The following is a 126,453-nucleotide window of genomic DNA, read 5'->3' on the forward strand; positions in this document are numbered from 1 at the left end:
CGAACTGGTGAGGAAGATGCGGCTCCGCCAGGGCGCCCCGGGGCGGCACCTGCAGCGAGTGCTTCCGGATTAAGGCCCAGACCGCAGCCTCTTCCGGGCGCCGCGGGGCCCCCTGGGTAAGGAGCAGCCCCCCCGCCCGCGCCGGGTTCCGGCGTCGGGCGCGACGCTGACGGGCAGGTCTCCCAGCCAGTAGTGGCAAAGGGCCGCCGGGCCGCCCGAAGGCCCAACCAATGACACGCGGCAGGGCTGGGCGGTCGCGGACGTAAACGTCGCGAGGAGCCGCCCTGCCGGGCAGAAGCCCGAAGAGGAGTCGGCGGCACAAAATGGCGGCGGCGGCAGCGGCTGCGACGGCCGTGGCCGGGGCTCAGGGTCCAGCGGCCCCTGCAGCAGCAGCGGCCGGGACCCCGGGCCCGGGGGGCACAGTCCCCGGGTCGCAGGGCGTGCTGATTGGGGACCGGCTGTACTCCGGGGTGCTCATAACCTTGGAGAATTGTCTCCTGCCCGACGACAAGCTCCGCTTCACGCCATCCATGTCGAGTGGGCTCGACACCGGCACGGAGACCGACCTCCGCGTAGTGGGCTGTGAGCTCATCCAGGCGGCCGGCATCCTGCTCCGCCTGCCGCAGGTGAGCGCAGCCGCGAGCCTGGCCCGAGGTAACCGCCGCGCCGGCGCGGGGAGGCGGCCAGGCCCTTTGTTGGCGGTGGGGCCGGGCCCGTGCTGACCCCCGACCCTGGTCCTGTCCCCGCCCTGGGCCGGCCCAGCGCTCACCGCCGCCGGTTCGCCGCAGGCGGTGAGGGAGGCGAGGCAGCCGACGCGCAGACTCTGTGGACGTGTTAAACGTGTGTTTTTTTACTGGGCCAGCGGCCCTGCGGATCTTCGATTGTGCGCATTTAAAACGATGGCAACCTTTGTCTCTTCTAGGTGGCTATGGCGACGGGGCAGGTGTTGTTCCAGCGGTTCTTCTACACCAAGTCCTTTGTGAAGCATTCCATGGAGGTAAGGGGTTCCGCCCGTCTCCCACTGGAATGTGTGGGGGGGAAACCAGGCTTGGTTCTGCCGGGCTGCTTCTAGGAACGAGTCAGCGCTGGCCTGGGGGGGTGGGAAGCCCCTAGTCCCCACCCAGGGGGCCTCTTCCTCCGGGCGCCCCCGCTCTTTGCTCTCCATCGCCCTTAAGCTGTTGGAGGCCTGGCACTGGGGCAAACATCTGCGTGTTGCAATGCTTACATTGCAGCATGTGTCCATGGCCTGTGTGCACCTGGCCTCCAAAATAGAGGAGGCGCCCAGACGGATACGGGATGTCATGAACGTCTTCCACCGCCTGCGACAGCTGAGGGAGAAAAAGTGAGTCCAGCACCTTCCCGAATGCCTCCTCCTTCTTACCGTCATTAAGTGACACTGTTTCTGAAGCAAAAGCCAGGGTGTGAGGTTTTTGTTATTGATCCTCACCCGAGGATATTTCCCATTGATTTTAAGAGAGTGGGAGAGAAGGAAAGACAGAGAAATAGCCATGTGAGAGAAACACATTGATTGGTTGCCTCCTGCATGCGCCCTGGGCCAGGGATGCAACTGAGAGGTTCGTGCCCTTGATGGGTATCGAACCTGGGACCCTTCTGTCTGCAGGCCTATGCTCTATCCACTGAGCCATGCTGGCTGGGGCCAGGGTGTGAGGTTTTTAGCCCAGAAGAGGGCCTGTGCCCCAGGGTCCCCAACGTGCTGCTGAATGTGTTCAGGCACAATGGTGAGGAGGACAGGGCACTGCGCCTCCAGGCTGCTGGGTGGGTTTCCGGGTTTCCTAAAGCTGATGGAAATCCTTAGGGAAACAGCCTTGGCTGTTAAAGGTTGTGCTTAAGCCTGTGGCTCAGTGGTTGAGCCTGGACCTGTGAATCAGGAGGCCACGGTTCGATCCCCATCTGGGCACTTGCCTGGGTTGTGGGCTCCATCCCCAGTAGGGAGCATGCTGGAGGCAGCCAATTCTCATCATTGATGTTTCTATCTAGCTGTGTCTCTTCCCTTCCTCTCTCTGAAATTGATAAAATGTATTTAAAAAGTGAAAGTAATAAAGGTTGTGCTTCCTTTGGTTCATTCATTCTCAACACAGGCCCCCTGTACCTGTAGCCAGAGAGCATCAGTCCCCGTGCGGTGAGGTCTGAGCCCCTGGCCGCGCTGGGCCGTGTCTGTAGAGCAGTTTCTCTGGGGACAGACAGGGGAGGCTGCTGAGGAGGTTAGGGCTGGAGTTGTAGGGAGACTTTGTGGTGGAATGGCATGAACTTGCCATATCTGTTTTGTGGTGTTTATTATAATAGACTAGAGGCCCGGTGCACAAATTTGGGCGAGGGCGGTCCCCCTCAGCCCAGCCTGCACCCTCTCAATTACGGGACCTCTCCGGGGATGATCAGCAGTCGCACATCCGGACATCCCTTTCACAATCCTGTACCGCTGGCTCCTAATCGCTCACCTGCCTGCCTACCTGGTCGCCCCTAACTGCCTCTGTGTGCCAGCCTGATTGCCCCTAACTCCCCCCCCCCCCCACCCCCCCGCCCCCGCCAGCCTGGTCGCCCCCAACTGCCTCCCCTGTGGGCCTGGTTGCCCCATGCAGCCTGCTGTTCAGTTGTTTGGTTGTCCCTCACTAACCCCCCTGCCGGCCTGGTCCTAGGCAGCCATCTTGTGATGGTCAATTTGCATATTATCTCTTTTTTATATAGGATTCTCACTGTGTGGGGGTAGCCAAAGGATTTGAAAGAGTTTGTTTTATTTGACCTGCTGTACTGTGTCTTTGTAGGAAACCTGCGCCTCTACTGCTGGATCAAGAGTACGTGAACTTAAAGAACCAGATTATAAAGGCCGAGAGACGAGTTCTCAAAGAGCTGGGCTTCTGCGTCCACGTGAAGCACCCTCACAAGGTGGGTCTGAGGCCCCGCTGCCCCAGGGCCACCGGAGTCACTGCTCCATTTCTCCCCGAGATTGAAAACTCTGAGGACGATTAAATGTGTCCCTGCCTTGGTTTTCCATTTTCTCTCCATAATCTGAAAATACTCTTTACCGTTAGCCTTCTTGTGTTACCTGTTAATTTTAGTAGTATGTTTTTAAGAGTTTTGGAAGTAGCATTTTATGTTTGATTTTTCAGAAGTAGTGATGAAGTTGTAAATATAGCATCTGTCCGTTTACATTTTTCTTTTCCAAATTTTTTTTTTAACCCTCACTTGAGGATACGATTTTGCTTAAAAACAAAATTATTTTGGCGAGAGAGAGAGATTGATTGCTTGCCTCCCGTAGGTGCCCCAACTGGGGATCGGGAACCTGCAACCTTTTGGTACACAGGACAACACTCCCCCCAACTGAGCCACCTGGCTACGTCTCAACAGCTAATTTTCTAAAGTTGCTTTAGTAATGGCTTCATCTCCTATAACTAAGCCGTTTTGCGGGGAGTGTTAGTTGAGGAGCGTGGCTACTGTAGGATATTCTGGGTTCGTTCCGCTCAAACACAAAGCTGTTGTGTTTATTTTGACATTGATTTTAGAGGGGGAGAGAAGGGATGTGTTGCTCTACTTATTTACGCATCCATTGGTTGCTGCTCCTGCCTTTGGGTATTGGGACAATGTTCTAACCAACTGAGCCTCCTGGCCAGGGCCCAAAGCTTGTTTTATTTTATTATCTTTTTAAAGTTAACCTTTTTAAAGAATACATTTTTATTGTTTTCAGAGATTAAGGGAGAGGGGGAGAGAGATGGAAACATCAATGATGAGAGAATCATTGATGGGCTGCCTCCTGCACACCCCCTACTGGGGATGGAGCCTGCAACCCTGGCATGTGCCCTTGACCTGAATTGAACCCGGGACCTTCAGTCCACAGGCCGACGCTCTATCCACTGAGCCAAACCTGCTAGGGCCCAAAGCTTGTTTTAAAAAATATTGCTATTTGCATCTTTGCTTTCATTCCTTTTTTATTGGTGGGCTTCCTCATACTCTCTTTTTTATTTGACTTTCTGGCATTAATTCAAAATCTCAGTCAATTACTATAGATTTAAGAGATTTTCTTCTTCATTTGCTGGAAGTATTTTCACACCGTGTTGTGTGTAAGTTGATGATGGGGTACAGAGCTGTTGAGGGCAGGCTGATATCACTGGTGAAAACGTGTGGAAAACAAGGTCTTCCCTGTGGGTGCAGGTTGGGCCTTGTGCTGCCTGGCTGCAAAGGCAGGGAGCAGATGTCAGCAAAAGCCCTCCCGCTGAGCTGTGCACTGGGCGTGTGACCAGGAGCCACCCTGGGATCTAGCATGAGACTTACTTGCTGCATGGGCGCCCTCAAGATCTGAGATCTGGATTCCCAAGGTTCTTGGTAATAACTGCCTGACCCATATCTTCCAGATAATCGTTATGTACCTTCAGGTGTTAGAGTGTGAGCGTAACCAACACCTGGTCCAGACCTCATGGTGAGTTGATTTTCCTTGTTTTATGAGACCAGCCGGGGCAGGCAGGAATATGTGGATTTTAGGCACTTGGGCAGTGGGTAGTCGGTCCCATGACTTGGTTGTGGGCTGGAGTTGTCTGAGTGCCCAGTGTTCCTGCCATGTAATTCCAACCAGCCTCCCAAATATCAGGCACTGGTGTAACGGTAAGGTGGCCCACACCTTTCCCTCACCCCCGAGAGCAGTCGGTAGGCTTCCTGTGGGGGCTGTGGACTGGGCACCCCGGGATCTTCCCCACGGGTACGGGCATAGTCTTAGTCCTGTATCTCCTGTGAATTTGCTCCCAGCTGTCTCAACGAAAGAATCCTATGGGAGGGGGGTGTAAAGTTTGTGTACAGTTCTGGGGACTGGTTTTAATGCATATGTTAGAAATGAAGCCTGAAGTCACAGGGTAGTGCTGGGTGTTTTGTGAATTTTTCCCTCAGAGTTAAGTCTATAAGGGTCATATTTTGCTGCCTGAATTGTCTGGTGCTGTGCTATGTCCAAGAGAACCTGTTTTGACTTTTCTTTTCTGTACTCTTTCAATCAAAGGGGAGCCTCTGAGGGTAAGTGACTAAGACTTCTCCTCTGCTGTCCAAGCGCTTCGGTGCAGGGACAGCGGCCGTCCTCAGCCACTCCCGGGCAGGCTCCACCGAAGGCTGGCCTAGATGGTGGTATGCTCACGATAGTCTAGTGCTGGCCGACGCTGCTGTGGTTCTGATGGTTGCGCTTCTTGTTAACCCTCTGTCGTGCTTTGGTAATTGTATTGATTAGACTTGATAACTGTTTTGACTTGAATTTTGTTCCTTTTAAACTGCTGTACCTACCTGTGCACTAAAGATGCAATACCTGTCTTTGAGAAAAAATCTATGGAAAGCTGTAAGAATTGGCTGATGGGAACTGGGACTTCAGTATGGGATTATGGCATTATTTCTGGAGGTTCTAGGGCTGCCCTTTTCAGCAGCTGAGTAAAGGTAATGCATCTTTAGATGACCCCATGAATACTTTTTATATTGTAACATTTCAAATATAGCAATTAGCTTAAGTATATCTTTTGAGCAATTTGTCTTGTTTTTAGGACTTAAAAGTTAATAGATTAATATTATCACTATTTGAGTATTGAAAATGTTTTATTAAGACCAAAAACCTTCTCGATGGTTATGTGCATAAAATGTTTATAAACTGTTCACTTGCGATGCTCTGGGTCCCGAGCCTTGGTGCCCTCACTGGTTCTCGGTCACCTCCTGGTGCCTGGAGCACGAGCTTCCCAGCAGGTGCCGCCAGCCGGCATGTGCAGAACTTGAGGAACCTTGGAGTGCATTTGTCTGTCACCTTCTCCAGGGCTTGGGAGCAGCGATACCAGGGTGGGGGTGGGGGGTATCAGTCAAATCACAGCATGATTTGGCTCACCTGTGGGTGCAGCTTGACTCAGGCTTGTCACATTGGGGTTTGTGGGGAGCAGTGACTGTATGACCTGTTCACCTGTTTTCTCATGGAATTAATCCTTGTGTGTGCAAGATTGATAGTTTCATGTTAAATCTTAGAGAAATACATATGAAAGAAAATGTTAAATGTCGCCAATTTTAAAATGTTACCTTTTAAAAATGCAAATTATTTTTGTATTTCTAAAGTATGATAAAGTTTTTAAATGTACTGATTATGGTGAAAATTATGGTATTTTGATGCTTTTGTCTGATTTTATGAATATTCATTTTAAGACTCCTTGTTGAATGGGACAATTTGGAAATGGTTCTTTGATAAGCCTGCGAAGAGGACTGCCCTCTGGGCACTGAGCCCTCCTCGGCATGCTGTTCCCATGCTCCCAGGGCGATGCTCCCTTTCCGAGCGGACTCCCGCGTGGAAGAAGGAGGGCCAGGCTGTGGATCCCTCTTGAAGGAAGAGGAACGAACGCAAGAGGACGGCTTGTCTCAGAAAAGCCTTGTGGCTCGTGCTCGGCAGTCCATTGAGTTTGCATGTTTCTCTGCACTACGGATTCTGAGCGCTTAGATTTCTTTAATCAAGTACTTTCTCACCCCTGTTTTCTTTCTGAGGCATTGTGCTTTGCATGAGAGCAGGCCAAAGTGAGAGGGAAAAGTAAAGTTAAAGTTGGTTCTCTTTCATAGCAACACCGATTGACATTCAGCCAGCTTAAAAAATTTTTTGCCAACTATCTCCCCCATCTAACTGTCCTGTGTTCAGAAAAATCAGTTAGAACGTTTTCCCTGAACTCAAGAGTCCCAGGACTGTGTATCTCCGGTCCTCGCAGTAGGCTCCTTAGAGGAGCATGACCTCCCTAGATAAGGCCGATGGGTGTGCTGGGTTGCCGGGGTGTTGCAATTCTTCCTACATTTGGTTTCAGGAATTACATGAATGACAGCCTTCGCACAGACGTGTTTGTGAGGTTCCAGCCTGAGAGCATCGCCTGTGCCTGCATTTATCTTGCAGCCCGGACGCTGGAGGTCAGTGCTGCGCCCCAGGGATTCTGGTCGGGCCCTTTCTCCAGCCCCCAGAACACTGTGAGGTCGGGTTCAGAGTGTGCTCATTGGTGCGATGAGAAGCCTCCTCTTGGTGACCAGCAGGGTGGCTTTTACTGCACTGAGCACCTTGTTGGCCGTGAGGACAAGCATAACCAGTAGCATTTGTTTTCAGATTCCTCTGCCCAATCGTCCCCATTGGTTTCTTTTGTTTGGAGCAACTGAAGAAGAAATTCAAGAAATCTGCTTAAAAATCCTGCAGCTTTATACACGGAAAAAGGTGGTTCTGTGTTTTTTTCATGTAACATACATGTTTGTGCCTAGAAGTACCTATTTCTGAACAGTGGATCTTGGCTCTTCTAGGTTGACCTGACACAACTGGAAAGTGAGGTGGAAAAGAGGAAGCACGCCATGGACGAGGCAAAGGCGCAAGCCAGGGGCCTGCTGCCAGGCAGCACCCCTGCCCTGGACAGCACCTCGGGGTTCTCCCCTGCCCTGAAGCCCGGTGAGTCTGCTTCCTACAGGGCGACCTCCTTCCTCTGGACGTGTCTGAGCACCGCAGGCACCCGGGTCTGCCACGAGCACTTGGTGATCTTGGAGATGGGACAGGACCCCTGAAGGGATTGGCTTTCCTCGGTTTTATTTCCATGAGCAAGCAGGGCTGTGGGCAGCTTTCCAAGGTGGTGGTTCACCAGCCGACCCCGTTGTAGAGCTCTGGAGCCGTACACCATGTCAGGCCCGAGAGCTGGCATGGCCCTTCCCCAGTCCCGGCGGGTGGCCCTTCTGCATTTCTCCGGTGCATGTTCAGGTCCTGAGTCCCAGGCTGGGAGCAGGAAGTTAGCATTAGCGTGTGTCCCCATGAGTTATTCCGTAGGGGTGGTGGTACATTGCTCTGCTAACCTGTTTTGTAACACCGTAGTTTTCTGAACGTCGGGTTTTAACTTCTTGTATTGGTTCTAGCGGAATCTCCCAAAGAAGGTAAAGGGAACAAGGCTTCCCCACTCTCTGTGAAGAACACCAAGAGGAAAACAGAGGGCGTGAAGAAAGCCAAGGCCGACAGCCCGGTGAACGGGTGAGTGCCTGACTGCCCCAGTGGCTGTGGGGGTTGGCGGAGCGCAGGTCTATAACTGCTGCTCCCTATTCTCAGGTTGCCGAAGGGGCGAGGCAGTCAGAGTCGGAGCGGGAGCCGTGAGCAGAGCTACTCGAGGTCCCCATCGCGATCCGCTTCTCCTAAGAGGAGGTGTGTGCCTGAGGGGCCTGCATCTGGCGGGTGGGCGTTGGTTTCCCAGGGTGCAGAGGTGAGGTGTTTGGGTGCTTGGTCATCGCCCGGTGCTGCTGTTCTTCACAGGAAAAGTGACAGCGGCTCGACCACTGGAGGGTCCAAGTCCCAAAGCCGCTCGCGGAGCCGGAGCGACTCGCCCCCGAGACAAGCGCACCGAGGCGCTTCCTACAAAGGCTCCAAGGTGAGGAGCTATCGCAAGTCCAAGGACTGCAAGTACCCCACCCAGAAGCCACACAAGTCTCGGAGCCGGAGCTCTTCCCGTTCGCGAAGCCACTCACGGGAGCGGGCAGATAATTCTGGAAAGTACAAGAAGAAAAGCCATTACTATAGAGATCAGCGACGGGAGCGTTCAAGGTCTTATGAGCGAACAGGCCACCGCTACGAGCGGGACCACCCCGGACACAGCAGGCACCGGAGGTGAGGCCTGGGTCCCAGAGGGCTGCCCTTCCACCCTCGGCACGGCTGACCTGTGGCTCCGCTCTTTGTAAACGGTTGTCGACTCTGGACCTTGTGATGCATTTGGAGATGGAATCGAGAGGATGGCACAGTGCCCTCAGGTTGGCCTGGGCGAGGCACACACCGGTCCTGGTGCAGGGCCTGTCTCGGCCGCAGCCCTGCGGCACAAGCTGCCGTCGATATGCACATGCCGGTGGTGTGGATCGGTGCTAAGGACAGGCTGTCTTCACTCCCATACGACAATTACGTTAAACCAACAAAATGACTTAGGACCTTTGCCTATATTAGGTTGTACTTATGTACATATTTTGCAGTATTTCACAATGAGAAAATGGCCTTAATAGCCCCTATTCTCTATCCACGTTGTAAATAAACATGTGTTTAATACAAGTTAGAGCTATATATGAGAACTGAGAACTTGAATTCTGTCAGCCTAAAACTTGTGTAGAGAATTCTGATTTTTAAAATGTGAAGGTGTTTAGATCTGTGTTGAAAGGCGTATATTTTTATCTGCGATGCTGAGTGCAGGCCACCAGCTCCTAAATAGAGGTTTCCTATCTATGCATTTCATGTGGTTGAATAAACAATTCTCTCTGCTCAGGATATTTGGACATTAAAGAATTTGTAGTTTGTCCTGCTTGTTACTGCGCACAGCCCGCAGCGCCCGTTCTCGTGGTGTCTGTGCTGCCGCCTCTGATCTCATTAAAGCTGTGTTTTGTATCAAGCTCCTGTGGCTGCTCTTCTGTCAGAGGCTGGGGGGCCTCAGCGATCTGCATGTTCTACAAAGGCTGCTTCCTGTGGGCAAGGGAAGGGAGAAGTACAGAAACCACCTGCACCCGAGCCACACGGGTCTGTGACCATGTGGAGCATCACCCCTGGCGGTGTCCCCCTCAGAGTGGGTGGCAGGCGAGTGGACAGGTAGTGGTCCAGGTGAGCAGGATGGACCTTGCGCTGTTTCCCAGTCCTGGGTGGGCAGAGGCTCGAGGGCTGTTGGGCCTGTCATGCCCGGTTTTGGCTCTCCCCAGACCAGCACCTCTACAGGTGGGAGGGCACTGCATGGCTCGTTGGGTGCCATGGGACCAAGGAGATGTGAAAGCGACAGGGTCAGCGCCTAGGTTCCAGGCGGTGCTCTTTATGACCAAATCATAAAAGCCCGGTTGCTGCGGCTGAGGTGGGCTGGCTATGTTCACAGACCTTCCTACTCGGGCAGCCCCTCAGGACCGGAGGGCACGGCGCTATCCTGTGGCCTTAGTGGAGAGCCGGGCCTGGAGCCTGTGGTTTCTGCCGTCCTCCCTTGGGTGGATGCAACGCTCATTGCTTAATTAGGTTGGGGCCTGAGATGACTGGACTCGCAGGTAGAGCCACCAACGGGCACTCCTGATGGCCCTTCCGACCCGGGCCAGAGCGAGAAGGGGTCGCGGGGCCCTGGAAGCCCCCACCCTGAGAAGCAACCGGCTCAGCCAAACCCAGTCCTCCCCGGAGGCTCTTTTGCGTTTTGGACAAAAACTGAAGTTTCTGATTTCTCTTTCCACAGGCACAGTTTGGGAGTTCGCTTTAAAAAAGGAAAGGAAATCCACCTCTGCAAGGCGCGGGCCACCGCACTGGCGGGGAGAGGAGGCCGCCATGCCAAAGGGCTAGGGCGGGGCTCCCCTGGTGCCCGAGCTGCGGGAGCTGCGGGATCCGTCGCCGGCGCCGCGGTCTGACCCCTTCACGCCCCGTCCGGGGGGAGGGGGAGGAGGGAGCTGGGCCTGCGGGGCCTGCGCCTCCAGCCCCAGCGGGTGCAGTACCCCAGTCGCTTTTGGTCGCCCCGCGCGCTCCACTTCCGTCGCCGGGATGACAGCTCCGTCGCAGTCCGAAACGTCCCTTCCGCCTGCCTCGGCGAATGGGCCCTGCTGGACGCCAGTTCGGCCGCGCAGGCGCAGAGGGCATCCTTGGGATTGTGGGAGATGTAGTTTTCTTGTCTCCCTAAGCATCCGCTGGGCTGGGGGCGTGGCGTGGCGGCTCCTCTGGCCGGAAACAGTGGCTTTCTGGGCCCGGTGGGGCCTGAGCCGACGCGGAGACGGGCTCTGTAAGACCGCCAGGGGGCGCTGGACGTAGGAACCGCCGGGCGGCGGCACCCGGGCTGAAGACCGGACCGGAAGTGCCTGCGCACCGCGGCGGAATGGTCTGTGTTGGTCCCCTGGGTCGGGCCGGGAAAGGGTGGGCGGGCGGCGGGGTGCTCCAGGGGCTGCCGAGAGAGCCGCCGGTGTGGGCCACCCTTCCGGGGCCAGGGCCCACCCGCGGCCGTGGTGCGCCGCTCCCCGCCTTCGGCTCCGCGCCTGGGGTGAAGCTGAGACCCAGGGAGGGTCGGTGACTGGCCCCGTGCCGCGTGGTGGGACGCGGGTCGCTTGGGAGAGGGAGCGAGGTCCTCCCGGGGGCTGAGGGCGAGGAGGTGGCGGGTGCCGGGGCGAGCAGGACCGCAGTCCCCAGTCCCGCCAGCCTCGGGCTGCGCGCGCCGCCAGCCGCCCCCTTGACCGCAGCGCGCACCTGTGTTCCAGCTCCGCTGAGCACCTGGGGCCGCCATCCGCAGACCATGTTCCTGGCGCGTCTGGCATCTCAGCTGCTCAGGGTCGCTCCCCGGGCAGGTAAGCGCTCCCGTGGGGCCAGGTGGGCAGGACACACGAGCGGGTTAGGGGTATGTGCCTCCCCATCCGGAGGCCAGGGCCTGGCCACGCCAACTGCCCTGCAAACATCCAAGCATCACAAAGGGGAAGTTTCCCTCCCCCCCGCCTCTCCCCCAGAACATCAGCAGGGGTTCAGACCAGGACCAAGGTCATCCCAGGCTGTGATGGCGGTTCTGCTCCGAAGTCCCGGCAGGTCCAGCCCGCTGAGCGCAGGCTAGTGCAGCCCGGTGGGTGTGACTGTCATCGTGTTTCCTGCAGGCCTCCGTGGGCCCGGGCCCGTCTCAGGAGTGCTGGGCAGCCATGTCTGCAGGCCCCGCTACAGCACGCAACCAGCAGGCCCGAGTAGGGTCGCCATCCTCCCAGGCAAGGGGGTCCAGCTGGAGCTGGAGGAGATGCTGGTCCCCAGGAAGATGTCCATCAGTCCCCTGGAGAGCTGGCTGACCGCCCACTACCTCCTGCCCAGACTGGATGCTGGGGTCCCAGGGACTGTGGCGCCTGCCCAGGCCTACGAGTGTCCGCCTAGCCAGGTGGGGGGAGGGGCTGAGCACGGGCGCGATGAGGTCCAGGATGCACCCCAGATTCAGTGCAAAAACGTGCTGAAGATCCGCCGGCGGAAGATGAACCGTCATAAATACCGCAAGCTCATCAAGAGGACCCGGTTCCTGCGGCGGAAGGTGCGGGAAGGACGCCTGAAACGGAAGCAGGTACTTGTGGGTCCCGGCGGAGTGGGGCAAGGTGGCGGCGAGTGCGTGGCCCACACACCGGTCGGCGTCCCTTCTGCCCTCACAGCTGAGGTTCGAGAGAGACCTGAAGCGCATCTGGGTGAAGGCGGGCCTGAAGGAAGCCCCTCCAGGCTGGCAGACCCCCAAGATCTACCTCAGGAGCAAGTGAGTGCCGAGCGCCTCGGCCCCGATGCTGCTGCTGTTCTCGCGTAATAAACGCTCGCGGAGCTCCGCGGCTCCTGCTGCCTGGACCCCCTTCTGCCTGGTGTGAGCTGCCTTGGGGTTGAGGCTGGTGCCAGCCTCGGAGGCACCAAGGCCCCAGGTGGCAGATTGGCGGGCCCTTCCCGGTGCCGGCCCCTGTCCTGGTGCCGGGCCCGTGGGAACGACAGCCGCACTGTTGAGGGACGAATGCCGTGGGGCTGGCTGTGACCGGAGGCCCAGCTCTGCCCGAAGGGCACTTTGTTCCCGGGGCAGGCAGCCTCTTACTGGTCACACGGGCGGCAGAAGTGCCCGGGCTGAGGTGTAAGGGGGGGGCTCAGGGAGGGCCTCCCTGGGGACACGGGGAGGGGCGTCAGGAAAGGCCCCGGGGCCCCCAGAGGTGACGGGCGATGCTCTGCAGGCTCCAAGGACCTGGGTCTGGAGTGGCCCTCTGAGCCACCCCGCCCAGCTGGGGTCGGGGCCTCTGGCCTCCAGTGGGCTCCGTGTCCCCTGCCACTTCCTGGGTCTGAGTGGGGTGCTGGAGGGGTGCTCCGGCAGGTTCGGGGTGCGGGTGGTGAGGAAGGTGTCGCTTGTGGGGCTGGAGAAGCCCTGGAGCCCTAGTGTGAGCCAGCGGCCCCGTGACTCAGGTTCCTTCTGGGTGGGGAGGGGGGTGCATTATCCCTAAAAGTGGGGGCCTGGGGGGCCCTGGGCTTCTGCATGGGCTTGGGTGCTGAGCAGATTTGGGGAGGCCGGTTCCCACCCTCAGACGCAGGACCAAGTCCAAGGAGAGGAGACCAGTGCCTTCCTGTGCTGCCCCACCCCCCGCCGGGCAGGCAGGCCGGGCCCCTCCCGCCGGGCTGGGGCTTCTTAACTGGCCCCTGAAATGGGAGGGGGGCCTGGGTTTGAGCTCCCCGGGAGGAGGCAGGTCTCGGGGAGGCTTGAGCGCGGGTTTCCCAGCAGCTTTCCTGGGTTGGACCAGACCACGCGTGCTGGTAACCCCGTTGCTTCAGGGAACCAGGCGGGCCCCGCCCCGTGTGTGCTAGGTGGGCACGCAGGCTGCTGAATGTGGGACCGTCAGGGGACGTGGGCCTGCAGGGCCTGTGCTCACCCATGTGCGGTGGCCATGACCTGGCGGGGACCTGGGGCCGCGGAGGGCACAGGCCTGCTTCTCCTGGTGGCCGCCAGGGGGCAGCAGTCAGCACCCTGCTGCGGGGCTCACGGACATCCTCTGGGTCTTGGCTTCCCCAGCAGTGGTGGCCTGAGGTCCCTGGGCCAGGGCCTGGGTGGGGAAGCTGCCCGGGGATGGAATGGACCCTGCCTTCCCGTGCCAAGTGTGGCCTCAGCCACGGCAGCTGCTCCCTGGCTCACCCCGCCTCCTGGGCTGGCAGGGGGAGGAACATGCTCAGTGGTCAGAGCATCGGAGACAAAGCCTCCCTCTGGAGCTGGGCCGTGTGGGGAGCTCTGGGGGTGCGGCTGGCCAGCTGTGCACCTGGAGGCTGGTGGGGCACCACAGGGCCCCCTGAGCCAGCCTCCTCCATCCTGGGCGGGGCCAGCAGAGGCACCTGGGCACATCCATCTGGGGACCCCTCGGTTGTGACAGTGGAGGGGCAGTGGGTGGAGGCCAGGATGTGCTGAATGCCCTACTGTGCACAGGGCAGCCCCCCGCCCCCCAATTGATTAGCCCCAAGCTTCAGCGGCAGCACAGTCCAGACCCTGGTCCAGTGTCACCAATCTGTCCAGGGCCTGCCCAGCCCCTCCCCCCTGCAGGCCCGGGCCCTGGCAGCCCCGCTTCCTGCCCCTTCTGGGTGGCGTGCGCTCGGCTCACGCTGCCTGTGGTTTGGATGCCTTTGGGCCCCAACCACAAACTCAGGAGGTAGAAACTGGGGTTTTATTTTTATCTCCACAGCCCTTCTCCGGCCCCAGGAGGCTGCCCTCCCTCTTCCCTGTGGAGCCTCCACCCTGCCCCCCAGCTGTGGGGAGTGCAGCCCCTTCTCCCTGTTGTCTCCCCGGTTCTGACCCAGGCACCCCCTGAGCGCGGGGGCGGGGGCAATGGGGCCTGCAGGCTGCCTGCCTGCTCCTGCCCGTGGCACACCCCTTGCTCAGTCTCCCCTGGCAGGTGCCTAGGGCTAAGGTTCCAGCCGGGGAGGTCCCCAAGGCACAGCTGATGGGGGTGGTGGGAGGCACTTCTGGGGACCCTGCCTCGGGTGGCTCCTCCATGCCCTGGCCTGGGCATTCCCACCCACATGGTGGGCCAAGGTAGGAGCCGGGCAGGCTCAGACCCTGTGGGAGGACACGGGCTGGTGAGGGCCAGGGAGCTCTTCCCAGCTCAGCCGCTCAGGGGCAGACACAGCAGCATCCCTGCGGGGCCCCACGCTGTGAGCTGTGAAGGAGGCTGGGAAAAGAAACCGCTCCCTGGCCAGCCGGCTCCACTCTGAGCTCCCCAGGGAAGGTCCCAGGGTGGGGAGGCGGGAGGGAGTGTCCTGCGGGGCTGAGCCGAAAGGTCCAGACCTGGGTGCGGGCCAGAGGGTGACCCCTGCCGCCTGCTGGGCACCCAGAGGCCAGCCCATGCTCCCTGAGAGTTGGACTCAATCCTCAGTTGTGTGGCTGGGAGCTTCTCCCTGTGTCCTGGAAACGACACCTGATGCGTGTGATTAGAAAGTCTGTCCATGGACGGAGCTGGTGTGGGTGTGAGCTGAGGACGTGAGAGTTCAGAGAGGAAAGGAAGCTGAACTCTTAAAAATATGTTTTTATTGATTTTAGAGAGAGAGAGAGAAACATCGATGAGCGAGAAATATCGATTGGCTGCCTCCTGCACGTCCCCTGCTGGGGCTCCAGCCTGCAACCAGTGACCTCTCCGTGCCTGGGACGCTCGGCCACTGAGCCACACCGTCCGGGCAGCATTGACCTAATGCCTGAGGAGTGTTCACCCTTTAAGAAGTTGTTTTCTTGCAGAATCGAGGGAGGGAGAGAGGTAGACCCCCTCACGCAGGGAGACCCCCTCACTCAGGGAGACCCCCTCATGCAGGGACACCCCCTCACAAGCGAGACTGAGGTGTTTAAGTTGGCCCGGGAAGGTGGATGTTCACATTTATATTAGAAAAAGCTCAGATGAGCCCTATCCGGTTTGGCTCAGTGGATAGAGCATCGGGCTGTGGACTGAAGGGTTCGATTCCAGTCGGGGGCACATGCCCGGGTTGTGTGCTAGATTCCCAGTGGGGTCGTGCAGGAGGCAGCCAATCAATGACTCATCATTGATATTTCTATCTCCTTTCCTCTCTGAAATCAATAAAAGTATATTTGAAAAAAAGAAAAAGCTCAGATGACTTCAGAGAGAGGGAGAGAGAGCTAGGATAATCAATGATGAGAATCATTGATCGGCTGCCTCCTGCACACCCTCTACTGGAGCTCAAACCCACAACCCGGGCCTGTGCCCTGACCGGGAATCAAACCCCGGACCCTTCAGTCCGCAGGCTGGGTTGCAGGCTTGATCCCCAGTAGGGGGCATGCAAGTTATTCTCCATCCCCCCCCCCAAAATATTTGAAGGTCTTAAAAGTAAACGTTAATATATATCTTTAACTATTTAGATTTAAATAAAAAATATAGCCCGGCCGGTGTGGCTCAGTAGTTGACCTATGAACCAGGAGGTCACGGTTCCTTTCCCGGTCAGAGCACATGCCTGGGTTGTGGGCTCGATCCCCAGTAGGGGTGCAGGAGGCAGCCGATCCATGATTCTCTCTCATCCTTGATGTTTCTGTCTCCCTCTTCCTTCCTCTCTGAAATCAATTAAATAAATTTAAATAAAATAACTAGTATATTTTATAAAGGACATAAACCTGAGACAGTGCTCCGAGCTGTTTGCATTTCACTATTCCTCTTCTCTCGCCCCCTGTGGTGTTACCTGTGAAGAGGGCCCAGCGCCCCTCGCTGTCCGTGAGCCCTGGGCCCCATGGTCTCGCTGCTCCTCCATCGGCTGGGGTCTGCCCCTCCTAGTGGGAGGCGGTGTGATGCTGCCCGGCTCAGGCCTTGGGGCTGGCGGCCTCCCCCGCTGGGAGGAGCCCAGTGAGGAGGTGGTGTGGGAGGGGAGGGCCACGTGGGCAGAGAGGACCCAGCTGGCAGGGCCAAGCTGCCTGGGTCCAGCAGCCCTCGCTGAGTCATCGCAGCCGTTCCCACGTGGAGTGGACAGCCGTGTGGTCAGCCCTGCAGGGATTCCTGACCTGCAGGGTCAAAGGTGGACGACCCTGTGCCCTGCTGTGCTGAGCAGCTGGGCGCTGACGCCCCCGCAGGCATTAGGAGCGTCCCTGCACAGAGCAAGGCCCTCTGTTCACGCCATCACCTCGCCGGCCTGGACGCCTGGTGGTGGCTGCTTCACTTGCTCCCGCCTCCGAGCTGTCCGGTGCCTCCTGTGCCCCTTTGACAGCTGTCACTCATTATGTCAGCACTTCCCTGTTGACTCAGCAGGTTCTGCAGGCCCCTCCCCCATGTCCTAAATAAGCCTTTTCCCTGGAACCAAGACCTGGGAGAGCTCCCACCTCTGCACCTCCTCAGGTGACAGCGAGGATTGCCTGGTGTGCGGACCCCCGTGAACACGTGTATAACCGCTTCTGCGAGGCGCTGAACGCGAGCTCACACTGAGGGCCGAGGCGGACCTGAGCCAGCTGTCCCTCTCCTGTCGGGGCCACACTCACACGAAGCAGACCCGTCACCGAGGCCACGCTGGCCGGCACAGTTAAAGGCAAACCTCCCAGGTCCGGCGTCGGGAGCCACGGCTTAGACACCAGGACAGCCGGGCAGGTGGCTCAGTCGGTTAGAGCGCCAAGGTGTCAGGTTCCATCCCTGGTGAGGGCACCTTCAAGCATCATCCAGCGATGCAGCTCTCAGTGGAACAAGGAATCGATGTTTCTCTCTCTCTCAAATCAATAAAAAAATTTTTTTTATAAAAAAAGAAACCAGGATGTATATCACGTGTGGGTGCAGGAAGTTGGTCTGGAGGCTGCTCTACTCCTGGGTCCCAGGCTCCCAGGAATGTGGGCGGCGGCATCCCCACAGTCAGAGGCGCAGCAGGTGAAATCTGATACAGCAGGTTTCCAAGCTGATAGGTCGGGAGGGACCACAAAGGACGATGTCTGGCCTGAGTGCAGACGCCAAGCCTGCGCCCAAGGCCCCGGCAGGCCTGCAGGCCTGACCATGAGCAGGCTCAGCTCTGCCCGCCAGCCTCCGCCGCCCCCACAGAACACGCCAAACCAGGCAGCCCTGGGCTCCTGGACGGTTCCCAGGAGGCGATGATGTCCGTGTGTGTCCAGGTCACAATGTGCATCGATGGTCCCCCAGCGGCTGGGACAGCCGGTCTGCCCGGAGCAGGTGAGACCCTGCCTCTGTGGGATGCATCAGGGCTCGGGCCTGGGGTCTGCAGAGCCCCTGCCTCTTGGCAAACCATCAGGACAAACCTGTACGAGTGACCGAGCGACCGCCGCCGGGAAGACCCGTCAGAGCCGGCAGGAAGGAGTGAGCGTGACGCCCACTGCCCTCCACCTCACCCTGGTGTGGACGGAACAACGCACTCCCAGGGAAACACCAGCCCTGCGTGGCTCCTCGGTCCGCCCCCAGCACCCCCCCCGCAGCCGTCCCCACCGGGCTCCCATCGCTTGTCCCTGCAGCCGGGGCGCTCGCCCTCCGGTCCCGCCCTGGCTTCGCTCGGAGGGAGTCGCGTGTGTCTTGTGGCTGCGTCCGGGGATCCCCACGAACTGAGCGGCTGAACGCGGCACCCTCGGCACCACACCGCTTCCCCGCCTGCCCGCTGGTCCTCGCAGGGTCACGGGGTCGCGGTGAGGTCGGCCTCGGCCTCTGCATCCTCCCTGCGCAGGCTGCTTCCCGCTGGTCCAGGTGGTGGTTCTGTGCAGTCGTCAGACTGAGGTCCAGGCTCTGGTTGGCCGGTGGCGGGGCTGCCTCGTGGTCCCCCCCTCCCCCCCAGAGAGAAGTCCTAGCACTTTGCTATGTGGGTGCAAAGCGCTATCCACCGTAATCACCACTCGGGCCCACGCTCACGGTGTGGACGCCCGTGGGGGGCAGGTGCCTGTGGGGGGGGGGCAGGCTCCGTGGGGGCGGGCGCCGTGGGGAGGGGCAGACGCGTGGGGGGGGGGGTGCCATGGGGGGAGCTGCCCGCCGCCTGGCCCATGGGCGGATGGCTCCCTTCTGCCCAGTGAGTCCCGAGTTCCTACAGAAGCTGCACCAACCGCCCCCGCATTTCCTGCATCACAGCCCACATCCCTGCGCTCAGTCCCGGGGCCGGCTCCCCTGATGGCCCTGAGGAAGCCAGACCGAGCACGGCTCCCTCTCCCTCACCTGGGAGAGGCTGCCCTGGGCCCCCACTGTGGGTGTCGCCCCCTCAGAGGCCACCCAGGCAGGGAGGTGGCCCTGCGGCACCCCACAGCCTCCTCTCTGTGTGCGGAACGATCCCATTGACCAGCGGGCAGGTCTGCCCTCACTAACGGCCCCGCGCTGCCTGCCCGCTGGCGCACAGTAGGTGCTCAGCACACGGCAGGCGTGACCACGTGGGAGCGGCACGCTGGCGCACAGTAGGTGCTCAGCACACGGCAGTGACCACGTGGGAGCGTGCTGGTGCCGCTCGGAGCGCCTGTGGTTTTCCTCCTGATGAGCCAGGCTGCCTGGAATGTCCCAGTCCCAGGAGCTGGAGCCAGAGCCTGGTTCTCACCCCGGCTGCCGCTGACACCCCTGCTCAGCCCCGCCCCCAGGGAAGGGAGGAGGCTGCAGGGCTCTGGTCGGGGGTGCGGGGGGTTGGTGGGGGGCTCGGCCTGAGCTCCAGGCGGGACCGTGGGGATGCTGCCAGCGTCCTCGTCCTGCTCTGCTCTCCCGTGGAGCTGTCCGCTGAGGCCTGGGCCAGCAGTCCCGGCGCGGGAGAAGGAGCCGGGCGGGCGGTGGGAGGGGCAGTGGCCTGGTCCCGCTGCGCTCTGCTCACATCTGTGCCATTTCCGACCAAGGACGGGGCGGGGGTGGGGGTGGGGTGGGGCGTGCAGCCCTCGGCCGCTCCTCTAGGCCCAGCTGGCCTCCACGGAGAGAACAGGATGGGGCAGGAGGAGGGGTTGCAGCCCTGGCTGCTTCTGTCCATCTTGCCCGCTGGGGCGAGGGGGTCAGGGTGCACTCGGGGGGCGCCCCCCGCAGACATCTTCCTGCATTGGGGTCTGCAGCAGGAGGACCCCAGGGAGCCTCAGTACAGAGGGCCCGGGGCCAGGGACCTGCTGGGAGGGGAGGCTCTGCAGTTTAGGGTGTAACCAACCGGGTCCCCTCAGACCGTGGCCGGCCCTGGCCATCCAGCTGCTTGGGCGTCTTCCCTCCACGCAGGAGAGAGGGCGGCCAAGAGGCGGGACGGAGGATGGAGAGGGAGAAACAGACACGGGGCGCAGGCGGGCGGGGGGGGGGGGGGGGCGCACCAGAGCTAATATAAACCAGTTAGAAAAACAAGGGAGGCCGGGCCTCCAGGCCCAGGGCGGAGGCCGGCTTGTTTTTCCAGAATGAAAGGCCCTGGAGGAGCTGAGGGTGAGGGGAGCCGGTTCTGATTCAAGTTTGGAAAATGGGCCCCGCCCCCCAGGGCCTGGATCCTGCTGAGGAGCCGCCCTTAAGTCTGTGGGTGTGGGTGTTGGGGGCTCCCTCCTGTCACCCCGTCGTCCCCTCTGCAGCGGCCGGAGCTGGGCTGGGCGCCTGGCTTGTCCGAGGACGTGGGGACCGGGGCAGGGTTCACGCGGAGACCCCAGCCCACCAGGGACGGGCGGGCGACCACATCCCGGCCGCACGGCCGCGGAAGAATGCACTGTGGGTCCGTGTGGCTCGGCTCGTTTTCTCTGAGGTTTGCTCAACTAGAAGGAGTGGGCTCGGTGCACAGCGCTGCTCTGTTATTTCCCATTTGTTTATGTGACTCGTAGGTTTTCCCCGAGTTTCAAATTAGTGCCTTCTGTGGTGGGGGCTCCCACACCCCTCCCTCCCCTCTCCTCGGGCTGGGGGTGCTCCTAGGAGCCGGGTAACCCAGGTTTGAGTTCAGGGACACCTGATTCTGCCCTGGATGGTGGGCAGATGTTGGGGGGGGGCCGGCCAGCGAGGTGGGCGTTCTTCCCCACTGGCCCCCTCCGTGCTCAGGGTCCCCCCACTTACCCCCTGGCTCCTGTGGAGGGTGAAGATGCCTGGGAACCATCAGGGCCTCATGCTGTGCCCAGGCCCCGCCCCAGGCTTCCCCCCAGGGCCGGGCTGTTCAGATCCCCCTTTCCTAGATGAAGAAATGTGGGGTCATCACAGGCTAACGGAAGAGCCGGAAGAGCCGGCGGTTTGGCAGCCTGGATCCCTGGGGGTCCCTGCCCGGATGCCTCCACCCTGGGCAGGGGCCAGGCTGCCCACGAGGGGGAATGCCCTGGGCAGTGTCCCCCGGCAGAGGTGGGGTGCGGGGGTGCTCACGGCGGAACTCCAGCCGCAGCAACCCCAGAAGGACCTCACCCTCAGCCCTCCCGTCCTCCAAGGGCTGGGCCGCTGCCCCTCCCCAGGACCCGGGCCAGAGAGGGCCCCTACCCGCCCGACTCCCTCAGCACAGTGGCCACAGGGCCCCCTCCCCACGGGCCGGCCAGGGTGGGGGAGGCCAGGGGGCTGGGCAGAGCGAGGGGGCGGTCTGCAGCCCGTGACCGGCCCAGAGCTCCGTGATGTCATGGCGGGTGCTGGAGGGGGAGGGGGCCGGGCTGTTTTTGTGGAGAGTTGGAGCTGGAGGGAGGGAGACAAAGCCAGGCCGGCGGCGGCACCATGGAGCTGCGGGCCCGCGTCGTGCTCTGGAAACTTCTGCTTCTGCAGAGTGAGTGCGGGGTGTGGGGCTCAGGAGGCGCCGGCCACCAGCGCGTCCCAGCGAGTTTGTGGTTTTAGGCAAAGCCGCCCGTCTGAGCTCGAGCCCAGCGAGGGGGCTGCCCGGTGGGAAGGGACAGTTAGGGGGACCTCAGAGGTGACGAGGCCCCGGACCCAGGAGGGTGTGAGCCTCCCAACGTCCTCCTCGCGCGGAACCTGGAGCCAGAGGCCAAGGAGGGCAAGGAGGGCGGGGGGGGGGGGGGCATGGAGGCAGCGGCCGGGGTCCCTCAGGCAGGGGGCCCAGGCCTGTGCTCCCTGTGGGCAGGAGGGGAGGCCGCTGGGGACTGTGGGGCTTGCAGGGTCTGTTCCTTGGCTTCCTGCACCCCCCCACCCCCCAGCCCGCCGAGCTGGCCTGCTGACCCGGCACATTCCTCCGTCCTGGCGCCCAGCCGCCGCTCTGGAGCAGGAGCTGGGCTGTGAGGCGGCAGATGTGGGGTCGCTCCTCACGTCCAGCGTTTTGGTGCTTCAGACCTGATCCTGCCCTTCAGGACCCGGGGGGGGGGGGGGAGGGGGGCTCCAGCCCTGAGCCCTGGGGGTGGGAGTGGCTCCCAGGTGAGGACCCTGAGAGCTCCTGGCGTGGCCCCGGCAGGTGCAATGCCTGCCTCCCCAGACACCAGCCTCCCTGGTGCCCAGGCTCCGGGGGCCTTGCTGGCAGCCTCCATCCCCCGTGGGGACGGCGGGGTGGGGGCGGGGGGGGAGGGCTTGCTGCCCAGCATGCATTCCAGAGCCAGCCAGTGGGATCTAACCCGAACCCACCACTCACCACGCACCCCCGAAGGGCAGGTGGGGTCCCTGCAGTGGCTGTGGGGATTAAGGGGGGCTGTGGGGATTAAGGGGGGCTGTGGGAGAGGTGCCTGCACCATGCGGGCTAGAGAGACCCCACCTGTGTCCTCCTGGCTTCTTCGGCTTTATCCCCACCCATAAACCGGGTGTTAGCACCCACCTCAGTGGGGACTACAGAAGGGGCAGGGGCCGGGCCTCGCTCAGTGGTTGAGCATCGACCTGTGAACCAGGAAGTCAGGGTTCGATTCCCCGACTGGTCACATGCCCCGGTTGTGGGCTCAGTTCCCAGTGTGGGGCAAGGAGGAGGCAGTTGATCAATGATTCTCATCATTCATGCTTCTCTCTCTCTCCCCTTCTCCCTTCCTCTCTGAAATCGATAAAAATATGTATTTAAAAAGAGGGGGGGACAAGGGCCAGTGCCCCTCCCGGGGCTGTGACGGGGGGCGGGGGGGTGGTAAAGGCCAAGGCCACCCCTCCCCCACGTGACTGGCTCTTCTTGTCCCTCCAGGCTCCGCTGTCCTGTGCTCAGGTGAGTGACCGCGCCCGCCCGACAGTCCCCTCCCGTCCTCCCGCCAGGACAGCCCCCCCTCCCCCCTGCCCCCCCCCGCCTCAGTGACCCCCCTTCTCCCAGGGCCGGCGGGGTCCGCAGCGGGCAGCTCGGTGGTGTCGGAGGCGGCGGTGAGCTGGGCGGCGGGCGCCCGGGCCGTGCTGCGCTGCCAGAGCCCGCGCATGGTTTGGACGCAGGACCGGCTGCACGACCGGCAGCGCGTGGTCCACTGGGACCTGAGCGGCCCGTTCGGCCCGGCGCGCCGCCTCGTGGACATGTACTCGGCGGGCGAGCAGCGTGTGTATGAGCCGCGCGACCGCGGCCGCCTCCTGCTGTCGCCTTCAGCCTTCCAGGACGGCAACTTCTCGCTGCTCATCCGGGGTACCGGCCTCCCCCCGGGGGGCAGTTCCTGGCGGGGGTCACGGCTGGGAGTTCCCGGCGGGGGGGCGGGCAGTTCCCGGCGGGGGTCACGGCGGGGGGCGCGGGCGGGAGCTCACGGCGGGTCTCCGCCCGGTGCACAGCGGTGGAGGAGACAGACGAGGGGCTGTACACCTGCAGCCTGCACCATCATTACTGCCACCTCTACGAGAACCTGGCCATCCGCCTCCAGGTCACCGACAACCGTGAGTGCGCTGGCCCCGCCCCACGCCCCCCTCCCCCGGCCGCTGCGGGCCCCGCCCCGCCCGCAGCACTAGCGCCTCCCCCCTCCCGTCTCTCCCCGCACCCCCAACTGAGCGACCTGCGCCCACAGCCCGGGCCGCCGGCGCGCACTGGGACGGCGAGAAGGAGGTGCTGGTGGTGGCGCGCGGCGCGCCCGCGCTCCTGACCTGCGTGAACCGCGCGCACGTGTGGACCGACCGGCACCTGGAGGAGGCGCAGCAGGTGGCGCACTGGGACCTGCAGCTGCCGGGGGTCCCGCACGACCGCGCCGACCGCCTGCTCGACCTCTACGCGTCCGGCGAGCGCCGCGCCTACGGGCCGGCGGTCTTGCGCGACCGCGTGTCGGTGGAGGCGGATGCCTTCGCGCGCGGGGACTTCTCCCTGCGCATCGACCCGCTGGAGCCGGCGGACGAGGGCACCTACTCCTGCCACCTGCACCACCACTACTGCGGCCTCCACGAGCGCCGCATCTTCCACCTGACGGTCACCGCGCCCGCCTCCCCGCCGCCCCGGCGTGGCTCACCGGGCAACGGCTCCAGCCACAGCAGCGCCCCAGCCCCAGGTGCCGAGGCCGCCCCGGGCTCCCGGGGAACGTCTAGGGGCTGGGAACGGCCCGGCCCGGCTGGTGGGAGCCCGCCCGGCCCCGCCCCATCCACGGAAGGGACCCGTGGGTCAGCGAGGGGAGGCCCCACGGGCTGCGGCCGCCTGTCCCTTCCCAGGGCCCCGGGGTGCAGCGCGGGCGGCTGGGGTCGGCGTGCACCGACTGTCAGCCCCGCCCCTGACCGCCGCCACGCGGCTCCCGCAGACCCCACGCTGGCGCGCGACCGCAGCGTCATCAACGTGATCGTGCCGGAGGGCCGCGCGCACTTCTTCCAGCAGCTGGGCTACGTGCTGGCCACGCTGCTGCTCTTCCTGCTGCTGCTCATCACCGCGGTGCTGGCCACGCGGCAGCGCCGTCTTGGGGGTGAGCGCGGGAGGGAGGCGGGACTGGGGGCCTCTGGGGCGGAGAGGGACCCGCGGGGCGCCCCGTGAGCCTGTGTACTGGGTGGGGGGTTCGGGGCTGGGGGAGCTGGGGAGCGGGCAGACTGTCCCCGACACGAGTCTCCCTCCCCAGGTTACCACTACTCGGACCATAGGTCGGGGAAGGCCAAGGGGTGAGTGTCCCCCCCCGCCCCCCGCTGTCCAGGTTGGCCGGGCCGGGCCCTCCCGCTGTCCTAACCTCCCCCCCCCCCCCCCCAGGAAGGACGTGAACTTGGCGGAGTTTCCTTTGGCCCCTGGGGACCAGGCTTTCTACAGGAGCCAGGACATCCAGCTGGGTGAGGCGCCCGCCACACGCAGACGCGAGCGCGCCCACACGCAAACGCACACACGCAGACGCCCGCGCACACACGCAAACGCACACGCGGGGAGTGCGGCGGTGGGGAGGCACCTCCAGGGGCTCACCCGCTCCCCCCCCCCCCCCCCCCCCCCAGATTACAAAAACAACATCCTGAAGGAGAGGGCCGCGCTGGCGCACTGCCCCCTGCCCGCCAAGCACATCGACTTGGACAAAGGTGCGTGGCCGGGAGGGAGGCCGCTGCCCCTCGGGGCCCCGGAACCCCGGGCCGTCCTGCGGGTGGAGGGCGGGGCAGCCGCCCACCCGGCCCCCTTGTCTTCCAGAGTTCCGGAAGGAGTACTGCAAGTGAGGCGGTGCGGCTCCTGCCCGCCGGAACCTCCGCCCACTCTCCTCCCGCTCCAGCGGCTGGTCCCGCTGCCCCGAACTTGGACTGGGCTGTCGCAGAGGCGCCCCCAGAGCCCTCCCCTGGAGCTGCCTCTCCCTCCCGAGCAGCCGTGGGAGCCTTGGTCCCTGCCGGCTCCGTGGCTGCGCCCCGCCCCCCAGCAGCCCCCTGCAGCGCTCACGCCCGGCCCTGCCCCCTCGGGCCAGCCGAGCTCACCGACGGTCACCCCCGGGCTCTCCAGGCCCCTGCCCTCTGGGGGAGCCCGGCCGCTGCAGGGGGCGCAGCGGGGAGCTGGGTCAGCCTGAGGCTGGCACTGCCCCTTCCTGGGAGGAGCTGCCCTCGGGCCGGACTGCACTGTGTTTTGTTAGCCAGGCTGCCCTGCGCTGGCACGGGGCGAATGCCCCTCTGCTGCCGCCAGCCCCTGGGGCTGCCCGGGCCCCGTCCGCTTCCCACCCCGCTCCAGCCTCCTTGGCAATAAGCTGCCCTGACGGCCCCTCCCTGGGCTCCAGGTGACTTTGGGCCGCTCCCTGGGCTGGAATCTGGGGCTGGGGCATCATTTGGCTTCTGTTTTGTCCGAGGACGGAGGAGGGTGAACATGGTGCTAGAGCGGCCCCTGCAGCCACTCCGGACGCACCGCATTGGCTCCTCCTGGGGGATGGCCACGTCACAATAAAGACCTTTCTGATTGGTAGACCCCTCTGCTGCCTCTCCTTCTCACAGGGGCAGGTTGGGCCTTGGAACCCCAAATCCCTTCCTTCATCCGAAACCTCCCCCCCGCCCCCCCCATCATCACCCATGAGTGGCAGGTCTGGGTGGGGTGTCCTGGGAAGAGCGAGTACGGGATTTTTCAGCACTTACACCTGCGTGGGACCAAGTGTGGGGCCGGCTCCTGAGGGTTTGTTTGTTTTGTGGGTGTGTGTTTTAAATATATTTCTTTATTGATGTCAGAGAGGGAGAGGGAGAGAGAGAAACATCAGTGATGAGAATCATGGATCCGATGCCTCCTGCACGCCCCACACTGGGGACCGAGCCCGCAACCCGGCATGTGCCCTGACGGGGAATTGAACCCTGACCTCCTGGTTCATGGGTTGATGCTCAATGACTGAGCCACGCTGGCCGGGCTCCTGAGGGTTTATTTGAAGGTGGGGGAGGGGAGCATGCTGGGGGACGTGAGGACGGAAGGGGTGGTGTTAGCTCCGTCCTCTGAGAAGCAGGTGGGGCTGGAGGTGTGAGGAGACAGGTGGAGGTAACAGGGCACCTGCAGAAGGTGCAGGTCCGACACCCCTGGGGGAGGGGCCGGGGTAGGAAGGAGCCCCTGTGTTTCCCCAACCCTGACCCCGTCCTCCGAAGCCCTGTCAGGACAGCAGGGAGTGGAAAGCCTGCTTGTCACCCTGTGTGGGAAGCCTCAGGCTGGGGTGTGAAGAACATGACCAGCTGCTGGACGAGGAGCCAAAAGCCACCCACACGGGTGGGCGTCCGAGCTCCCAGGCAGAGACCGGAAAGCTCTGGGCTGTTTTCATGAAGACGCTGTGTCAATAAACTCACACAAAGGAAATAAAGTCGGAAGATTTATTACTTTGCAGACCCCAGCATCGGGGCAGCGGGTCGGGGCGGCCCTCCGCCCCAGGTCACAGCCTGCAGGCAGAAGCACCTGTTACTTCCAAGGTGGGTGGCCTGGAGGTCACTGATTTCTCAGAGGCTTGGCTTCGAGGGGTTCTTTTATTTTTAAACACATTTTTATTGATTTCAGAGAGGAAGAGAAACATCAACGATGAGAGAGAATCATGGATCGGCTGCCTCCTGCACGCCCCACACTGGATATGGAGCCCGCAACCCAGACATGTGCCCTGACCAGGAATCGAACCCTGACCTCCTGGTTCTTAGGTGGATGCTCATCCGCCGAGCCACATTGGCCGGGCTGAGTGGTCATTTTAAAAGGTGCTCAGGGCCCTGACTGGTTTGGCTCAGTGGATAGAGCGTCGGCCTGCGGACTGAAAGGTTCCAGGTTCGATTCCGGTCAAGGGCACGTACTGTGGTTGTGGGCACATCCCCAGTAGGGAGTGTGCGGGAGGCAGGTGATCGATGTTTCTCTCTCATCGATGTTTCCAACTCTCTATCCCTCTCTCTTCCTCTCTGTAAGAAATCAATAAAATATATTTTAAAAAAAATAAAAGGTGCTCAGGAAAAGCAAGGGGGGAACTTGGGTGGGAATCCTAAGCTCTGGTTCTTACCTGAGTCCAGATTCTGGTGTGAGCAGGGTTGTCAGATGATAGAATGCCCCCCTCCCCCCCCCCCCCTTACGAGGACCCATAGTGGCCAGGCAGGGAGGGAGGCTGGCCAGGACCTGTGGTTTGATAATGTAACTCCCTCCCAGGCCCCACAGTGGCCACCACTTCCACTGAACAAGGCCCTGCCTGTCAGGGCTTAGGCCCTGGCCGCACACTCACCCCTGCAGGGCCTGAGCTTGACCACTGAGGCATTGGCTGGGCTTGGCTAAAGCGTCTCCTATGCCTTGGACAGATAACCTTGGGGGCTGGAGTGCAGCTGGGGGATCAGACCACCCCATTTGAGGGCCTGGTGTAGAGGGTGCTGGACCCCATGAGCTCTCAGGCCAGGCAGTCTCCCTCCTTCCCTGGAAACCAGCTGAGAGAGCTGTGATGGGCCCTCCAAGGCCATCCTGCCTGGCTCCTCAGGTCACCACCGAGGAAACCGAGACCCGAGGGGAGAAGGCCCCGGCTTTGCCAAGTGGGTACCCCCCTCATGGAGCCAAGGGGACTGGAGGTCAGGGCCAGCTGACCTGGGGTGGTCCCCAGCCCGGGCGCCTCTGGTCCCTAGTGGCCTGGTGGGGTCTCCCGCACTGGCCCACTGCCTGAGGGTCAGGACCAGGCAGATGGATGATTTCCAGACTCCAGCCAGCTTCGGGGGGGGGGGGGGGGCAGGGGCATCACCCCCCACCCCCAACCCCATCACTCCTTATTCTCGCCAGTGGGGCTCCCTCGAGTGAGTGCATCCTCCTGGGGGCAGCGCTGTTCAGGGTCTCCCTTGAGGGAGGGCCTCACGCTAGTTTGATTGACAGCGGCTGGGGGTGGGGGGAACCCTTCACCTGCTGCCTGGGCACCTCTGCACACGTGCGCGCCTAGAGCTGCGTGGTGACCCCTCCCCCCGCCCCCTGCTGTCACCTTGGCATCACATACGTGTGCTCACACCTGCACACCCGAGTCCTCCCCACACTCACTTGGACCGTGTTTCTCAGTCCCCGTGGGCACCGGCAACGGGGGAGCTACGTCGGAGCTGGGAGGGGGGCGGCAGGGGGCGCAAGGCTACCGGTGTCCTCCGCTCCCTCCCAGGGCGACTCAGTCCTCAGCCTCCTTAGAGCCCCGCAGCCTCGGGTCTCAGCCCCCACCGACCGGGGAGCTCTCCCGAGGGGCCGGAGGGCCGGAACCCCGTCCAGCGACGCTCCGGAGGGATCCCGGCGGGTCGGGGCGGGGGTCTCCCCTCCGACAGCTCGGGGCGCGACATGCGGGGCGTCCCGACCCACCTCCTGCCCCGGGCGCGCCCCGTCTGTCCACGCGCGACAGCTCGGGCCCAGAGCGTGTCGTGGGCGCCCCGTGCGCCCGGCTGGAGGCCGGGGACGGGCCGGGGAGAGCGCGGCGGAGGCCTCGCGGGCGCGCACACGCGGCCCCCCCGGCGCCGCGCGCCCCGCCTCCCGCGCGTGCGCAGCCCCGCCTCCCCCGCGCGCCCGTGACGTCAGCCCCGCCGCGCTCTCGGGCGCCCCCCGCGGGCCGCGCGCAGCCCCGCCGGGCGGTCCCTGGAACTGCGCGGCCCGAGGGGGCGGCGGGGCGCACGGACGCGGCCGGGCCTGGTGCGCTCCCAGCTGCGTCCCGGGCCGGGGCGGATGGGCGGCCGCCGGCCGCTGGGCAGCAGGCGAGGCGCGCGCGGAGCCGGGGTCGGCGGGGCGGGCGGGGCCGGGGCGGCCGGGGCGGCCGGGCCGGGAGCGGCGGGCGGGCGGGGCGCAGGCCGGCGGCGGGGAGGCGCCCGCGTCGGATCCCCGGGCCGGGCCTGACCGCCGAGCGGGCCCGCCGCCGCCGCGCCATGGCGGAGACCAAGATCATCTACCACATGGACGAGGAGGAGACGCCGTACCTGGTCAAGCTGCCCGTGGCGCCCGAGCGCGTCACGCTGGCCGACTTCAAGAACGTGCTCAGCAACCGGCCGGTGCACGCCTACAAATTCTTCTTCAAGTCCATGGACCAGGACTTCGGGTCAGTGGCGCGCGGGGCCAGTGCGGGCGGGTCGGCACCTGTCTGCGCGCGGGCAGGGCTGGGGGGTCCGGGGACCGTGACCCGGGCAGGGCGGGGGGGAGGTCCGGGGACCGTGACCCGGGCCGATCCTCCGCCCCATACGGTGTGTCCACCTGTCTGTGCCCTGCGCGGGGGCACGTGGGGCCCTGACTGCCAGCCCAGGAGCCGGAGAACTCGGGGCCGTGGGCAGGCGCGCGTCCTGGCTTCCCCACCCGCCCTGGGCCTGGTCCGTGCGCCTGAGTGTGTGACCTGCGGGTCCATGTCTGCGGCCCAGGGCGCCCCTGCAGCCCCCCCATGGTGGGACCTTTCAGACTCAGGGCCCCGCTGCGCCCTCTGTGGGGGGGCAGGTGCCTGGAGAGCTTATGGCTTGTGGAGCCTGGACTCCGAGGAACATTTACGGAGCGTCGTTGGGGAAGGGGAGGACGTGGGCGCAGAGTCCCCGCCACCCAGTGGGTTCCTGGTTAGCGTGCGGGGTAACGAGGTGACCTGGCACAGGGGCACGGATCTGTCTGGAGGCTCACGACAGCCTACCCCTGGCCCCCTCTTCCGGGATCCTGAGGTCAGCGCAGAGGTCAAGGGTCACTCCACCCACGCCCGCCCTGGGGTTGCTTGCCATTGGGCCTCTGTCCCCGCTGAGCACTCGGTGTCCTGGGAGCCGCCTCTGGTCAGCATCCAGTGCCCGGTCCCGATGGCCGTCTGTGGAGAGGAATTCCCACTGGCGTTGGCCGGGCCTCTGGGGCTGGGAGCAGGAGGCGGGCTGTGGGCTCCAGGCCTGACCTGGCTCCGCCACCAGTAACCCGAGTCCCCCCGCTTGGCAGGGCTGGGGAGGGGGGCCGAGCCGTGGGCTGAGCAGGTGTGCCCACGTCCTTGTGTGGGGCCGTGTCCGGGCACTTTGACATTGAGGCCACTTCCTGGATTCTGTGGTTTGCCTGGGCCCTGGGCAGCCCAGGCCGGGTCAGGCTGTCAGGCTGGGGCTACTCGGCAGCTCTTGGGGACCTGAGGGATGTTTGGGCAACCAGACTCTCTCCCCCCCCCCCGCCCCCCCGCCCCCAACCATGGGGAGGGGAGAGGGGTGGGTGTGTCCCTGGCAGCCTCGGAAGGCAGGACGCCCCGGGCCGAGTGGCTGGCCTCCCTGCTGGCTCAGCTCAGGAGCCACAAGGGGCCGGCCCTGCGGGTGGGGCATCCCGTGCCCCTCACCGCCCTCGCTGGGCCGTCTCTCCCAGCCGCTGCCCCTCGGGGTCTGGGCTGCTGTGGCTGTGACCGTCCGCCATGTGAGAGAGCACTTTCGTTTTTAACTTCGTCTATTACTACGTATTTATTTAAAAAAGTATTTTCATTGATTTCAGAGAGGAAGGGAGAGGCAGAGAGCGATAGAAACATTAATGGTGAGAGAGTCTGAGCCCACAACCCCGGCATGTGCCCTGACCCGGAATTGAACCTTGACTTCCTGGTTCATAGGTTGATGCTCAGCCGGCCAGGCGTAACTCAGTTTACTCCTTGAACAAAGATTGCCAAGGTCACACATGCTCTCTGTCACGGACCGAAGCCAGCACCGAGCCTGCGGCGTGGCAAGGCGTGTGCCCAGGTCCCAGTTTGCCGCGGGTGGGCCAGGCTCTGGACCATGTCCTGGGGGCCTGCTGCTGTGTCCCAGAGCCATGGGGGCCACCCACGAGCTGCAGACACCCCCCCACCCCACCTGCACGCCCCGCAGAGGCCGGCCCCCAGGACATGGTCCAGAGCCTGGTCCACCCGCGTGGACACGTGGGTCCTGGTTGGGGAGGAGGGTGGGCAGACTGTTGGAGCAGCCCTGGAGTTCTTCAGGCCTGGAAATGGCTGGGTGTGGGGGAGCGAGCAGGGCCCCTGGGAGGCAGGGGCAGCTCTGAGTTCGAGGGGGGTCAGCAGGGGAATGGATTTGGGTGGCGCTGGAAGGCACAGTGGGCAGACAGCACGGGCTCGCTTATTTCCTCCCCGGGTCGCTGGCTGGTGGCCAGGTCCCCGAAGACCCCCATCAGCTGCCTCCTTTCTCCCCCTGCCCCCGAGATCTGCCTGCAGAGCCCCAAGGTCTGCCTGTTCTAGAACCATTTATTCGCTGGGCTAAGCTCCCTTTGGGAGGGGTAATCTGTTACACTTTAGTGTGAATGAGACCTGGACGCCTAGCGGACGTAACTGGAGGTGTGGGGAGGGCGGGCAGGTCCATGACAGGGCGGCCTCACTTGGGGGGCTGTGAGGAGCACCCTGGTGAGCCTGGGCCTCCTGCTCCGCCCCCCACCCCACCCCCCACTGTGGGCTGGGCCTCAGTTCCCTGAGTCTCTGTCCTGGCCACGTAGTGAGGGAAGGGAGAGTCTGAGGGGGGCAGGACCATGTGCTCTGGGCTGGGCCCCACTTCCCATGGGTGTCCTTGGCCAAGTGGGTAGAGGGGTCCTGCACCCTGCCCCCCCACTTTCCCATGCATGTCACAGCTGCTCTGACCTAGCGAAACGGGGGTCTCTGGCCTGTGGTGGGTGTGGTGTAGGGAAGAGTCTGGCCCCAGCCCTCAGTTCCGTGACGTGGAGGGTCCTGGGCTCGCAGCCCCTCCAGGACCGCTGGGCGGATGCCCGGTCTGGCTGGACTTGGCATGTAGCTCGATGGCTGTGGCCCAGGCCCCTCTACCTCTGGTCTCTGGGCCACCTGTTTTCGGGCCCTGGGTGGGGCTGGGTGGGGCGGGCACTCAGCCTGGCCGAGTCCCACTCTACTCTCCGTAGCTGTGCCATTTGGGGTCAGTAGCCCAGGGGGTGTCCTGTGCCAGCTCTTTGCCAACTCCCTGCTCTGTGGCGGGAAGAGAGGATGGGGACCCTGTGCCCCTGTGGACGCCCCGAGAGCCGCCCACGGGGAGGGGCTGGCCCCTCGGGTCCTCCTGGGCCCTTGGCCACACTCGGCTCCCAGGGTGGGTCTGCAGGGGTGGCGGGTGGGGCCTGGGATCTCACCAGCAACGCTGAGGTCAAGGGCAGGGAGCCACCGGGGTGCCTGGGTGCCTCAGAGGAGATGCTGCGGAGTCGGCTCTCCGCCCGGCGAGGTCCGCTCTCCGCCCGGCGAGGCCGGCCCGGGGGCCTCAGGGTTGTCGGGAGGCGTTTTCCCAACCGCCACCCCTGGGCTCCCGCCAGCGCGGGGCTCCCCGAGGAGAGGAGCCTGTGCCCTTGGCCCTGGGGGCTCCGGCGTCTCCTCCTCCATCGATGTCCTCCCTCCCGGTCCTGGGCCTGTGGGGCCCCGTTGCCCCGCCCCCAGGTGGATGGCAGGATGCTCTGTCACGCGTGTACACGGAGGTGCAGGACGGGTCCTCAGGCTGGCGAGGGCCGGGGAGCAGGGCCTCTGGGAGCTGGGAGGGCCTCTGTGCTGAGGGGGGCCCTGAGGCCTCAGGCAGCCCTTGGTGGAGGGTCATGGAGAGGCCCTGGCCAGGCGGGCAGGAGGGGCTTGGGTGCTCCTGGGCCTCCGAGGGAGCCCGGGGTGCCTCCCTGTGGGTGAATCAGAAAGGGGCGGAGCTTGGTGTGGCAGGGAGGCCGCCCAAGGGCCCACCTGGCCGTGTGGGGACCGGCCCCTTCCCCCTTCCCCTCCCCCCCACCCTGGTCAGTCAGCTGCAGCAGGCGGGGTCCCCGTGTCCCCGGCCCACCCCAGGTCCTCCTGTGGTGCCAGCCTCGGGTCTGGGCTGGGTCCCGCCTCCCTGGCGCTCAGGCCTGCAGGGCTGTGGTGCCTGAGTGGGGGCAGCAGACGTGGGGCTGAGAAGGGACCTTTCTGCAGGTTGAGGTGCCCAGCGTATGGGTGCCTGTGGGGCTGGCCCTGGAAGACATCTGGGGGTGCCCCCTCCCCCCAGGTTGGCCCTGTCTCCTCTGTCTCCTCTGCCCCAGGGTCTAGGGCTCCCTCCCTGTGTGTGAAGCCTTGCTCCCTGGTCAGGACTGTGGGGTGCCAGCTCTGGGGGCTCCTGCCACCTGCTGCTGCCCAGGACCCGCCGAGTGAGGCTGCTTCCTGCCCGGTGCCCTGGCCCCCGTCTCTCCGCTGGGCATGGCCTTTGGCGTGGAAATCCTGCTGTGCTGGGGAGGGCTGGGCTCCAGGCGGGAGGGCGTCTAGGCCCCTCCTGCTGCAGGCCCCACCCTGCCTGGCCTGCTCCCCGGCCTCCAGGGGCCACAGTGTGGGGTGTGTCTGGGCCACAGCCCATGCCTGTCCTGCCCCAGGGCCCCCTGCCAGCTGTGCTGGCTGCTGTTCCCCTCACCTCTGGAACCTGAAACCTTGACCCCCACACACACCTGTTTCTGAACCCCGGGGTCATGGGCCTCCTTCCCAGTTAGCGTTGCCCTGGCCTCTCTATCCTGCCCTCCCCAACCCTCAAGCCACCTGACCAGGGGCCCCATTAAGAAATAGGCCTGGTGCCCGGCTGGCGTGCTCAGTGGTTGAGTGTCGACCTATGAACCAGGAGGTCATGGTTCAATTCCCAGTCAGGGCACGTGCCCAGGTTGCAGGCTGGATCCCTAGTGTGGGGCGTGCAGGAGGCAGCCGATCCATGATTCTCTCGCATCCTTGATGTTTCTGTCTCTCTCTCCCTCTCCCTTCCTCTCTGAGAGCAATAAAAATATTTAAAAATAATAAAGAAATAGGCCTGGCTGCTCTCTGTGCAGTGGGTGTGGCCACTGTGCAGAGGTCAGGCAGGGCTCGCTGACCTCTGAGGCTGACCTCTCGGTGGGCCCAGCTGGCCTCTCAGGTCCGGAGTTGAGCAGGTGCAGCAAGTGGGGTCTGCTTGTCTCCCTGGGTGGGCTGGTGGCCTGCCCTCGGAGAGTGCGTGCGTGTGCATGTGGGGGTGCATGTACTGTGCCATCTCGACCCGCCTGTGTCCATGGGGTCCTGTGCTGAGGCTGCCGTGACCCAGGCCCTGTGCTGGGCTGGGGGGGAGGGGTGCAGAGGAGAAACCAGACAGAGTCCCTCCCTCGCAGCTCTTCCCCTGGGGTGCACACAGAGCAAGGCGGGCTCGAGGTGTAGGGTGCTGCAGGTGGTGACCCCGGTGCTGAGGGCCGGAGCTCTGGCCCCTGGGCTGGGCCCTGGAAGGGGCGCTCAGGAGGATGACTGGAGCCCCAGGAAGAGAATGTGGTGGGCGGGACAGCCACACAGACTGACAGCTGGGCGTGTGCTGGGCGCCCTGGTCGGGCGGGGGCTTCTCTCCGGAGCACACGGGGAGAGCGGCCCTGTGCGGGGCTCACGGCGGTGTTTGCCCGCAGGGTGGTGAAGGAGGAGATCTCTGCGGACAATGCCAGGCTGCCCTGCTTCAATGGCCGCGTGGTCTCCTGGGTGAGTCTGGGGGGCGTTGGCAGCGGGCTTTGGCTGGGGTGGGGGTGGTCCCAGGATCGTAGGGGGCGGGGCTCAGGCTAGCTGAGTGTGCGAGGCTGGGCGCCTGTGCCCTGGGCACCCTGTGGGGGGCGGTGGCCAGAGGCACCTCTGAGCCTCACTGTCCTCCGCAGCTGGTCCTGGCGGAGGGCGCGCACTCAGACACGGGCTCTCAGGCCACCGACGGCCACACCGACCTGCCCCCACCACTTGAGCGGATGGGTGGCATCGGGGACTCCCGGCCCCCATCTTTCCAGTAAGAACTCGGGGGGACTGAGCCCGGTGGTCCTGCGGGCCCTGACTGTCTGGGGTGGGCAGCTGGGCAGGTGGGTGGAGTCAGGGTCTCGCCAGGCAGCGGGGAGGCAAGGGCCTGAAAGGGTCCCAGGCATTGGGGGCCCAGTTTGCACAACACTCTTGTCGGCACAGCCCGAATGTGGCCAGCAGCCGTGATGGGATGGACAACGAGACCGGCACTGAATCCATGGTCAGCCACCGGCGTGAGCGAGCCCGACGCCGGAACCGGGAAGAGGGTAACAGGCCACACCCTCCACCCCAGACCCCAGAGCACACCCCAGGTCCCTGCTGCCCACGCGTTCCTGCCCCGGCCAGTGGGGTCTCTGGGGAGGGGTCCCAGGCCCGACTTCTCGAGGATCTGACCCCTCGTCCAGCAGCCCCTTAGTCACGCTGCCCCGCTCTGAGGTCAACAGGGGCCACCGTGACCTCCAGGGATCCCCGTAGTTGGCTCACTTCCCTTCTGTCTCCACAGCCACCCGTGCCAACGGGCACCCAAGGGGGGACCGGCGGCGGGACCTGGGCTTGCCCCCCGACAGTGCCTCCACCCTGCTGAGCAGTGAACTCGAGTCCAGCAGCTTCATCGACTCTGATGAAGATGACAACACGAGCCGGTGCGCGGGCATGTGTGCGTGTGCAGGCGTGTGTGCACGTGTGTGTGTGCGCATGCAGATATGGGCATGTCTGAAGGTGTGTGCTATGTGTGTTGACATGTGTGTAGGTGTGTGTGCAGGTGCAGGTATGTGTGGGCATGTATGTGCTCATGGGTGTTGTGGCTGTGTGAGTGCACAGTGTGTGGTGGCTGTGTGTGCAAATGGGCATGTGTGTGCACATGTGTGTGTGGGGTGTACATCATGTGTGCACACAGGCATGGGAGTTTCACAGGTGTGTGCACATGTTGTGTACATGTGTGTATGCACATGGGTGTGTGTCGTGTATGTGTGTACATGAGTGCATGTGCATGTTGTATACGTGTTTGTGGATGTGCACAGGTGTGTCCATGTGCACTTGGTGCACGCACGAGTGTGTGCCATTGTGGAGGCCATGATGGCTTACCTGGTGTTTGTGTTGTGTCTCCATGTTCACCTGAAAGTAGTGACCCTGTGGGTGTGGGGTCTGCATGTTGCACACGTGTAGAGCGGGATGTGTGCAGCCAGGAGCTGAGATTCTGACAGACAGACACCACCTGCCTCACCTGCCACCTCCGTCCCCTCCCCTCAACGACGTGGAGGGGGCGGGATGCCTGTGTGTAGGCACCTTCTCCCTGCAGCCCCCCCTCCAGCCCCTGACCTCTGCACCTCTGACCTTCATGCCCCCTGACCCCCATGCCCCGCCATCTGCATCCCCAGGCTGAGCAGCTCCACTGAGCAGAGCACCTCCTCCCGGCTCATCCGGAAGCACAAGCGGCGGCGGCGGAAGCAGCGCCTGCGGCAGGCAGACCGCGTAGGTAGCAGGCGGGAGGGCGGGGCGGGGTCTGTGCTGCCACCATAGCCTCACCTGCGCCCGGCCCTCCCAGGCCTCGTCCTTCAGCAGCATCACCGACTCCACCATGTCCCTGAACATCATCACCGTCACACTCAACATGGGTGAGGCTCTGGCTCCCTGGGCAGGCGTGGGGCCCGGGGCGGGGAGCAGGGGTCCCGGGCGGGGGGCGGGGGGCGGGGCCTGCTGACTGCTCCCACCCCCAGAGAGGCACCACTTCCTGGGCATCAGCATCGTGGGGCAGAGCAACGACCGGGGCGACGGCGGCATCTACATCGGCTCCATCATGAAGGGCGGGGCCGTGGCCGCCGACGGCCGCATCGAGCCCGGGGACATGCTGCTGCAGGTGGGGCACCGGGACTGGCGGGGCGGGGGGCCGAGAGGGCCGCACCCCACCCACCGCACGGACCCCTGTTCCCCCAGGTGAACGACATCAACTTTGAGAACATGAGCAACGACGACGCCGTGCGCGTGCTGCGGGAGATTGTGTCCCAGACGGGGTGAGGCGGGGGACACGCGGGGGGGGGGGGGCACCCGGGGACACGGGGCCTGACGGTCATATGGGGCCTCGCCCACATGACCTGCCGTTCCTGCCCTGCAGGCCCATCAGCCTCACGGTGGCCAAGTGCTGGGACCCGACCCCCCGGAGCTACTTCACCGTCCCGAGGGGTGAGTGACCAAGGGGCTGGAGGGTGGGGGTGGGGGTGGGGGTGGGGGTGGGGGTGGGGCGCCCAGCCAGCCTGCGGCCTCTCCGCTTTGCCCTGTGCTCCACTTTCTCCCATGTCTGTCCATCTTTCTGTCTGTTGCCGTGCGGCGGCCTCCCAGCTGACCCTGTTCGGCCCATCGACCCGGCCGCCTGGCTGTCCCACACGGCGGCGCTGACCGGAGCCCTGCCCCGCTACGGTACGAGCCCTTGCTCCAGCGCCGTCACGCGCACCAGCTCCTCCTCACTAACCAGCTCTGTGCCTGGCGCCCCACGTAAGTGGCAGCTCTTAGCTCAGCGAACTGAGGACCAGGGCCCAGGGCCAGGCCGAGGCGCCACCTGGCGCGGTCCCCCCGAGGGCCCTGCCAGCCTCCGCGTCCTGCTGCTGCAGGGCCCCTGCAGTCGGACCAGGGCCCACACGTGGCCTCAGGCTCACGCTCCTCCCATGCACATCCTGTGTGGTGGGGGTTGAGGTGCCCCAGGGGCCGAGCCAGCCTGGGTCCCTGCCCAGGGTCTTCTGTGGCAGGGCAGACAACTGCATGCGTGTGTGTGTGCATGTGCACGCGCACATGTAGGTGTGTATGTGTGCCCGTGTGTGTGCGTGCCCGTGTGCGTGCCCGTGTGTGTGCATGCCTGTGTGGAGCCCCATTTGCTTTCTGCCTCTAACATGACTAACAGCCCTGGGGGGGGGGCGCGGGGTGCTGATGTCCCCGCGAGGCTGTGGCCACGGTGGGCGCGGCCTCACCCTGGTTCGTGCCCAGAGCCTATGGAAGCACCTACAGGAGGAGGAGACGGCCCCACACCCCTTCCTCAGCCTGGGGGGCTCCACAGCACTGGGCTCTGAGGGGGTGCAGTGGGCACGGTGGGCGGCGGCCTGTCCGCTGAGCAGGGCGTGCCTTGTAGAGCTGGAGGAGGCGCCGCTGACAGTGAAGAGCGACATGGGCGCCGTGGTCCGGGCCATGCAGCTGCCCGACTCGGGGCTGGAGATCCGCGACCGCATGTGGCTCAAGATCACCATCGCCAACGCCGTCATCGGTGAGCGGGCCCTAGACGCCGGGGGCGGGTGGCGGTACGCGCACAGTGCACACACACGTGCACATGTGCACACACAAACATGCATGCATGCACACACATGCACGGCCGGCACCCTGCCTGACGCGAGCCTCTGCAGGCGCGGACGTGGTGGACTGGCTGTACACGCACGTGGAGGGCTTCAAGGAGCGGCGTGAGGCGCGCAAGTACGCCAGCAGCATGCTGAAGCGCGGCTTCCTGCGGCACACCGTGAACAAGGTCACCTTCTCCGAGCAGTGCTACTACGTCTTCGGGGACCTGTGCAGCAGTGAGTGGGGGCCGCAGGCTGGGGGTCCCCAGGGGGCCTGCCCACCCCACCCTCACCGGCCTCCCCTCTCGCCAGCTCTCGAGGCCCTGAACCTCAACAGCGGCTCCAGCGGGGCCTCGGATCAGGACACGCTGGCCCCGCTGCCCCACCCGGCTCCCTGGCCCCTGGCGCAGGGCTACCCCTACCAGTACCCAGGGCCTCCGCCCTGCTTCCCGCCTGCGTACCAGGACCCTGGCTTCAGCTACGGCAGCGGCAGCGCCGGGAGTCAGCAGAGTGAAGGTGAGAGCCTGCCCACTGGTGCCCGCTCCCTACCGTCTGCTACCTGCGTGCCCGCCCCTCTGCCCTGCGTGCCCGCCCCTCTGCCCTGCGCACTCCGCCTGCTCTGTGCTTGGAGTTTGGGGTGGGCTCCCTTTGCGAGGGATGAGTGGTTGAGGGAGGTGGGGAGGAGGAACCTGGAGGCTCTGGGGTGGTGGGGCCGAGGCAGGAAGCCAGGAGACGGTGAGGGAAGGGCGGGGGTGGCTTGGGCTGGGGCGTGCAAAAGGGCTCCAGGACCTAGTGGAGGACAGACAACGGGGAGCCAGCACCGTCTGCCCCCGATAACCACGCCCCACGGGCATGTGGGAGCTGAGGAGATGGGTCGGGGATGAACCATGAGGAAAACTGGCCTGAGGCTGCGTGGGGACCAGTGAGGCCTGTGGGCATGGCCCAGGGTCTGGGGAGATGCCAGGCAGCTGACCCAGGCAGGAGAGGCCGGTGCGGAGGGGAGGGCATGGCGGGCGTGCCGGGTAGGAGAGCAGGCAGGTGTGGGGGCCGGGCCGCGCCTGGCATGTAACTCGTGCTATCCCTTGCTTTGTGCTGAGCAAGCCTTAGACTGAAGGACTAGCGGATGGACCCTCGGGGCCGGTAAGCCAGGGCCCTGCCCGGCGTCCCTCTTGGCGTGTCCCTCGCCGGCCGGCACCCTCGGGTTCCCGGCGTTTCTGAGAACCCGGGACAAGGCTGAGCCGAGCCGTTAGCCAGGGCCCTGGGGTCCAATGGAAGGTGGGTCTCAGGGTGGGGGGCCCAGGTTGGCCAACGGGAGCCTCGGTTTCTCAGGGGCATGACCAGGCCCTCGGTGCAGGCATCGGAGTGAGGTGTGGGGGCACCACGCTGGCCCAGTGTCCCCGCCTGCCCCCCTGCCCCCCCCGCCCCGCCTGCTGCAGCTGCGCCTGCGTCTCTGGGCGGGTTCGCTCCTGCCCTGGTGTCTGCACGGCTGCCCCGCTCCCTCCCGCTCGGGACCGCAGGCCCTGCCCTGGGTGCCGGGCCGTGGTCAGTTCTGGAAGGGGCAGGCCTGGCGCCGACAATCCGTTCCTTCCCTTTCTCCATCCCAGGAAGCAAAAGCAGCGGGTCCACGCGGAGCGCGGGCGGGAGCAGCCGGCGGGCCCCGGGCCGCGAGCAGGAGCACCGGAGGCCCGGAGCTGGGGGCAGCGGCAGCGAGTCCGACCACACGGCCCCGAGCAGGGCAGGGGGCGGCGGTTGGTGGGAGCGTCCCGCCAGCCAGCTCAGCCGTGGCAGCAGCCCGCACAGCCAGGCCTCCACCACTGCCCCGGGGCTCCCCCCATTGCACCCTCTGACAAAGGCCTACTCGGTGGTGGGCGGGCCGCCTGGGGGGCCCCCTGTCCGGGAGCTGGCCGCTGTCCCCCCAGAGCTGACAGGCAGCCGCCAGTCCTTCCAGAAGGCCATGGGGAACCCCTGCGAGTTCTTCGTCGACATCATGTGACCGAGGACAGGATGTCTTCCTCCGGACGGCCTTGCGGTGGGGGACGGGGGTCCTGCTGCCCCCCAGGAGGCGCTGCATCTGGAGCTTGTGTGGCCTCGTCTTAGCTGTGGCCGTCAGGGGTCAGGCAGCTTTCCACGCGCACCAGGGGCCGTGCTGTGGGGTCTGGGCTAGACAGAGTGGGGGCAGGCTGGGGGGCGGGTGGCCCGGGCCCCCTTATCTGGCCTCAGCAGCCCGTCTGTCCTGGTCAGAGCAGCCGTGTCCACGCGGACCTGGGGGGGCCTGTGCGCAGGCGGGTCTGACCTGCCCCCGTGGCGTGGGCCTCAGGGACCCCCGTGTGCCCACAGCACTGCATACAGGTCCCCGGCCAAACTGAGGTGGTTGCCGGGCCTGGTCCCTACGGTCACCCAGTGTGCAGGCCCTACGCTTCTTGCTCAGACTGGGGGGGCCATGTTGGGGTGGAAGGGAGCCCCCAGACCTCTCTGGCTGCCCGGGTCGGGTGTAACTTATTTATTTATTTCTTGGCCCGTGTCCTGTGGGAGGTGGTGGCCAGGCATGTCCCCCCGCCGCCGGGTCTCAGAGTGAATGCGGAGGCACAGGGAGTGTCTGCACGGGGGGGCCAGAGAGGGGGGGCGGGAGGGGCACATCTCAGCGGCGGGAGGCGTGGACTGTGGCCCACGGATGCTCAGCTGCTGCAGGGACGGGTCTGGGGAGAGGGGCCAGCCTGCCCTCCCTGCTGTCCTCAGGTGACCGCCCCCCCCTCACACACACACACACACACACACACACACACACGCTTCCTCCCAGTGAGCTGGCCTGCATGTGTCTGCAATGTGGATACTGTACCGTGTCTGCGGTGTAGATACTGTATCAAGTCAGAGGGCGTCTGGATAGTGAACGGAGCTGCTTCTGTGTAAATGCTATTTTAAACACTAAAAAGCATTTAATTTTATGGGACTGACTGTGCCTGTGTCTCTTCTCTCCTGCCAGCTCCCTCAGATTCGAGTGTGGGGGCTGGACCAGCCTCCCCCAGGGTCTGGCCAGTTGCTGGCAGCCCGCAAGGTCCTGGCGCCACGTCTTCTGTCCGCGGTGCTGGCTCCTGGCTCCAGGGGTCCCGGCGGCGGGCGCTGGCCTTGGTCCTGAACCCCCACCCAGCCAGGCTCTGTCCGCGGTGCTGGCGGCGGGCTAACCCCACTCTACCCGCTCCGGCCAGGACGGGGAGAGAAGGAAGCTGGTGCCCCTCCCCAAGGGGGCCTCAGTCCTGCACTGGGGCCCATGTCAGGGCGGCTGTAGCCCACTCACCCACCTCCCACCCCAGTGGTGATCGGAGGGGTGCTGGGTGGGGGACCTAGGCTAGGCCCAGCCAGGTGAGTGATGCCCAGCTTGACCTGCAGATGACTCCGCTGTGGCTTCCCTGAGCCCTCAGCGTGGGTGTGGCCTGAGGAGCCCCCTATTGGCTGCTTCCCCGCGGGGTCCCTGGGCAGGCCTTGCTGGACAGGACGGCCTGACTGCGCCCAAGTGGTGAGATCTCACAGGGCCACGCGCAGGCCCAGGGGGCGCTGGGTCACGGGCAGCCGTCAGCCTGGGGTCCGGACCTAGGGGTGGGCCTGCAGGCTGCTCTGCAGGAAGGAACTAGGTCTGGGCGCACTGGGGCGAGGTTGCTGGGTCATGGGCTCCACCCCTGCCGCCGCCCGGCCCGCTGGCACTGCCAGGACCCCCTCCCTGGAAGAACTCGGGGGCGTTGCCCGCCGGCTGCTGCAGCAGCAGGTAGCACCTGGGCAGGTGGAAGGTGGCCAGGATGCCCAGGACGCAGAGGAGGCTGGCGCCCATCTGCACGGCGGGCTGGTAGGCCACGTGCACGTTGGCGAAGAGGGGCACGAAGGAGACCCAGGTGATGAAGTAGGCCAGCATGGCGAAGGCGAGGCTGCGGGCGCCGTCGAGGCGGCCGGGCTGGCGGTGCGCCAGGAAGGTGCCGAGGAAGCAGAGCGAGGCCAGCACAGCGTTGACGGCGTGCACCAGGCCGAAGCCCACCCAGGAGCGCACGCGGCAGTGCACCAGCACCTCCGTGGGTAGCACCTGCCAGTCCATCACCACCTCCGGCGGGAAGGCCACCAGGTACCAGGTGCACAGGGCCGCCTCCGCCAGCACGGCCAGCAGCACCAGCAGCCAGGCCCGCGGCCCCCGCAGGTGCCCGCGCAGCTGGTCCGCCCAGCTGGGCGGCAGCTCCGCCTCCACAAAGACCTCGGCCGCCTGCAGGAAGAGGGTGCTCAGGCAGCCCGTGAGTGGGAGGTGCAGCAGCGGCTGCTGGGCCAGGCAGCTGGCGGGACTGGGCCGGCCGGGCAGCAGGAGGACGCTGAGGCAGACCAGGCCCAGGCAGGCCAGGCCAAAGCAGGCCCGCGGCCCGCCCGAGGCCTGCACCAGGGGGCTGTCCCGGTGCCGGACGAACAGCCCCAGGGCCGCCAGCACCAGGCCCAGCGTCAGGGCCAGCAGCGCGAGCAGCAGCAGCACGGCCGGCTGCCCCCAGGCCAGGCACCTGGGCCTGCGGGGGTAGCAGCGCAGGCTCCTGTCGGGGGACCACTGGTCCTGGCCGCACGGGGTGCAGAAGAGGTCGTCTGTGGGCCGGGAGGAGAGAGAGGGCGCTGGGGCACGGCTCCCCTGGGCTCCCCTGGGCTCCCCTGGGCTTGCCTCTGCCTCGGGCTCCGGCCTGGGCGTCAGCCTCTGAGCCAGGACACGCCAGGACCCTCTGGGCCATGTGTTCCTCACCCTGCGGGACCCTCCCCACACCTGCCTCAGCTACATAGACCAGCAGGGAAGGGATGGCTGGGGAGGGGCTGACCTGGGCTGCGCCGGTAGCTGCCTGCCTTGCAGTCCACGCAGTCGTAGCAGCAGGAGTGGAACCCCTTCACCCGGCGCACCTGGCCCTCCTGGCACTTCCTGGAGCACTGGGACACAGGCCTCTGGAGCAGGGTCCTCGGACTCAGGCTTCGCTGGGCTGGGTGCACCCCCAGGGCCTGGGGACGGCTCCCCCCTCGCCCCCTGCCCCTCCCAGGTGGGGCAGGCCTTGCTGCAGAGCAGCTGTGCGGTGGGGACAGGCCGGGCACTCACCACGTTCCCTGGCGTGTGCCAGCGCATCTGGGGCAGCTGCAGCTGCAGGCGGCCGTCGAAGCTGCCCACTGTGCGCAGCTCAGGCACCGGGTCCCGCCACACCCAGAGCTTCAGGTCGTAGCCCATGTCCACGTTCCCGCTGGCGTCGAACCGCAGCGGCAGGCCACGCGCCCGGAAGCTCATGTTGTGCATGTTCTCCAGGAGCTGGCAGGGGGGTGGGGCAGTGGGTGGGGAACGGGGGGCCAGCTGCCAGCCCCCTGGCCTCCCCCTCCGCCGCCCCCTCTCCTTGGGCACAAGCGGGGCCGGCCCAGCTCCCACGTCCTCACCTGCCAGGGCCTCACGGGTGCCCGTGGGGGGCAGCCCGAAGCATTGCAGAGCAGCGTGTTGTGCAGGGCCTGGGCCACGCTGTACACGGCCGCGTAGGCCGAGAAGGCCTGGTGGTGCAGGAGGCCGGCAGACACATCCTCCAGCGAGACGTGGTCGCACTGCGGGCAGCGCGGCCCCGCCACGTGCCCCTCCGGGTCTGGCTGCTCTGCGTCCAGCGAGGCGCAGAAGGCGGGGTCGGCGGCCAGGGCCAGGTTGGCATGCACGTAGGACGGGAAGTCGGGCATCGGGGCGCCCCGCTGCAGGAAGCCCAGCACTGTGCCCACCTGGGCCAGGCCGGGCAGGGACAGGACCTGGGCCGAGGTCAGCCAGGCCTCGCTGGCCACCCACACCTTGGGTTCGAGCCCGCAGCGGATGCTGAAGCTGAAGAGGGCGCGGGCGGCCCGGGCAGAGGAGAACAGCACCACCACCTGCACGCGGCTCTGGTTCACTTGGCGCAGCAGCTCCTGCACGGCGCCCAGCTGTGGGCCGTGGCCGCCGGCCGCCGGCACCAGCCCCTCGTGGGCGATGCAGATGCCCCGGGCGTTGGCCAGGCTGGAGAAGAGGCTCAGGCCCTGCCGGCCATACTCGTCGTCGCTGCTCATGGCGGCCACCCAGTTCCACTGGAGCGCGTGCAGCAGCTCCACCATGGCCGTCACCTGGGCGCGGTCGCTGGGCACCGTGCGGAAGAAGGAGGGGAAGGCCTCCCGGTCGCTCAGCCGGTCCGTGCTGGCCCCGTAGCTGACCTGCAGCAGCCAGGAGGGGAGGTGTGTCCCGATGGGGGCTCCCTGGGGCCGGCCGGTGGGGGTGGGTGGCATGGGGGAGACAGACGGGGCGCACCTGGGGCATGAGGAAGAAGCCGAAGAGCTTGCCGGTGATGAGGGCGAGCTCGGTGGAGTGGGGCCCGATGACGGCCAGCACGCGGGGCTGGTACCGCGAGTAGTCGCAGTAGGCGGCGATGTCCCAGCTGCCCGCCTCGGCCATGAACCCCAGGCTGGTCTTCATGGCCACCACGGGCTCTGAGCAGGTGTCGAAGATGTCATGGCCCAGGCGCAGGCCGGGCAGCAGGGCGGACCCCCGGTTGATCTCCTCCACGGCCATCTTCATGGCCAGTGCCCAGAGCAGGCCGAGCGAGGAGAGCCTGCGGCCACACAGGGTTGGAGGGGACGACACCTCATCCCTCCTGGGGAGCACCCCGCCGGCCCTGCCCCCCTCCCCTGCTCCCTACCTGGTGCACACGGTGGTGTTGGGCTGGGTCCTGGGGCCGAGACCCGTGTCCTCGGCTGCGCCCAGGGGGAAGAGCCCACCCAGCACGTAGTCCCCCCGCACCCTGAGCTGCCGGGACAGACACAGCGGGGCCCCTGCCCCGAGGCCCAGCAGAGCCGAGAGGCCCAGGAGAGCCAGGCCGGCCATGGCAGTGGCGGCTCCTGATGGGGATGGCCAGCGGGTGGGGCCCAGGTAGGGTGAGCCAGGCTGGGAGGGGTGAAGAATTTGTTTAGCAAAACCCTCCTCACCTGCCAAGCCCTGGGGCCCCTGGAGACGTCAACCCTTCCTGAGCCCGAGGTTGCCCACGGCAGGGTCTGCTGGTTGTCCTAATGCGACCAGGCCCTCTGCCCGACAGTGACCTGGGCAGGCAGGCTCTGAGCAGCACTGCCCGTGACCTTGTTACCTGCTGGTGCCCAAGCCCCTCTCACCCACCCACTGAGGAGGGGAGGAGGGACACCTAGGATTCCTCTGAAAAGGGTCCTGGGCTCTGCAGCTGCCCTGACCCGGGAGTAGGCACAGAACACGGGTCTCTCCCACCCTGGGGGGCCATCCGCAGTCAGGAGGGGCTCCATCTGCATCCCACAGGCAGCCTGAGGGGGGCCGGGGTGGGGCCATACCTCTCAGCCTGCCTGGGAACGGGGCACCGTGTGGCCTGGAAGTGTTGGGAGCCCTGTGGCTGGCGGTGCCCCCGCCGGGTCTGGGCACCTAACAGAGCAGGTGCCTCCCTCTGGGGACAGGGCTCCCAGCTGGGCCCCCAGGGGTTGCATGCAAAGGAGGGAGAAAAGCTGTAACCAAATGGGCCACAGCGGCTGGGGCTGTGGCAATGCAGTCTCTCCCCTTCTCCCCTCTTCCTCTCCCCCCACCCCCACCCCCAGGCCTCGCTGACCCTGTGCTGGGGGCAGAGGTGCAAGAGGAGCCAGGGGAGGGGCTCTGGGCGGTTCAGCCCTGGCAGACGTTTACAGGAAGTGTCTCCACTGGCCTGTGGGGAGGGCCCACACGGCTCGGCACACTCAGGACACGCACATGACACCCACAGGTGCTCACACGCACAGCACACTGGACCTGCACACCCATGCTACACACCTGCAATGGATTCCCGCACCTCCATGATACAGACCACTGCACCTGCATGCTACACACTGCAATACATGCATGCAGTGCACCTGCACACACACACACACACACACACACACACACACACACGTGCAGCCTGCACTCTCTGGCCCATGTGGCCCCCAGGCTGTTCTCCCAGCAAGTCCTGCATTGTCACTGGCCTGTGCTGGCACCACCTGGGGCTCGGCTCTGCTTGGTGTGGGCGCAGCAGTGGAGCCGGCACTGCATTGGGGCCCTGATATTGGGGCGCAGTGATCAAGGGGACCCTCCCGACACTGTGTGGCAGAGCAGCCCCACCCCCCTGGGCCGGCCCAGGCCCGCCCAGGCCCACCCACTCAGCTCAGCCCCTCAGGTGCTCCGTCTGTCTTCTCACCAATGAAATGATAGTCCGTGACCTTGGTAGAGGTTGGACCATGGTGGGGGGCTGACTCCCTGTGGCTGCCTTGCCCTGCAGTCCTGGCTGTGGGCTCAGCCGCACCCCCTCCCTGGCAAGCAGACGCGGGGCTCACGCCGCACCCCCACCCTGGAGTGCAGGATATGCTTCTGTAACTGTCATTTATTTATGTTGGGAAAGTCATCACCCGTATTGCAGTGTTCAAGGGTCCCCGCAAGCTCACACTCGTGCTCACACTCGTGTGCGAGCGCTGCACGGCACAGCTGTGGCACCAGGGTCCTGAGGTTACAGTGAAGAGCCAGTGGGCAGGCCAGGCTGGGTGTGCCCGTCTGCCAGCCGTCAGGCAAAGAGGTCCAGGCCCCGCTCTGCCGTGCACCCTGGGTCTCTGGGCTCCAGGGGGACAGGCAGCACGGGGCAGGGAGAGGGAATGCAGCATCGCTGGGTGCCAGGGAGGCCAGCTGGCCCAGCAGGCAGGGGCTCCCGGGGGCTCCGGGGCTGAGCTGTGCAGACTCACAAGCAGCTGCCTGGGGGAGCAGTGTGGCGCAGGAGGCGGCTGCCGTGCAGGGCTGGAGGCAGGGCAGGCCTGTGCTCCCGCTGCCGTGTGGAGGACACGTGCGCCCCTGGCTAAGGAGATGGGGGCAGGGAACGAGACGCAGTGCTAACGCTGCCCAGGCTCCCTCCCTGCCCCAGGGACAGCCAGCCTGGTACAGGGGGGCCACAGGCAGCCCGCCTGCCATGGACACCAGGACCCAAAGGGCCTGAGAAGCACACACTTGCTGGATCGTCAGCGGGTGAGGAGCCTGCTCTCCAAGGACCTGGGACTCTCCCGCTGCGCAGACTGGACTCACAGGTGAGGACAGCCTCTTGTGTGAACTCTGATCCTGCCCCACCTTCCCTGCCTTCTGCCCTTCACCCACCCACCTGGCCGGCCAGCGCCTGCCTTCTCCGTCTGCAGCCCAAGTGGGCCGCGCCAGGCCCATGGCTCCCCACAAGCTCAGCGGGCAGGGGAACAGTGGCGTTTCTGCTCCAGGCACCCCCAGAAAGCTCTGCAGTGGGACTGAGGGGCCCTGGCTGCCCCAGCCCGACTCCGGGGAAGGGGAGCCGGGCCGCTGGCCCCTAGGGCAGGTCCAGCAGGGCGTGCTCGGCGTAGAGCTTCTGGGAGATGTCGTACACGTGCTCGATGAAGGGCAGGGCCTCGCCCAGCATCGCCACGGCCTGCTCGGTGGACCCCACGTTCATGGCCTCCAGGAAGACCTTGCGCGTGGGCAGCGTGCAGAAGGCCACGGTGACGGCCCGGCGGATGATCCAGGGGTGGTAGGCGGCCAGCGAGGCGTTGTAGGAGTCGGTGCAGAGCACGGCGGTGCGCGTGTCCTCGGGGCTGGTGCGCAGGCCCTCCAGGAAGAGCTGCAGCCAGCGCAGCGCCCGGTGCAGCCGCAGCACCGTCCGGCAGCCCGAGTCCGGGTGGCGGGAGCGGCGCTCCAGGTCCACCATCTGGTTGCCCACCTCGTAGGCCACCATGGACTGCAGGCTGCTGTAGTGGTCCCGCTGGGGGCCGCTGCACAGGCGCTCCATCACCTGCAGCTTCGTCACCACGTCCTTGGAGATGAAGGAGAAGATGGCGCCCAGGCTGTTCAGGAACCTGCGGGGGAGGGGAGGCAGAGGCTGGGCCCGGGGTGCAGCAGGGCCCCGCCCCGGGGGGGTGGCCGGGGAAGCCCCGTCTGGCCCTGGCCCCCACGCACCTGACCAGCCCCCTCCAGCCGGCGAGGTAGTGCTCCAGCAGCACCTCCTCCTTCTCGTTGAGACACTGCTTGAAGCTGACCAGGACGACCTTCAGGTTGAAGTCCGACTCCACGGCGTCCATTGTCGCTGGGGCTGGGGTCGTCTCCCTGGGACGTGGCTCACTCCTTCGGGGGAGGGGCAGGAGCAGGAGGACAGAAACAGCTGGGGTCCCACTGCTCCCCAAGAGCCCACCTCACTCTGACACCCACCTGACCCTGCCATGCCCCTTCCCGGGACAGGGGCCCACAGACCTCGGCACGGCCTCTCCCTGTCCCTCAGACACGCATCTCCCGCCGGGTTTTCCTGCTTATGCGGGTGTTGTGTGTCTCTCTCTCAGGAGAGCGTCTGTGGTCGCTACTTGGAGAAATGTGTGCTGAGTCCCCACCCAGAGCCAGGCAGGCTGGGGTGTCAGTGACAGACAAACCGCCCAGCCTCGTCAGGGCGACATTCTAGTGGGGGCGGGTGAGGCAATAACAAAGACGGGAAATTCCGACAGGGTAACGAGGGGAGGAGTAAAAAGACAGTGAGGTGAGGTGTGATGGCCGGGAGGGGGCTGGGCAGCCTGGTCCGCGCTCACAGCTGCCTCTATCCGGGAAGCCAGCACCGAGGCTGCAGGTCAGCGTGTGCTGGACAGATGGACAGACACCGATCCTTTCCTGCTCTGGATTCTGCCTGCGTTCATACAGTCGCTCCACAAACATCCAAGCACCCACACGTCGAGTGGGTGCCACTGAGCACCCTAGCACCTGCCTCCCCGCGTGCCCAGGGCTGGCATTGAAGTGTGGCTCTTACGGGCCCTGGGGACTCAGCGGCATCTCACCTCGTCCAGGATAAGCTCTCATCCCTTTGGGCCTGGGGGTTCCCCTGCCTTTGGTGCTGGGTGACCTGTGGGGACCTGGTGAGGGAGGGAGGCCACCCAAGCTGTGCAGCCAGGAACCGGACATCTGGGCGAAGGGCAGGCTCTGCCTCCCACTCTGTGGGCAGGTCACTCACCATCCTAGGCTGGGGCCTTCACCTCTGGGGAAAAAGGGTCAGCACGCCCTGCCCTGTCCACCTTCCAGGCTGATTGGGCTCAGTGGGTGCTGAATGCCTGGCATGGGGTGGAGCCCTCAGAGGTGAGCTCACCCAGTCTCAGGTGTGGGGACAGCCAGGCCTCAGGAAGATGTCCCTCTGGAGACTTCCAGCACCCCATCCCCAGGGCCTCAGTTCTCTGCCCACTTAGCAGATGGTCTCTAGGCACTCAGGGCCACCTTCCTGGCCACCAGACATCCTGTCAGCCTGGCCTTCCTGCCCAGAGCCCAAGCCAGCAGCCCACAAGGGCGGCCAGGAGCCTTCCAGAGCCTGGAAACAGGAAGGGCAGTGCAGCCGAGCGTGGCAGCCGGCCAGCTAGGGAAGGTGGTGCAGGACACGGCCAGGGCTCCCCCAGGGGCAGCTCTGGGCCCGAGGTCAGGGCTCAGCGGGAGGGCGACCCGAGCCCCCCGAATCCTATGGCTGACAGCAGGCTTCTGTCTCCCAGGAGAAGGGAACACCCGCCCCTGCGTCAGGGCCCAGAGGGTGGGAGCAAAGTCCGGTCCAGGAAGTGCTGCAAGTCTCGCCTGGGAAAGGGGCACCGGGTGGCGCCGGGCTCGGGGGGATAGGGGGTGGGGTGGGGTGGGGTGGGGGCAGTTCCTGGGCAGGTCCTGCTCCCGCTGAGGCCCAGGGATGGGGCAGGGTCCCGGGGTGCGGGGTCCCGGGTCCAGGCTGGCGGGGAGCCGGGTCCTCGGCCGCCCCGTCCCGCGCCCGGGATCCCGCGCTCGCCTCGCAGAGATGCCCAGCCCGACTGGTCCGGTTCCCAGCGCCCACCCGCGCCCACCCGCGCCCGCCGCCCGTGCTCACCTGCGATGCCCAGGCCGCCGCCGCCGCCGCCGCCGCCGCCACTGGACCCGCCCCCCCGCCCCGGGCCGCTCCGGCCGCTCGGGATGGGTCGCCCGCCGCCCAATCAGGATGCGCGGCCCGCACTTCCGGCAAGCGCACCGGAAGTGGGCGCCGTGGAGGCGGGGGTGCGCCTGCGCAGTGCGTCACCGCAAGCCGCGCTCTCGTGTTGATCTTTGGGTCCCGGCGACCAGGGTCCGGTCCGGCGACGGCGGACGCGGCGGCCGGTGAGCGCGGAGGCGACAGGCCTGGGAGCGCGGGGCAGGATGCCCGAGATCAGGGTCACGCCCCTGGGTGAGTGAGGGCGCCGGGCCGGGCCGGGCGGGCGGTGGTCTGCCGGGGCCGGGCGCGGGGGCCGCCCTCCCGGGCCGCAGCTGTGGCCGCGGGGCCTCGCGCCCCTGCCCTGCCGGCTCGGGTCCTGCGCGCAGAGCCGCTCGGGGGACGGCCTTGGCGTGGCGTCCTGTTTCGCTACTTTGCTGCGTCCCCAGTTTTCCTAACAGCGAAACGAGGACGAGAGCGCCGCTCATCCCTCCCTTTGCGCGTGGACTGATGCCTGCTCCACCTCCCTCGCGCCCGGTCGCCTGCAGGCTCCCATCTACCCAGCCTGGTGGTCCACCCTTAGATCAGCCCGTGGTTTACGTGACCTCGTGACTTTAAAAAAAATGGCTTTGCTTCTTGAAAAAGATATGCGTTTGCACGTTTATGTTATTCCTCTTCACCTGAGGATGTTTTTTCCCATTGCTTTTTAGAGTGGAAAGGAGGGGAGGGAGGGAGGGGGAGAGAGACACACACATTGGCTGGTTGCTACTGGCTGCCTCCTGCAGGAACCCTTATGGGGCCCGGGGTGAACCTAAAACCCAGGTACGTGCCCCTGACCCTTCCGTGCTTGGGCCGATGCTCTAACCCATGAGCCACACCAGCCAGGGCTGCATGTGCACTTTTAAAAGCCTGAACTGTCCAGAACAGTGCGAGGCGGAAAGGTCACGCAGAGCCCAGGGTTCCAGGAACAAGCGGGCTGTCTTCTGCAGGCCACCCTCCAGGACTCCGGCATTTCCCCTGCTCACACCAGGGGCCCTGTTCCAGCCCTGCCTCCTTCACTGGCTGCGTGTTGGGGGCAGCTTCCCGTTCAGGTGTCCCCCGTACCTCCACACCCTCCTCGTGGTGTGAGCTCTTCCTTGGAGGAGCCCACCCGCCCCCAGTTGGGATGCTGAGCTGTGACAGCCACATCGCACAGCCAACGCCCCTGCCCAAGCCCTCGCCCTCGGCCGTGGGGGGTATGTGTGGGGGAGCACACATCTCAGTCCATCATGGGCATGTCACTCCCACGGCCTCTTTTTTTTTTTTTTTAAATATATTTTATTGATTTTTTACAGAGCGGAAGGGAGAGGGATAAAGAGTTAGAAACATGGATCAGCTGCCTCCTGTACACCTCCTACTGGGGATGTGCCTGCAACCCAGGTACATGCCCTTGACCGGAATGGAATCTGGGACCTTTCAGTCCGCAGGCCGACGCTCTATCCACTGAGCCACACCGGTCAGGGCTCCCACGGCCTCTTGTAGCTGCTGGCGCAGGGTCCCCTCTGGCCATTGGCTCTACGCCTGCCCCTGCCCCGGCTCATCTCCAGGGGACTCTGTGGAACCCTCCCTCCAGCCCCTTTTCCATTTGCCGTTTTGTCAGCAAGCACTCTCCTCGAACAGTCCTCCCTTTGTCTTGCTTCCCTGACCCCAGTCTGCACCTGGTGTGCCCCCGAGGTCACGCAGCCTCATCGCCACCAAAACTAGAACTGCTTCTCCCTTCGCCAGTTTCTGCCTTGTTTGTGGGCTCCCTGGTCCACCCGGGCCAGGGACAGTCTCCAAAATCACCGGGGCCACGGGGCCCTGGCACACCTGCCTCCCGCTGCTGTCCCACCCGCTGGGAAGTCCTAAGCCTGTCATGGTTCTGGAAGTTTCTGTGGCCCCTTCCCTGCCCACCTTACCCCCCTGGCACTCACCTCCTCCTGGTGGGCGTGGTGTGTCTTGTCTGTGTGTTCACCGTCTGTCTCCTGGCCTGGACCCTGCGCTCCCTGCAGGCAGGCGGTCTCCTTTCTTTTCTCTTGAGTCCTGCCCCCCTGTGTGCCCCGGACTCTGTTCCCACATCTCCCGCCCAGTTCAAGCTCCCGAGGCGGTCGTTGGGGCCAGTGGCCACGGCTAGGAGCTGGGCTCTGGAGTCCGAAGGCCGTCCCCGGCCCATGCTTAGGAGCCATGCGTCAGGGGCAGAGGTGGATCCCACCAGACGGGTGGCCCCTCCCCGCCCGCAGATGTCTGGAGGGCCTCTGAGCTGGCCTGCAGGGAGCAGACAGCTACCACTGCCCGCGGGCGGCCGTCCTGGTGGAGGCAGGAGCAGGCCTGTAAGGGACCTCCGGGCGGCCACCGTGGCTGGGCTGCCTGAGGCACACGGCAGAGCTCTTGGCTGGCATCCCTGCGGTTGTCATGGGGATAAGCTTCTCCAGGACCGTCGCCGTCCTGCGCTGGCCGTGGTCCTGTCACCTCTGTGTGTGGTGCCAACAGGGTCAGGTGGCCGGCAGAAAGCTGGCATTTGCTGTTACCAGGCCGTACAAGGTTGTGTCCATCTCCTTCCGGGCCCTGAGGCCACAGGTGGCCCGAGGAGGTGCCTGGACGTGCCCTGTGGCGGCTGGAGCAGCCAGGCAAGGCTTGGCAGTCAGGAAGTGGACGGGACTCGGGTTCAGGTCTGGTCCCTGTAGTTGGTTGTTGCCGGACAGCTGGGCCGTGCTTCCCTGTGGCCAGGCTGCAGCCACCTGGGAGCCTCGGCGGTGGCACCAAGGACTGACAGCTCAGGACTTGCAAGTGACGTCTCAGCCAGGTTTCAGGAGGGGCGGTGAGGCCCCCAGCGCGCCGGCATGCCAGCCCAGCACTGGGCCTTCAAGGGAACGGGTGGGTCACAGCGGGTGGCTGCAGCCTCCTTCCATCCGAGCCTGGCAGCAGAGGCTGGGCCTGAGGCTGGAGGCGAGGGGGCACCCAGGCCAGAACGCCCTTGGAGGACTTGGCGCTCTGTCCCCTCGCTGCGCGTTCCCCTTCCTGTCTGCTGTGGATGTGGCGTGTTCTCGCCTCACGTGTTGTCCGCGCAGCCGTCATGAGGTTGTTTCCCAGCCCGAGGGCTCTGCCAGCCGGGGGTCCAGAGTGCCCAGGGGGGCCTGGGGCAGGCAGCTGGGCCTTGGCCTTTGCGGGAGGGGCAGCGGGCGGTGGGGGATGGGAAGGGTGTGGCAGCACCTCCCTGACCCTGTCCCTGTCCCTGCAGGGGCTGGCCAGGACGTGGGCCGGAGCTGCATCCTGGTCTCCATTGGGGGCAAGAACGTCATGCTGGACTGCGGGATGCACATGGGCTTCAACGATGACGTGAGTCCCGTGGGGGGCGGGGCACGGTGGGGCTGGGCGGTCCTGCCCCCAGCCTGGCCCTGGGCGCGGCCCTGGGGGACCTAGGGTTTCAGGCTGTGACCCACGGAATGGGCACAGTCTTGGCAAGTGGGCCTGGGGTCACTCCATTCCTGGGCAGCCCCCACCATCAGAAGACAGATGGGTGTCCTGCCTGGGGTCAGTCTGTCCAGAGGAGGGCTTGTGGGCTTCTGTAGGGCTGTGTGTGGCGGGCTGTGACCCCTGTGCTCAGAGGCTGTGAGCAGGCAGTGGTCCTGGTGCCGAGTTGGTGCCTGCTCCCTGGAGCACTGGCTGCCCCGCCCATCACCTGAGAGCCGGGCAGCCGCTGCGTTCTGACGCTTTCTCTGGATTCCTCAGAGGCGCTTCCCAGACTTCTCCTACATCACCCGCAACGGCCGGCTGACCGACTTCCTGGACTGTGTGATAATCAGGTGGGCGCCTGTCACAGGCTGGGGGGCGGGGCTGGTGACCGGGCTGTGGGACTGGGCTGGGGGCGGGGCTATGGGACCGGGCTGGGGGACGGGGCTGGGGGGACCGGGTTGGGGGACAGGGCAGGGCTGGGCGGGCTCGAGCCTTCCCTGCTTGGCCTGCGGAGGCTGCAGGCTGTGGGGTGTCGCTGGGTGGGCTCTGTCCCTGTTGCCTTGTGGCTCGCCCCAGGCCTGGCCCTCCCTCTGGGTGCTGGCCCTGGAGGTGGTGTCTGTGTGTGTGGTCATAGGTGTTCATGGCTGCTGCTTGGTGGGCTGCGTCAGCTTTTTGGGAGGAGGGGGACACAGTGCTGTGCCCCCAAGTGTTGTGGAGGAGAGCCCAGGTGCCCCAGGACGATGAGGCCACGTCAGGCCTCCAGATGGTGGGCTGCGGCCGGCCCATCTACAGCAGTGCGGAGGGGCCCGGGTGCATGTCCTTTTGGCTGCTTTCTGTTTCTTCAAGAACGAGTCGCTGTCTGACACACATTCTAACTGTTCGTGTGCTCATTGCTGAGCTGGGTGTTTAGACTGTAAGGTCCAGGAAGACCGCAGTTTCTGTCTGCTCGTTCCCCATCCCAGCACTTAGGACACGCCTGGCGCACAGTGAGCCCTCAGTGAGGGAGGGAATGGAAGGACGGATGGGCGGGCGGGTGATCCGAGTGGAGCTGGTGAGGAGGGGCCGTGAGGGGGGGGTGCAGTGGCCGCTGACCCTGCTGCGCCCCCAGCCACTTCCACCTGGACCACTGCGGGGCGCTGCCCTACTTCAGCGAGATGGTGGGCTACGACGGGCCCATCTACATGACCCACCCCACCCAGGCCATCTGCCCCATCCTGCTGGAGGACTACCGCAAGATCGCCGTGGACAAGAAGGGCGAGGCCAACTTCTTCACCTCCCAGATGATCAAGGACTGCATGAAGAAGGTGGTGGCCGTGCGCCTCCACCAGACGGTCCAGGTCAGTGTCAGGCCTGGCGCCACCAGGGGGCAGCAGGCGAGAGGGCGGCTGGTGGGGCAGTCAGGCGTCTGAGCAGGACAGAGCTCCTGTGTGCTGGCCGGGGAGGCAGGGACTGGGGAGGCAGGGACTGGACGGAGCTGGGCTGCGGGGTTTGGGCTCCATCTCAGTCACTGCTGTGTGCGCGTCGGGGGAAGACAGGGCTGGCAGCAGGCGAGGGCGTTAAGTGGCAGCATTTATCAGAGAGGTTGGGTTTGTCTGTTTGCTTAGAGTCTGGGTTTTGCTTGGTGTTAGGTACCTACACATTTTGGGTCATTTTATCCTGTTGGAATCTCTGTCAACATGAAGTGTGTATGTTTATCCTGTATAATAAAAGCCTTATATGCTAAGTGTCCGGTTGTCCATTCAACCAATCAAAGCGTAATATGCTAATGATATGCTAAGGCCACTCAACCGCTTACTATTAGGTACACTGACCACCAGGGACAGACGCTCTGACAGGTAGGGTAGCTTGCCGTTGGGGTCCAGCCTATCAGGACTTGAGTGAGACAGGCCGGACATGCCCCTGAGCCCTCCCATGGTCCCTCCCCAGCTGGCCAACCTCCCGCGTCCCTCCCCAGCCCCGATCTTGCACTGGTGGGGTCCCTCGGCTTGGCCTGCACCCTCTTGCAATCCAGGACCCTTCGGGGGATGTTAAGAGAGCCGGTTTCGGCCCGATCCCATAGGCCAGGCCGAGGGACCCCACTGGTGCACAAATTCGTGCACTGGGCCTCTACTCTCCCATAATGCTTTTCATCTTAGAGTCTGTTTTCTGGGAAATGTGCTGACACCATTCCCACCTCCCCACCTTTGGTTGATGTTTGTTGCATAGAATATCTTTTTCCGTCTTTTCGCTTTCAATCTTCCTTCATCGTGTTCTCAATGTGGCTCTTTTAAGTAAGTGTGTGGTCAGGGATTTTAAGACCCAGTCTGATACCCTGTCCTTTAGTCGAGCGCTTAGACCCCTACCTTTCAGAAGGCAACTGGGGGGTGGCTGTGCTGTCACCATTCGCTTCCCATAACTTTCCTGCTCTATTCTTCCCTTTCTTTCATTGCTTTTTTTTTCCTTTTTCTTTTTTAATCCTCACCCAAGGATATGTTTTTATTGTTTTTTTTTGTTGTTGTTTATTTTTTAGAGAGGAAGGGAGAGAGAGAAACATTGATATGAGAGACATCATTGGTTGCCTCCCATGTGCACCCTAACTGGGGTCAAACCGGATGTCCGGGATGATGCTCCAACCAACTGAGCCACACTGGCCAGGGCTGGATTGATTAAAAAAATATATATATTTTTTATTGGTTTCAGAGAGAAAGGGAGAGGGAGAGATAGAAACATCAATGATGAGATAATCATTGACCAGCTGCCTCCTGCACGCCCCTTACTGACTTATTGGGGATTGAGCTCACAACCCGGACATGTGCCCTGACTGGGAATCAAACCGGTTACCTCCTGGTTCCTAGGTCGATGCTCAGCCACTGAGCCACGCCGCTGGGCTTTGCCAACACTCTTCCTCCTGTCTTCTCTCTGGGGATGTGCTCATCACAGTCCTTGCAAAGCCTGTGTCTAGGAACTGCAGGGCCCCAGAGTCTCTGGGCTTCTGCGGCTTGTTCCAGACCTGTTGTCTCTTCTCTTGGGTTGAGTTGCTTTTGGTTGAGGACTGGGCGTCTGTAAGAAACAGGAGCTGATGATAGGTGCGGAATGCCACCATCTGCTTGTGCCGCCGCCTCCCAGCCCCTCTGTGGTCCTCCCCCCCACCCCCAGCCACAGCCCTGACCCTCCCCTCCCCTCCCAGGTGGACGAGGAGCTGCAGATCAAGGCCTACTACGCCGGCCATGTGCTGGGGGCAGCCATGTTCCAGATCAAAGTGGGCTCGGAGTCTGTGGTCTACACGGTCAGTGGGCGCCCTCGGGGCACAGGCGGGCTGCTGGGCGGGAGAGGAGGCCCCTCCTGAGAGCTGCTCCCCTGCAGGGCGACTACAACATGACCCCGGACCGGCACCTGGGGTGAGTAGGCGGTGGTTTCATCCAGTGCGCCCCCCCCCTTGTGTCCCCGAGCGAGGCAGAGTCTCTCCTGTTTCCCCTCGAGGGCTACCCTGCCTGCCGCTGGGCCTTGCAGAGGAGGCTGCCCCTTGGGTCCTGGAGGCCTTGACGCGAGCGGGCTGGGTCCGGCGTGATGCTCCCACCTGGAGGCCGTGTGGACTGTCCACCTCAGGCCATGCCCACTCTTCCAGAGCCGCCTGGATTGACAAATGCCGCCCCAACCTGCTCATCACAGAATCCACGTACGCCACGACCATCCGTGACTCCAAGCGCTGCCGGGAGCGGGACTTCCTGAAGAAGGTCCACGAGACCGTGGAGCGCGGCGGGAAGGTAGCGGCCGCAGCAGGGGAGCAGGCAGGGCAGGGCATGAGGTCGCGACGGTGCTGTGGTTCTGGGCCGGGGGTGGGGGTGGGGGTGGGAGGCCCTACTCCTGTTGGGAAGAGAAGCGCCCTTTGACCCTCTGGGGTACTGGTTCCCCCTCATCTCAGGTCCCACCACGGGCTGGCCAGTGTCCACCGGGGTCCCTTTGGGATAGAGTGTGGCTGGAGGCAGGACTGGGAGGGCAGGATGTAGGGGGGCCTCCAGCTCTCAGGATGCCTGGCCGTGACCTCTCAGTGGACGTGGCCTCCGGCCATAGGAACTGCCAGCAGGGCTAGTCTTCACAGCTGCTGCCCAAGCAGGTGGCCACAGGGAGCAACTGCCCAGCCACCGTGTTCTCACGAGCTCTACCTGGGTGAGCAGGGTGGCCAGGGCCCCTACCCACGCCGGCCTTGCCCACTGCAGGTGCTGATCCCCGTGTTTGCGCTGGGCCGCGCTCAGGAGCTCTGCATCTTGCTGGAGACCTTCTGGTGGGTGCAGCGGGCAGCTTCTGGGAGCCCTGGTCTGAGTGGGCGGTAGAGTGGGGCTGTGGGGCCCACCTGAGCCTGGGGGCCCAGAACAGCACGTGGGCACCATCGTCCTGCACCGAGGCCTCCACACACGTCAGCCCTGACGCTCTAGAGGAGGAGGCAGGCTGAGGGCGTGGCGGGGACATGCTGGTCCGGCCTGGCGGCTCCTCCACGACAGGACAGCCCACATTGCCCACAGGGAGCGCATGAACCTGAAGGCCCCCATCTACTTCTCCACCGGCCTGACGGAGAAGGCCAACCACTACTACAAGCTCTTCATCACCTGGACCAACCAGAAGATCCGCAAGACCTTCGTCCAGCGGAACATGTTCGAGTTCAAGCACATCAAGGCCTTCGACCGAGCTTTTGCTGACAACCCAGGCCCAATGGTGAGGCCCTGGCCTCTGTGCCTGCTGCAGCCAAGGCATGCCCCCAGGCTGGGGCTGGGCATGGGCCAGCACCATGTCCACAATCGCGTTCCTCCTTGTCTGGGGCCTGCTGGGGGTCCCTGCCCCCCTCCCCCCTCCGTGGAGTGGGGCACGCGGTGCTGGAGGAAAGACGGTGTTGGGGCGGGAGGGAGATGTGGGTGGAGCAGGAGGCCCTGATGGTAGGGGAGGACCAGATGTGTGCAGAGCCTGGTTCTTGGTCAGGTGTGGCGTGGGCTGCCCTGACTGCCCCCATGGTCACCCCCTAGGTCGTGTTCGCCACACCAGGGATGCTGCACGCTGGGCAGTCCCTGCAGATCTTCCGGAAGTGGGCCGGGAATGAGAAGAACATGGTGAGGGGTCTGGGATGGCTCCTTGGAGGGCCTGAGGTCGGGCAGAGGTGGGGAGCAGGGGCTCCCCCGGCTTGGGAACACTGCTGCTGTCAGGAGGGGTGCAGTACCTGGGGCCCAGTGTCCAGCCAGGCAGCTCAGACGTCACTGTCTGCCCGTCTAGCGTCAGGATCCCCTCCTGAGCAGGGGTCGTGGTGCTCAGCCCTGGGCAGGAGACCCAGGCCATGCACACGGCGAGCAGCTCTGCCCTTTTCTCCTGCAGGTCATTATGCCGGGCTACTGCGTGCAGGGCACCGTGGGCCACAAGATCCTCAGCGGGCAGCGCAAGCTGGAGATGGAGGGGCGGCAGGTGGTGAGTGCCACCCTCCCCCAGCTCCCCGGGCCCCTCTTGGGTGGGTGCTGACAGCCTGTGCCCTGTGCCGCTGCAGCTGGAGATCCGGATGCAGGTGGAGTACATGTCCTTCAGCGCCCACGCGGACGCCAAGGGCATCATGCAGCTGGTGGGCCAAGCGGAGCCCGAGAGCGTGCTGCTGGTGCACGGCGAGGCCAAGAAGATGGAGTTCCTGAAGCAGAAGATCGAACAGGAGTTCCGTAGGCAGCCGATGGGGGGGGGGGGCGGGGAGGACTCGGCGGGTGCAGGGGTGCAGGCAGGGTTGCCCCATGGGGTCAGCATGGCGGGGCTGGCCAGCCTGACCTGACATGCTCTCTGCCCCTGGCCCAGGAGTCAGCTGCTACATGCCAGCCAATGGCGAGACCGTGACCCTGCCCACGAGCCCCAGCATCCCCGTGGGCATCTCACTGGGGCTGCTAAAGCGGGAAATGGCGCAGGGTAAGTGGGGCAGGCATGCCCGCTGGGTGGAGTCAGGCGGGGCGGAGCCAGGCAGGCGGTGGGCCCTGGCAGCTCTGATCCCTGCTCTTCTCTAAAGGGCTTCTCCCTGATGCCAAGAAGCCGCGGCTCCTGCACGGCACCCTGATCATGAAGGACAGCGTGAGTGTGCGGCAGGGCAGGCGCGGTGGGGGCGGGTAGGGGCTCCGGCATGGCACCCTGATCATGGACAGTATGAGTGTGCCATGGGGGCAGGTAGGGGCTCCGGCGTGCTCTGACGTGGCCCTGCCCCGCAGAACTTCCGGCTGGTGTCCTCTGAGCAGGCCCTCAAGGAGCTGGGCCTGGCCGAGCACCAGCTGCGCTTCACCTGCCGTGTGCACCTGCATGACTCACGCAAGGAGCAGGAGATGGCCATGCGTGTCTACAGCCACCTGAAGAGGTGGGCGCAGCCTGGCCCCTCTGGCGGGGGGTGGGTGGGGGAGAGGCTCTCAGGAGGTGGGGCCTGACCGTGTCTCCGTGCAGCCTCCTCAAGGACCACTGTGTGCAGCACCTCCCCGACGGCTCGGTGACCGTGGAGTCCATCCTCATCCAGGCTGCTGCCCACTCCGAGGACCCAGGCACCAAGGTGCTGCTGGTCTCCTGGACCTACCAGGTGCGTGCAGGACCCAGGAAGCTTGCACCAGGCAGTGGGTCAGGACAGGCGGGGTCACCCCTTCAGCCTGGGCCGCCTAGGTGGGGAGGCTGGGACTACAGCTCCTGTGTCCCCTTGCAGGACGAAGAGCTGGGGAGCTACCTCACATCTCTGCTCAAGAAGGGCCTGCCCCCAGCCCCCAGCGGAGGCAGCTGACCGCCGCAGGCTGCCTGCCCTTCCCTCGCCAGCCAGGGCCTGGGCTTCCACCGCAGGACAGTGTCTGCCTTGGGCTCCCTCTGTGGATGTGCAGCCCGCAGCAGGCCACAGCCTCACGTGGGGCAGCACCCGTGTCCCATGTCTGCCCGAGTGGCCGTTTTAGGCGGAAGAAATAAATAACCCTAAAGACCTCTTCATGTTTTATTTCTACTTCTGCGTCCAGGATGTTAATTCCCAGTGACAGAACCGAAGGCTGCTCGTCTTCCCGTCTTGGTGCTCACACCTGTCTCCTGCACCTACACCCAGGGCTGCCCGCCTGGGGCAGATGGGCACGCAGGGTGCTGGGGGCTTGGGGAGCAGGAGGCCTGCTGTGGCCCCCAGGCAGCCGAGTGCTTGACAACACAGGGCATGTGGTGTGCAGAACCAGGCAGGGTCCAGGGGCCAGGCCGGGTGAGCTGTGGGTGCTCTGACCTTGGCTCGGCACCTGCTATGGACCCTGCAAACCACGAGGCCAGAAGCTTTGGGACGGCTGGAGGCAGGACCTGTGGACGGATCCTAGGTCAGCTTGGGAGCCCCCCTCTCCCACTGGGGACCCGGGGGGGTGTGGGCTGAGGGGGCTCTGGCTCTAAGGGGCATGGGCACCTCACTCCAGGCTGCCTGCCTTCGGGCCACTGGTCTCCAGCCTGAAGTCTTCTGGCCAACCCGGAGCCTCCCTGCCCCCTGGTCCCTGGCTCTCCTGCTGGGCACAGCCTGGACTCCCAGCTGCTAGAACGACAGGGGAGGGTGTGACGGCATGGGCTCCTCCTGCAAGGACCCAGCCTGGAGTGGGGCCCATAGGGTACACGTAGGGGCCTTCCCAGGCACCTCTTACCGAGGTCTCTGAGGCCCCCGAATAGCACCGACTTCAGGAACAAGCCGTGGGCTGGGGCCACACGTGTCTGGTGCCTGCCCAGCGGGTCCCGGCTCTGGAGAATCATCTTCACCTGAGTAGGTGTCACAGCCCCCAGCCCCACGGCCACCAAGATCGCCGTCATCCTCCGCACCTGCAACCCAAGGCTCAGCCTGCCACCTGGGCCCGAGTTCCCACTTCCCCCGGGAGGGCCCCCGCGCAGAGCCCACCTGTCTGTACAGGAAGGACTGGCTCTCAAACTCCAAGCTCCAGAACTGCAGCCTCCTGGGGACATGGGCACCTGTGATGTCGGGGCCGCAGGGCAGCCCCAGCCGTTTGGCTCCCGACAAGGGAAGTGGGCTGGGCAGGGCAGAGGGCCCAGAAAGACGTACCCACCCTCTTCCACCCCAGGGGCCTCCTAAGGGAGGTGTAAACCCAGACAACTATCCCTTGTGAGAGGGAGGGGAGCAGGGCCTCGGGGAGATGCTAAGGTCCTGGCATCAGCTCGGGGCTCTGACATGTCTAAAGGCTGACCGTGCAGAAGTCCCTCCTCCCTTCAGAGCTGGCCCAAACTAGGAAGGTTCTAGAAGTCAGCAGCTGCCATGTGACCAGAGGCCCCTGGGACAGGGCTGGGGGCAGTGGAACCAACCTTGTCAGGCTGGGCCAGAACCAATGCCTGGTGCTCCCCCAGCAGGACCTTGTCAGCGGCTGCCAAGACCCATCCTGAGCGGTGAGCTCGGGGCCGGGCTGGGAGCCCTCAGGGAAAGCAGCCCTCGTCCTGTTCTCCGGCGGGGTGGGGGGGGTGGGGGGGCGAGGCGCAGCTGCAGGTTCACGGCACCAACTGCCCAGCACGCCCCCAGCGGGTGCCCAGGACGTCCTGCCTCTGCACGGCCCACTGTGCCCAGGACGGCCCCACTCCAGGCTGGGTCCTTGCAGGAGGAGGAGCCCATGCTCAGCCCTCACCTGTCATTCTAGCAGCTGGGAGTCCAGACTGTGCCCAGCAGGAGAGCCAGGGGGCAGGGAGGCTCCGGGTTGGCCAGCGAAGGTGCTGGGCCTAATACAGCCTCCATGGCCTCCAGCCTCCAGGCTGCTCTCCTCACCTGCTCTCCTGGGGGAGGACAAAGGGACTGGCTGGGTCCAGGGACACTGAGGCTCGACGCAGTGTGCGCACTGAGCTGGTAGAGGGGCTGCCGGCCGACTGGAAGGCGCTGAAGTCGTGTGTCCCCAGGAGGTGCTGGGCAGCCTCCCGCATGGCAGCCACGTCCAAGCAGCTGCAGGGAGCCAGGTGAGTGGTCAGGAGGAAGTGGCCAGCCAGGTGGGCCTGGCACATCCCCCACCCCCCTTCACTGCCACACACACCCACACTCACTCTGCTCGCAAGGCCCAGCATCGGTTTCGCTCAAACACAGACAGCTGGTCATACCGGGGGCAGCCGGTGACCAGGCGGTACAGGTAGGTCCTGGATGTCGCAGCGTAGCGGGCATGGAAGTCACTGGGCACACGGAAGGCCTGCAGGACCCTGTGGGAGTAACACCAGGGACATGACACCCCCCACACGTGTCCCCTTGGTACCTCCCCCAATACCCCGAGAAAGTCTGTCCAAAGTCCTCCCTGACTCCGCCTATAGCCGCGGTGGATGCGTAGGTCAGAGCAGCGGGTGCTCACCGGATGGCGGGGTGCCTCAGGTGGGTGTTGAGGGCCTCGGTCAAGACCTCGGGTGAGAAGGGCGGCTGGCCCGAGGGGCGCTGCACGTCCAGGTGCGCGGCATTGCTCAGGGCGTGGACCCCAGCATCCGTGCGGCTGGAGATGATGAACTTGACCGGCACGACCGACTTCAGCTTCTCGGCGGCCTCCTGCGGGGACAGCCGCCGGGGCTGGGCGGTCAGCGTGGGGCGAAGACCCCGAGTTCCCACCGGCACCGGTCGCCCTCCTCCCTCCCAGGCCACAGGCCGGCGCTCACCTCCAGGTAGTTCTGGACCCCGACCGCACGCTGGGCGCCCCTGACAGCCGCGCTCCCGCTGTGGGCAGAGGCGGGGCAGGTTAGCGGGTAGAGACCGCCCGCCCGGCCCCACTTTCAGCGGCCACCACGGCCACTCCCGGCCGGTGCCGGCGAGGCCGGAAGTGCAGATGCTAAAGCTCCCGCCCCCTCCTCGCGCCCGCTGCCCTTGGGGACCAGCTCCCGCGCTTCCCCGCGGGCTGCGGGCACGGGATGTCGGGACATACTTGAAGTCGGTGCCCAAGTACTGGAAGAACACGAGGTAGCGCGCCCGCACCGAGCCCGCGGCCGGGCCCGAGCCCATGGCCCGGCGGGACCGGACCAAGAAGAACCCTGGGGAGCGGAGGCCGCACGTGGGCCTGTGCGCGTGCGCACAGAGTCTGGCCACGCCCCGGTGGCTCCGCGCCTGCGCTTTGCGTTTGCCCCGCCTTGCAGCCCGACACGCCCGACCCAAGGCCGCCGAGGGCGGGGCAGCGGGGGCGGGGCCACGGTTAGGGAGCGGGTGCAAAGTACGGCTCGCTGTGGGGCGCGTGGGCCCGACTCGGGCAGCTGCATCCGGATGCCGCTCTCAAACCCCGCGCCGACCTGCACGCCCCCGCGTGCGCGCACTCAGACGCCCACCTGCCCACCCACTTCCCGCTGCCCACCCTCGCGGAGCGTGTGCTTCCGCTGAGGTCCCGCCCAGCGGGGTTTGCAAACGTCCCTAATTGCGCAACGGCCGGATCGCCGGAGAGGGCGTGCCCACGCCTGGCGGTCCGGCGATGGCTCCGACGCCCCGCTGCTGCTGAGCCCGCTTTCCTCCCCGACCTGGAGCGGCCCGGGACTGGGGGGCGGATCGTCGGGGCAGGCGGAGCCGCGCGCGCCAGCGGCCGTAGGGAGGGCGTTTGGCGACGCTCCCCGGCGGTGACAGCGGGCGGCTGACTTTGGCGACGCTCCCCGGCGGTGACAGCGGGCGGCTCCCGCGCGCTGCGGACTTTGGCGACGCTCCCCGGCGGTGACAGGCGGGGCGGGGCGGCGGCGCGGCGGCCTCATTCCGGAGCGGGCGGGCGCGGAGCTCGGCGCGGGCGGGCGGGCGGACGAGCGGGCCGGGCCGCCGAGGATGCCGCTCGGGGCGCCGCGGTCCTGGAGCCAGTGAGCGCCGCGCCGCAGCCATGACGGTGGAGTTCGAGGAGTGCATCAAGGACTCGCCGCGCTTCAGGTGAGCCCGCGGGCGCGCCCTTTGTGGCCGCCGGGTGGCCGCCCCCTCGGGACAGCGGGGCGGCCGGGGGAGGGGCGCGGGCTGGAGGCGTCGGCGCCCCCTTTGTGTCCGGCGCGGGAGCCGGTGACGGGAGCGGGAGGACCCGCCTCGGACAAAGCCCGCAGCGCGCGGGACGAGCCGACGGAACAAAAGATGCCCCTTCGCTGGTCACCTCGCACGGAGGGGCGCGCGTGGGGCGGGGCTGCGCCAACGGCCACCTCCCCATGGAGTGTCCACCCCCGCGTTGTGCGGGCACCGTCGTGCCGGCCACCTGCCCGGTGCCAGGACCGCCCTGGCCCTGCGGTCCCGCTCTGGCCGGGCTCTGGCCGGGGATGTCGGGGTGAGCGGGGCGTCTGTCCTGCCTTCTGTCTGGGTCCCTGTGCCCAGAGCTGCGATGGGGGACAGTCATCTGGAGCCCCGTGTGGGGCCGGGGCTGCTTGGCAGAGGTGACCTCAGGGTCGGGGAAGGGAGCTGGGCGGAGCAGCCTGGTCGGAGGGTCTGGGCTGTGGCCCGTCCCGGGTTCGTGTCTTTGGTGCTTCCTGGGAGAGAAGGCGTGCTCACCCGTGTGCAGCACACGTTCCCCGTATGTGTGTGTGTGCCTTAACCACGCACTTCATGTGCTTTGGGGTGCCAGACCCTGGATGTGAATGTGTAGGTGAGCTGTACCCCTGCGCTGGCCTGCTTGGTACATGTGTGCACGCTAGCAATGGGTGCATGCACGCGTGTCACCTGTGACTTCTTGGTGTCGACATGTACATGTACTGTGTGTTTTACATGCTGGTGTGAGTGTTGCCACTAAACACGCATGTTAACTTGTTCATGTGTATCCCAGCACTGGGACATGCATCTCTGCACGTGTGTCTGCGTGTGCACTGTGCCACCACACACATGCACCTGGGATGGCCCAGGAGCATGTCTACTGTGCCTCTGTGCACATGAGCGCTTGGTCCCGTGTAGTGTGCGTGCCCGGTCCCTGGGGTGTGCCAACAAGAGGGCCCGTGTGTGCGTGCAGCCCCCCTGAAGCCAGCCTCTTGCACAACCGCCTCACCAGGGAGGCTGGGATGAGGCGTCCGGTCGGGCCAGAGGGGCCCCAAGCCCTGGGCAGAGGGAGGGGTGTGAGCAACGCACGCACTCATGATTCTGGCCCCCCCTCTGCCCACTGTCCTCCAGGACCAGCGGTGGACGGAGTGTAGCCAGGGCCTCAGCTGGGGCTTGGTCTGGGCCCCGCCCGCAGAGCCTCCTGCTCTTCCTCCCTTTGCGTGGACGAGTCCTGGCCCACCTTCCCCGTCAGGCCCGGGGCCCCAGCACCCAGTCACCTCTGGGCCTTCCCTCCCCCACCAGCCTGTTCTGCCTGTGGCTCCCGCCGTGGGTGCGGTGGCTTCGCTGTGCTTCCCTGGGCGGGGAGGGGCTGCCCGTGAAAGTGCCCGCCCCGGCCTGGGGGGGCTCAGTGGATTCCCCGGGACCCTGGTTTCGGGCTGGGCTGAGATTTAATGGGGGTGCGAGGCCGTCCTGAGGCTGCAGCTGAGGATGTAACCTGGGCTTCCTGGAGGTTGGCCTGGAGGAGGCAGTCAGGGTCCGGCCGGCCAGGAGGATGTGGTCAGTGATGTGGGGCCATGTGACCCCAGCCCTGGGAGGGGGAGCTGGCCTGTGTGCTCTTGGCCTGGGGGGAGCCCCACAGCCCCCATGCACGTGGTTAGGGGGACCAGACGCTCTCAGACAGGCCCGGGCCTCCGCCCACCTCTTGTACTTGGTGCCCCCTCCCTAGGGTGGGGCGTCAGGCACTGAGTCATGGCTTTGGTGGGGGAACCACCGGCCTCTCCCTCCTCCCCGTCCTCCAAGCTGCTGAGGAAATCCTGGAGGGAGGGCAGGAGAGGCGGCCCTGGTCCTAGGGGCTGGGGAGGAGGCTGGGAAGGGGGCTGGGGAGGGGGGCTGGCCCAGGCCCCGGGTGGCAGCTCTCTGTGCAGCTGCCAGGGCACTTGGGGTGCTGGGGCTCCCGCTGCAGCATCCTCTTCTGGGTGGGTGGGCCTTCCCTGCCTCGGGAGGGACTCTGAGGGGACCCGAGAGGCCACAGCAGAGGTCAGGGTCCCTGGGCCACACACCTCGGGCCACACTCGGGCTGTTGGGACAGGCAGTCCTGGGTGGGCTGTGGGCACCCGCGGGGGCCGGGGCTGGGACAAGGAGTCACCCCCTCTGACCCCTCTGCTCCGGGATGTATTCCCCTGAGCCCCTCAGACAGGAGCCGTGTCCTGCCAGGAGGCAGGTGGGGACCTCACGAGGTCCCTGCCCCCTCCCCCCAGCTCCCCCTGGAGGTCATTCTGAGCTGCACCCCACCTGAGGGACCAGGTCCTACCCCCAGCAAACCTGGGAAATCCTGGCGCACGCCCCCCCCCCCCTGCCCGCCTCCCCTCTGCCTGACCCCACCCAAGGCCTGTCTCGGGAGGCCTGAGCCCCATTCCCTCGTCCCTCAACCCAGGAGGCCAGATGGGCCCAGCTCACCAGCTGAGGGGGCGAGGGGCACCGGGATACTGGCCTGATTTTCCTATTTCCTGTTCCCGGAGCATTTGGGGGGGAGGGATGTCACGTGCCTGATCCATCTGCCTCTGCCTTCCGGGGATTCTCCTGTCCTTGGCTCCTCTGGTGATGTCATGTGTTAACTCTCCCCTCCCCTCGCCCCTCCCGAGAGAGCTCATTGTCAGGCTGCGGGGGGAGGGGGGCGGGGGGGGCGAACCTGACCCACCCCTCTCCTGGCAGATGGTGCCATTCTTTCTTGTTTGGAGGTTGGGGGTGTCTGAGCGAGCCAGAGAGGTTCTGGCTGAGACAAGCGAGCTGCAGGGGCCACCAGGCTGGGGAGCCCAGTTGGAGTCGGGCTGGGCAGGGGTGGCTGGCGGCCCTGGCCCCACCCTGCGTGTGCACCTGCACTGGGGTTCCGGCCCCTCTTCTGTCCTCAGGCTGCTGACCTCTGTACCCAGGGCCACAGCAGCCCAGCCCCAGATTGGGGGGGGGGGGGCGGTCACATGTGACAGGGCCTCTTTCTGCCTGGGGTGGTGGTGGCTCTGGGCAGCTCGAGTCCACTGGACCTGGGTTGCTGTCCTGCCTCCTCTCCCAGCTCCGCTTCCTGGCCTGTCTGAGGGCCGTGGGGCCGCGCGTCAGCCGACAGGAGCAAGCAGCTCTGCGCCAGCAGCCCCCATGGGGAGGGGCATGGGGAGGTGAAGACCCAGCCTGACCCGAGGTCAGGGCAGCTGGCTGCGGGCTGACCCCTGGCCGACCTCTTCTCATCGCAGGGCGACTATCGACGAGGTGGAGACAGATGTGGTCGAGATCGAGGCCAAACTGGACAAGGTGAGGGGCTGGGGTGTGTGGGCTCCAGTGCCGCTCCCTGCCCCCAGGCCCGGCCACTGGTGTGTGTGCACGCACGTGTGCGAGCGCAAGTGTGTTGCATGTGGGGCATGCGGCCCGTGTGCGTGCACGAGACGTGGCTGTGTCCCCTCACCACAGCTGTACCTACCATGCCCGTCCCGGTGCACACGCTGCACACACATGTGTGCGCCTCCGGGTCTCCCTTCAGGTGGGGGAGGCTGCTGGTGCGTTCCCTCCAGAGAGTCTTCAGGGCCAGAGACAGCCGCTGGGAGGCTGTGCCTCTGAGTGACCAGGTTGGGGGCCGAGGGGGACTCGGGGGAGCAAGGAGGGGCGCACTCCTGAGCCCCCTCGGTGGCGGGTCCTGCTGACTCTTGGCCAGGCCCACATGCCCACCCGCCCCGGTTCTCTGCTCGGCCTCCCTGTCCTGCTCCGACCCCCCGCTCCGGAGCCAAGGCCAGTGGCTCAGGATGGAGTGCGGGCCGTGGTGGTCCCCCCAGCCTTGGGCAGCTGTGTTCTGGGCACTGCCGGGCCCTGAGCTGCATTCCGCTGCCCCAGCGCTCGGCAGCGGTGAGGGCCGGTGCAGGCCGGTGGCCCGGGTGTCACACCCCCGTCCTGTCTGCAGCTGGTCAAGCTGTGCAGCGGCATGATCGAGGCCGGCAAGGCCTACGTCACCACCAACAGGCTCTTCGTGAGTGGTGTGCGCGACCTGTCTCAGCAATGCCAGGGAGACACCGTCATCTCGGTGAGGGCCCTGACCTCCGGCCTCTCTGAGGGCAGGCACGGGCAGGCAGCCCCTGAGGGCGCCCAGGCCCCGGGAGCATGTGGGCATCTGTGCGGGCGGCAGGGGCGGCTCTGTGGCCTGTCGCCGGGAAGGTGCTGGCGCTCGGGGGCATGGCTGACCCATCTGAGTGAGGGTCTCCCCCTGCCCCCCAGGAGTGCCTGCAGAGGTTTGGAGACAGCCTGCAGGAGATGGTCAACTACCACATGGTGAGCCTGCAGGTGGGGTGACGCGCACGAGGGCCCGTCCCAGGGCCTGTCCGAGGGGCTAAGCGGCCGGCAGGGCCAGCTCTGGGAGAGCCCACGCCTCGGCTCCTGTCTGTGGGGTGGGAGACGCTCTGGAGGGCCACCCAGGGCCCCCTCACCAGCAGGGTCTCCAGCCGTGCGGTGCAGCGAAAGCACCTTCCAGGCTGACCCCCCGGCCCCTGGTGACTCGGCCTCGCTGCTCCCGGGCAGGTCTGGATGACCTCCAGCCCTCGGGGCCACCAGCACAGCCACCCAGCACAGGCCTGAGGCACACGTGGGTGGCTGGACAGCGGCCTGGCAACTGGAGCCCCAGACTAAACAAGGGGCCCCACCCCCCAGGGGAAGTTCAGAAATAAACCAGCCCAGAACATCATGTCCTGCCCTGTCTGTCTGTCTGTCTGTCTGCTTCCAGATAGGCCCCCACGTGGGAAGGTCTGATTCTGGGCCCCCACATGGGCAGGTCTGATTCTGGGCCCCCACATGGGCAGGTCTGATTCTGGGCCCCCCACGTGGGCAGGTCTGATTCTGGGCCCCCCACGTGGGCAGGTCTGATTCTGGGCCCCCCACGTGGGCAGGTCTGATTCTGGGCCCCCCACGTGGGCAGGTCTGATTCTGGGCCCCCCACGTGGCAGGTCTGATTCTGGGCCCCCCACGTGGGCAGGTCTGATTCTGGATCCCCTAAGTGCTCGAGAGCCCTCCAACTCCCCACAACCACCCGCCCCTGCTCCTAGGCCAGTCCTTGGGAGCTCCGCTCCGACCCCATCCTTCCTACCGCAGGCTGGTCCTCCCTAAGGTGGGGTCCCAGGGTCGGAGGCGGGGGTGTCACAGGTGCTCTGAGGGTGGGGCAGAGGAGGGGCCCATCTGGGACTGCTCTGGCCTCTGGTCTGGCCGAGAGCCAGGAGGGGACGTGGCAGGTGGTCACAGCTGTCGCCTCTGGGCACCGACCCAGGGCTGGGGCCACCCCCGCTCCCCTAGACCCTGTGAGGCCGGCTCCGTGGGGACGACGGGCTGGGGCCCAGGCTGGGCTGGGCGGGACTTTCCCTGGTTCTCACCTGAGAGGGATGGGGGCCTGGCCCCTGGGGTCTTGTGGGGACAGACCACTAACACCCCCCTGTCCCGTGACCCCCCCCCCAGATCCTGTTTGACCAGGCCCAGAGGTCCGTGCGGCAACAGCTCCACAACTTCATCAAAGAGTGAGTGGCTCGAGGCCCCCGGGCCCTAAGGGGGTGCCTGGCCTCTCCCAGCCTGGGAGGGGCCCATGGTGATTTCTGTGCTGGATCTGGGGGTCCCGGGGCCTGTCTGGGAGGGGCCTTGGCCCCAGGCCTCAGGCTCTGGGTGGGGGCTCAGCGTGGGCAAAGGCTTGGAGGGGGACAGGGCTGGAGGGTAAGGTGAGGGCCTCGGGCGAGGGGTGAGGGCATGACCGTGGGAGGAGTCAGGGTGGTGGTGGGAGGAGGTGAGGGTTGGGCGGGGGTCTGGGCTCAGCACCTGTGTGTGCAGTTGGGGTGCCTATGGGATCCCCAGGTGATGTCACATTGAAGTTGGGGGCCTGAGCCTGGAGTCTGGTTGAAGCTGGGGGTCACCCCAGGCTGGACTGACCTTAGGATTGAGGTGGTGAAGGGCAAGGGTGGGCCCTGGGTCAGGGAAGGGGTCTTGAGGAGGAGAGGAGGGAGAAGAAGGGGGAGGCGGGAGGGGGAATGAGGGGGACACCCAGTTCGATGGCTGCAGGGGGGTGCAGGCAGGGAGGCAAGGAAGGGAGGCCCTGCCCAGGAGCACGGAGTGAGGCTGGGAGCAGGGAGGGCATTTCAGGAAGGGGAGACCTCATGTCCACCCCCCCGGGAGCCCCCGACCTGACCCCGCCGCCCCCAGGGATGTGCGGAAGTTCAAGGAGACCAAGAAGCAGTTTGACAAAGTCCGGGAAGACTTGGAGCTGTCCCTGGTGAGGAACGCCCAGGCCCCGCGGCACCGGCCCCACGAGGTGGAGGAGGCCACCGGCGCCCTGACCCTCACCCGCAAGTGCTTCCGCCACCTGGCACTCGACTACGTGCTCCAGGTCAGCGCTGGGCACGGAGGGGCCGGGTCCTGGCGTGGGCCGGGGGGGGGGGGTCCTGCAGACGGACGGACGGACGGAGCTGACCTCGGGAGGGGTGCTCCTGGCTCCAGAAAACTAATGCCAGGTCTTGGGAAGGGACCAGGTCGGGGGCAGCCACAGGCCCAGCGGTGGGCACAGGCTGGCTCAGGGCTGGGACGAGCCCGTGGCGGCGGCGGCTGCGGGTGGAGGCCGGGGAGACCTTGCTGAGGGTGGAGCAGGGGTGGGAGTTCCGGACTTTGCCCGTGGGAGGGACCCACCATCCTGACATGGGAAGGGTTCCGGACCACGGGAGGATGGGGTTGGCCCAAGGGCAGGGATATGAAGATGAGCTGGGGGTCTCAGGGAACCACAAGCAGCCTGAGTGGACTTGGTGGCAAGGTGCAGGCCGTGGGCTACCTCGACCCCGACACCCTTTCCCGGTTCACCCCTCCCCCGGCAGATCAATGTCCTCCAGGCCAAGAAGAAGTTTGAGATCCTGGATTCTGTGAGTGCCTGGCGCGGGGTGGGCGGGGGCACTGCCCTGGAGCACGGGCCTGGGCAGCGGGGGTGCTCGGCAGGTGGCCTCACCTGCGCCTCCCGCCTGCAGATGCTGTCCTTCATGCACGCCCAGTACAGCTTCTTCCAGCAGGGCTACAGCCTGCTGCACCAGCTGGACCCCTACATGAAGAAGCTGGCGGCCGAGGTGAGCCTGGGGGAGGGGAGGGGACGGGCCCAGCCAGGGTCTTGGGGAGAGGGGTCCCTTCCCTCCCTGACGCCACTTCCCACAGCTGGACCAGCTGGTGATCGACTCGGCCGTGGAGAAGCGGGAGATGGAGCACAGGCACGCGGCCATCCAGCAGCGGGTGAGGCCCCCACCGCCCTGCACTGGGGATTGGGGGTGCGAGGGGCACCCCATCCCGCTGACCTGGGAGGCCCCTGGCACATACAGACGCTTCGTCCCTCCCCCCAGGCCTGCTCACTCTGCTGGGATCCCCATCCGTAGGGCCTCACCGTGATGGAGCAGGAGGGAGGGTGGCCCTGTGTTACTTACTTAGAGGCCAGAGCAGGGTGGGCAGGGGCCAGTGAATGCCCCTCTTCCTTCAAGGCCAGGGTCGCCTCTGGGGCCTCAGGCGCTGGCTGCTACTGGCTCCTCTTTGGTCACCTGCCAGACGGCTGCCCCCACACTGCCCAGGGTGGAGTGGGCTGTAGGCAGAGCTGCCATTTCAGTCACTAGAGCCTGGGCAGGTGGGGGGCTGGCACTCACTGGCATTCTCTCTCTCCTTCCACCCCCTTCTGCTCCATCCCAGACACTGCTGCAGGTGAGTGGGCTTTGCCCTGGGCTGGGGGGCGGGGGTGTGGAGTAAGGGGAAGGCCAGATGGGTGGGGCCTCCGCCCTCCCTTTGGGGGGGGCACTTCAGCACCAAGGACACCTCCCAGGCACCGGTGGGCGCTGCACTGTCCCCGGAGGCTGGCACCAGCGAGGACTCGGGCTGAGCCGGGAGCGTCCCCCGTGGGAGTGGCAGCAGCTGTCCCTCCCTCCCTGCCCCCACTCAGCCAGGGCAGCAGGTGGCTGGGCCTCTGCTCCCACCGCCGCACACAGGACGCACTCAGGGTCCCCCCAGCCTGTGAATGGAGCTCTGTCGCTGGGAGCAGGCCCAGCTGGCAGCGTGAATGGGGACCCGGCGGCGGGCGGGGGGGCGGGGGGGCAGCTTCCTTCCTCACCGCACAGCCTGCTGTTCTATGGGGCTGGGTGGGGGCAGGGCCGTGCTCAGGTCCGGGGTGGGCATTCACGGGGGCCCGGCTCCGACCCCCAGGACTTCTCCTACGATGAGCCCAAAGCGGAGTTTGACGTGGACGCGCCTAGCGGGGTGGTGATGGAGGGCTACCTCTTCAAGAGGGCCAGCAACGCCTTCAAAACGTGGAACCGGTGAGGGGGTCCTTCTTGGGGGGCAGGGCACTGGGGCATTCGTGAGGTCAGCCTGCCTGACCCCTCCTGGCTCAACCCCTGCCCAGGCGCTGGTTCTCCATCCAGAACAGCCAGCTGGTCTACCAGAAGAAGCTGAAGGTGCGTGCAGGCCCCTCCCACCTGGGCCCGGAGTGACAGCCCTGGGCATCACGCCTGAGTGGTCGGGGGGCAGAAAGCACGTGGGGGGTCAGGGCGGAGCTCGAGGCCCGTGCTCTGCCCGCAGGACGTGCTCACCGTGGTGGTGGACGACCTCCGCCTGTGCTCCGTGAAGCCGTGCGAGGACATCGAGCGGAGGTTCTGCTTCGAGGTCGTGTCGCCCACCAAGTGCGTATGCCCAGCGGGCGGGCCGGGGCTGGCGGGAGGGCCTGTCTGCCGGGCCTGACGTCCTCGCCCCACAGGAGCTGCATGCTGCAGGCGGACTCCGAGAAGCTGCGGCAGGCCTGGGTCCAAGCCGTGCAAGCCAGCATCGCCTCCGCCTACCGGGAGAGCCCGGACAGCTGCTACAGCGAGGTGCGGCCCGCCAGCGCCCTCCACGTGCACACATGGCCCCCGTGGGCTGCGTGCCAGCATGTGTGGGCAGGGCACGGGTACACGTGCATGTGTGGGCATGTGCATGTGAGTGTGCCTGCACACGTGTGTGCATGGGCTTGGCTTCAGGCTCCAAGCCTGTGCGGGTGCCTCCGGCGGGGGAGGAGGTGGGGGCCCGTTGGGGCAGCCAAGGCTGGAGCTCCAAAGGGGCTGAGTGGCCCCTCACCCGTCCCTAGAGGCTGGACCGCACAGCGTCCCCCTCCACGAGCAGCATTGACTCGGCCACGGACTCCCGGGAGCGTGGCGCCAAGGGCGAGAGCGTGCTGCAGCGCATGCAGGGCGTGGCTGGCAACGGCCAGTGCGGCGACTGCGGCCAGCCGGACCCCCGCTGGGCCAGCATCAACCTGGGCGTGCTGCTCTGCATCGAGTGCTCAGGCATCCACAGGTGGGCCCGTGGGCGGCCGGGCAGGGGCGCCAGGCCGAGACGCCCCGGACTCACCCCTGCCTCCCCACTGTCTAGGAGCCTGGGTGTCCACTGCTCCAAGGTGCGGTCCCTGACGCTGGACTCATGGGAGCCTGAGCTGCTGAAGGTGTGTGGGGGGCCATCACAGGCCACCAGCCGCCTGCACGGGGTGCAAGGGCTGGTTCTGCAAGCCAGGGTGTCTGCGAGCCAGGGCTGGGGCCTGGGGGTGTCTGCAGGCTGGGGGTGTCTGCAGGCTGGGGCTGAGGCCTGGGGGTGTCTGCAGGCTGGGGGTGTCTGCAGGCCAGGGCTGAGGCCTGGGGGTGTCTGCCGGCTGGGGTGGGGATGTCTGCAGGCCGGGGCTGAGGCCTGGGGGTGTCTGCAGGCTGGGGGTGTCTGCAGGCCGGGGCTGAGGCCTGGGGGTGTCTGCAGGCTGGGGGTGTCTGCAGGCTGGGGCTGAGGCCTGGGGGTGTCTGCAGGCTGGGGCTGAGGCCTGGGGGTGTCTGCAGGCTGGGGGTGTCTGCAGGCCGGGGCTGAGGCCTGGGGGTGTCTGCAGGCTGGGGGTGTCTGCAGGCTGGGGCTGAGGCCTGGGGGTGTCTGCAGGCTGGGGCTGAGGCCTGGGGGTGTCTGCAGGCTGGGGGTGTCTGCAGGCCGGGGCTGAGGCCTGGGGGTGTCTGCAGGCTGGGGCTGAGGCCTGGGGGTGTCTGCAGGCCGGGGCTGAGGCCTGGGGGTGTCTGCCGGCTGGGGGTGTCTGCAGGCCAAGGCTGAGGCCCGCACGCCCTGTCTCCCGCCAGCTGATGTGTGAGCTGGGAAACAGCACGGTGAACCAGATCTACGAGGCCCAGTGTGAGGGGCCGGGCAGCAGGAAGCCCACAGCCAGCAGCCCCAGGTGAGGTGGGTGCAGCACGGAGGGGGCGGCAAGCCCCAGGCCTGAGCGCGGCCTCATGTCCACCTCGGTCCAGGCAGGACAAGGAGGCCTGGATCAAGGACAAGTACGTGGAGAAGAAGTTCCTGCGGAAGCCACCCTCTACACCCGCCCGGGAGGCCCCTCGGCGCTGGCGGGCCCTGAAGTGCCCCGGCCACCACAGCTCGCCCCGCGCCCCCACCGCCCGCCGCAAGGTCCGGATGGAGCCTGTGCTGCCCTCCGTGGCAGCTCTGTCCTCAGGTGGGCGGGCTTCTGGCTCACCTGGACGGCCGTGGGGGTGGGGGAGGGCTGCAGCGGGGCCGAGGCCAGACCCCAGGGAGGCCAGGGCTGGCGGGCAGGAGACAGGGCCCAGGGTGACCGCCTGGCCTCCCCCTGCGTAGGCGCCGTGGAGCGCAGGTTCCGCCGGGACTCCCTCTTCTGCCCCGACGAGCTGGACTCCCTCTTCTCCTATTTCGACGCAGGGGCTGCTGCGGCTGGTCCACGCAGTAAGTGCTGCGAGCACCCCGGCCCCGCTGCACACCAGGCAGGGCTCCCCGGGATGGTGTACCACGTGGCCATTTGCTGGGGGATTGTCAGGAGGGACAGGACTCGGAGGTGGTGTCGTGGGGGGCTGGTCTGGAGTGGGGAGAACGGGGTCATGCGGGCCTAAGGCTGGGATAGTACCTTGAGGGGATGGGGGCAACTAGGGCATCGACTTGGAGACCAAGGTCATGACCCCTGAGTGGTGTGTGTGTGTGTGTGTACTGTGTGCACACAGGAGTAGGTGTGTGTCAGGGTGAGCACACGGGTGTATTTTGTGGGTGTCCATGTGCACCTGTGTGCTGGGGGCCTGGAAAACTCGGGACGCACATCTTTCTCACCCCTCTTGGGGTTGGGGGGCAACTGCCGTACCTCGAGTTCTCCCCCGAGGGCTGCCTGCTAACCGGCGTGTGGGCAGGAGGCAGGGCCCTCGGCCAAGAATTGGCAGGCTGACTGCGGGCAGCAGGGGGCGCTGCCTCACCGTCCCTGAGCCTGGGCTCTTGGGGGCTGCCCTTGGCTGAGCTGGGCCGAGACTGTTGGTGCTGCCTGGGGCCGCCTCCAGGGCTTGGCCAAGACCCCACCCCTGGGCGGTGACCTCCTGGCATGCACCGGCCACCAAGGGCTGAGCACCCACAGCCTCACACGCCCACCCATCCTGCCGGCTGACCTGCCTGTGGGTGGGTGCACGTGGGCCTGCGGTGGCTTGTTTTGTCCCCTTTTCCCCATCCTAGCAGGACTCCCGCTGCCCCCGGGCATCCCCTGGAGGATGGCTGGGGTCTGGGGAGGCGTCAGGGATACTCAGGACCCCTCTGCCCATGGACCCCGCAGGTCTGAGCAGCGACAGTGGCTTAGGGGGGAGCTCCGATGGCAGCTCGGACGTCCTGGCCTTCGGCGCGGGCTCCGTGGTGGACAGTGTCGCTGAGGAGGGTGGGTGCCCTGCCGCCCCAGCCCTCCCCCTTCCACTCCCCCACGCGGGGCCTGGTCACCGCCCTGACCGCACCCCTCTCCGCGCAGAGGTTGCGGAGTCGGAGGACTCCAGCGGCGAGGCGGATGGAGAGGCGGAGGCCTGGGGGCTGGCGGACGTGCGCGAGCTGCACCCCGGGCTCCTGGCGCACCGCGCAGCTCGCACTCGCGATCTTCCCGCGCTGGCCGCGGCGCTGGCCCACGGGGCTGAGGTCAACTGGGCCGACACGGAGGACGAGGGCAAGACGCCACTGGTGCAGGCCGTGCTGGGGGTGAGCGGGGCTGGGCGGGCGCCAACCCGTTGGCCTCTTCAAGCTTCTCCTTGGGTGGCTTGTACCCAGGCCCCTGTTGGAGACCGGGCTCGGTCCTCGGCCTGGTTCCCGGTCCGGCAGGGGTGCCCGGGACCCTCCTAGCAGCCATCCCCTGGGCTCAGCATGGCCTTCCCCGCTCCCTAGGGCTCCTTGATCATCTGCGAATTCCTCCTGCAAAACGGGGCGGACGTGAACCAAAGAGACAGCCGGGGCCGGGCACCCCTGCACCACGCCACGCTCCTGGGCCGCACCGGGTGAGTCGCAGGTGCACGTCCTGCTCACCGTGGCGCGGGTGGGGCGGGGGGGGGGGGGGCGGGCGTGTGGCCTGGGCGCACCCCAGCTCATCTCCTCCGCCCCGCAGCCAGGTCTGCCTGTTCTTGAAGCGGGGCGCCGACCAGCACGCCCTGGACCACGAGCAGCAGGACCCTCTGAGCATCGCCATCCAGGAGGCCAACGCGGACATCGTCACGCTGTGAGCGCGGGCGGGGTGTGGGTGCCTTAGAGGGGCGGGGCGTCGTGGGGCGGGACTTGGTGCCTTAGAGGGGCGGGGCATCGTGGGGCGGGGTTTGGTGCCCTAGAGGGGCGGGGCGTCGTGGGGCGGGGTTTGGTGTCTTAGAGGGGCGGGGCGTCGCGGGGCGGGGTTTGGTGTCTTAGAGGGGCGGGGCGTTGTGGGCGGGGCTTGGTGTCTTAGAGGGGTGGGGCGTTGTGGGGCGGGGCTTGGTGCCTTAGAGGGGGCGGGGCGCCGTGGGGCGGGGTTTGGTGTCTTGAGGGGATGGGGCGCCGTGGGGGAGAGGAGCAGGGCGCCTTGGGGCTTGGGTCGCGCCCTCACTCTGCGCTTCCCTCAGGCTACGTCTGGCACGCATGGCCGAGGAGATGCGGGAGGCGGAGGCGCCCCCAGGCCAGCCCGGCCCCCTCGCGGTCAGCAGCCCCACGGAGCTCCAGTACCGCAGGTGCATCCAGGAGTTCATCAGCCTCCACCTGGAGGAGAGCTAGGGCGGGCGGGCCTGGGAGCGGGGAGACCGGCCACCTGGCCCTTTCCGGAGTGACCGGCGCCCCAGCAGCCTGCTCTGCCCTCCGTGGAGCTGCCCGGACCGGCAGGGGGAGGGACCCCAGCCCCGATTCTCCTGAAGCCCCACGTTCCCCAGAGGTGCTGACCCTATGTCCTCAGGTGACTCCTCCCTCGGGGCCTGGGCTGCTCAAGTCACAAACCGCTCTCAAGGCTCTGGGTCCCCTCGTACCACCCGTCCCCAGGGCGTGTACTTCTGTGTCCCTCGGACCCGGGGCCCATGTCACCTTGTGTCCTTCTGTCAGGGGCCTGTGTCACGTGTGTCCCTCTGTCCAGAGGCCTGTGCCACCGTGTGCCCCCCCTTTATTGCCCCAGACACTGACCTGCTAGCTGGGTCCGTCCTGTCCCCCCAGAGCCCCTGCACCAGGCCCTCCCCGAGGCTGGTGGCTGGCCATCAGCCCCTTGCCAGGGCAGAGGGGCAGCCCATCCAGGGAATCAACCCGTGTACCTCACGTAGTGACCCCAGCGTCCAAGCTGGGCTTCTCGGGTGCTGGGGGGTATGTGGCATGGGGTCTCAGCCCTGGCTGGACGCAGGCGTCCCAAGGCCACGTGGCTGGCCACGCGGGCCTCGTGCCGGGCAGCCCTAGACCGTCCCTGCCTCCTCCAAAGTGCTGGGCCCAGGGCAGGTGCATAAAGGACTTTGGCACTTTGCACCCCTGCATCTGACGTTTCCTCGTGGACTGAGTGGGTTTTCTACAGCCACTGTGTTCTCACTTGTCTCGCCTCGTTTCTCTGGACTCTGGAGGACCTCCTTGACCCCAGCTCTGTCTGCTGCCGGGGGGAGGCCCCTGCAGCTCTGCCCCCCACTTGCCAGCTTACCGCCTGGGCAAGGCCCTCGGATGGGTCCCAGGTCCCTCCGCTCACTCCCCAGGGCCCACACTGCCTTCTGCGTTCCCTGTTCCTGGAGCCCTGGGCAGTGCTGGGCCTCTCCCCCACGTGGGTCCTTGTCAGGCCAAGGCCAGTCCGTTGGTCACTATGCAAAGGCTGCCCAGGAGGCTCCATGGGTGGCAAGGTGGGCACTGACCGGGCCCCCCCAAGACCCTCACCTGCAGGCTGTGACCCCTAAAGAGCAGAATTAACTCCTTCCTCTCTTCCTGCTTGAGCTCTGCCCCACCCACTGCCTGTCAGTGCCTCTCAGGCTGCTGAGACCGCCCACTCCAGATCACTCAGTAATAAACTGCCGCTTGCACCGCTGCCGCTGCCGCCGTCAATGGCTCACCTGCCTCACTCCGCTGTCTCAGCCGGGGAGGGGGTCTCTGGGTGCCCGGCCTTCACGGAGGGGTGCTGAGTAGGGTGGGATCAGAGCCCCACAAGGATGCAATAGGCAGAACCCAGGGCTTGATGGAGGGAGGCCTTCTCTGGTGAAAACTGACTCCTGACACCCCAGCTCCCATTCCGGGCCCCTCTGCTCTTCTCTGACCCGGACTGTGGCTCCTGGTAGGAGTTAGGGTGGATGCCAACTGGCAAGGATGGTCTGGGCCTGGTCTTGTCCCCTGGGCAAGCCCGAGCCCTGGACGGTGGCCCCGTTCTCAGTCTTCCTGTCCCCGCCCAGCCCACAAAGTGTCTGTGGCTCCAGGCGTGTGGAGGTGCAGTCCGAGGTGTCAGCTCACCACGGAAGGTGACGGGGAGGCCCTCACGTGTTGGAGCAGCAGGTGGAATTCCCAGTTTTATTACAAAGCAGCCCAACCTCACCAAGGGCCTCGGCCTGGCCCTGCCCCCCCTCCCACCTACCCCGAGCTGAGGTGTGGGCAGACATGTTGACACAGGCAAACATATAATGCAAACACAGACACGTTCCTATGTGGAGGCACCCCCGCATGTACATTTAGATGAAGGCACACACATGCATGTATGGGTGTGCACACACACGCATGCACAGGAGCTCAGTCCTGCCTGGAGCATGGGGATCAGAGTGGTGGGGACACTCCTCCCTGCCCTGGGCTCCTTGAGAACCACGAGGCCTCCATGGGGCAGGTGGCTGCACCAGTGAGAGGCCCTGATGCGCTGGGCGCCCTCGTACCTGCCTGCCAGCCAGTCCTGGGCCCAAGGCCTTGCGTGGCCGCCAGGGGGCCCTGTGGTGCTGGGCAGGCCCCCCTGGGAAGCCAGGAGAGCCCACCGAGCCACAGCCCCCAGCATCAGACTAGGCTCCGGCCGGTTCAGGGGTTAGGAGTCTTGGGGGACCCACACTTGACCTAACTCCAGCTGAGACTCCTGCCAGCGCCCCAGGAGGCATCGCGGGCTGGGCCCCCGGGCGTTTGGCCTCATGCCCGCAGTCCCTGGGCACCTGGCTGGTCTCTGGCTTGGAGTGGGCCGCCCGCGGCTGGGACTCCTGCACGCGCCGGAGCCGGTGGCAGCCCAGCAGCAGGGCCAGGGCAACGGCGTCGATGAGCAGCTCCAGCAGCTCCAGGACGGAGAGGACGGAGGAGCCGAACCACAGGCTCCAGAGGCTGCCCATGGCCGACAGCAGCTGCGGCACCTGTGGCATCGTGGACCGTGAGCGGCACAGGTGCCTCCGCCCCCGCTCCTGTGTGGGGCCACGTGCTCGGCGCCCCACGCCGGCCGGCTGCTGCCCCGCCCCCAGCCCTCGGACTGCCCGCTCACCGAGTAGACGGGCGTCTCGTCCGCCGTGCGGTAGTTGAGCTCCTGGTAGAAGATGTTCACCTTGGCCACGTTGCTCCTGGGGGGGCAGAGATGGAGGGGCTGGGCCCTGGGCCTCGGGGGCACGGAAAGGTGAGGTCGGCAGGAGGAGGGGCCGGGACGTGACCTCCGGAGGAGGGGGAGTGCACCCACCTGGGTCTCGGGCTCCAGCCAGGGCTCCGGCTCTGGCCAGGGCTCGGGGGGCTACGCTTGCCCAGCACGGCCAGGATCCAGCCCTGCACACAGAGGGCTCCCTGTGGCCGCTGCGCCTCCAGCCTCCGAGGCACGGCAGGCCGGTGGGAGGGCAGGGACCGCAGGGGCGGTGGGATCCGTGAGGCCCGCCTGCCTGTCCAGCCCTCACCCCACCCACCCTCCGGGGGCTCACCCCTGACTTGGAGGAAGGCCACCTGGAGCTCCCGGCTGACAGCTTGTAGGAAGACTCTCTAGGAGAGACAGACCCGTCTGGTCATACCCCCTCGGTGGTGCCCAGGGCCGTGACCCCTGACCCCAGCACTCCCCACTCACCTGCAGGGCCTGGGGCATCGAGAGGCGCAGGGAAGCCGGTGGGTCTCCAGTTTTCTGTAGAGGCGGTAGAAGCAGTGGCCTGGGGGGGCGGGGTCACAGGGGAACCCGTTAGAGGAGACCCAGGGGTGGCGCAGAGGTGTGCAGCCCCGCGCAGGTGAGCGGGGCGGGGCTGTGGGCGGGGCGGTGGGGCTGTGGACGGGGCGGGCTCACCCCAGGACGGGTGCCGCGCGGAGCTGCAGTACTCGGCCCCCGCCGGCAGGGGGTAGAAGTAGTAGCCGCAGGAGCAGGTGTTCACCATCAGTTGCTGGAAGCAGGAGACCAGGCAGGCCTGGGGGGACAGCAAGGCACCGGGGCTGGGGTCCCCAGGGGGAGTGTGGGGGAGCAGCCATCCCTCCCCTAGGGCCTGCCTACCTGCCGGCCGGTTCACCTCCCTCTCACCTGCGCCTCCTTCCCTGAGCCCTTTCCCCCGCCCCCACCCCAGCCCAGGCGCACCTGCATGGTGTAGGTGGCGTTGTACAGCAGCGGGACGTCCACGCCCTCCCCGCCGTCCGTGCAGTGGCTGTAGGGGCTCCCGAGCCGGTGCACCTCGTCCTGCGGGGAGGGGGTTCAGTTCCACCCAGCCGCCCTCGCCCTCAGACCAGTGACGTGGAGGCTGGGGCCCTCCTCTGCCCGCCCCCCGGGCGCCGCACCTCTCTGATGCCGATGGTGGTCTCCGTCCCCGGCCGGATGCTGAAGCCCCGGTGCTCCAGGAACGGCGTGTGGTCCCGCTTGTGGACCATGACCTTGATGCCGGCCTCGGTGGACAGCAGCGGGAGGGCGTCCTGCTGCTCAGCCCTGAGGACCAGGCTGATCCCTGCAGGAGGGAGGCGGGGGGTGAGGCCAGGCCGGGGAGCACCCTGTCCCCCCGCGGCCCTGGCTGGCACTCACCGTGGGTGATGCCCGGGCGCTGGGCAGTCCACATGCCATTGAAGGTGTAGCAGCTGCCGTAGGTGGGGTGGTGGAACGTCTGGAAGTGCCTGGAACAGGGGCCACACTCAGATGGCACACGCCTTCCCCCGCCACCCGTCGCATGTGGCCCGAGGGGCCAGGCCTGCCTTATCTCCCTCGAGAGCTGTTTGCCGCTGGCGGGGCCCCCGGGTGGCACCCACGCCCGCTGGGTGGGGCCGGGAGGGCAGCCACCGCCCCGCCCACTCACCGGGCCTGGCAGTCCTGGCCGTTGTAGCGGCACGAGAAGACGAAGTGGCCGCCGTGGCTCTGGTGGCCGTCCTCGGGGTGTGGGGGCAGCAGAGCCAGGATGTTCACGTAGTGGAAGCGGTACCAGGCGCGCACGGCCGTCACGCCCGACGAGTAGGCGCGGTAGAAGCAGTCGCCGCCGGTGCTGTTACACTGGGGTGGGGGGTTGGCTCAGCATAGACTCTCCCCGGCCCTGCGACCCCCACCACTGTGCCCGCAAGGGACACTCACCAGCCTGAAGCCCACTCTGTTCTGGCTGCCCGGGCCGCCCAGCCGCTCCAGGTGGACTCTGCGGTCCAGCTGGAAGGCGGGCTCCGGGCCCCGGGCCTCCGCAGAGGGGATGCCCCCGCTCTTGCTGAGGTTGAACTGATAGAGGGCGTAGATGTTCTCCTGGGCAAACTCATCCAGGGCCTGCAGGTGTCTGCGCACCAGGCTGGGCCTGAGAGAGGGGCGAGCCGGGTCAGTCACCCCCAGGCCCCCCACATCCGTCCCAGGGCATCGCTGGGGCCAGCCTCTTGGCCTCGAGTCAGCAGACAGCAGCCCCTTCCCGCGTCGGGATGCCCAGAAGGAGGCTCTGAAATGGGAGCTGGGCTGCAACGGGGAGTCAGGCCCCAGCCCGGCCTGGCCCCTGGGTACCTCACAGCCCCTCCTGTTTCTGCTCCTGCCGCCTCCCCCCTGCAGTGCCGCCCTGCACCCTTCTCCTGGGGCTCCCACGACTGGAGACCCCTCCCAGCTCCCCTCTTGCTCCCTGACTGCCTACACCAGGTGCCTGCCAGGTGGCAGGGATCACACCAAGCTGCACCTGTTTCTCCCTTCACCTTAAGACCCACCCGCGGCAGGTCTCAGAGGTCCTGGCTGCACACAGGGTGGGGGAGGTGGAGTCATCAGTAACCCAGGCACTCGCCCGGCCAGTGTGGCTCAGTGGTTGAGTGTCAACCCAGGAACCAAGAGGTCCCAGGTTCAATTCCCTGTCAGGGCACGTGCCCCGGTTGTGGGCTGAATCCCCAGTGTGGGGCGTGCAGGAGGCAGCCGATAGATGACTCTCTCTCATCATTGATGTTTCTCTCTCCTCTCTCTCTTTCTCTCTCTCTCTCTCTCTCTCTCTCTCCCTCTCCCTTCCTCTCTGAAATCAACAAAAATATATTAAGCTCTAGCCAGTGTGGCTCAGTGGATAGAGCGTTGGACTGCAGACCAAAGGGTCCCGGGTTCGATTCTGGTCAAGAGTACGTGCCTAAGTTGCAGGCTCCTCCCCAGCCCAGGCCCCGGTCAGGGCACGTGCAGGAGGCAAGCAATCGATGTGTTTCTCACATATCGGTATTTCTCTCTGTCTCTCCCTCTCTCTTCCCCTTTCTCTAAAAATCAATGGAAAAATGTCCTTGGGTGAGGATTAACAAATAACAAAAAAATAAAATAAGAATAACCGAGGCACACCTAGGGCAATGCAGGAACCCTCGTCGCGGCCCCCGGCCCCCCGGCCCCCAGCGCACCCCCCAGGCCCTCACCGGTGTGGGTTCATGTCGCACAGAGTGACGGACGGGAAGAGCTTCCCCTCCGAGTGCACGGACACGGTCATGATGACGGGGTAGCGCCAGTACTGCTCGAAGAGGAGCCCGAACTGCCAGTAGAGCGCGCCCAGGGCGCCCAGGAACAGCAGCGCCCAGGACGCCGTCTTGAGGCGGTTGTGGCTGGAGCAGATGAGGCGGATGGCGCCGTGCACCGTGGCGTTGGCGCAGAAGAAGGTGAACAGCTCCCGGAAGGAGCCGGGCAGCTCCACCAGCGGCTCCCCGGGGCCCTCTTCCATGGGGGGCGGGGGCGGGGCCGGGGGGCTCTTGCAGGTCCTGGGCCCCTCACCAGCTGCCTGGGCCACTGCGCCAGCCTGCGTCCAAGAAGCGGGCCTCAGCGGGGCCTGACCCGGTCGGACCCCACCCAGGCCTCTCCACCTTGGCCAGGGGCTCTGCCTGCCTTCCTTCCCCCAGGTGGGGCAGGGCCTGTGGGCAGGAGGAGGCCAGGTGACCTGCTCAGAGGAGAGACTGTGTCCTGTCCATGGGCCAGGAGCCCAATATTGGGGGCACCTCGGCCAGGTGGACTTCCATTCTCTGTCCCTGGGAGCTCCCAGCACAGGTGTGTTCCCTCGGCCCCCAGGGGCAGGGCCTGACCTGCTGAAGCTCGAAAGAGGCCCCACCTGAGGCTTGTCCACGCTGGGACTGACCCGCAGTCATGCCCACAAGGCCCGGCACAGCCCCACCCTGCCTCCCCAGGCATGTCTTATCAGGGCAGAGCTGAGCTGGGCCGTGGGGGCAGAGAGAGCAGGGCATGGGGGTCTGCCTGCCTTCCCCCAGGTGGGGCAGGGCCTGTGGGCAGGAGGAGGCCAGGTGACCTGCTCAGAGAAGAGACTGTGTCCTGTCCGTGGGCCAGGAGCCCAATATTGGGGGCACCTGGGAAGGCTTGATTCTGGGCCTCGATGGCCTCCCCCAACTCCCACATCCGCATTTGACTAAGGATGACGGAGCGAGGCTGGTCGGCCGTGTCTGGGCCAAGGGTCAGGCCTGAGTGCCACTCAGGGTTGTGGGCCGAGGGCGGGGCATGGTCCACCCAGCTAGGCCTTCGGCTTCAGGAAAAGTAGGCAGGGGCCAGCCAGTGGTCCGGACCTGAGGCCCCAGGAAGCAGAGCCGTGGCCTGCCTGGCCCCCGGTCCTGCCCCGGAGGTTCGTGTCCCAAGACCCACTCATCCCAGCGCACAGACCTGCTGCCCTGGACGCACTGAGTCATGCGTGGGCCTCCAGCGGACTTTCCGCACTGTCCCCATCGGGGTCTGAATCATTAGGCCTCTGGTGACTGGGTGCAGGCGTCTGGGCGCTGGGCCCTCCAACTAACAGCTGGGGGCGCCTGGGGAGGGGGCTGAGCCTAGGGAAGCGGCTGCTGGGGCTCAGCCAGCACACGGCTGCCAGGTATGCAGAGCAGGCTGCTCCCATGTGCTCTGAGAACATGCGTGTCCCAGCAAGCCAGCCAGCTTCGTGGGAGCTCGGGTACCCAGTGGGGTGGGTGGGCCGCCCCTCCTGTGGCCTTCGGTGTGTGGGCCCCTACTTGCCTTGCCACCAGGAGCACGTGCCACCCCGGGGCACTGCTGGTGGGCACCCCATGGCACAGAGCTCTGCCCACCTCGTCCCCCTCCCCATGGTCATGCTGAGCCCTCAGCCGCGGGTTGCAGGTGAGCAGGGGACTCCGGCAGGTGCTTCTGACTCCAGTGCCCATGTTGTCTCCCTCCTCCAGACATGCAGCCCAGCCCGCTCCCACCCCCGCGGCGGCTCCCGGGGCAGAGGGGAGCTCTGGGGATTGGCCTTGAGGGCCGTTCAGAGCCTCCAGGGTGTCCTGAGACGGGGCCCCAGACACCCTGGGCGAACGTGGGCACGAATTCCGAGGCACCTCAGATACAGCAGGAGCAGGGGGCTCCCCAGTCATACATGTACACGAACGTGTACAAACACGCTCCGCACACACACCAAGCCCACCGTCAGTGGGGGCTCCGTGGCTCTCCTGCCCTCGCCCCTGTGCGTGTGTGCGTGTGCACGCATGTGGGTTCAGGGTCACACGTGGGACACCCCCGCCCCCACTTCAGGCTGGGGAGACCCCAGGACACGCTGCCCGGTGGCCCCACATCAGGTACCTGTGCAGGTGCCTCCATTCTCCCGGGGCAGGTGGCCAGACCGCGGCAGCTCCCGCCGATGACAGAGGGATGTGGCCCAACACTGGCTGGGCTGCCTCCTATTTATAACAGGCTGCGTGGGGCGAGGTGCGGGGAGGGGCCAGCTGCCGGGGCAGCCCTGCCTGCTCCGGACACGGAAGGGGCAGCCTTTGGGGACAGGGATGGGGTCCCTCCCCTGGGTGAGTGCCTGGGACCCTGACCCCAGTGGGAACGAGGAGGTTCAGGCTTCTGGAGGGAGAGGAGAGGCCTGCCTTGGAGTGGGACCCCCTTGGATGCCAGCTCTGCACCCCCCTGAGCAGAGCTCTTGGCCCTTAAGGTCAGATCTCCCTGAGGCGAGACCCCTGCTCTCCCTGCTCCTGCGGACCCCGTGTGTCCCGGCCCTCAGCCCCCTCCTGCCAGGCCTGCCCAGCTCACTCTGCCAGCTCTGAGCACAGCTGTTTGTGGCCAAGGGATGCTGGGCAGGGCCTCTGTCCCAGAATCCAGGCGTCCCCCAGGGCCAGCCACCCAGCCACTGGGACGGGCACTCATTACGGAACCACCCGGGGCCTGGGTGTGGAGATGGCCCGTGGAGTCCCAAGGCACCCGGCTCAGCCTCCCCGTCGGACACTGAGGCCACCACTGACCACACCACCCACTACGATGCCACACCGGACGCTAAGGCCATACCCTATACCCTGAGACTACCATGTGCACTGACATGCCCTGTTACCCACGAAGGGGACATGCCACGTCATGGCCACACAAATGCTAAGACCACACACGACATGCTAACAACACACATCACATTCATGGCCCAAATGACATCATCTCTGAGGCTGGAATCCTCGGCCCAAGTGTGGACGTGTGAGGCCAGATGGGGCGCTGCAGGTAGGACGACCCAATGCCCCACCCCCAGGGGGACCCTCACCGTCCCTGATGACCAGAACTGCAGCCCGGGCCCAGGTTTGAGGGGTCAGCTCAGGCCCTACTGCTCCCTCCTCCCCAGGGCAGGCCCTGGGTCCCTGGCACCCTACCCCAAATCAGTGCTGAGGCCTGACAGGCCGTGCCGGGGGCCTTGGCTCTGGGGAGCGGGGAGGTCACCGGCCTCGTGGCTTGGAAGGAGGTGGATGCTCCCGGTGACGGCTGGGAGAGGGAAGTCGTGCCGGGGGCAGGGCTGGCCCTGGACTCACGGGGTGTGGGTGCGAATCATGACTCTGTCACTGTGACCTTTCCCGAATTACTCAGCCTCTCGGAGCCCGTTTCCGCCCCCTGTAGACGTGCCTCTCCCTGTGCAGGCTCAGAGGGGAACCCCCAGTCTCCCAGAAGGAAAGAGGTGCAGGGGAGGAAGCGAGCTGATTCCCACGCTGAGGTGCCTGGCTGAGGGATGACGAACAGTCCGGGCTCTGCCCAGCGCTCAGGCCAGCCCTGCAGCAGCCGCTTGGGTCCTGTCTCAGGTGCCCTGGATGCGCCACATTCAGGTGAGCTGCCCGCCCACCCTCTGCCCTTGGTCAGGGCTGGACCCGTCGGTGCTTGGTGTCCCCCATCCATTGCCCTGCGGTCAGTCAGCCTGCCTGAGAGCCATGTGGCCTTGCACAGCGACGGCCCCTCTGGATCTGTCCTGGCTGACGAGTACCTTCTGCCTCACAGTCAATAGGCAGCATCTTCCCCTGGCACAACCTGTGGGGGGACACCCCCCCCCCCCGACACACGGTCCTCTCCTGGGCTGCCCCTTGAGGGGGTGCGGTGGGCAGTGTGCTGGCCTACCTAGCCACCCAGCCCCCACCTTGTCCAGACACCAACCTTCCCACTGCCCCGTGTCTGCCACCCTCCTGCCCCTCTGAACGTTCCCCATGGTGGCGAGGGCTCCCTCTGCCTGGGACTGCCCTCCTCTCAACCCACTCACGGGGGTGGCCAAGCTCTGCCTCCCCTCCCCCAGGGCCAGGGAGGGGACCGTGGGAGCAGAAGCGGGCCTCACGCCTGTCCACTGGTGCATAATGACCCTATTCATGGGCTGGGTGGAAAACTCGGCCGGGGAAACAGTGCAAGTATTTTTATGAGAACAGCTCTCCCCGGGGGCAGGGGCTGGGCAGACTTGCCCATGGCGGACCCCACCTGGCACAGGTTCCGGCAGAGGCCGCCGCGGGGCACCCAGGACTTGACGCTCAGGGGCCATGGGCCGGTTTGGGTCACTGATGGGCCAGGGCCCTCGAATGCCTGGCCCTCCTCTGTGAAGTGGGCAGAAGAATTGGGCCCCCAGCCGACTGGGAGGAGCCTTATTATTAACATTTTAATATGTTTTTATTGATTGTTAGAGAGAGAGGAAGGGAAAGGGATAGACATCGACTAGAAACATCCCGGATGGAGCGCGCGATCCGGGCATGGGCCCTGACCTGGAATCGAACCGTGACCTCTGGGTTCCTGGGCCGACGCTCAACCACTGAGCCACACTGGCCGGGCTGGGAGGCTCCTTTGAAAGGCGGCGGGTCCCAGTGACTCGGGGGTCACCCGTGGTCTGGGCCTGTCTCTCTCGGATGGCGCGTCCTCCTGAGCCGGAATCCTGGGGAGGAGAGTGTACGGAGCGGGGGGTCCGGGCCCCCTGGTCCATGACTGTCCCCGGCGCTTCCCGCAGGACGGGGCGACGGCGGAGTGAGGCCGGGGAGGGCGGCGGCCGCCGCATCCCACCTGCCCAGGGGGTCGGGGCACAACTTGGCGGAACGGCCGCCAGTGCGCACGCGCCGAGTCCCCACCTCGCTGGGCGGGAGGCAGCAGCGAGACGCGAGCAACGGCCTCCCGCCGCCTAGAGCGGCCGCCGAGCGAGCCGCGCACCGGAACCGGAAGCGAGGATGGCCCCGCCCCCGAGCGGCCATCTTGGAAGCTGAGGCGGCGGCGGCGGCGGCGGCGGCGCTGCGGCGGAGCGGTGGGCTCGGTCCCGGGCGGTGCGGCTCTCCGGCGCGGGCCCCACTCTCCGCTCCTGCTCCGGCCTCGACCACGGCGAGCCTGAGCGCGGCGGCGGCCCACGCGCGGCGGCGGGGAGAGGTGAGTACGCGCCGCGGGCCTGCGGCGGGGCCTCGGTCGCGCGTCCGAGCCGCTGGAGCCGGCCCGCGGGGGGCGAGGGGCGCGGGTCTCGGGGCCCCTGGGTGCCCACCCCCGCCCGACCCGCCGCTCGCGGGGCTCCGCCCGGAGCTTCCGTGCGCGGAACCCGAGGTCGGTTACGGCGGGCGCCCGGGGCTGCCGGCCGGGGTGGTCCTGCGGCAAACTTGGGCATTTGGTTGGCCGGCCACACGGTGGGTCTCTTTCGGAAAGGCACCCCGTTAGTGGCCGCTTGTGGGCACCTCCCGGGCGAGCTGGCGTAGCTCTTGGGTGTAGATGTGTCCGGGGATCCGTTGGGGTGGCCACGGTGGTGCCGTTCAGCCGCCGCTCCGCCCTGACAGTTAGAACCCCGCGCGGCCTCCTCAGCCCCCCAGGAAGGAGTGTCCTGGGGTCCTGCCCCTCGTGGTGGATCATGAGGGACGTGCAGGCGGGGAGAGCGGGAGCCGGGGTCGGAGGACTCCATCCCGGCAGCCGGAGCGGTCCCGGACGGCCAAGTTCGTCTGTGTCGGGTTCACTCTCCTTCTCTGCGAATGACCTGCATCGTCCCAGACTCTGGCCACGTGTAAACTTCTAGCTTCTTTTTCGATGAAAACGCCCCTTAGCTGGTCCTAATTCAAAGCCAGTTCCCAGGCATTCATTGCTGGGCCCTGGCACCAAACAGCCAGAGCAGGTGAGCCCTCTGCTCAGCGGGCGTGGAGCTAACAGGTGCCTAAGAGCAGGCCCCCGTGATGGAAGGTGGTGCCATCCGGCGCCAGAGATGGGACCCGAGGGTCTCGCCGAACGGGGAAGTCCCGTGTGCAGGTTCTAGGCCGGTGGGATCTCGGTGCCCAGAACTGCAGTTAACAACCTGCACACCTTGGCAGCGCCGACCCCTCCTGGCAGCGCCCGTCTCAGGCAGGTACACGGGTGGTGGCGGAGCTGCCTCCATGAGCCTGGGCTCCCGGCCAGCCTGTGAAGCAATCCTGGTGGAGATCGGAGAGACTTCTCTCAAAGTCCTGGGCGTGCACGTCACGTGCTTGTCCGGTTGTCGGGCCAAGGTCTCATGCCACGCTGTCACCTGAGCTGCGTGTACGCGGGGCGGGAGGGATGCCCGAGCGAAGAGGAACAGGGTGACCAGATGCTGGACAGTCTGTCCCAATGTGAGACTGAAGGGACTCGTGTCCTGTAAGGTGGGTGCCTTCCTTCAGCTTTTGGGTGTACTCTTGAAAAACCCATGCTGGCTTTCTCTCTCTCTCTCTTTTTTTTTAAGAGAGAGGCCCAGTCAGCGTGGGTCGGGTTGAGCGTTGACCTAAGAACCAGGAGGTCACGGTCTGATTCCCAGTCAGGGCACAAGCCTGGTTTGCGGGCTAGATCCCTAGTGTGGGGCGTGCAGGAGGCAGCCCATCAATGATTCTCTCTCATCATTGATGTTTCTGTTTCTCTCCCTTCCTCCCTCCCTCCCTCTCTCTCTCTCTCTCTCTCTTAAAAATTATTTTTATTGATTTCAGAGATTTCCTTCATTGTCACACACCTGACGTGTACTGTCTGGGGGCCTTGGTGTGCGGGAGCCCGAGACATGCCCTGTTCTGAGGGGACAGTTGGGAGAAACGTCTCCCTGAACCCCCTGGAGGGTCCTGAGAGCACTGTTCTGGGTGCGGCAAACGGGAGCCCTTTCCTTTGTATCAGCTGAGCAGGTGGATCATGAATGTGATCTGAAAGCTCATGGCTTTGGAAGCAACAGAGAGGAGTCAGTGCGTGACCAGGCGTGGCCAGTCTTCCCGCGTGTGGCTGCCCGTTGACCTGCACTGTGTCCAGCGTGGCCACCTCGCTGATGCAGACACAGCTGCACCTGAGCCACCCAGCGCGTTGCTCTGTGGGCGGCAGAGTGTGACTTAGGGCGAACGGTGAGAGGAGGCAGAACCCGTCCTGTGGGGGCCCTGCTTGTGGGTGGCCGTGCTTGTTGCCAGGTGTTGGCCCAGGTGAGCCACCTGCCCATTTGGCACCTCCGGCCAGGAGCCTGGGAGCAGTGCTGTGTGGGGCTGGTCGGTGGCTGCGCCTGGCACACGGCTGTCTGCTGGGCCTGACGGGCACCTGTGTTGTATGGACCTGGGCCGAGGGAGGTCAGTGAAGGAGAGAGAGTGGAGGCGTTTAAGTAGGAAATCAGGGAGGCTTTTGAGGGTCTTGGCTTTGAGCTACACTGGGAAGGGCCAGGGTGAGTTTCTGCCAGTAGACTGGGCTCCCAGGCAGCCGTGTGCTTATCAGGAGAAGGGGTTTGGACCTGAGGCGGTTCAGTGGCCTTGGGAGTTGGGGACTGGGAGGCTGGCTGGTGCTGCTTTGTAGAGGGGCTGGCGGGCAGGGGAGGGGTGGCGTGGCGTTGATCTGCTTGGCTGTGGGGCGGCGGTCATCAAGGGCTGTGGTGAGAACTGTGGTGACCAAGTTAGCCTGACTTAGTGTCCAGGAAGGACGAACGGGGAGAGACGAGAAGCCAGGAGGCCAGGCTGAGTTGTGGGAATGGGCAAGGGAGGGAAGCAGGGTTCTGAGGGTGAGAGACCTCAGAGCCAGCAGCAGGGGTGGGTGATGGTGCACGCCAGAGGACCCCTGGGGGTGTCCTGCTGGAGGCCGGTCTGCAGGCCCTGGGTGCGGAGTGAGCACACCCAGCTGGGTGTGGTCTGTGGGGCTAGTGCTCTGGGGAGGGTTCGAGCTCTGATGAGGTGATGCGGAAGCTGAGGGAGGAGGGAGGGAAGGAACATGCCCATGGCTGACCCCAGGGAACACATGTGCGGAGGCTGGAGGCCGAGAAGGGCAGGCATGGTGGGGGTGGGTGACCTCAGGTTTGTAGGGACAGGGAGGTCAGGGTGGAGAGAGCGCCCGGCCACTGCTGTCCGGGGCTGTGGCAAGATGAGTAGGAACACCGAGTGGCAGAGGGCGGTGGAGTGGGGGTGAGCGGGAGGGTAGGCCCCTCCTTCGTTGCCCACGTCCAGTCTGCCACCCCTTGGCGGGTGCTCCCTCCCTCCTGTCCGCACACCCTGCGTGTCCCTGCTGTCGGTCACGCTCTGGACCAGCGCTCTCACACTTCGTTTTCAGCAGCATGACCTTTTTGCCTTCCCACTTAGTTATGAGAAACTCCATTAGCTGAAGCAGTTGGGTTGGCGCTGTTCTGGTGCCTGTGAGAGTGGGGCGCCCTGTCTCCCCATCTCCCCCGCCTCTGGAGCATAGCTGAGGTGTCCCAGGGCTCCCTGACCCAGGCCACGTCTCTTCTCTCGAATGACTGCTTTACTCCTGGTCCCCAGCCTTTGGTGCCGCCCTGCACCGTCCTGTCTCTCCCACGTCATCCTGTCTGTCCCATGCTGTCCTGTCCGGCCTGATGCACCTTGGCACTTGGGCCTGAGACCCTCTGGAGCACTGCTCGGCGGCCTGGCCTTGCCTCCCTGGTAGCCTTGTTCGCCACCATTCTCTGCTCCTAACGCAGTGACCCAGCGCTGTCCTGGGCACAGTGCTCCTTAGGCCTCTGCCTGAAAGCTTTCCTTCCCGCTCTGCCCAGCACATGCATCTGTGTCTTTCAAGGGTCCCCTGTCTCCCCAGAACCAGAGAGTGACAGCGGTGCCGTGCTGAGGGAGTTAAGGGGGTTTACAGGGGCGGGTGGGTGCGTCCTGAGTGCTGTGGCCCAGGGTCCGGTCCAGGCTTCAGACACTCCCACCATGGCTGCTTGGGATTAGGTCAGGTGGAATGGGAGACTGTGTGGCCTACGGTGTTGGGGTGGGTGAGGTGTTGGGGTGGGTGAGTCGGGACAGCCGCAGCCTCGCAGCTGGGGGCCGCGTGAAATGCGCATGAGTGATGGCTGCTGGGCTCTGGGCAGTGGCACCGGGGTGCTGTGTCCTGGTCCCAGGTGAATACACGTGTTTACTTTCAACAGATGAGCAGCAACAGCAATAAGAGAGCTCCAACCACAGCCACCCAGCGACTGAAACAGGACTACCTTCGGATTAAGAAAGACCCGGTGCCTTACATCTGTGCTGAGCCCCTCCCTTCCAATATTCTTGAGTGGTAAGTCCCTGCGTGGTCAGTCACCCCTCCCTGGCTCACCCAGGTTCCCGCGGTCGGGTGGTGGGCTTGGGGCTCCCACCACGGAGCTCGGAAAGGGGCTCCTGCACCCATCGGCGGTGCTGGTAGACGTCGGGAGGCCTGCAGACGCTCCTCATGGCGGCAGCTGGGACACAGCGGGTTGTCCTTGACCCCTGCCGCGGGGTTAGAAAGGGTCCTTCTGGGAGAGGACTGCGCCCGGGAACCCACCGCGGCTCTGGTGTAGCTCCCAGCTGCTGGAGGAGGAGTTCCTCTGAGTGTCTCCTGCCCTTGGCTCCTGGGCTGTGGAGGAGCCTGGCCTGCCCTGGGGAGTGGGACAGAGGGGCCGGGTGGGCTCTGTGCCTCTGCACACGCCTTCCTCGGGTCCTTCCTCGGGTGAAAGTGGGTTAGGAGGCCGCACGCCCCTGCGACAGGCTGCCCTTACCAGGGTGGCTGGGGATGTTGAGAAATGAGGTGTAGGGCTAAATACTAAGCAGCGTTTTCTCTTTGAAGAGTATTTTACATTTTAATCTTAAAAAGGAACTAAAAATTAAAAAAAAAATCTAGAGGAAAGAGATTTAACTAAGTTGAAAACAAGTGTTTTCCAACTGGGCAGTTTGTAAAGGTTTTTTTTTTTTTTTTTTTTAATCTATTGATTTCCGAGAGAAAGGGGGAGGGAGAAAGAGGGAGAAACATCAGTGATGAGAGAGAATCACTGATTGGCTGCCTCCTGCACGCCCCCTACTGGGGATCGAGCCCACAACCTGGGCATGTGCCCTTGACCAGAATTGAACTCGGGACCCTGCAGTCTGCAGGCTGACGCTCTATCCACTTAGACACACCAGCTAGGGCCCAACTGGGCAGTGTGGCTCAGTGGTTGGACTGTTGCCTGTGGACTGAAGGGTTGCGGGTTCGGTTCCTGGTCAAGGGTATTACCTTGGTTTCAGGTTCGATCCCCGGCCCATGTGGGAGGCAACCAGTCGATTTGTCTCTCGAGTCCATGTTTCTCTTTCTCCCCTCCTTCCTCCCTTTCACTCTGAAAATCAATGGGAAAAATATCCTCGGGTGAGGATTGAAGAAAGAAAAGTATTTTCCAGATGGGACAGGTGTTCAGGGAATCTGGGTCCACCTTCCTTGGCTTACAGATGAGGGGGCTCTGGCAGGTGGGGGGAGGGTTTTCAGGGTGACGTGGGCCTCAGCGTGAGTGGGGTGGCAGTGTCCCAGCAGGGCTCTCCCTGCCCCCAAATAAGGACAAAAAACAAGTGTGGCCCCCAGGACACAGCAGATGCAGGGACCCCTCCCCACATCGAGTCAGGGTCCCCAGATTCAATCGTTTGCTAAGAGGACCCACTGTTATGGTTTATTACGTGAAAATGCACAGCAAAATCAGCAAAGGGAAAAGGCACAGGGCAGAGTCCAGAGGAGACCAGGCACAGCTTCCTGCCCCTCGGACTCACGGACACTCCACCCGGGAGCCCGTTAGAGACCCAGTGCCCAGGGTTTCCAACAGGGGGGTCTCAGAGGCACCTCTGCCTGGCACCCCCAGAGTCCCGGGCTGCAGGCCTCCTTTCAGCTTATTCAGCCCCAGGCGTGGGAGGACGGCAGTGGCTGGCCCCTCCGCAGACAGCAGGCAGCACTTTCTGGATGAGACAGGCCTCTGAGCTCCGTGCTGCCCAGGCCTCCCCGCACCCACTGCTGCCCGCTCTCCCCGCACCCACTGCTGCCCGCTCTCCCTGCACTTGCTTCTCCCTCTCCCTGTGCTCAGCTTGGCCAGGAACTGGAGCAGCGAAAAATTAAGGCCACACTTCTGGACGTGTCATGTGTTTAGCTTTAAGGGCTGTTCCTGGTCCGCTGATGTAGGATCACAGCGCGCGCGCGTGTGTGTGTCTGTGTGTTTGTGTGTGTGTGTGTGTGTGTGTGTGTGTGAGAGAGAGAGAGAGAGAGAGAAAGAGAGAGAGAGAGAGAGAGAGAGAGAGAGAGATTATCAGCCAGGAGATAGCAGGTGTTGATCAGTGGTGTTAACCGTGTGTGTGTCCTGGTGGGAGGAGGTGGTTGGAGGCAGGTCTGTCTGCTCTCATTTCTGCTGATCTTACCTCCACTTTCTCCTTCGTGCTTTCCTGCTGTCTGAGCGTCTGTAAGTGCAAACCCTCTGGCGTGAGCAGAAGCCTCCCCATGAGTGTGGGGCGTGGACGTGTGCGCAGCCCGGGCTCCAGGTGCAGGCGGTGGTGATGGCAGGGCTGTCCCCGTGGCTTCTGCTCGAGGCAGCTCTCCGTGGTGGAGTCTGGTTCTCGTGGGACATGGACCCTGGGCACAGAGCCGGCTCCTGCACCGGCTGTTCCGTCTTGCCTTCTGCGGGGTATGTGGCCACACTGAGAAACACAGAACTTCAGTGGTGCTCACAAAGGCTGGGAAATTAAGTTTTTAAAAGTGTCAGTTGCCGTTAATGGTTAGAGAGGATTAACCTCATGTTGTATTGTGGAGGTAGAAGATGGGTGACTAAGGGCCGCTGCCCCAGAGCCCGAGGGCCTTGCAGGGCCTCGCCGGTCAGCCCCTGACCTTCAGTGTCACCGACGGATTGCCTGTGGGTGTCTGGTTTGGTGGCCCTGCAAACCGTGGCCTTGGAGTGACTCAGGTTGGGGGGAGTTGGGCACCCCAAAGCCAGCTAATTTTCTCTCTCCCTCAGGCACTATGTGGTCCGAGGCCCTGAGATGACTCCTTACGAAGGTAAGTCGAGCCGCTGCTCGGAGCGAGAGTGAGAGGCGTGCTGCTTGCGCAGCTCTTGCCTGCCAAGTGCCCTTTCCTTGTAAATGGCCCTCTTTCCACGCTGGACTCGTTTGGAGCTCAGGTTCCCCGCGTCCTGGGGAGTTTGCTCAGAGTGTGGTTTTGTGCGTGTCTCAGGGACCATGTCCCGGGGCCGTCTGTGAGTCCTTGGGTGGTGCCCAGTCTCCAGGGTCAGGGGGGTCAGGGCCAGGTGAACAGTCTTGCCTGGTCCCCTTGCTGTTTCTGAAGGGGGTGTTGTCGAGGGGAAGATGGGTGTATTGGCTGCTCTCTCTGGGCCAGTCTTGGGGCTCAGTGGTGGGCCCTTGTGTGGACAGGGCGCTGAGGCGTAGGGAGGCCATGGGACCTGCCTGGTCAGCAGGGCCTGCCTCTCTCCTAGCTTCTGCTGATGCCATCAGGGTGCCGGTGTCACTTACAGCGCAGACCTCGCAGCTGTCAGCAATGCCTGGGTGCATCAGCCTGGGTCTAGATGTGAGCTGTGGCCAGGCAATCCTGGGCACAGCCATGCCCAGGTGGGCAGAGCTTTGCGTGCTCGCCGTTAGGTCCTGGCCAGAGCACTGTGTGGGTTTGTATAGGTTTCACTGAGAAGAGTTGTGCTGTAGAGAAGGTCTGAGCGTGCTGGCGTCAGAGGCGTGGGCAGCTGAGCGGGAGGGAGGCTCTCTACGGCCCAGGGTCCCGTTCTGGGAGGGTTTGCCTAGGAACCGTGTCCAGAAACAGACCTGTGGGGTGGGTGTGTTACTGGGGGTTACATGAGGGATGTCCCAGTGCCCAGCAGCAGGTGCGGGCTCGCGGATGGCCTGCCAGGTGGGGTTCCTAGAACTCTGGAAAGATGGGCTTCAGAACAGGGCCAGGTCGTGAAGGTGCTGATTAAACCCGTGCATGTTTTTAATGAGCTTGACTCGACGAGCTGCCAGTCCCCTCTCAGCTCGGCTCGGCTCGGCTCAGCTCAGCTCGGCTCAGGGCTGTCCTCCGCTGACTGCTCTCAGGAGGGTCTCCATGGGACCAGCCGAGTTGCTGCCTCCATTGTCCGTCTGGGGGGACAGCTGTCGGGGCTCTGAGTCGGGCCTTTGTGGCCCCTGAGGGGTGACTGTCCTCCCCTTGCCCCTCCTCTGGCTCCTGGGCGTTCTGACTGTGCTCCCCGTCCCCCATGCTCCTCTCCCATGTCCACGCCGTCCGTCTCGGACCCCACTGTCCTGCGCGCTCTGGGCACAGCCAGCCCCTGCATTCAACACCTGCGTGCCCGTTGCCCAGCCTGCCACAGAGTCTCCGGGCTGGTCTGCAGACCCATCCCCCCATCAAACCCAGACACACACAAGCTTACTCTAAAGGTTTTATTCTGGAACTTGCACGGAAGGCAAAGGACCTCGAGTGTTGATAGCTCACAATTTAAAAAGAACAAAGTGGGGGGACTCCCTCTGCCGATGACTTGTGTCTGCAGGGAGAGGCGGGGGACAGGACTGGGCGGGGCCGCAGGAGTCGGCGTTGTGATGGCCCACGGACTGTTGACCGAGTTGCAAAGGGAGTCGAAGCTGGCCCCACAGGTTTCCCTCCCGTCGTGGCTTAGTCGCCCTCGACACTGGAATGCAAGGTGCAAGCTGCTGGCACAGGGGTCCACCTCCTGGCACCCCACCTTGCCCCTTCCCACCCTGGAGGACCCCCTCGAGGCTCCCCTCAGCCCAGGCTCTCCCAGAGTTCCCTCCGTGGTGTGGAGTGTGTGTGTTTGTAGGCTCAGGGTCTACCGTGCGCATCTCGCAGCGGGCTGTCCTCTCCCTGCGCGGCTGCACGGCGTGGAGCCCCCGAGCCCTGGCCTCTGAGGACAGTGGGTGTGGCCAGCTCTCACCGGGGTGGTTCTCAGGGCACTGGGCTGCTCTGGTCTTGGGTGGGTGATGGAGGAGGAGCGCTGGGCCCGTGTGTGTGCTTAGAGGTCAGTTTTCTTGGCAGGTTCCTCGCAGCGAGTGGGCGGCCCCCTCACGCCCTCCACTGCGCTCACAGGGCACTGTCCTCGCTGTTCAGGTCGCTTCCTGAGGGGACAGGGCTTTCCTAGAGATTGTGAGTGCTGAGTGTGTGTCGAGCGCTGCCTCGTGGGCGGGCGTGTCTGCCTGTGGAGCTGGCCCCACGGATGGCCCTCGGGAGGGAAGGACAGTCGTGTGAGGCGGCTGGGGCACTGCAGCCAGACGGGGGTGCAGGCCTTACCCAAGCCTGGCCTTGGGGCAGAGCCCTTGGCCGTTGAGGATGGCGTGTGCCAGGCCTTGAGGTTGGACCTTGCCTGGGTGTGAGGACAGGGCAGCACTCCTCAAGCCACAGTGAATGTGCACGTGCACATGCGTGCACACACGCACACATCCCTGGTCTGGGTGGGCCCAGGCTCTGCATTTCTGACAGGCTCCTGGGGGCTGCCCCAGAGCGCGGGTGAGGCCTCGGGAGATGGGCGGGTGGACCTCGAGCTGCGTGGGCGGGTGGAGGCGGTGAGGCCAGCCAAGTGCCAGCTCTGGATCAGCTGGCAGGTGGGGCTGACGAGTTAGCTGGCAGAGTGGGCGTGATGGGGGCAGGGGACCCAGATTTTAGTCTGAGCAGCCAAGAGGATGGGGTTGCTGTTTGAGGAAAGGAGCAGGAGTCCGTCTGGGACCTTTCTGGGGTTTGGAGAGGGGTCCAGGGTCCAGGCAGAGGTGCCAGTCGGAGTCGGAGGGAGAGCCGGCACGGTCTCCCCGTGTCACGTGAGTCAGGTGAGGCCCCAGGAGTGCGGGTCTGGGGAGAGCGCCAGAGAGCTGGGCACTGCACCTTGGGCATGGAGAGGCGGGGGGCCAAGTGGGGGGGGGGGGCTCGAGGAGGCAGGGTCAGGTGTGGTCTCACCCCATGTGGAGGCCTGGTGACCTCAAGGTCAGGTCATGGGGGGCCATGATGGAATGTGAGCTGGGGTGATGGCAGCCCGGACATGCTCCCAGGGACCAGATGGGGGCAGGTGGCAGGAATTGGACGGTGTGGGGGTCAGAGTTGGTTTTCTGTTGTTGTTAAGGTGGGAGGGAGGACGGGCTTGCCTGCTGCAGGGTGCGGTTTGGTAGAGGAGGAACAGGTGGGTGTGGAGGGGACCTGGAGAGGTGATCTCAGCAGACACGCTGAGGGGCATGCAGGAGCCGTGGGGCTGGCCGCCTGTGTTCCAGGGATGGTCAGCAGGTGGGCACCAGTGGGGGCCTGTGAGCAGGTGGGTGGGTGGGCGCAGGTGGGGGCTGTGAGTGGGCGGGTAGGTGGGCGCAGGCGGAGACAAGGAGGTGCTCTGCAGACCATGACCGATCTTTCTCTGTTTCGATGCAGGTGGCTATTACCATGGAAAACTAATTTTTCCCAGAGAATTCCCCTTTAAACCTCCTAGTATTTATATGATAACCCCCAATGGAAGATTTAAGTGCAATACGAGGTAAGGCGTTCTGCCTGCTGTGAGGCGAGACTGCGGCCATGGCGAGCGCTCTGTTGAAGGGCCCCTGTTTTGCAGGCTGTGTCTTTCTATCACGGACTTCCACCCAGACACCTGGAACCCGGCCTGGTCCGTCTCCACCATCCTGACCGGGCTGCTGAGCTTCATGGTGGAGAAGGGCCCCACCCTGGGCAGCATAGAGACATCGGACTTCACGGTGAGGGTGAGGGCCTGGTGGGGGCTCCTGCCCATGTCCCTGCTCCCCAAGCACCATGGACCCCCAGCCCTGGAGTCCCCTGTTCTTGGCCGAGCTTCCTGCAGGCCCTGAGGGTGTTGCATGCGGTCACAGCACCTACTCCTCTTGTTGACTGTTTTCTTGTTTAAATATAATTTTATTGATTTCAGAGAGGAAGGGAGAGAGAGAGACATCAGTGGTGGGAGAGAACCATTAATTGGCTGCCTCCTGCACACCCCACACTGGGGATGGAGCCCGCAACTCGGGCATGTGCCCTTGCCTGGTTTTTATTTCTCTCTTGTTTGGTTAAACCTTCGGCTGTAAGTTAGCTTACTGTGAAGAACAGCTTGTCCAGTGTGCCCCGCAGCGGGAGGGCGGCAGCCCGTGACCAGTCACCTGCTTTGGGAATTGTAAAGGACCGACGTACACCTTTGGGTTGACATTCCCCTTCTCTTTCTTCCTAGAAAAGACAACTGGCGGCACAGAGTTTAGTGTTTAATTTAAAAGACAAAGTCTTCTGTGAGTTGTTTCCTGAAGTCGTGGAGGTGAGAGTGCCTGGGGGTCAGCTTTGCTTCCCTGGGTCAGGGTCCAGCTGTTTCCAGAAAACCGTGTGCTCCTGCTCTGGCTGCAGGCCTGCCTCGCAGGCCGGGACCGCAGGGGCGGAGCTGGGAGTGGCCGGGGCACGGGCCTGGGTGTGGAGCTGGCCAGCTGAGCACCAGCGTGGGGTGCGGGGTCTTGAGCCAGGAGTGGGGAGCCCTGCGTGAGGGCTGGGAATGCTGCCTGTCCCGGTGGCTGGGAGCGGAAGGCTGGGCTGCACTCGGCTCAGGCCACAGTGACCAGGCCACTCGGACCTGGCTCAGTCCTGGGCCCTGAGGAGCAGGTGGGGTGATTGTCAAGGCACTGGCCCCCACGTCTGTGACTAGGTGGGTGCCAGGGTGAAACCCACCAACGACCGCCACCGTCTCGGTCTCCCTGGGGGCCGAGGGTCCTCCTGGCCCTACAGGAGCTGGTTTGTTCAGACCCTTTGTCTCCTGCTTCTCCCAGGAGATTAAACAGAAGCAAAAAGCACAGGACGAGCTCAGCAGCAGACCCCAGGCGCTGCCCTTACCAGACGTGGTTCCCGACGGGGACACGCACCACGGCCAGCACGGGCTGCAGCTCCTCAACGGGCACGCGCCAGGGGCCGGGCCCCACCTCGCGGGCTTCCAGCAGGCCAACCGGCACCACGGACTCCTGGGCGGCGCCCTGGCGAACTTGTTTGTTATAGTTGGGTTTGCAGCCTTTGCCTACACGGTCAAGTACGTGCTGAGAAGCATAGCACAGGAGTGAGCTGCACGCCGGGACGCAGAGGTGGCCGAGAGCGAGGGACGGCCCAGCCTGACGCTGGCTGGCTGGACGCGCCATCCGCACAGGGCGGACCCGCCCGACGCCTGGGGTTAGCTTTTTAAAAACCATTAAGAGGAAAACAAAAACCAGAGTGTGGGGCTTGGATTGGAGTGTAGACACGAGTCCCGCCCACGCACCCTGGTCTCGCTGTGGAGCTCGGGCCGCGGAGGAGGGGCCTCACGCTGTGGTTCTGTACCTCATCTCCTGCATTGTCTTTGGGACATGTTTTAGTAAACCTGTTTTTCATTTTATAGATTTGATCACTTAAAATACAAAACTTGATGCCTACGAGGTGCTCTGCGTGCGTTCTTCGTTCCTGGGCTCTGACCCCCCGGGTGGGGCCGGGACCAGCTGCCCAGAGACAGCCTGCGGCCCGGAGGCGGCTGTGCACTTAGAGGGGCCGGGAGCCTGCTCACTGTGGCCACAAGGTGTCGCCTTGTACTCGAGGAAGCGGCTGGGAACCCAGGGCAGAGCCGCCTTCCTGTGGCCTCGGCCGCCTCCTGGCTCCTGGCGCCCCGAGCCTTTGCTCTGAACGCCTCGGGTCCGGGTGGCCCAGGAGCCCCTCCTCCGCTGTGGAGGCTGAGGCCCAGCATCCCCACAGGGGCCCCGCCCCACAGGCGGCTCTGCACTTTGGGGCTCCCTCACACTTGGTCCCAACCTTGGGCTGACCCAAAAGGTAGCTCTCCCGCCCCCTTCCCAGCGGATCCACGTGGGTGCGGCCCTTCCTGCAGGTCCCACGGGGCACGGGCATCAGGAAGGCAGGGCAGAGCCTGCGAGCATCGCCTCAGTTTGGGGACTGACGGCCCTGGACCTCCTCCCGTCTGCATCTGTGCTGACTGGTTCCCGGGATCCACCGGTGACGCTGACCCGCTCCAGAAGCCGTGGGAGACAACGTGCACTTTCTCACCTTTGACTTTGATTTTTGATCCATTTATTTTAAATTGCCCTATAATTGACTGCTTGTATGTGTTGAACCCACTCTTGTGAACAGCTCTTTCATGATGTCTTTGCTCCTAAATGTTTTGCTGTTTGTGTCTGTGTGGGTGGAAGTGCACCTGCTGGCCCCTGGGTGGGCTGCGGGCTTGGCCCTGGGGCCACAGCAGAGGCCATGTCCTGACAGTGGACACTGGTGGCAAGGCCACGCTGCTGGACCCGCCCTCCATCCACAGCCGCTCGAGGGCGAGTCGGGCTCTGTCTGTTCCACACACTGGAGCTTCCTGAGGCTCACGGGAGGAGGACTGCCCAGCAGCCAGCACTCCTTTCTGTGAGGCCCTCGGAGGAGGTGGGGCGGCCCTGTGCCCCCGTCAGCGGTCAGCGGTGCCTCCGGCCCAGCTGTCTGACCCTCAGTGTCGGTCCCTGCTGGAGGGCAGTGGCCTGTCCTCAGACTCCTCTTTGGACCTCGTGTCCCCGCCCGTCGGCAGAGTCGAACCTCATCGCGCAGCCGTCCTGCGCCGTCGGCTCGGCTCCTCGAGGGAGCAAAGCCTGAAGAACGAAGCTGCAGGGCGCTGTGAGGCGTCTTCGTGGGGAGCGAGGCCTTGGAGAAAAGTGCTTCCCGCGTCTCTCCCTGAGGCCGAGACTCCCCGAGGTCTCGGTCTGAGGCTGGAGTGACCCCTACTCCAATGGCCAGGCGGATGGCCTGCTGTGGGGGCTGTGCCCGGGCTCCTGTCCTCCCGGGCGTCAGGGTGTCCAGGGCTGGGCTGGGCTGGGCTGGGAGCTGGGGGGGCGAGGACACCAGCAGTGGCCTGAGCCTCGCCTGGAGGGGGGCAGCTGGTGGCTGTGGCAAGAAGGCCTGGCAACTCACAGCTCCCTCTGGCCCTTTTCCAGGCGGCGCCAGTGCTGGGGGCTGGAAGGACCCTCTGTGTGGGGGAGGGGCACTGGAACCTCTGGGACGCACCCCCCAACCCCAAGCTCGGCCCAGCATCCCCACTGCTGAGCGTGGTCTGGCCGACACCCACAGATCATGGATGGCTCCCTGCTCCCAGCTTATGAAGGGCCTGCAGCTGAGAGCTGGACCAGGGCTCCGGTGGGCGGGGCCTGTTGGAGGCCCGGCCTCTCGCCCCACCACGTGGCTCCCTGTCCAGCGGCAGAGCAGTCCCCCATGGGCTGCTGGTCCAGTACCGGTTCATTGCCACAGCACTGCTGACACAGGCTCCGAAGGACGGGGCCCCCAGGACGCAGGTGCCCAGCCTCCGGGGAGGGGTCTCCTGGGCTGCCTTTCCTGACCCAGTGCTGGTACAGCTCACATTTGGGGTGCAGCCAGGTGGGGCCCCAGGGCCCTCCTCCATACCCAGGCGGTTGCGCGCTAGATCCCCATTGTGGGGCGTGCAGGAGGCAGCCGATCAATGATTCTCCCTCATCATTGATCTTTTTATCCCTATATCCCTTTCCCTTCCTCTGAAATCAATAAGAAATATATTTAAAAAAGAAAAGAGAACCCGCGCTGTTGTCCCGGGCGGGACCACCTCTGCCCGAGCAGGAGGGGGACGGTGCCCCCGGGCAGACAGGCCTCACATCTTCCCAGCAGCTTGCCCCTGGGCCCGGCCTGGAGCTGACCATGGGCGTGGCCTGGGCTGGGGTCTTGTGCTGGGCTGCCTCCCTGGTTCCTGGCAGACGTCTGGAAATTGAAGAGGGTCCTGGAGGGCCCTCTGTGCTGTCCCCCGGGACCCGTGTGCTCCACCTTCCTGGAGGCTGCACTCAGCAGCGGCTGGGGCCAGCCTGGCTCTGACTATTGGCCTTGGTCTACGCCACCCGATGGGCGGCTGGCAGTGGGGTCTGTGCAGTGACAGCCCAGGGCCTGTGACCGGACCCAGGCCCCCCTCGCCCCACCTCCCACCCCAGGTGCTCGGGTGCAGCTGGAGGCAATCGCTCTCCCCTGGGCCGGGGCCGTGGGGGCAATGGGCTATTCTGGCAGGTGCCGACCTCCACGAGGCCTGGCCTGGGGACTAGTCCCCGTCTCTCCTGGCTCAGAAGCCAAGCGGCTCCTGGGGGAGCTGGGACCCGGGAGAACAGGGTGAGGGCAGCCCCTTAGGCAGTAAGGATTGGCCCTGAACCCCAAGAAGAGGAGGGGCCCACTGGTCACACCTTGAGGTCAGCCAGCTCCTCCCTGCTGGAGAAGCAACACCCAGGGTCATAGGGTCATAGGGTCATTGAGGCTGCACAAGGCCAGGGCCGGTGGGTCAGCCGCCCGGCTTCCTGGGTCCTGCCTCTCCCTGCGGCAGGGCCCGAGCAGGCTCTCGGACACCACCAGGACCCAGCAGGGCCAGAGCACCTAGCAGAGGGGTCGCAGGAAGGTCCCGCAGGGCTGTGAGCTCTCCAAGCGGTGTGTCTCCGCCCTGGGCTCCGGGCCACCGCCCTGAAGGGGTGGCTGTGAGGGGCCAGCAGCTTAGCTCCGTGGGGGGCAGGGCAGATCCTTGTTAACGGTTCCAGGGTGAGTCCGCCTCCTGGGAAGGGGTGCAGGCTGTTTCCAAAGCGAGTGGGAGGGTCTGGGGAGGCGGGAGCCACCGGCGCACGGTCAGGGGGGTGCCCGGCCCGTCCACGCCCAGGGCCGGCTGGGAGCCTGCTGACGGATCACCGTGTGAGCCCTCCCCCTGGAGCCCGCGAGCTCGGGGAGGAGGGAGGGTTTATTTGGCGGCGGCGCGGGCAGCGAGGGCATTGCGCGCGGGAGGGGAAGCCGCACGGGCGACCCGCGGGGACAGGAGCCGTCCCGCCGCCCCGTCCGCGCCATCTGCCTGCCCGTCCTGCTACGGCGCCCGGCGCATCCGCACAGACATGTACCGGCGGCCAGGCGGCCCCCGCGGCCGCGCCTCCTCTGCGCTGGGGCTCTGAGCCGCCGTGCCGCCCCCATGAGCACGCCCGGGCGCCCCTGCGCGAAGCGCTGAGCCGCTGCCACGACCCGAGCACCGGCCGCCGCCATGCGCTGGGCCTGGGCCGCGGCCATGGGCCTCCTCTGGCCGCAGCTCGCGCTCCTCGGGGCCGTCGGGGCGCGGCGGGAGCAGAAGAGGCCGCGGCAGCCGGTCCCGCGCGCGGAACCCCGCAACGCCACCGTGGCCAACAGCGAGGGGCTGCCCGGCTCCCCCAAGGTACGCGCACACCTGCGGCGCCGCTCGCGTGGGGGCTTCGCCTAGCGGGGCGCCGTCCTCCCACCCCACGCTCTACCCGCCGGGCTCTCCGGCCCCTTCCCGTCCGGTGGGGTGGGGCTTCGGGCAGCATCTGCTGCAGACGCGTTAGGGGCCGACCTGGCCCTCTGCTGGCCTGGGAGGGGTGTGGGGAGGGGAGCGCCTTCCCAGTGGGGCTGAACCAAGACCCTTGAAACCCCAGCACCGCCGGCCCCAGCCTCCCGTGCCTTCCAGTGTAACCCAGGCAGGAGGTGGGGAGGGCTCCTGGGCTGCCAAGACTCCTTCTTGGGAACCTGCCCACCACGCCGGGTGGAGAGGCCAAGGCTAGCTTGGACCCTGAGCTCCTGGGGGCCTCGCCCTCACCCCTGCTGTTAGCCATCCCCCCCCCCCGCCCCCATGGCCTCTGGGTGGGATGCTCCGGTCCTTAGGGTCCCTCTGGCCCTGACTGCCTGAGTCTGCCTCTCAGACCTGAGCCCCCGCACCTGCTTCAGCCCTGGCCTCTCTGTCTTCCGCTGAGGACCTCCTGAGGGGTTTGCAGCTGACCCCTGGGCCGGGGTTGGGAGGGGAGCGGCAGTTGCCAGGACAGGCCCCCCGCCAGCCCGGTTGCCTTTGATCCCGGCCTCCTGCCGCCCAAGGGCGTCTCTGTGGCGGCCAGCCTGGCTGCTCTCAGCCCACGCGCCCCATGGAGCCCGAGGCCCCGTTTTCCAGATGAGTCCCTGGGCCCTGCCAGCCAGGGAGGAGTGGTTGCTGCCCCAGCCAGGGCACCGGGCAGTCTGGGGACAGACAGGTGGACCTCTGTCCCGGGCGGGGCCTCCATGGGGGTGCCCTCGCCAGGTGGCACGTGACCCAGGCTGGCCCTCCCCACATGAGGACCCCTGCTCTTCCTGCACCCTTTAGGGCCCCTGCCCCTCCCAGCCCCCCAGGACAGGGCCCACCTAAGCCTGGTGAGGAGGCTGCGCTGCCCCAGAGCCTGGCGCTTGCTGGGTCTGGGGCTGAGGGCTGACTGTGGACGGGACCTGGGGCCGGACCCCCTGGGGCCCAGACCTGGGGCTTGCCCTGCCTGGGATGGCTCCCGGGGGCGTGGCAGCCCCCCCCCCCCCCCCCCCCCCGCCAGCATCTGCTCCGCTGCTGTTCCCTTCCTGGGCTTCCTGTCTGAGTCCCGCACAGACTTTCTCAGAGAGGAAGCTTTCCCTCCAGCCACACCCCTCAGGGCTGGGGCACGGTCTCAGGCCGCTCTGCACTGCCCCTCCAGCCCTCCCTCCGACAGCGAGGAGGTCGGCAGCGGGGCCTGGGTCCGAGCCTGAGGAGCAGGGCCCGTCCCCTCCCCAGCTGAGCCGGATGACGGGGTCTCTCAGAAAGACCCTGGAAAACGGGCTCTTGTCCTCCCCCTGCCTCGGCCAGGCCACGCCCCTGTTGGGACACAGAAAGCTGGCCCTGTGTGTGCACGGCGTGCCCGTGTGCTTGGGGACAGGGCGGACGGAAGAGGGCAGGTCACCCACACAGAGCCAGAGCCGAGGTGCCCGGACGCCTTGCCTGGCTTTCAAAAGGCCCCAAGCCCTCGCCCTGCCTGATGCCTGAGTCCTGGTCCGAGTCCCCAGGAATGGCCTTCGTTGCTCCGTCACCCCAAGTACTGCTGAGGCGGCCTGGGCCTGAGGGCCCCCGCTCTGCCCTGGGGCAGCAGGGAGGACCCCGTGGGGCCCGGTCAGCACACTAGCCCTGCCATTTGGCCCTTCAGCTGCCCGAGGCCTCGGGGCCCGAGTTCTCAGATGCCCACATGACGTGGCTGAACTTCGTCCGGCGGCCGGATGACGGGGCCTTGAAGAAACGGTGCCGAGGCCGGGACAAGAAGTCGGTGAGCCTGGGGCCTGAGCCTGGGGCCTGAGCCTGGGGCGGGGTGGCTGTGGCTCCCGCTGGGATCCTCACAGCCTCCTGCCTCTCCCAGCGAGGCCTCTCCGGCCCCCCCGGCCCCCCCGGCCCCCCGGGACCCCCTGGGCCCGCTGGTGCGGAAGTCACACGGGAGGTTCTGCTGCAGGAGTTTCAGGAGATGCTGAGAGGTGAGGTGCCCCTGCCCACATCCTCCCAGAGGCTCAGGTGGGTCCCCCAGGCTCTGGGGGTGACCCCCATCCGCTGACCTCCTGTTGTCCTCACAGAGGCCACCGAGCGTCGGTTCTCGGGGGCTTGGGGCTCGCTGCTGCCCGAGGGGCCGGGCGGGCGGCTGGTGGCCGAGGCCTTTCACTGCCGGCTGCGGGGCCCGGTGCCGGTGGACAAGAAGACGCTGGTGGAGCTGCAGGGCTTCCAGGCCGTGAGTGTGCGGGGGTGCCCGGGGTCCCCCAAGCCCCGGGTGTCTCTGGGGACCCTGCTGGAGGAAGGATGCTGGGGCGGCCCTCACATCCACGCAGCCGGGGCCTGGGGGAGTGGCCACCATTGGTCAGGACTAGGTCCCGTGTGCCCAGGCCACCCTCCTGCACCAGGCGTGCGAGTGGGGCCCAAGGTGGCCCGGCGGGTTGTCTGTCCCTGGGTGCCCTTCCGCCCCCGGGACCTGAGGCCAGAGGCCCAGCGGACGCACGGCCGTGCCCTCGGTCCTCCCGCCTGGCTGTGCTCTGGTCGGGGCTGTGGGTTGCAGGCGCCTCGTCCAGGCGGGGTGCCCAGGCCCTGCAGCCGGATGCTCCCCTGCTGTCCCTGCAGCCCACTGCCCAGGGCGCCTTCCTGCGGGGCTCGGGCCTGAGCCTGGCCTCCGGCCGATTCACAGCCCCGGTCGCCGCCATCTTCCAGTTCTCGGCCAGCCTGCACCTGGGTGAGAGGGGCAGGCCAGCATGTGTGGGTGGGGCTGCTTCTCCCAGCTGGGCCCCCGCATCGCAGTCCAGGCCTGGGTCCCATCGCAGAGCTGCCTCCTGCTCCAAACCCGGCTCCCACTGGGGGCTTGGACAGGGCCCCAGCCCACCTGCCCCCAACTCGCAGCCACTCCTATGCCTGTCCTGGGCAGTGTGCCCCGAAACGCCCCCCTACCCCCCACACCCGGCCTGCCTCTCGGCTCTGTCCTCCCCGAGGGCTACAGTCGGCTGTCTCCACAGACCGCAGGGGCCTGCAGGGCCGGGCCCGGGCCCGGGACACAGTGCGGGTGCTCATCTGCATCGAGAGCCTGTGCCATCGCCACACGTGAGTGGGGGCCACCCTGGATGCCGGGGTCGCAGGAGGCTGGGTGGGTGCCTGAGTGCGGACGGTCCTGCCCGTGGAGAGTGGAGGGGCTGCCCTGAGCCCTGGGGTGGGGTCCAGGCCCTCGGGCCAGCTGTGCCCTCACCCTGGCACGTGCCCAGGTCGCTGGAAGCCGTCTCAGGCCTGGAAGGCGGCGGCAGGATCTTCACGGTGCTGGTCCACGGGCTGCTCCAGCTGCAGGTGAGGTCGGAGGGGTGGGCGGTCGGAGGGGTCCGTGCCTCTGGGCCTCAGCCCGTGGGTGGACACGGGCCATGTGGCCACTCAGGACCCCGGGGCACCACAAGCCTGGGGTGGGAGCTCCCCACGCTCCTCGTGGGTGGGCAGGCCCTGTGGGTGGTGACGTCCACTGTGGGGTGTCTGCAGGCCGGACAGTACGCCTCCGTCTTCGTGGACAATGGCTCCGGGGCGCCCCTCACCGTCCAGAGCGGCTCCAGCTTCTCCGGCCTCCTCCTGGGCACGTGAGGACATGGCCAGCCCAGGGGAGCTGCGTCGGGAGGCCCCTCGGGGCCACGGGAGCTACCGGTGACCCATCCGCTCTGCCCTCTGTTCAAAGTGTGGTCACACAATAAAGAGTCCCAGCCCACTGTGCGCCTGGTCGCTGTGTCCTCGTGGGGATAGTGGGGGGAGGGGGGCGTGGAGATAGCGGGGGTAGGGGGGCGTGGGGATAGCGGGGGGAGGGGGCCGTGGGGGGCGTGGGGATAGTGGGGGGAGGGGGGCGTGGGGGCGTGGGGATAGCGGGGGGAGGGGGGCGTGGGGGGCGTGGGGATAGTGGGGGGAGGGGGGCGTGGGGGCGTGGGGATAGCGGGGGGAGGGGGGCGTGGGGGCGTGGGGATAGCGGGGGGAGGGGGCGTGGGGATAGCGGGGGGAGGGGGCTGTGGGGGGCGTGGGGATAGCGGGGGGAGGGGGGCGTGGGGGGCGCTGCTTTGGATGTTCTGAGTGTCCTGCAGCCTGTGGTCCCACAGCCTCTGCACCTGCTGGGGTCCATCGTGCCCTGTGGACAAGGACAGATGTCCGTCCAGGTCCCCGCTCGGGCCTGCCTGCTGCCTGACACCACCCCTCTGCTCGTCACCCAGGGCTGGTCCAGCCTTGGAGACAGCCCGTGGGCACCCACAGGGCCCTGGGCGCAGATGGGTCCAGCCTTGGTGTCCCAGATGGGGCACTAGGTGTCCCAGAGCGTGGTGAGCAGGATGGCACGTGCTGTGGGGTTTGGGAGCAGCAGTGTGTGGGCCACACACGGGGCTGCACCGAGTGGACCTGCAGGGGTGCTGAGTGCACCTGCGTGTGGGGGGCGGCGTGCAGGTTGTCCGGCCCAGACCAGCGGGGCACAGAGCTTCTTGCCACCTTCCCCTTGGTGCAAACCCCCCCACCCCAAAGATGGGGCCAGAACCGCCCCAGGTCAGGCAGCCAAGATCCGGCCTCGGGTCTTGTGGATTTAGGGCCCCTGCCCCCACCCCGTTTTGGCTCCAGCAAACCGAGACCAAAGAATGTAAATTGGTCCTGGGATGGCCAGGCCTCTGCAAAGCTGTTGGAGATACCATCTCTGGTTGGCACCTGAGCCCCGGGCAGGCGCTTCACCTGGAGCATGAGGCTGACCTCTGACCCCTGGGGAGACACTCCGGGGGTGGCAGTGGGGGTGGGGCTCGGCTCCATAGCAGCAAGGCTTGGAGACCCTGGTTCCAAGGCTGAGCAGACAGAGAAGGCATCCTGGTCCTGCAGATGGGGGCAGGGCGGGGGCTGGGGGGGGGGAGGGCCGGGGCTGGGGGTTCTTCCATCTGCAGCTCAGGGGGCAGGCGTGGGAGGGGGGCAGGCGGAGGCTGGAGCCTGCCGGCCATCACCCAGCCCCTCCCCCGGGCCCTGCTGGCCTGGCTGGGTAATGAGGCAGCAGAGCCCTGGTGCCGGGCGGGCGCTGGTCTGTGCAGCGCCAGGCTTGGCCACTGACCCGTCCCCACCTCTCTCCCTGGTCCCCCCAGGGTGGCGTCAGGGGCTGGGGGAGTCGGGGGGTGTCTCTGCTTCACAGCAACTGTAGGCGCCGGCTGGCCGGCCGGCGTGGGGATGTCCTGCAGCCCGCCTGCGAGGGGAGGGGCGTGGGCGCTGTGGTCCCTGTGAGGAGGGGTGAAGAGGAGGGGCATGCAGAGGAGGCGGGGGAGCGGGTCCCTGCCCCCACTTCCCATCGCAGGGGCTGTGAGCCTGTTTACAGAGGCGACCGCCTGGGCTGCCAGTGGATGGGGATGCAGAGGGACTGTGGGTAGCAGCAGCCAGACCCTCAGCCATGCCTGGGCCTCTGGGCGTCCTGGAGCCCCGGGGTGCTCTCCTGCATCATCAACGCCAGCCAGGCCCCCGACCCACCTCGCCTGGGAAGCGGCAGGTCTCACCTCCCCACCCAGACCTGCTACGGGGGCCGTGATGACAGAGATGGAGACCCAGACCCGGAGACGGGCCAGGCCCTGCAGAGAGCGGCAGACAGACAAGAGACGAGAGACGAGGAGACGAGAGACGAGGCCGTGAGGCCAGGCCGCCCCAGGAGCTCGCCGCGGGCAGGTGGCCAGGTCGGGGAGCGGCGTCCTGGCGCCCGACTCCACCTGCCTGTCTCGCCTTCATCCTCGTCTCCGGCCCCTAATCTCAGGTCATTACCACGTAGTTGGGACGCCCCTGGAATGTGCTTTCTCCAACCCCCACAGCTGGGGTGCAGGACCGGGGGGGGGGGTGGGGGAGGGGGACCAGGCAGGGGTTGTTACTGCCGTAGGGAGGTCCTGGGGTATGAACTGGGAGGCCCAGGGTTTGGGGTTCAGGCCCCAGGCTCAGACCAGGAGGCCCCCTCAGTGCAGACAAGGGGTGAGCCCCCCAAGGCCCCACCCTGAGCTCCGCCTCATCATCCAAGTCCCACCGTCTTCCAGGCCCAACCAGACTGTGGTGTTGACAGCTCCCCGGGGCCAGGAGAGGGTCTGGAGCCCCTAAGGGGCCTGGGTCCTGTGGTCCTGCCCACACAGCCCGAGCAGGGGTCCGACCTGCTGCTGCTGAGGCAGGGGCTTGCTGGGGGCCCCGGGGGTGGGGAGCCTGGGGTGGGCTCTTTCCCTGGCCGGGCCTCTGGTTGTGGACTGGGCTTCGGGGCGGCCCGAGCGTCTGGCTGTGGCAGAGCCAAGTGGTCGGCAGTGCTAGCCAGCCTCAGGTTGACCCCTGACCGGCGTCTGCCCTCCCCCAGCAGCGGGAGGGGCCTGGCTGACCTTGTCGACCCCCCTAGGCTCCCTTCCCAGTCCTCTGTCTGACCTGCCGCCTGCCAGGGGCTGACGGGCTGTTGGCCAGGGGTTCGGGGAGGCCCTTGGCCGGGTGCTCCCCAAACCCTGGTCTTGGGGCTGCAGCCAGGCTGCACCTGATGGGCCCTTCCTTGCCCTGAGGTGGCCCTGGGGTGGTGGGAGCAGGGGGTCTGTCCTGGCTCAGAGCCTGCCCCCAGCACCCTCGGCGGCTGTCCGGTTTGAGTGCAGACAGGAATGTGGGCGTCTGGCTCAGGACAGCTGGAACGTCCTCTCGGGCCAGGAGCAGCCGAGGACTGGACCGCCAGGCCCCACCCCAGGCTGTGGCAGGAGCGGGGAGGTGGGGGCCCAGCTGTGAGCAAGAGGCTGCCCGGCCCCACCTCCCATGGTCCCCGTGGGCTGGCACAGGTCGGGCGAGCTTGCAGGAGAGCTGGGCAGGTGGCCTGGGCCCTGGGGTCTGAGCTGGGGCCTGTACCTGTCACTGAAGGCGGCCAGAGCTGGGCGTTGGGCCGACCTTGCCCTCCTCGGGTTGGGTCTGGGACCAGGAGGAGGGAGTCTGCTCCGAGGCCGGTGGGTTGTCTGTCCCAGGAGGTTCTCACACCCAGACCAGACAGCCTGAAGTCTTGTGAGCTGGGCCCAGGACTGAGCGCGGCCTGGGGCATGAGGGGCGTGGGGATGTGGGTCGGGGGGCCTGGGAGGATGTGTCTCTGGGCTCCCCGTGCTGACCCCTGCCGACCCCACGCGTCCCTGGTGGCTATGATGCTGCCTCGGCTCAGAGAGCTGCAGGGCTCCTGCATGTGCGTGACGTGTGTGTGTGTGTGTGTGTGTGTGTGTGTGTGAGACGTGTGTGTGTGTGTGTGACATGTGGGTGGGTGGGGTCCCTGCCCCTCTGTCTCCCCCTGAGACCTGGCTCTTAGCTGAGCTGGAAGCGCCAACGCTCTTGGGGGCAAATGGGGGGCAGGTGTCTGGGACCTGATGGCTGGAGCCCTGGTGACCACAGAACTGGGGGGCCTCGAAGTGGGGAACCCTGGTGGAGGGGCCCGGGAATTGGGGGACCCTGGCGGAGGGGCCCGGGAATTGGGGGACCCTGGCGGAGGGGCCCGGGAATTGGGGGACCCCGGCGGAGGGGCCCGGGAATTGGGGGACCCCGGCGGAGGGGCCCGGGAATTGGGGGACCCCGGCGGAGGGGCCCGGGAATTGGGGAACCCCGGCGGAGGGGCCCGGGAATTGGGGGACCCCGGCGGAGGGGCCCGGGAATTGGGGGACCCCGGCGGAGGGGCCCGGGAATTGGGGGACCCCGGCGGAGGGGCCCGGGAATTGGGGGACCCTGGCAGGAGCTCCCGGGGGCAGCAGGGGCACGATGGTGCCCAAGGCCTCGGCCCTGCACCGAGCACTGACTGGGGTCTGGGCCGTGGCCGGGAGCGGGGGCTGTGGCTCGGGGCCCTCACTGACTGACGGGGCTGGGCCAGTGTGCCCTCTGGGCCCCGAGCTCTGCATGGCCTCAGGGCACTGCCCAGGGTCAATGAGAGGCTGATTTCCAGTCCCCCAAACGGAGTGGACCCAGGAGCTGTGGTCTCCGAGGCCCGGGGTCTCCCTCAGCTCGGGGTCTCATAGCTTGGGGTCTCCGAGGCCCGACCCCTGGAGCTGGGCTGAGGCACTGAGGAGCTGGCCCTGCCCACGTTCACCCGCGTGTCTGAGGGTGCACACAGGTGGCTGGCAAGGAAGGGGGAGGCTTAGGGACAAAGGGCTTTTGTTCGGGAGAGTTTGGGGTGCAGCCCCCGCTCTCAGGCAGTGACTCACGGGTTCCTCTGGTGCGATAACATCAGTTTTGCAACAGCCGGCGTGTCACACACGCACCTGGGGCGCAGCGAGGGCAGCGCGACCCCCGCCTGCGCCCGGGGCCCCTCCAGGCTGCTCTGCCAGAACCGGGGTGTAGGAGGGGGTGGCAGAGAACAGAGGGAACAAGAACAGGCATCAGAGGGCGAGGCAGTGTCTCCGGGGGCAGTTTCCTGGCCTCCCACCCCCTGCCCACGGCCAAGGCCTGGCCCCAGCACGTGCTTCACGCCTCCCATCCCTCCTCTGGGGGACGTGCCTGGGTCCCCCAGCTCTGGCCACCTGCCCCTCACTTGCTCCCCGTCAGGACCGGGTGGGCAGCTGTGGCAGGGGGTGCAGGGCCCTGGGGGGGCGGGGCCTGGGCTGCTGAGACCCCAACACCCTGGAAGGAGGGGCCAGGGCTTGGGTTTCCCCGTCAGGACAGGGTGGTCAGGCCCTGGGTCAGCAGAGCTGGAGCCAGACCCGGGCCTCCCTGGGCTCCTGTTGTGCAGCTGGGCCACGAGGCTCGGCCACGGCCTGTGGCGTTTGCTCTGGAGGGAGCTGACCACTGTCCGGCTCCCAGGCCACCTGCTGCTGCCCAGCCTCAGCCGACCCGGTGCCGCGGCCACTGAGCCCCTGGTGGACCCCGCGGGCTGGGAGCAGGGCCCTGGGACCCTGTGCAGGAAAAGTACAGGGACCTGGGGCCAGAGCCATAGGGGCACCCCCTATCACGTGGGTACAGTGTCGGGGGGTGGGGGCGGCGTGATCTGCAGAGAGGCTAGGCCACCAGCTGCCCCTTGCTGGCCCCCTCCCCACTCTGCCAGCCCCCCAAGGTTCCAGGGCTGGCTGACTACCAGCTACAGAGCCCCCATCCCAGAGCGGGGGTGGCTCTCATCTCCAGGCTCAAGTGGAGATCCCTCTGTAGAGACCCTGACGCTCCCCACTGCCCGGGGCCCCCACATTCACTGAGATGGCCCAGCGCAACCCTGTGTGTCCGGGGGAGGGCAGAAGCCCTCTCGCCCCCACCCGTAGCTGCTGCCAAGGCTGGGTCTCCAGGAGCCGCCTGGGCAGACCCACCCCTCCCTGAGCCTCCTTCTCTGCAGGACCCTGCTAGGCGGGTGGGGCTGGCGGGCCCCTGGGTGCCTGCTGGTGCTGGGACCCAGGGCTGCACCGCTGCCCAGACTTCTGCCCAGGTCTGGGGGCCCTGCCCCGCCTCACAGGCGCTGCTGAGGCACCTGCCTCCCACGTGGGTTAAGGGGACGCGTGAGCGGGGCTGCGAGCCACCCACCATGGCCATGGCCTCCTCTGAACTCCCGCCCGTCTGGGCCGGGGCCGATCAGGAGCTCCAGCCACAGGCTTGGGGTGCCCGCCGAGGGCACGCTGCGGTCTCAAGGCCTGAGGCCGGCCAGCAGGCAAGCAGGAGAGGCTGACTCTCAGCCTTCAGCAGGAGCATGCGCGGGCCTGGGCGGGGGTGGGGAGCCAGCTGTGCCCACTCACATGGCGTGGGGTCAGGGAGGGCTGGGAGTGAGGAGGGCGCTGGGGGTGAGGGGGGAGGAGGAGGGAGCTGGAGGGGGGGACAGTGGAGAAAGGGTGGGGTTTTGATGAGCACTTTCCTAAGGGTGTGAGCCCACCCTGGCCCCAAAGAAAGGGGGTGTGGCCACAGGAGCCAGGTGATGGGCAAAGCGACCTATTCCAGCTCCCAGGGCTGTGGGGAGTCAGTCCCTCGTGCAGGGGCTGGGAGGTAACCCCGGGGAGTGGAGCGCCTCAGGGTCTCAGACAAGGAGACCCACTGGGTTTGACTTTGCTCCGAGGCCAGGCCTGGGGAATGGACAGGGGGGCGGCCATGTGCCAGGACAGGGAGGCTTTCGCCTGCTCCCTGGACTCACGTGGGAGAGACGTCAGTCAACCCAGGTGATGGGGAAGCACAGCCCGAGCCCCTCCCCCGCCCCCGGAACCAGGTGCAGGCACGAAGGAGCGAGCGTATTGGAGGGGCTCGGAACTCCCCCTTTCCCTGACACCCCCGCCCCCCCCCCCCCCCCCCCCGCAATCTGAACCTGAGTTCCCTGTGGTTCCCCTGGAGGCCTGTCTGCCATGTGCTTCCTGGGCCTGGGACGGCAAAAGTCATCACACTGTGGACAGGGTGCCCGGTGGCTGGGGCCGAGAGAGGAGCACGGGCCGCCCATCGGACCCTTCGGACCCTGGGCTGGACGGCAGCCAGGGCAGTGACCCAGCCAGCGGGGAGCGAGGGCCAGACCTACAGACGTAGGAATGCAGGGGCTGGGCAGTGGCCACAACAGGGCCCCATCCTCCCAGCCCAGAGGCTGGACAGGTCTGTGCTGAGCCAGGGGAAGAGGAGAAGGTTGGGCCCGGCCAGGGGCTGTGGGGTCTGAGCCCCAGCAAGTCCCCACACAGCACCCAGGTGGGAGGCACGAGGGCCCTACCTGAGTGAAGTACCACCACTGCAGGGCGAGGGCCACGGCCACGGCCACGGCCCTCTGTAGCTCGAGGCCGGAAGATGGCACACGGGCTCGGCAGGGCTGCGCCCCCGAGACTCTGGGGAGAACCCTCCTGGCTCTCCCGGCCTCTGGGGGGTGGCAGTCAGGGCCCCCAGCTCCCAGCTGCATCCCTGTCTCCACCCGCCGTCCCGTGCTGGCTCCTCGATGCCATTAGAACTGGTGATGTGACACTGATTTCAAAGCTAAACGTCTAATTTTGCGGTAACTGTGGACTCCCACGTGGTGGTGAGAAACGATGCGAGGAGACCGGGTGCCCCTTGCCCAGGCCCCCGGGGTGGAGTGTGCAAAGCCGAAGGGCGACGTCACCCAGGCCGATGCTCGGAGGTACCCCTCCCACTGCACCCCTCCTGGGCCCCTGGCAGCACTCATTTGTCCCCGTCTCGGGGACTTTGTTGGTGCAAGAACCTCGTAGAAATGGGAGCAGGCAGCCCGTGACCTCTTCTCATGGCGAATTCCTGGGGGAGTCACCCCAGCCATGGTGGGGAAGAGAGGGAAGCCTGGGGTCCCGAGGATGGTGGGTGTGCGAGGCGATCGCCCGGTGCACACCATCGCCTTTTCTTAAGACAGGACTCGGGAAACCTCGTCAACATTCCAAGGGTCCGATTCCCGGAACCGGGCACAACAACAGGCCGCGTGAGCAGCACTTGCCCCCGTGCGGCCCGAGGCGGCCTTAAAAGGAGAGCCTTTTCAGAAAGAGACAATGGGACGGACGTGTGTGTAAACGGAAAAGAGAAATGGACAGTTTTAAAATTCTTCTGTGTTTAAACACACATGCAGCCACGGGTCTACAGCTCACTCTGTCAAAACAGACTAATCCACGAATTCCAAGTTCCGACAGAAACATCTTCTCAAATAATTAAAAAAAAAACACACCGAGACCACACACTCCCAGTTGAAGCTCCTATCTACACAAACGCACAATATTTATAAATAAACCACAGGCAGGAGCTGAGGAGCATTGACCACACACTCGCTGCCGGGAGACACAGAGACCAGAGCTAATTAACATAAAAAGAAGTCCGATCTGGGACGTGCACACGTGTGACACCAACAGAGGAAGACACACAGGAGGGCGCCTGACCGCAGTTCTCCAACTGCCACTGGGTTGCAACACGCGGCCAAGTCGCCACTGGCCAGGGCCCGCGGTGGGTCAGTTCACAGCAGTCACGGCTCTCGGGGCAGTGACTTCCGAGGTGGACGGTTGGTTCAAACGGGATGCAGGACAGGGTGTCCCACCCAGAACAAGCAGAGCCGTGCCTGCAAGTGCGGGACGGCTCCAGCCTTTGGCTCCTCGTCCCTGACTTGGGTGGGCCAGGACGGCAGGAGGACAGGGAAAGGGGGGGGGGGGAAGGGATGGTCTGCAAGCCCCTGCAGACCTGGGAGGTTCTTCCCAGTCCAGGCAAATGCTGGCTGAAACCCAGGGGCAGGACGCTTCTCCCTGGACACAATGCATCGCCCTGGCAAGCCCCAGAACAAGAGGCTCTTGAGCAAGGCGGTTGGTGCAGCCACTGAGGTGCGTGCCCCTGGGTGCAGACTGGACCTGGGGTCCAGTTGTCCGTGCTGCATGGCATCTGCTGGAAAGCCCCACCAGTGACCACAGAAACGAGGCCCCCCTCGAGTGCTGGACTCATCCCAGACAACCAGCCGGACCGGTCAGCTCCCCTAGTGTAAGACCGGTGGGGGGCTCCCGAAGGACTCCGGCCGCCGCCGCGTCCTGAGGCGTTGGTCCCGGCCACCCCTCTCTCCCAGCAGCCACCTCAGGGGATGCCCTCCTTCCTCTGGCAGCACTGGGAGGGCGGCGCGGACCAGTCGTAGACGTAGGAGAGGCGCAGCTGCACCTCCTGCTTGCACAGGCGGCCCTCGCGCGCCAGCGTCTGGTGCTTCTCCAGCATGTCCTCCAGGCTCTGCTTGTGCGTCACCAGGTACTGGTTGCTGCAGCCGCGGGATTTGTACTCGGTGTCGAAGCGCGGGTCGTGCTCGCGCTGCACGTCCACGGGCGCCAGCCAGGCGCCCATGGACACGTCCTCGCTGTGCCAGGCGCGCAGGTATTCGCGGCTCAGGCGCAGGTAGTGCACCAGGTCGGCGGAGAGCACGTAGCCGCCGCCCAGGGCGTAGGGCAGGTAGTAGTCGCAGAGCTGCCAGGCCGCCTCGCGCCAGCGGCCCCCGGGCTTGACGCGCCCGCGGCCCGAGAAGAAACCCCAGTAGAGGCGGCGGCGGCGCGCGGGGTCGCGGGAGCGCAGCTCGGCCAGCATCGCGTCCAGCCGCACGAACGAGTCGTCGTCGGCCTTGAGCACGAACTCGAAGGCCACGTGCTCGTCGAGCCAGGTCAGCATGGCCAGCACCTTGGCTGTGAGGTTCTCGTAGGCGTCGCGCAGCGCGGGCAGCAGCAGCAGGTCCCCGTGCCGCGCCTGCTCGCGCTCCAGGGCGCGCCGCTCCTCGGCGCCCAGGCCGTCCGTGCCCACCGCGAAGCGCGCCCACACGTCGCCTGGGCCGCCGCGCCGCGCCGTTGCCAGCCACGTGCCACGGACCACGCTGCGCCGCTCGGCCGCCCGCGGCGCGGAGGCCACCAGCACGGCCAGGAAGGCGGCGTCGCGCGCGGGGCCGGCGGGCGGGGGTCCGGGACCGTGGCCGGGCGGCGGGCGAGGGCCCTCGGCCGAGCAGCGCGCCAGGTAGAGCAGCGCGACGCCGCACAGCGCCAGGCCGCCCAGGCCCAGCGCCGTCCGGTGCCGCCACGCGCGCCGCGGCAGCTTCATGGCGCGCAGGCCAGCCTGCGAGCGCGCGGAGGCCCCGAGGTCCACGGGCCGCGAGGCTGCGGGCCCAGCCGGCCGCCCGTCACGTGGGCCGGCTTCCCGTCACGTGACCCCGCGCGCCCTTTTGATTGGTCGCCTCGGGAGGGCCGCTTCCGCCCGGAGGCAAGATGGCGGCGCTGGCGTCCTCGCGCGAGGTCGCACCGCCCCCCAGCCCGGAGCCCCGCCTCTTCCCGGAAGAAAGATGGCCGCGGCCTAGCCGAGTCTGGCTGGAGGCGTCACAGCTTCGGCGGCTCCCGGGCGGTGAGTGCGGGCGCGAGCGGGGCGCGGGCTGGGGCGGGGAGGCCGGCGGGCGGCCGGGTGTCGGGGACACGGGCCGAGGGGCGCGGTCGGCGCGGGGCGACCTCCCCGTCCTCGTCTGCGACACGGGGCCCGCGACGCCCGCTGTCGGGCTCGGTGAAGACCTGACGTCCGCCGGCGCCGGGAGCAGCGTTTAGAATAAGCGCTGGCGTTTGTGCGACAGGAAACTGGCTCCGCGGGACGGATACCCCGGGGCGGCCGCGGAATGTCGCCGCCGCTCAGCGGGGCCTGTGCCGCGTCCCGGGCGCTGTCGCCTCCCGGCGGGGACGGGCCGTGACGGGGGACACCGGGAAAGGCCGTGAGCCGGGGGTGGAGCCTCGCCGGCCTCCCCACGTCTGTGCCGATGTTCCCGGGCGACTGTGCGAAGCGTCGAGTAGATGCCCGTGCGCCGCCCGTGGAGATGGTGGAGGCGGGATTGACCTTGCCGGGGAGCGAAGTGCAGTCCGTTAGGGCTGCCAGCAGCGGGGCTGTCAGTGCCAGGAGCAGGCGCCTTCGTGGCCAGGAGAGCTGGACGGGTAGGGGGTGGGCGCCGGGGGCGGGGCACCCCCAGCCGTGGGAAGGAGGCTGCCTGGGGTGGCCCACTTGGACCGCAGCCCCCTGGGGTGACCCCGAGCTGCTTGCCTGGCTGTCTCCGGTTACAGCCCTGGGTCAGGGCCCTGGGGTGTCCAGGGTGCACCTTTGCAGGGCGCAGGTGTAGCTGAAACTCTGGCGTTTATCCCCTCCGCCTGGCTGAGTGCCCACTGTGCGTGGACAGCGTGAAGCTGAGGGACACAGGGTCCCCCCCGTGCTCTCGGGACAAACGCGAGTTCCAATAACTGTGGCTCGGGGCTGGTCACCGCCCGGGGCACTGCGGGCAGCCTGCGGGGCTCGGTGGGTGTGGGGAGGGCGGGGTCCCACAGGCCTGGGAAGAGGGGCTCACGCCCTCGAAGGAATGACACCGAGCAAGACCTGGCTGAGGCCTCTGGCACTTGGGTCCAGAAGATGCACCTACAGAGGCTCGGACCATCGGGGTGTTGTCAGGAGCCGGTGGCCTAGGCAGGAGGCATCAGAGAAGCAAGTGGTGGCAGGGGCCAGGCCAGGGGGCAGCCACTGGCCTTCCAGCCCCGTGTGCCCTCAGGCTGGGGGTGGGCTCCCTGGTTCCTGAACCCCACATGCCCCGACTCGGCTGCTAATGGCAGGACCCAGGCCTGAGGGGAGTGTGCCCAGGGCCAGCCCCCCCCCCCCTCCCCGCCTCCCTGGGAACACTGTCAGAGGAGGCGGGGCCTCAGCTGCCCCTGGAAGGACCAGCAGGTATTTGCCAGGTAGACAGACTAGGAGAGGAGCAGGTTAAGGGGCAGGAGGAGCTGGGGTTCCCTCTGGGTGATGTGTGAAGGTCCAGGTGGGCCCTGTTCCCGAATTGGAGGGGCCCTGGAGAGAGGGGTGAGGGAAAGCCAGCGGGCCCAGGTGGAAGGGGTAGGTGTGGGTGAGGCTGAGGTGGGATCCCTCGCCTGGCAGTGGGGACAGAGGGTGCCTTTGTTCCTTGGCCGCCAGGCGCAGGTGCTCCTAGTGACAGACTTCCTGGGGGCTCCTGCGTGAACATGAGCAAGGACGTGTGTGTGTGTGTGTGTGTGTGTGTGTGAGAGAGAGAGAGAGAGAGAGAGAGAGAGAGAGAGAGAGAACGCATAGGGGTCATCGAGATGGGAGGGAGGAAGGGGATGGTGCCCTGCGGGGCGGTTTGGGTGTTTGCTGGCACCAGGCCCAGTCCTCACAGAGCTTTGGGGTGGGGGGTGGGGGTTCCTGTTTCATGGGGACACTGAGGCCGAGGAGGTCGGGTGGCTTGGCCAAGGTCGCAGAGCTCACACGTGCTGAGTTGAGGTCTGGACAGAGGTCCCAGGACTGTAGGGTCGGCCTCGATGCCGATGCCGGGAGGGGCGGGGACGGCGCTGAGCGGGGCATCCTCGCGCAGTGAGAGGCGGGAGCGAGCAGCGTTCCTCGCGTGGGCCTAGGAGCCGTCTGTTCAGTCCAGCTCTTGCTGGGGGTCTTTCCAGCAGCGGCTCTGCGTCCTCTCTGGGGACCGTCACCCCTCGCTGGGGCCTGCGGCCGTGGACTGTGGTCTCACTTCCTCCCTGCCTCCTCTCTCCCAGCTCCTGGCCACACGCGCAGGCGCCCCGCGGGCCGGACCCGGGGCCATGGCGTCCAAGCCAGCTCCCTGCTGTGGCCTGGCTCCTCGCTGCCTCTGGCTCCTGAGCCTCGTCCTGCTGATGGACGCGTCCGCCCGGCCTGCCAACCACTCGTCTGCCCGGGACAGAGGCGGCCGCAGGGAGGACAACGAGATCCTGCCCCCTGACCACCTGAACGGGGTGAAGCTGGAGATGGACGGGCACCTCAACAAGGACTTCCACCAGGAGGTCTTCCTGGGGAAGGACACGGACGGGTTTGAGGAGGACGCCGAGCCTCGGAAGAGCCGGAGGAAGCTGATGGTCATCTTCTCCAAGTAGGTGCCCCCGGGCGGGCGCATGTGGGCGGGGCTCCGGTGGCCCTGCTGGTCCGGTCCTGACTGCGCGGCGAGGGAGGTGCCGTGACTGCTCTTGGTGGGCAGCGCTCGGAGAGTTTGCAGGGGTCACGGGGTCGAGCTGAGGACGTGCAGCCTGAGCAGCAGGTGGGCCAGGAGGGGCTCAGGCCAGAGCGAGAGGCTGCGGCCGCCCCAGGGCCCTGCAGCTGGAAGGGCTGTGGGATGGCCTGGAGCAGGGCCCACCCTGTGTGCCCCGTGCGCCCTGTGCGTGGTGGAGAAGGTCATGGGAGTGGTCACGGCAGGTCGCAGTCCAGTTAGATGAGGCCTCAGTGACTGGGAGGCGTGGGGAAGGCTTCAGTTTCTGCGAGTGCGCAGAGCTGACGGCGAGTGGGTGTGCGAGCTGGTGCTGGGCACGTGTGTTTGGAAATCCCTGTGATACGGAGTGAGAGGCCTGGTGCACACCGTGCCCTCCACATGCAGGGGCCGACAAGGACGGAGACGATGCAGGGCATGGGCCCCCGGCCTGCAGACTCGGGGACTGGCTGGGCCTGCTGAAGGCGGCCGGCAGGTTTGGCTCATTACAGGGAGCCTGGTGGGGCCCGAGCAGCTGCAGGGGGTTGGACGCCGCCTGCACTACCTGCAGGAGAGGGAGGTGAAGCAGCAGGAGCCGGGCCATCCGTGCCCTGCCCTTGGCATCGAGGGGAAGACTGGGCTTTGGGTTCATCGCTGGGGAGAGGGCCACGGCCAGACCAGGGCCTTCGAGGTCCCGCGCTCAGGAGAAAGAGGGGGCTGGAGAGGAGCTGACGGGGCAGCAGTCAGCCCGGTGAGCCCTGCCGGACGGCCCCCTCGCGGGATGTGAAGGACTGAGGCCGACTCAGTTCACTGCACCAGGCGCTCCAGTTCACCTGTCCCTGCCTCGGCCCCGCAGTGCTGTCTCCAGGGAGCTGGTCTCTGCTGCAGAAGGGGGTGCTTAGGGACCTGGCCGGCCCCGGTGTGCTGCTGCTGTCCAGTGTGGCTGCCCATGGGGATGCGTGTGCGCACTGCCCTTTGTGTGTGCGTGCAGCCGCACACACGTGTCTCCAGCTGGTGCCTCGGTACCTGTCCTCCACCTGGAGTGGGTGTCTCACCGCCAAGCCTGTGCCCTGGGACTCTGGCCCATCCCAGGGTTCGAGTCTGTGGAGCTGGGTGTGATTCTCCCGTCGAGTGGCAAGTGGGGAACCACTCGCCTTGCCCAGGGCCCGAGACTGCTGGGTGGTGACGCAGAGCTGCAGACACACCGCCCACGTCCCCGACCGCCCGCGTCCCTGACTGCCCACGTCCTCCCTGACCTCCGTCCCCAACGTTCCACTGGGTGCAGCCTCCCTGTTCGTGGCGGTTTCACAGCTGCCCGTGGAGCTCCCGCCATCCTTGTGTCCTTCTGTCCTCCTGGCTGTGGGCCCCAGGCCCTGTCTGACCCACCCGTCTGCCGCAGGGTGGACGTGAACGGGGACAGGAGGATCAGCGCCAAGGAGATGCAGCGCTGGATCGTGGAGAAGACGGCCGAGCACTTCCAGGAGGCCGTGGAGGAGAGCAGGGCGCACTTCCACGCGGTGGACCCGGACGGCGACGGTACCGCCCTCACCCGGCCCTGACCCTGCTGGGCCTGGGGGACCAGGACAGAGAACGGGAGAGCCGGAAGGGCCCCAGGGGTGCTGCCTGAGGCCACTTCCCAGCTTGCTCTGCTGTCAGGAGGGGCTGGTAAAGGTTGGCGCTGGCCGCCTGTGTGCATCTGCCTCCACAGTGCGTGCATGGGATTTTACCGATTCTGAGAGACAGGGAAGGAGTGAGAGAGAAACGTCGATGTGAGAAAGAAACATCAATCGGTTGCCTGCTCTATGCACCCCAACTGGGGATCACCCACAGCCCAGGCACGCATCCTGGCCCAGAATCCAACCATGACCCTCTAGTTCATAGGTCAGCCGATGTTCAACCACTGAGCCACACGGGCTGGACTAGATAGTTGGTTCTTTTAAGAATCTGTTAAAATCCTCACGCGGCCTGGCAGGTGAGGCCCAGTGTTTGAGCATCGAACTATGAACCTGGGGGTCATGTGCCTGGGTTGCAGGCTCCATCCCCAGTAGGGGGCGTGCATTGATGTTGTCTTTCTCTTCCTCTCCTTTCCTCTCTAAAATCAGTAAAAATATTTTTAAGAAACAGAGTATCTTTTTTTAAGTGTTTGTCATTAGACGTTCTAACGGGACAATCTGCTTTCCAGGCCGCGTGTCCTGGGAGGAATACAAGGTGAAGTTCTTGGTGAGCAAAGGCCACAACGAGAGGGAAGTTGCTGAGAAGATAAAGAACAACCAGGAGCTGAAAGTTGACGAGGAGAGTGAGTGCCGGGCCCCAGGGCCACTGCGCTGTGGGGAGGTGGGGGGGGCGCGACGCTGTGCAGGGGCGACGCTGTGGGGTCAGAACCCAGTGACCAGGTGGGGCACCTGCCTGGGCGTGGACGCTGGGGGAAGCTGGGAGGACAGAGCCACCCCCTCAGTTTTCAGAGCCATCCCTTTGAAAACGCGTCTCACTGGGATGAGGGTCTGAGCTTGCACTTCGCTGGTCGCTGCCTCCACGCGCCTCCTCCCTGGGTTTGTGTCCAGCCCGTGTTGGGCTGTGGGACACGTGAACGTGCCGTGTGGTGCCGTCGGCCTGTTCCTTCTGCGCTGCTGGTCATCACCCGCGTGGCCCCAGGGCTGCGGTGCTGTCTTCCCCGGACGGACGCGTGTGCTTCTCAGAGGCACCTCTGCCGACGCTGTCCCTGCCTCGTGTGCCCTGGCTGGGGCGGAGTGTGTTACAGCCTCGGTGGTGTCCCTGTCACCCTGCCGTCCTCTGCTTTGAGGCTGCCGGGGCCACTGTTGCCCCCATGGACCTGGGCACTGCTGTTCCTGGCAGGCCCTCTGCCATCAGCCCCACAGCCGGCCTTCTGGGGCTGGAAAGTAGCTGACGTGAGTGTCAGCCTCCCCCGGCCTGCTGTGGCTGTGATGCTGACGGGATGGAGGCTCAGCCTCCCCGGCCTCCCCCGGCCCTGCTGTGGCTGTGATGCTGACGGGATGGAGGCTCAGCCTCCCCGGCCTCCCCCGGCCCTGCTGTGGCTGTGATGCTGACGGGATCGAGGCTCAGCCTCCCAGGCCTCCCCCGGCCCTGCTGCGGCTGTGATGCTGATGGGATCGAGGCTCAGCCTCCCCGGCCTCCCCCGGCCCTGCTGCGGCTGTGATGCTGACGGGATCGAGGCTCAGCCTCCCCGGCCCTGCTGCTGCTGTGCGTGGGTCCAGGAGTGCTGACAGGCGATTGTGACATTGAGAACAGACAACTGTGTTCCCTCCCCAACCCCTGCCTCTGTTTCCCTGTCTGTCCCGCTGCGTGAGCTGGGCTCCAGGGTGGTGGTGAGAAGGCGGGACAGGCTGTCCTTGTCCTGCTCCTGCCCCTGGCGGGAGAGCTTCCAGTGCCTCCGTGAGCATGCAGGGGGCTGACCTTAGGTCCACACCAGCCTTTACCCTGGGGCAAGCCCCCCTGGCCGTGGGGGTGACTCCTGACACCCTGTTGGGGTCGCCTGGCTGACTGTGAGGGTTTGGCACCTGTGTTGATAGAGACGCGGGCCTGCAGGTTTTCTTCCCTTGTCACGCGCTTGTCTGGTGGGGGTGGGGGTGGGGGTGGAGCCGGCCCCCTGGGGTCAGTGAGAAGGTGCCCCCTCGTTTCTGTCTCCCTCGGAGGCCTCAGTGTTGGTGGGACCCTTCCGTTCCATCGGGCGGACTCGCCAGCAAGCCTTCGGCGCGTAGCTGTGCTGAAGCGTCTGTGTTCGTGGCCGGGTGTGGTTGTTCTGTGAGCGTCTGAATCTTGGGTGACAAGTGAGGTTAAGCCCACCCACATTTTTGTTTCTTCCTCCTCCTCCTGCTTCCCTCTGCGAGGTGAGACTTAGAGACGGGCCCTCGTCACTCCTCGCTCACTCGGTGGCTCACGCTCACACCTTGGTTCTTGCCGCTCAGCCCCTCGGAGCACTGTCCCGGCGCTCCGTCTTTCCCCTGTGGCTGGTCTCCCAGCTCCCACCCCCACCCGGGTCCGGGGTCCGTCTCTCTCTTGGCTGCTTGTCCGCCTCCCATGGGCTGTGTCCGTTTGTGTGTCCGTGTGTCCTGCAGCTCAGGCTCTGCCCGATGGCACCTGGGTCGTGGGGCCTCTCCTGCTGCTGCTGCCAGGGGTGGCGACTGGCAACGCGCTGGCTTCTGGGCGCTGGGAAGCGCTGCTGGCGGCCTGTCCAGACCCCGCCTGCTTAGGGAGCGGGGGTCGGGTTGGGGTCGGAGGTGAGTGCAGAACTCCATACTCTGTCCCCTGGCCTGCCCCTCGCTCTCCTCTCTGCGCTCCTGCATGTTCGATGAGTCCCTTGTTTCCCTTCCAGTCTGGGGGAGGGAATGGAGAGCGAGGGGGGATGGAGGCCCCCCCGGTTTCCTGGGGTGCAGTCACGACACACCTGGCCGGGTGGGGCGCCTCTCAGGGCTGTTCCCTTGTGCTCGGAGCAGAGCCTGTCGCAGGCGCCTTCCAGCTCTGGATCTGTGGGCGTCCCTGCTCGGGGCCCTGTCACTCCGTCTGTCCGGTATGTCTTCTCACACAAGGGCCTTGCCACTGGGTGTAAGGCCCACCCCACCTCCAGGGATGTCATCTTAGACCGAGCGTGTCAAACTCGCGGCCTGCGGGCCACATGCGGCCCACAGGGGATGTTTTTGTGGCCCCGCCAATATAACGGTGTGCAAGAAACTTTTTAATAAAAATTTCCTGATTTAGTGTTTACAATATCCTATTATACATGATTATTAATAAGGAAATACAACATCTGCTAACGACTGATGACTGTCATTGTGTTGCATTCACTTCCTTTACGCGCAGGCGCACCATTTCTCTCCACTAATACCAGCAGCGAATGGTTTAGTGGCCGATGGCCATGTCATTAGTCTGGGACTGACTTGTTTGGTGTGCGCAACAGGGAATATTTTGCTTTCGGAGAACAGGAAAAATAGGTTTATTTGTGTTACACTTATTAATTTGTGCAGTTATTCAGTGTCTGGTAAGAGAATGTTCAAGAAAAAGTGTTAATTTTTATTAAAAGGTCCCATTGTTTATGTTGACAACGACTCATCTCTCTCAGCCCTTTTAGTCGGCACGTCTCTGTCGACAGCCTGCGTTTCTGTGCGAGGTGAAGCGTTGTGTTTGCGGCCACGTCCACTGAAGCCTGTTTGCTCGGCCGCGTTGGCCTTTGGGTCAGACCTGCTTGTCTGAGGTCCTAAACGCAGCACAGCTGCCACGGCCTCTTCCAGGTCGGGTCGGGCCCCGGGCTCCAGGCGGACGTGCAGTCTGTGCCGCCCGTCACTCCC

General features: G+C 65.7%; 14 protein-coding genes across 31 annotated transcripts in view; 9 read left to right on the plus strand and 5 right to left on the minus strand.

Moving 5' to 3' along the window:
- Nucleotides 1–299: 299 nt before the first annotated feature.
- On the plus strand, nucleotides 300–9,381 carry CCNL2 (cyclin L2). Of its 5 annotated transcripts, XM_079776791.1 has the most exons (11): nucleotides 300–626; nucleotides 923–997; nucleotides 1,233–1,342; nucleotides 2,781–2,901; nucleotides 4,365–4,429; nucleotides 6,804–6,903; nucleotides 7,094–7,198; nucleotides 7,282–7,423; nucleotides 7,879–7,990; nucleotides 8,066–8,158; nucleotides 8,267–9,381. In XM_079776791.1, the coding sequence occupies exons 1-11, from the start codon at nucleotides 324–326 to the stop codon at nucleotides 8,619–8,621; spliced, it is 1,581 nt and encodes a 526-aa protein (XP_079632917.1). In that variant the 5' UTR covers nucleotides 300–323; the 3' UTR covers nucleotides 8,622–9,381. The 5 variants fall into 5 exon arrangements, with proteins under 5 accessions (XP_079632917.1, XP_079632916.1, XP_079632920.1 ...); XM_079776790.1 differs by having other exon boundaries at nucleotides 8,066–9,381; XM_079776794.1 differs by lacking the exons at nucleotides 300–626; nucleotides 923–997; nucleotides 1,233–1,342; nucleotides 2,781–2,901; nucleotides 4,365–4,429 and adding an exon at nucleotides 5,028–6,465.
- Nucleotides 9,382–10,711: 1,330 nt separating this feature from the next.
- AURKAIP1 (aurora kinase A interacting protein 1) lies at nucleotides 10,712–17,172 on the plus strand. Of its 4 annotated transcripts, none has more exons than XM_079776909.1 (4): nucleotides 10,712–10,820; nucleotides 11,194–11,280; nucleotides 11,578–12,023; nucleotides 12,109–12,734. In XM_079776909.1, the coding sequence occupies exons 2-4, from the start codon at nucleotides 11,229–11,231 to the stop codon at nucleotides 12,208–12,210; spliced, it is 600 nt and encodes a 199-aa protein (XP_079633035.1). In that variant the 5' UTR covers nucleotides 10,712–10,820; nucleotides 11,194–11,228; the 3' UTR covers nucleotides 12,211–12,734. The 4 variants fall into 4 exon arrangements, with proteins under 4 accessions (XP_079633035.1, XP_079633036.1, XP_079633037.1 ...); XM_079776910.1 differs by lacking the exon at nucleotides 10,712–10,820 and adding an exon at nucleotides 10,844–11,001 and having other exon boundaries at nucleotides 12,109–12,735; XM_079776911.1 differs by lacking the exon at nucleotides 10,712–10,820 and adding an exon at nucleotides 16,786–17,172 and having other exon boundaries at nucleotides 11,009–11,280; nucleotides 12,109–12,206.
- Nucleotides 17,173–20,945: 3,773 nt separating this feature from the next.
- On the plus strand, nucleotides 20,946–25,963 carry MXRA8 (matrix remodeling associated 8). The gene is made up of 10 exons (XM_079777459.1): nucleotides 20,946–21,082; nucleotides 22,421–22,441; nucleotides 22,544–22,840; nucleotides 22,981–23,082; nucleotides 23,211–23,681; nucleotides 23,925–24,083; nucleotides 24,234–24,273; nucleotides 24,359–24,435; nucleotides 24,592–24,672; nucleotides 24,779–25,963. The coding sequence occupies exons 1-10, from the start codon at nucleotides 21,034–21,036 to the stop codon at nucleotides 24,802–24,804; spliced, it is 1,323 nt and encodes a 440-aa protein (XP_079633585.1). The 5' UTR covers nucleotides 20,946–21,033; the 3' UTR covers nucleotides 24,805–25,963.
- Nucleotides 25,964–28,831: 2,868 nt separating this feature from the next.
- On the plus strand, nucleotides 28,832–41,001 carry DVL1 (dishevelled segment polarity protein 1). Of its 4 annotated transcripts, none has more exons than XM_079778200.1 (15): nucleotides 28,832–29,099; nucleotides 34,376–34,445; nucleotides 34,616–34,737; nucleotides 34,908–35,011; nucleotides 35,248–35,386; nucleotides 36,122–36,215; nucleotides 36,289–36,358; nucleotides 36,461–36,600; nucleotides 36,678–36,754; nucleotides 36,856–36,923; nucleotides 37,080–37,232; nucleotides 37,861–37,992; nucleotides 38,129–38,296; nucleotides 38,372–38,575; nucleotides 39,664–41,001. In XM_079778200.1, exons 1-15 carry the CDS (start codon nucleotides 28,930–28,932, stop codon nucleotides 40,050–40,052), a joined length of 2,100 nt encoding a protein of 699 aa, XP_079634326.1. In that variant the 5' UTR covers nucleotides 28,832–28,929; the 3' UTR covers nucleotides 40,053–41,001. The 4 variants fall into 4 exon arrangements, with proteins under 4 accessions (XP_079634326.1, XP_079634328.1, XP_079634325.1 ...); XM_079778202.1 differs by having other exon boundaries at nucleotides 37,080–37,157; XM_079778199.1 differs by having other exon boundaries at nucleotides 38,129–38,575.
- Nucleotides 41,002–41,117: 116 nt separating this feature from the next.
- TAS1R3 (taste 1 receptor member 3) lies at nucleotides 41,118–46,085 on the minus strand. The gene is given in 7 exon segments (XM_079778211.1): nucleotides 41,118–42,661; nucleotides 42,886–43,078; nucleotides 43,081–43,142; nucleotides 43,145–43,358; nucleotides 43,481–44,263; nucleotides 44,358–44,658; nucleotides 44,746–46,085. Coding segments are annotated over 7 exon segments (2,718 nt in total). The 5' UTR covers nucleotides 44,931–46,085; the 3' UTR covers nucleotides 41,118–41,681.
- Nucleotides 46,086–46,265: 180 nt separating this feature from the next.
- On the minus strand, nucleotides 46,266–50,021 carry CPTP (ceramide-1-phosphate transfer protein). 2 transcript variants are annotated; one of them, XM_079778209.1, is made up of 3 exons: nucleotides 49,945–50,021; nucleotides 48,030–48,194; nucleotides 46,266–47,929 (listed from the first exon to the last, which is right to left on the minus strand). In XM_079778209.1, exons 2-3 carry the CDS (start codon nucleotides 48,149–48,151, stop codon nucleotides 47,407–47,409), a joined length of 645 nt encoding a protein of 214 aa, XP_079634335.1. In that variant the 5' UTR covers nucleotides 48,152–48,194; nucleotides 49,945–50,021; the 3' UTR covers nucleotides 46,266–47,406. The 2 variants fall into 2 exon arrangements, with proteins under 2 accessions (XP_079634335.1, XP_079634336.1); XM_079778210.1 differs by lacking the exon at nucleotides 49,945–50,021 and adding an exon at nucleotides 48,321–49,931.
- Nucleotides 50,022–50,084: 63 nt separating this feature from the next.
- On the plus strand, nucleotides 50,085–60,301 carry INTS11 (integrator complex subunit 11). Of its 2 annotated transcripts, none has more exons than XM_079778204.1 (17): nucleotides 50,085–50,274; nucleotides 53,276–53,373; nucleotides 53,767–53,840; nucleotides 54,599–54,827; nucleotides 56,657–56,755; nucleotides 56,833–56,867; nucleotides 57,095–57,233; nucleotides 57,687–57,751; nucleotides 57,990–58,179; nucleotides 58,485–58,568; nucleotides 58,828–58,917; nucleotides 58,994–59,156; nucleotides 59,287–59,394; nucleotides 59,492–59,553; nucleotides 59,688–59,830; nucleotides 59,914–60,043; nucleotides 60,164–60,301. In XM_079778204.1, exons 1-17 carry the CDS (start codon nucleotides 50,247–50,249, stop codon nucleotides 60,236–60,238), a joined length of 1,812 nt encoding a protein of 603 aa, XP_079634330.1. In that variant the 5' UTR covers nucleotides 50,085–50,246; the 3' UTR covers nucleotides 60,239–60,301. The 2 variants fall into 2 exon arrangements, with proteins under 2 accessions (XP_079634330.1, XP_079634329.1); XM_079778203.1 differs by lacking the exon at nucleotides 50,085–50,274 and adding an exon at nucleotides 50,335–52,911.
- A 132-nt stretch (nucleotides 60,302–60,433) lies between these two features.
- PUSL1 (pseudouridine synthase like 1) lies at nucleotides 60,434–63,485 on the minus strand. Of its 4 annotated transcripts, none has more exons than XM_079778208.1 (9): nucleotides 63,351–63,485; nucleotides 63,088–63,145; nucleotides 62,793–62,980; nucleotides 62,497–62,646; nucleotides 62,228–62,398; nucleotides 61,358–61,412; nucleotides 61,110–61,281; nucleotides 60,881–61,000; nucleotides 60,644–60,780 (listed from the first exon to the last, which is right to left on the minus strand). In XM_079778208.1, the coding sequence occupies exons 1-8, from the start codon at nucleotides 63,425–63,427 to the stop codon at nucleotides 60,882–60,884; spliced, it is 990 nt and encodes a 329-aa protein (XP_079634334.1). In that variant the 5' UTR covers nucleotides 63,428–63,485; the 3' UTR covers nucleotides 60,644–60,780; nucleotide 60,881. The 4 variants fall into 4 exon arrangements, with proteins under 4 accessions (XP_079634332.1, XP_079634331.1, XP_079634334.1 ...); XM_079778207.1 differs by having other exon boundaries at nucleotides 60,881–61,003; XM_079778206.1 differs by lacking the exon at nucleotides 60,881–61,000 and having other exon boundaries at nucleotides 60,434–60,780; nucleotides 62,551–62,646.
- A 158-nt stretch (nucleotides 63,486–63,643) lies between these two features.
- On the plus strand, nucleotides 63,644–78,747 carry ACAP3 (ArfGAP with coiled-coil, ankyrin repeat and PH domains 3). Its single transcript, XM_079776550.1, has 24 exons — nucleotides 63,644–64,321; nucleotides 67,642–67,699; nucleotides 68,340–68,459; nucleotides 68,651–68,704; nucleotides 69,875–69,933; nucleotides 70,607–70,790; nucleotides 71,269–71,313; nucleotides 71,416–71,511; nucleotides 71,597–71,671; nucleotides 72,116–72,127; nucleotides 72,623–72,735; nucleotides 72,822–72,873; nucleotides 72,998–73,098; nucleotides 73,173–73,284; nucleotides 73,539–73,747; nucleotides 73,823–73,892; nucleotides 74,557–74,651; nucleotides 74,725–74,927; nucleotides 75,068–75,172; nucleotides 76,035–76,133; nucleotides 76,221–76,441; nucleotides 76,625–76,734; nucleotides 76,842–76,952; nucleotides 77,326–78,747. Exons 1-24 carry the CDS (start codon nucleotides 64,275–64,277, stop codon nucleotides 77,471–77,473), a joined length of 2,499 nt encoding a protein of 832 aa, XP_079632676.1. The 5' UTR covers nucleotides 63,644–64,274; the 3' UTR covers nucleotides 77,474–78,747.
- An 830-nt stretch (nucleotides 78,748–79,577) lies between these two features.
- SCNN1D (sodium channel epithelial 1 subunit delta) lies at nucleotides 79,578–85,670 on the minus strand. The gene is given in 14 exon segments (XM_079776551.1): nucleotides 79,578–79,746; nucleotides 79,748–80,022; nucleotides 80,148–80,223; nucleotides 80,337–80,419; nucleotides 80,569–80,626; nucleotides 80,709–80,787; nucleotides 80,919–81,036; nucleotides 81,201–81,299; nucleotides 81,398–81,561; nucleotides 81,636–81,724; nucleotides 81,904–82,094; nucleotides 82,173–82,380; nucleotides 83,444–83,817; nucleotides 85,605–85,670. Coding segments are annotated over 14 exon segments (1,869 nt in total). The 5' UTR covers nucleotides 85,623–85,670; the 3' UTR covers nucleotides 79,578–79,709.
- A 2,340-nt stretch (nucleotides 85,671–88,010) lies between these two features.
- UBE2J2 (ubiquitin conjugating enzyme E2 J2) lies at nucleotides 88,011–100,846 on the plus strand. Of its 2 annotated transcripts, none has more exons than XM_079777656.1 (7): nucleotides 88,011–88,658; nucleotides 92,605–92,735; nucleotides 95,434–95,474; nucleotides 98,838–98,940; nucleotides 99,016–99,160; nucleotides 99,637–99,717; nucleotides 100,217–100,846. In XM_079777656.1, exons 2-7 carry the CDS (start codon nucleotides 92,605–92,607, stop codon nucleotides 100,499–100,501), a joined length of 786 nt encoding a protein of 261 aa, XP_079633782.1. In that variant the 5' UTR covers nucleotides 88,011–88,658; the 3' UTR covers nucleotides 100,502–100,846. The 2 variants fall into 2 exon arrangements, with proteins under 2 accessions (XP_079633782.1, XP_079633783.1); XM_079777657.1 differs by having other exon boundaries at nucleotides 88,447–88,658; nucleotides 99,016–99,154.
- A 3,439-nt stretch (nucleotides 100,847–104,285) lies between these two features.
- Nucleotides 104,286–108,348, plus strand: C1QTNF12 (C1q and TNF related 12; the record flags this gene model as incomplete). Of its 2 annotated transcripts, none has more annotated exons than XM_079778433.1 (8): nucleotides 104,286–104,637; nucleotides 106,409–106,525; nucleotides 106,616–106,727; nucleotides 106,824–106,975; nucleotides 107,359–107,467; nucleotides 107,745–107,829; nucleotides 107,988–108,066; nucleotides 108,250–108,348. In XM_079778433.1, exons 1-8 carry the CDS (start codon nucleotides 104,470–104,472, stop codon nucleotides 108,346–108,348), a joined length of 921 nt encoding a protein of 306 aa, XP_079634559.1. In that variant the 5' UTR covers nucleotides 104,286–104,469. The 2 variants fall into 2 exon arrangements, with proteins under 2 accessions (XP_079634559.1, XP_079634560.1); XM_079778434.1 differs by having other exon boundaries at nucleotides 107,359–107,466; nucleotides 107,729–107,829.
- Nucleotides 108,349–116,199: 7,851 nt separating this feature from the next.
- Nucleotides 116,200–118,293, minus strand: B3GALT6 (beta-1,3-galactosyltransferase 6). The gene has a single exon (XM_079777822.1). It carries the CDS (start codon nucleotides 118,213–118,215, stop codon nucleotides 117,220–117,222), a length of 996 nt encoding a protein of 331 aa, XP_079633948.1. The 5' UTR covers nucleotides 118,216–118,293; the 3' UTR covers nucleotides 116,200–117,219.
- A 142-nt stretch (nucleotides 118,294–118,435) lies between these two features.
- The window catches only part of SDF4 (stromal cell derived factor 4), a 10,520-nt gene continuing 2,502 nt past the window's right edge, over nucleotides 118,436–126,453 (plus strand). The window contains exons 1-4 of the mRNA XM_079776396.1: nucleotides 118,436–118,512; nucleotides 120,693–121,042; nucleotides 122,532–122,668; nucleotides 123,315–123,428. Of these exons, the coding sequence (XP_079632522.1) occupies nucleotides 120,738–121,042; nucleotides 122,532–122,668; nucleotides 123,315–123,428 (556 nt within the window). The 5' untranslated portion in view covers nucleotides 118,436–118,512; nucleotides 120,693–120,737. The remainder of the gene's footprint in view (nucleotides 118,513–120,692; nucleotides 121,043–122,531; nucleotides 122,669–123,314; nucleotides 123,429–126,453) is intronic.

The sequence above is a fragment of the Cnephaeus nilssonii genome (genome assembly GCF_951640355.1).
Source record: "Cnephaeus nilssonii genome assembly, chromosome: 7".
Classification (NCBI taxonomy): domain Eukaryota; kingdom Metazoa; phylum Chordata; class Mammalia; order Chiroptera; family Vespertilionidae; genus Cnephaeus; species Cnephaeus nilssonii.

What these genes read in the sequence shown, in the direction of transcription:
- ACAP3 (XM_079776550.1), top strand. Translation starts at nt 64,275, where the DNA reads ATGACGGTGGAGTTCGAGGAGTGCATCAAGGACTCGCCGCGCTTCAG. An exon ending in TCGAGGCCAAACTGGACAAG is followed by an intron (nt 67,700 to 68,339) that starts GTGAGGGGCTGG and finishes TCCTGTCTGCAG; the next exon opens with CTGGTCAAGCTGTGCAGCGG. An exon ending in AACGCGGACATCGTCACGCT is followed by an intron (nt 76,953 to 77,325) that starts GTGAGCGCGGGC and finishes CGCTTCCCTCAG; the next exon opens with GCTACGTCTGGCACGCATGG.
- CCNL2 (XM_079776790.1), top strand. Translation starts at nt 324, where the DNA reads ATGGCGGCGGCGGCAGCGGCTGCGACGGCCGTGGCCGGGGCTCAGGGT. An exon ending in CACCTGGTCCAGACCTCATG is followed by an intron (nt 4,430 to 6,803) that starts GTGAGTTGATTT and finishes ATTTGGTTTCAG; the next exon opens with GAATTACATGAATGACAGCC. An exon ending in CTCCCCTGCCCTGAAGCCCG is followed by an intron (nt 7,424 to 7,878) that starts GTGAGTCTGCTT and finishes TATTGGTTCTAG; the next exon opens with CGGAATCTCCCAAAGAAGGT.
- MXRA8 (XM_079777459.1), top strand. Translation starts at nt 21,034, where the DNA reads ATGGAGCTGCGGGCCCGCGTCGTGCTCTGGAAACTTCTGCTTCTGCAG. An exon ending in GAAACTTCTGCTTCTGCAGA is followed by an intron (nt 21,083 to 22,420) that starts GTGAGTGCGGGG and finishes TTGTCCCTCCAG; the next exon opens with GCTCCGCTGTCCTGTGCTCA. An exon ending in CCTCCAGGTCACCGACAACC is followed by an intron (nt 23,083 to 23,210) that starts GTGAGTGCGCTG and finishes CTGCGCCCACAG; the next exon opens with CCCGGGCCGCCGGCGCGCAC.
- UBE2J2 (XM_079777656.1), top strand. Translation starts at nt 92,605, where the DNA reads ATGAGCAGCAACAGCAATAAGAGAGCTCCAACCACAGCCACCCAGCGA. An exon ending in AGATTTAAGTGCAATACGAG is followed by an intron (nt 98,941 to 99,015) that starts GTAAGGCGTTCT and finishes CCTGTTTTGCAG; the next exon opens with GCTGTGTCTTTCTATCACGG. An exon ending in CATCGGACTTCACGGTGAGG is followed by an intron (nt 99,161 to 99,636) that starts GTGAGGGCCTGG and finishes CTTTCTTCCTAG; the next exon opens with AAAAGACAACTGGCGGCACA.
- CPTP (XM_079778209.1), bottom strand. Translation starts at nt 48,151, where the DNA reads ATGGACGCCGTGGAGTCGGACTTCAACCTGAAGGTCGTCCTGGTCAGC. An exon ending in GGCTGGAGGGGGCTGGTCAG is followed by an intron (nt 47,930 to 48,029) that starts GTGCGTGGGGGC and finishes CCTCCCCCGCAG; the next exon opens with GTTCCTGAACAGCCTGGGCG.
- INTS11 (XM_079778203.1), top strand. Translation starts at nt 52,878, where the DNA reads ATGCCAGCCCAGCACTGGGCCTTCAAGGGAACGG. An exon ending in ACATGGGCTTCAACGATGAC is followed by an intron (nt 53,374 to 53,766) that starts GTGAGTCCCGTG and finishes TGGATTCCTCAG; the next exon opens with AGGCGCTTCCCAGACTTCTC. An exon ending in CTGGACTGTGTGATAATCAG is followed by an intron (nt 53,841 to 54,598) that starts GTGGGCGCCTGT and finishes CTGCGCCCCCAG; the next exon opens with CCACTTCCACCTGGACCACT.
- DVL1 (XM_079778199.1), top strand. Translation starts at nt 28,930, where the DNA reads ATGGCGGAGACCAAGATCATCTACCACATGGACGAGGAGGAGACGCCG. An exon ending in CCGGGGACATGCTGCTGCAG is followed by an intron (nt 36,601 to 36,677) that starts GTGGGGCACCGG and finishes CTGTTCCCCCAG; the next exon opens with GTGAACGACATCAACTTTGA. An exon ending in CGGGAGTCAGCAGAGTGAAG is followed by an intron (nt 38,576 to 39,663) that starts GTGAGAGCCTGC and finishes TCTCCATCCCAG; the next exon opens with GAAGCAAAAGCAGCGGGTCC.
- AURKAIP1 (XM_079776909.1), top strand. Translation starts at nt 11,229, where the DNA reads ATGTTCCTGGCGCGTCTGGCATCTCAGCTGCTCAGGGTCGCTCCCCGG. An exon ending in CAGGGTCGCTCCCCGGGCAG is followed by an intron (nt 11,281 to 11,577) that starts GTAAGCGCTCCC and finishes TGTTTCCTGCAG; the next exon opens with GCCTCCGTGGGCCCGGGCCC. An exon ending in GACGCCTGAAACGGAAGCAG is followed by an intron (nt 12,024 to 12,108) that starts GTACTTGTGGGT and finishes CTGCCCTCACAG; the next exon opens with CTGAGGTTCGAGAGAGACCT.
- PUSL1 (XM_079778205.1), bottom strand. Translation starts at nt 63,427, where the DNA reads ATGGGCTCGGGCCCGGCCGCGGGCTCGGTGCGGGCGCGCTACCTCGTG. An exon ending in GTCCTCCCCCAGGAGAGCAG is followed by an intron (nt 61,413 to 62,227) that starts GTGAGGAGAGCA and finishes CCATGTCCCCAG; the next exon opens with GAGGCTGCAGTTCTGGAGCT. An exon ending in AGTCCTTCCTGTACAGACAG is followed by an intron (nt 61,282 to 61,357) that starts GTGGGCTCTGCG and finishes CTTGGGTTGCAG; the next exon opens with GTGCGGAGGATGACGGCGAT.
- B3GALT6 (XM_079777822.1), bottom strand. Translation starts at nt 118,215, where the DNA reads ATGAAGCTGCCGCGGCGCGCGTGGCGGCACCGGACGGCGCTGGGCCTG.